At 58.1% G+C, this 136,555-nt stretch overlaps 5 protein-coding genes and 1 long non-coding RNA gene across 6 annotated transcripts; 5 read left to right on the forward strand and 1 right to left on the reverse strand.

Annotated features, from left to right (window-relative positions):
• Window positions 1-993: 993 nt before the first annotated feature.
• CPSF1 (cleavage and polyadenylation specific factor 1) lies at window positions 994-65,789 on the forward strand (the record flags this gene model as incomplete). Its single annotated transcript, XM_066570116.1, has 36 exons — window positions 994-1,021; window positions 6,088-6,221; window positions 12,337-12,417; window positions 15,673-15,824; window positions 16,527-16,673; window positions 18,591-18,730; window positions 21,774-21,884; window positions 22,390-22,483; window positions 23,119-23,206; window positions 23,366-23,491; window positions 24,048-24,099; window positions 25,170-25,264; window positions 25,992-26,066; window positions 28,201-28,281; window positions 31,927-32,016; window positions 33,149-33,268; window positions 34,400-34,541; window positions 35,589-35,767; window positions 37,025-37,155; window positions 38,174-38,345; window positions 41,209-41,406; window positions 42,698-42,787; window positions 44,740-44,913; window positions 46,646-46,798; window positions 47,954-48,070; window positions 49,889-49,979; window positions 50,489-50,573; window positions 52,304-52,445; window positions 54,473-54,625; window positions 55,834-56,010; window positions 58,439-58,505; window positions 60,217-60,264; window positions 60,599-60,754; window positions 62,639-62,768; window positions 63,560-63,698; window positions 64,640-65,789. Coding segments are annotated over 36 exons (4,206 nt in total), but the record flags the coding sequence as incomplete, so codon positions are not given.
• A 797-nt stretch (window positions 65,790-66,586) lies between these two features.
• On the reverse strand, window positions 66,587-89,305 carry ADCK5 (aarF domain containing kinase 5). The gene is made up of 12 exons (XM_066570122.1): window positions 89,233-89,305; window positions 87,123-87,323; window positions 85,260-85,400; window positions 84,772-84,885; window positions 83,178-83,309; window positions 81,652-81,735; window positions 79,503-79,584; window positions 77,585-77,663; window positions 76,387-76,478; window positions 73,369-73,687; window positions 71,173-71,274; window positions 66,587-70,310 (listed from the first exon to the last, which is right to left on the reverse strand). Exons 2-12 carry the CDS (start codon window positions 87,297-87,299, stop codon window positions 70,205-70,207), a joined length of 1,428 nt encoding a protein of 475 aa, XP_066426219.1. The 5' UTR covers window positions 87,300-87,323; window positions 89,233-89,305; the 3' UTR covers window positions 66,587-70,204.
• Window positions 82,672-83,309, forward strand: LOC136569769 (uncharacterized). Its single transcript, XR_010785457.1, has 4 exons — window positions 82,672-82,733; window positions 82,770-82,864; window positions 82,948-83,117; window positions 83,168-83,309. It is a non-coding gene; the product is annotated as an uncharacterized lncRNA (long non-coding RNA).
• A 5,646-nt stretch (window positions 89,306-94,951) lies between the features above and the next one.
• Window positions 94,952-111,028, forward strand: FBXL6 (F-box and leucine rich repeat protein 6). The gene is made up of 11 exons (XM_066570117.1): window positions 94,952-95,030; window positions 96,351-96,550; window positions 97,382-97,554; window positions 99,817-99,880; window positions 100,961-101,014; window positions 101,841-101,942; window positions 103,992-104,105; window positions 105,993-106,254; window positions 107,591-107,822; window positions 109,430-110,208; window positions 110,994-111,028. The coding sequence occupies exons 1-11, from the start codon at window positions 95,018-95,020 to the stop codon at window positions 111,026-111,028; spliced, it is 2,028 nt and encodes a 675-aa protein (XP_066426214.1). The 5' UTR covers window positions 94,952-95,017.
• Window positions 111,029-117,937: 6,909 nt separating this feature from the next.
• Window positions 117,938-126,781, forward strand: SCRT1 (scratch family transcriptional repressor 1). Its single transcript, XM_066570121.1, has 4 exons — window positions 117,938-118,065; window positions 122,557-125,152; window positions 125,239-126,062; window positions 126,190-126,781. The coding sequence occupies exons 1-2, from the start codon at window positions 117,954-117,956 to the stop codon at window positions 123,285-123,287; spliced, it is 843 nt and encodes a 280-aa protein (XP_066426218.1). The 5' UTR covers window positions 117,938-117,953; the 3' UTR covers window positions 123,288-125,152; window positions 125,239-126,062; window positions 126,190-126,781.
• A 495-nt stretch (window positions 126,782-127,276) lies between these two features.
• Window positions 127,277-134,147, forward strand: LOC136569763 (basic salivary proline-rich protein 1-like). Its single transcript, XM_066570118.1, has 2 exons — window positions 127,277-127,301; window positions 132,298-134,147. Exons 1-2 carry the CDS (start codon window positions 127,277-127,279, stop codon window positions 134,145-134,147), a joined length of 1,875 nt encoding a protein of 624 aa, XP_066426215.1.
• The last annotated feature ends 2,408 nt before the right edge of the window (window positions 134,148-136,555 follow it).

The following is a 136,555-nucleotide window of genomic DNA, read 5'->3' on the forward strand; positions in this document are numbered from 1 at the left end:
ACCAACCCAAAAAACCCAAAACCCCAAAACCAACCCACAACCAAACTAAACCCCAAACAACCCAAACCAAAAACAACCCCAAAAACCAAACAAAACCAACCCCAAAACCAAAACCCAACCCCCCAACAACCATTCCCCATTATTCCCCATATTCCCCATTATTCCCCATTCCCCCCATTATTCCCAAGTTCCCCTTTTTCCCCCATTATTCCCCATTATTCCCAGCCACTTGCCATTATTCCCATTATTCCCCATTATTCCCCATTTCCCCTGGATTCCCCATTTTTTTTCCCCCATTATTCCCCATTTTTCCCCAATTTTCCCCCATTTTTCCCCCATTTTCCCCCATTATTCCCCATTTTCCCCATTTTTCCCATTTTCCCCATTATTCCCCATTATTCCCATTATTCCCCATTATTCCCCATTATTCCCCATTATTCCCCATTATTCCCCATTATTCCCCCATTATTCCCCATTATTCCCATTATTCCCATTATTCCCCATTATTCCCCATTATTCCCCATTATTCCCCATTATTCCCATTATTCCCCATTATTCCCCATTATTCCCCATTATTCCCCATTTTTCCCCCATTATTTCCCATTATTCCCCATTATTCCCCATTATTCCCCATTTTTCCCCCAGTATTTCCCATTTTCCCATTTTCCCCATTATTCCCCATTATTCCCCCATTTTTCCCCCATTATTCCCCATTATTCCCATTTTTCCCCCAGTATTCCCCATTTTTCCCCATTATTCCCCATTATTCCCCCATTATTCCCCATTATTCCCCATTTTTCCCCATTATTCCCCATTATTCCCCATTATTTCCCATTATTCCCCTTATTCCCCATTATTCCCCATTTTTCCCCCATTTTTCCCCCATTTCCCCCATTTTCCCCCATTTTTTCCCCATTATTCCCCATTTTTCCCCATTATTTCCCATTATTCCCATTTTTCTCTCACTGTTTCCGTTTCATTTTTCCCTCACAGGCCGCAGGAAAAAGCGACAGAAATGGGGGTGAGAGCCCTCAGCGGGGGATTTGGGGACTTGGGGGATTTGGGGGGATTTTGGGGATTTTGGGGATTTTGGGGATTTTGGGGATTTTGGGGGGATTTGGGGATTTTGGGGGAATTTTGGGGATTTTGGGATTTGGGGATTTTGGGGATTTTGGGGAATTTGGGGGAATAGGGGATTTTGGGATTTGGGGAGGATTTGGGAATTTGGGGGATTTGGGAGGATTTGGGAATTTTGGGGAGGGTTTGAGGATTTTGGGGAGGATTTGGGGATTTTGGAGGATTTGAGGATTTGGGGGGGATTTGGGAATTTTGGGGATTTGGGGAATTTGGGGGGACTTGGGGATTTGGGGGGATTTGGGGATTTTTGGGGGGATTTGGGAATTTTGGGGGGATTTGGGGGATTTTGGGGGATTCGGGGATTTGGGAGATTTCCTTATTTTTGGTTGATTTTCCCCATTTTTATTGGGATTTCTCCCCTTTTTGGGATCATTTCCCCTTTTTGGGATAATTTCTCCCCTTTTTGGGATCATTTCTCCCCTTTTTGGGTTCATTTCCCCATTTTTGGGTTCATTTCCCCATTTTTGGGTTCATTTCCCCATTTTTGGGATCATTTCCCCGTTTTGGGTTCATTTCCCCCTTTTTGGGTTCATTTCCCCATTTTTGGGTTCATTTCCCCATTTTTGGGTCGATTTTCCCCGTTTTTGGGTTCATTTCCCCATTTTTGGGATCATTTCCCCATTTTTGGGTCCATTTCCCCATTTTTGGGTTCATTTCCCCATTTTTGGGTTCATTTCCCCATTTTTGGGTTCATTTCCCCATTTTTGGGTTCATTTCCCCATTTTTGGGTTCATTTTCCCCATTTTTGGGTTCATTTTCCCCATTTTTGGGTCCATTTCCCCATTTTTGGGTTGATTTTCCCCCGTTTTTGGGTTGATTTTCCCCGTTTTTTGGGTTCATTTCCCCATTTTTGGGTTGATTTTCCCCATTTTTGGGTCCATTTCCCCGTTTTTGGGTTCATTTCCCCATTTTTGGGTTCATTTCCCCGTTTTTGGGTTCATTTCCCCATTTTTGGGATAATTTCTCCCATTTTTGGGTTGATTTTCCCCATTTTTGGGTTGATTTTCCCCATTTTTGGGTTCATTTCCCCGTTTTTGGGTTGATTTTCCCCATTTTTGGGTTGATTTTCCCCCATTTTTGGGTTGATTTTCCCCGTTTTTGGGTTGATTTTCCTGTTTTTGGGTTCATTTCCCCATTTTTGGGTTGATTTTCCCCGTTTTTGGGTCCATTTCCCCATTTTTGGGTTCATTTCCCCATTTTTGGGTTCATTTCCCCATTTTTGGGTTCATTTCCCCATTTTTGGGTTGATTTTCCCCCATTTTTGGGTTCATTTCTCCCATTTTTGGGTTCATTTTCCCCATTTTTGGGTTGATTTTCCTGTTTTTGGGTTCATTTCCCCATTTTTGGGTCCATTTCCCCAGCCCCCCCTGACCCCTGGCCTTTCCCCCCATCAGTTCTGACCCCCCAATTCCCGACTCCCAACTCTGACCGAGCACAAACCCCACACAAACCCCGGCAACCAAAAACCCCAAAACTGCCCCGGTGTGGAAATTCTCTATTTGGGGGGCGGGGGGCAGAATTTTGAGGAAACCCCCAAAAAAACCCCGAAAAAAACCCAAAAAACCCTGAAAAAACCACGAAAAAAACCCCAAAAAAGCCCGAAAAAAAACCCCGAAAAAACCCCGAAAAAAGCCCCAAAAAAACCCCAAAAAAAGCCCGAAAAAACCCCGAAAAAAGCCCCCGAAAAAACCCCCGAAAAAAACCCCAAAAAAGCCCGAAAAAAACCCCGAAAAAACCCCAAAAAACCCTAAAAAAACCTGAAAAAAACCCAAAAAAAGCCCAAAAAAAGCCTGAAAAAACCCCAAAAAAACCCAAAAAACCCCAAAAAAAGCCTGAAAAAAACCCCAAAAAACCTGAAAAAAAACCCAAAAAAACCCCGAAAAAAACCCTGAAAAAAGCCCCAAAAAAACCCGAAAAACCCCCGAAAAAACCCCGAAAAAAACCTGAAAAAAACCCCGAAAAAACCCCGAAAAAACCCTGAAAAAAACCCAAAAAAACCCCAAAAAAACCCGAAAAAACCCCGAAAAAAAACCCCGAAAAAACCCCCGAAAAAACCCCTGAAAAAACCCCAAAAAAGCCCGAAAAAAACCCCGAAAAAAACCCAAAAAACCGCAAAAAAACCCCAAAAAACCCCAAAAAAACCTGAAAAAACCCAAAAAACCCTGAAAAAAACCCCGAAAAAAAAACCAAAAAACCCCAAAAAAAGCCTAAAAAAACCCCAAAAAAGCCCCAATAAAAGCCCAAAAAAACCAAAAAAACCCCCGAAAAAAGCCCAAAAAAAACCCGAAAAAACCCCAAAAAAAACCCCCAAAAAGCCCGAAAAACCCCAAAAAACCCCGAAAAACCCCCAAAAAAACCCCAAAAAAACCCGAAAAAAAGCCCGAAAAAAACCCCCCAAAAAACCCCGATAAAACCCCGAAAAAAACGCCAAAAAAGCCCGAAAAAAAACCCCAAAAACCCCCCAAAAAACCCCGAAAAAAACCCCAAAAAAAGCCCGAAAAAAAACCCAAAAACCCCAAGAAATCCAGAAAAAAGCCGAAAAAACCCCCAAAAAACCCCCGAAGAAAACCCCAAAAACCCCGAAAAAAGCCCCAAAAAAAGCCCCAAAAAAGCCCAAAAAAACCCCAAAAAAAGCCTGAAAAAACCCCAAAAAAACCTGAAAAAAACCCCAAAAAAACCCAAAAAACCCCGAAAAAAACCCAAAAAAACTCCCAAAAAAACCCCAAAAAACCCCCAAAAAACCCCAAAAAGAAACCCAAAAAAACCCCAAAAAAACCTGAAAAAAACTAAAAAAACCCTGAAAAAAAACCCAAAAAAAACCCAAAAAAACCCCCAAAAAACCACAAAAAAACCCCAAAAAAAGCCCGAAAAAAACCCCCAAAAAAATCCCGAAAAAACCCCGAAAAAAGCCCCAAAAAAACCCCAAAAAAAGCCCGAAAAAACCCTGAAAAAAACCCAAAAAACCCCGAAAAAAACCAAAAAAAAAACCCCGAAAAAACCAAAAAAAAACCCCCCAAAAAAACCCCAAAAAACCCCAAAAAAACCCGAAAAAACCCCGAAAAAAGCCCGAAAAAACCCCAAAAGAACCTGAAAAAAACCCAAAAAAACCTGAAAAAAGCCCAAAAAACCCCAAAAAAAGCCCGAAAAAAGCCCAAAAAAGCCCGAAAAAACCCCGAAAAAAACCCGAAAAAACCCGAAAAAAGCCCCCAAAAAAGCCCCGAAAAAACCCCGAAAAAAGCCCCAAAAAACCCCAAAAAACCCCAAAAAAAAACCCCGAAAAAAACCCCCAAGAAATCCAGAAAAAACCCCCAAAAAACCCCGAAAAAAGCCCAAAAAAACCCCAAAAAAACCCTGATAAAACCCCAAAAAAAGCCCAAAAAAGCCCGAAAAACCCTCAAAAAAACCCTCAAAAAAAAGACCGAAAAAAACCCCCAAAAAAGCCCGAAAAAAACCCCCAAAAAAAAGACCGAAAAAAACCCCCAAAAAAGCCCGAAAAAAAACCCAAAAACCCCAAAAAAACCCCAAAAAACCACGAAAAAACCCTGAAAAAAACCCCGAAAAAACCCCCAAAAAAATCCCGAAAAAACCCTGAAAAAAACCCCGAAAAAACCCCAAAAAAAACCCAAAAAAAACCCAAAAAACCCCGAAAAAAGCCCAAAAAACCCGAAAAAAAACCCCAAAAAACCCCGAAAAAAACCCCGAAAAAACCCAAAAAACCCCAAAAAACCCCGAAAAAAAGCCCCGAAAAAACCCCCAAAAAAACCTGAAAAAAACCCAAAAAAACCCGAAAAAAAAACCTGAAAAAAGCCCCAAAAAAACCCCGAAAAAAACCCCGAAAAAAGCCCCAAAAAACCCGAAAAACCCCCGAAAAAACCCCGAAAAAAACCTGAAAAAAACCCCGAAAAAACCCTGAAAAAAGCCCCGAAAAAACCCCGAAAAAAACCTGGAAAAACCCAAAAAAACCCCGAAAAAACCCCAAAAAACCACGAAAAAAACCCTGAAAAAAGCCCCGAAAAAACCCTGAAAAAACCCCAAAAAAACCCCAAAAAAACCCGAAAAAACCCCAAAAAACCCCAAAAAAACCCCCAAAAAAGCCTGAAAACCCCAAAAACCCCAAAAACCCCAAAAAAAGCCCGAAAAAACCCAAAAAACCCCCAAAAAACCCCCAAAAAAGCCTGAAAAAACCCCCAAAAAAGCCCGAAAAAACCCCAAAAAACCCCGAAAAAACCCCCGAAAAAAACCCAAAAAAACCCCAAAAAAACCCCCAAAAAAGCCTGAAAAAACCCTGAAAAAAACCCAAAAAAAACCAAAAAAAACCCCAAAAAAAGCCCGAAAAAACCCCGAAAAAAACCCCAAAAAACCCCGAAAAAAACCACAAAAAAAAAACCCCGATAAAAGCCCAAAAAAACCCCAAAAAACCCCCGAAAAAAACCCAAAAAAACCCCAAAAAAACCCCCAAAAAAGCCTGAAAAAACCCCCAAAAAAGCCCAAAAAACCCCGAAAAAAAACCCCAAAAAAGACCGAAAAAAAAACCCCAAAAAAACCCCCGAAAAAAACCCCAAAAAACCCCAAAAAAAACCCCCCAAAAACCTGAAAAACCCTGAAAAAAACCCAAAAAACCCAAAAAAACCCCAAAAAAAGCCCGAAAAAACCCCGAAAAAAACCCCAAAAATCCCGAAAAAAACCCCAAAAAACCCCGAAAAAACCCCCCGATAAAAGCCCGAAAAAAGCCCAAAAAAACCCCAAAAAACCCCGAGAAAAACCCCGAAAAAACCCAAAAAATACCCAAAAAAGCCCCGATAAAAGCCCAAAAAAACCCTGAAAAAACCCCCGAAAAAACCCCAAAAAACCCCGAGAAAAACCCGAAAAAGCCCCAAAAAAACCCCGAAAAAGCCCCAAAAAACCCCCAAAAAACCCCCAAAAATCCCGCAACGTTGGTTTTGGTTGCAGAGGGCAAAGCGCAGCGGGAGAGGCTGGAGCTGGCGGCCTCGTTCTCCTTCTTCGGCAACGTGATGTCCATGGCCAGCGTGCGGCTGGCGGGGGCCAAGAGGGACGCGCTGCTGCTCAGCTTCAAGGATGCCAAGGTAGGGGGGAATGGGAGAGATCCGCCAGGAATCCTACAGAAATCCTACAATTGTCCCGATGGGAAATGCTGGAAAAATCCTACAGAAACCCTACAAATGTCCCGTTGGAAATGCTGGAAAAACCCTACAGAAACCCTACAAATGTCCCGATGGGAAATGCTGGAAAAATCCTACAGAAACCCTACAAATGTCCCGATGGGAAATGCTGGAAAAATCCTACAGAAACCCTACAAATGTCCCGTCGGGAAATGCTGGAAAAATCCTACAGAAATCCTACAGAAACCCTACAAATGTCCCGTCGGGAAATGCTGGAAAAATCCTACAGAAATCATACAATTGTCCCGATGGGAAATGCTGGAAAAATCCTACAGAAATCCTACAGAAACCCTACAAATGTCCCGATGGGAAATCCTGGAAAAATCCTACAGAAATCATACAATTGTCCCGTCGGGAAATGCTGGAAAAATCCCATAAAAAATCCTACAAAAATCCCATAAAAAATCCTCCAGGAAATCCTACAGAAACCCTACAAATGTCCCGTCGGGAAATGCTGGAAAAGTCCTACAAAAAATCCTACAAAAATCCCATAAAAAATCCTAAAAATGTCCCGTCAGGAAATGCTGGAAAAGTCCTACAAAAATCCTACAGAAACCCTACAAATGTCCCGTCGGGAAATGCTGGAAAAATCCTACAAAAATCCTACAAAAATCCCATAAAAAATCCTAAAAATGTCCCGTCAGGAAATCCTGGAAAAGTCCTACAAAAATCCCATAAAAATGCTAAAAAAATCCTACAAAAATCCCATAAAAAATCCTCCAGGAAATCCTACAGAAACCCTACAAATGTCCCATCGGGAAATGCTGGAAAAGTCCTACAAAAATCCCACAAAAATCCTACAGAAATCATACAATTGTCCCATCAGAAAATCCTGGAAAAATCCTACAAAAATCCTACAGAAACCCTACAAATGTCCCGTCGGGAAATGCTGGAAAAATCCCATAAAAAATCCTACAAAAATCCCATAAAAAATCCTCCAGGAAATCCTACAGAAACCCTACAAATGTCCCGTCGGGAAATGCTGGAAAAGTCCTACAAAAATCCCATAAAAAATCCTACAAATGTCCCGTCAGGAAATCCTGGAAAAGTCCTACAAAAAATCCTACAAAAATCCCATAAAAAATGCTAAAAAAATCCTAAAAAATCCCATAAAAATCCTACAAAAATCCTAAAAATGTCCCATCGGGAAATCCTGGAAAAATCCTACAAAAATCCCATAAAAATGCTAAAAAAATCCTACAGAAATCCTACAATTGTCCCGTCAGAAAATCCTGGAAAAGTCCTACAAAAAAATCCTACAAAAATCCCATAAAAAATCCTAAAAATGTCCCGTCAGGAAATCCTGGAAAAGTCCTAAAAAAATCCCATAAAAAATCCTACAAAAATCCCATAAAAATGCTAAAAAAATCCTAAAAAAATCCCATAAAATCCTAAAAAAATCCTACAAAAATCCCATAAAAAATCCTAAAAATGTCCCATCAGGAAATCCTGGAAAAATCCTACAAAAAAATCCTACAAAAATCCCATAAAAAATCCTACAGAAAATCCTACAGAAACCCTAAAAATGTCCCGTCAGAAAATCCTGGAAAAGTCCTACAAAAATCCCATAAAAAATGCTAAAAAAATCCTACAGAAATCCTACAATTGTCCCATCAGGAAATCCTGGAAAAATCCTACAAAAAATCCCATAAAAATCCTAAAAAAATCCAAAAAAATCCTAAAAAAATCCCATTAAAAATCCCATAAAAAATCCCATAAAAAACCCTAAAAATGTCCCGTCAGAAAATCCTGGAAAAATCCTACAAAAATCCCATAAAAATCCTAAAAAAATCCCATAAAAAATCCTAAAAAAATCCTACAAAAATCATAAAAATGTCCCATCAGAAAAATCCTGAAAAAATCCTACAAAAATCCCATAAAAATCCTAAAAAAATCCTACAAAAATGCTAAAAAACATCCCACTGAAAATCCTACAAAAAATCCGAAAAAAATCCCATAAAAATACTAAATAAATCCCACAAAAACCCTACAAAAATCATAAAATTATCCTAAAAAAATCCTACAAAAAACCAAAAAAAAATCCTACCAAAAAATCCTAAAAAAATCCCACAAAAAATCCCACAAAAAATCCCACAAAAAAATCCGAAAAAAATCCCATAAAAATACTAAATAAATCCCACAAAAAAAAAGCTAAAAAAATCCTAAAAAGTCTTTAAAAAATCCCACAAAAAAATCCTAAAAATAGCCTAAAAAATCCTAAAAAAAGTCCTACAAAAATCCTAAAAATATCCCATCAAAAAATCCCATAAAAATCCTAAAAAAATCCTATAAAAAAATCCTACAAAAATCATAAAAATATGCCACCAAAAAATCCTAAAAAAATCCCCAAAAAAATCCCCAAAAAAAAACAACCTCAACCCCCCCCAGAAAACTGCCAGAAAAACCCCAAAATCCAAAAAAAACCTCAAAAAAAACCCCAAAAAATGGAAAACTCCCCAAAAACCCCAAATCCCCAGAAAAAGCCCCAAAAAATCCCAAAATGACCAAAAAACCCAGAAAAAAAATCCCCAAAAATCTCAAAAAAATCCCAAAAATAAAAAAAAATCCCCCAAAAAACCCAAAAAATCCCCCCCAAAACCCAAAAATTCCCCAAAAAACCCCAAAGATCCCCCCAAAAAAACCTCGAAACCCCCAGGAAAAAACCCCAAAAAATCCCTCAGAAAATCCCAAGAAATCCCAAAAAAGCCCCAGAAAAACCCAAAAAATCCCCAAGAACCCAAACCTCCCCCAAATGCCCCAAAACCCTCAAAAAAATCCACAAAAATCCCAAAAAACCCCAAAAATCAGCAAAAAAACCCCAAAAATCCTAAAAAAAACCCCAAAAAATCCCCCCCAAAAACCCAAAAAAGCCCCAAAAAAGCCCCAAAAATCCCAAAAAAGCCCCAAAACCTCAAAAGCCCCGAACCAACCCCCAAACCCATCCAAACCCCAAAGCCCCACCCCAAAAACTCAACCCCAGAACCCCCAGGAAAAAACCCCAAAACCTCAAAAAAATCCCCAAAATCCCCGAAAATGGCAGAAAAAACCCAAAAGCCCCAGAAACTGCCCCAAAAATCAACCCCAGAAAGCAAAACAAACAGAAAATCCCAAAAAACCCAGAAAAAACCCAAAAAAAACCCCCAAAAAACCCAAAAATCCCCCAAAATACCCAAAAATATCCCCCCAAAAATCCCCCAAAAACCCCAAAAGTTCCCCCAAAAATCCCAAAAAAACCCCAAAATCTCCCAAAAAAACCCCAAAAATCCCCCAAAAACCCAAAAAATCCCCCAAAATCCCCCAAAAACCCCTAAAAATCTCCCAAATAACCCCCCCAAAAAACCCAAAAATCCTCCCAAAAACCCAAAGATATCCCCCCAAAAATCCCCCCATAAAACCCCAAAAATGCCCCAAACCCCCAAAAAATCCCCCAAAAATCCCCAAAAAAACCCCAAAATCTCCCAAAACACCCCAAAAATCCCCCAAAAACCCAAAAAATCCCCAAAAATCCCCCAAAAAACCCTAAAAATCTCCCAAATAACCCCCCCAAAAAATCCCCCAAAAAACCCAAAAATATCCCCCCAAAAATCCCCCAAAAATCCCCCCATAAAACCCCAAAAATGCCCCAAAGCCCCAAAAAATCCCGCAAAACGCCCCAAAAATCCCCAAAAAACCCCAAAAGTTCCCCCCCAAAACCCCAAAAATCCCAAAAAAACCCCAAAATCTCCCAAAACACCCCAAAAATCCCCCCAAAAACCCAAAAAATCCCCCAAAATCCCCCCAAAAAACCCTAAAAATCTCCCAAATAACCCCCCCAAAAAACCCAAAGATATCCCCCCAAAAAAACCCAAAAATCCCCCAAAAAACCAAAAAATCCCCCAAAAATCCCCAAAAAATCACCCAAAAAACCCCAAACATCCCCCCAAACCCCAAAAAACCCCCCAGAAAACCCCCCAAAATCCCCCAAAAAACCCCCAAATCTGCCTAAAAACCTCAAAATCCCCCCAAATCCCCTAAAAAATCCCCAAAAAACCCCAAAACCCCCAGAGAAAAACCCAAAAATCCCCAAAAACCCCAAAAATCCCAACAAAAACCCCAAAAAATCCCAAACATATCCCCCCAAAAAACCCCCAAAAGTCCCCCAAAGAACCCCCCAAAAATCCCCAAAAAAATCACCCAAAAACCCCCAAAAATTCCCCCAAATAACCCCCCCAAAAAACCCAAAGATATCCCCCCAAAAAACCCCAAAAATTCCCAAAAAATCACCCAAAAAACCCCCCAAAAACCCCCAAAAATCCCCCAAAAAACCCCCAAATCTGCCTAAAAACCTCAAAATCCCCCCAAATCCCCTAAAAAATCCCCAAAAACCCCAAAAATCCCACAAAAACCCCAAAACCCCAGAGAAAACCCCAAAAATCCCAACAAAAACCCCCCAAAAACCCCAAACCCCCCCAAAAACCCCAAAACCCCCAGAGAAAAACCCCAAAAACCCAAAAACCCCAAAAATCCAAACAAAAACCCCAAAAATTCCCGAAACCCCAAACCCCCCCAAAACCCCCAACCCCCCCAGCTTTGGGGTGCCCTCTCTCAGTTTGGGGTTCCAGAGCTCAGCTTTGGGGTGCCCTAAGAGGTTTTTGGGGTGCCATTGATAACTTTGGGGTGCCGGGGATGGTTTTGGGGTGCCCTTGGTAACTTTGGGGTGCCCTTGGTAACTTTGGGGTGCCCTGGATGGTTTTGGGGTGCTGTTGGTGACTTTGGGGTGCCAGGGATGGTTTTGGGGTGCCCTTGGTAACTTTGGGGTGCTGGGGATGGTTTTGGGGTGCCCTAAGTGGTTTTTGGGGTGCTGTTGGTGATTTTGGGGTGCCAGGGATGGTTTTGGGGTGCTGGGGATAACTTTGGGGTGCCCTGGATGGTTTTGGGGTGCCATGGATGGTTTTGGGGTGCCCTAAGTGGTTTTTGGGGTGCCATTGGTAACTTTGGGGTGCTGTTGGTGATTTTGGGGTGCTGTTGGTGACTTTGGGGTGCCCTGGATGGTTTTGGGGTGCCATGGATGGTTTTGGGGTGCCCTTGGTGACTTTGGGGTGCCCTGGATGGTTTTGGGGTGCCATGGATGGTTTTGGGGTGCCCTAAGTGGTTTTTGGGGTGCCATTGGTAACTTTGGGGTGCTGTTGGTGACTTTGGGGTGCCCTGGATGGTTTTGGGGTGCCATGGATGGTTTTGGGGTGCCCTTGGTAACTTTGGGGTGCCAGGGATGGTTTTGGGGTGCCAGGGATGGTTTTGGGGTGCCCTTGGTAACTTTGGGGTGCCAGGGATGGTTTTGGGGTGCCCTGGATGACTTTGGGGTGCTGTTGGTACTTCTGGGGTGCTGGGGATAATTTTGGGGTGCTGGAGATGATTTTTTTGGGTGGCATTGATGATTTTGGGGTGCCCTTGGTAACTTTAGGGGGCCCTAAGAGGTTTTTGGGGTGCCATGGATGATTTTGGGGTGCTGTTCCCTCAGCTCTCAGTGGTGGAGCACGACCCCATTTTAGGGTGCTGTAACTCATTTTTGGGGTGCCCTCACTCAATTTTAGGGTGTCCTTGCTGATTTTGGGGTGCTGCATCTCATTTTCGGGGTGCTGTGGATGTTTTTGGGGTGCTGTATCTCATTTTGGGGTGCCGTATCTCATCTCGGGGTGCCATGGATGTTTTTGGGGTGCCATGGCTGTTTTTGGGGTGCCCTCACTCGTTTTCGGGGTGCCCTTGGCAGCTGTCCGTGGTGGAGTACGACCCCATTTTGGGGTGCTGTATCTGGTTTTGGGGTGCCATGGCTGTTTTTGGGGTGCCATGGATGTTTTCGGGGTGCTGTATCTGGTTTTGGGGTGCCATGGCTGTTTTTGGGGTGCCCTTGGCAGCTGTCCGTGGTGGAGTACGACCCCATTTTGGGGTGCTGTATCTGGTTTTGGGGTGCCATGGATGTTTTTGGGGTGCCATGGCTGTTTTTGGGGTGCCCTCACTCGTTTTTGGGGTGCTGTTCCCTCAGCTGTCCGTGGTGGAGTACGACCCCGGCACCCACGACCTCAAGACTCTGTCCCTGCACTACTTCGAGGAGCCGGAGCTCAGGGTGAGCCCGAACCCCAAACAAACACCCCAAATTCACCCCAAAACCCCCAAATTCACCCCAAAAACCCCAAATTCACCCCAAAAACGGATTGGGGATCCCCTAAATCCCAGGGTTATCCCAGAACCCCAAAATCCCCTAATTCACCCCAAAAACGGATCGGGGGATCCCCTAAAGCCCAGGGTTATCCCAGAACCCCAAACCCCCACAATTCACCCCAAACCCCACAATTCACCCCAAAACCCCACAATTCACCCCAAAACCCCCACAATTCACCCCAAAAATGGATTGGGGGTTCCCTCAGATCCCGGGGTTATCCCAGAACCCCAAATCCCTGAATTTCACCCCAAAATCCCTGAATTTTCCCCCAAAATGGATTTTGGGCTTCCTCAAATCCCAGGGTGACCCCAAACACCCCAAATCCCTGAATTTTCCCCCAAATGGATTTTGGGGTTCCCTCAGGTCCCAGGGTTATCCCAGAACCCCAAAATCCCGGAATTTCCCCCCAAATGGATTTTGGGGTTCTCTCAGATCCCGGGGTTATCCCACAACCCCAAAATCCCGGAATTTCCCCCCAGAATGGATTTTGGGGTTCCCAAATCCCCTTTTGCGTTCCTAAATCCCCTTTTGTGTTCCCAAATCCCCTTTTGTGTTCCTAAATCCCCTTTCCCAGGACGGCTTCGTTCAGAACGTGCACACAGAGCTCTGGGGTGCATTTTGGGGTTCCTAAATCCCCATTTACGTTCCTAAACCCCTGTTTCCAGGACGGCTTTGTTCAGAACGTGCACACTGGGTTATGGGATGGATTTTGGGGTTCCTAAACCCCCATTTGAGGTTCCTAAACCCCCATTTACGTTCCTAAACCCCATTATCCCCAGGACGGCTTCGTTCAGAACGTGCACACTGGGTTATGGGATGGATTCTGGGGTTCCTAAACCCCATTTGATGTTCCTAAACCCCCATTTGATGTTCCTAAACCCCATTATCCCCAGGACGGCTTCGTTCAGAACGTGCACACCAGGTTATGGGGTGCATTTTGGGGTTCCCAAACCCCCATTTGAGGTTCCTAAACCCCCTTATCTCCAGGATGGCTTCGTTCAGAACGTGCACACCGAGCTCTGGGATGGATTTTGGGGTTCCTAAATCCCCATTTACGTTCCTAACCCCCTGTTTCCCCAGGACGGCTTCGTGCAGAACGTGCACACTGGGTTATGGGATGGATTTTGGGGTTCCCCAATCCCTTTTGTGTTCCTAAATCCCCTTTTGTGTTCCCAAATCCCCTTTTGTGTTCCTAAATCCCCTTTCCCAGGACGGCTTCGTTCAGAACGTGCACACAGAGCTCTGGGGTGCATTTTGGGGTTCCTAAATCCCCTTTTGTGTTCCTAAACCCCATTATCCCCAGGACGGCTTCGTTCAGAACGTGCACACCGGGTTATGGGGTGGATTTTAGGGTTCCTAAATCCCCATTTACGTTCCTAACCCCCTGTTTTCCAGGACGACTTCGTTCAGAACGTGCACACCGGGTTATGGGATGGATTTTGGGGTTCCCAATCCCCCATTTGAGGTTCCCAAACCCCATTTGATGTTCCTAAACCCCATTTATCCCCAGGACGGCTTTGTTCAGAACGTGCACACCGGGTTATGGGGTGGATTTTGGGGTTCCTAAACCCCCATTTGGGGTTCCTAACCCCCCTGTTTTCCCCAGGACGGCTTCGTTCAGAACGTGCACACCGGGTTATGGGGTGCATTTTGGTGTTCCCAAACCCCCATTTGATGTTCCTAAACCCCATTTGATGTTCCTAAACCCCATTTGATGTTCCCAAACCCCATTTGATGTTCCTAAACCCCATTTATCCCCAGGACGGCTTCGTTCAGAACATGCACACTGGGTTATGGGATGGATTCTGGGGTTCCTAAACCCCCTTTTACGTTCCTAACCCCCCTGTTTTCCCAGGACGGCTTCGTTCAGAACGTGCACACTGGGTTATGGGATGGATTCTGGGGTTCCTAAACCCCATTTGATGTTCCTAAACCCCCATTTGATGTTCCTAAACCCCATTATCCCCAGGACGGCTTCGTTCAGAACGTGCACACTGGGTTATGGGATGGATTCTGGGGTTCCTAAACCCCATTTGATGTTCCTAAACCCCCATTTGATGTTCCTAAACCCCATTATCCCCAGGACGGCTTCGTTCAGAACGTGCACACCAGGTTATGGGGTGCATTTTGGGGTTCCCAAACCCCCATTTGAGGTTCCTAAACCCCCTTATCTCCAGGATGGCTTCGTTCAGAACGTGCACACCGAGCTCTGGGATGGATTTTGGGGTTCCTAAATCCCCATTTACGTTCCTAACCCCCTGTTTCCCCAGGACGGCTTCGTGCAGAACGTGCACACTGGGTTATGGGATGGATTTTGGGGTTCCCCAATCCCTTTTGTGTTCCTAAATCCCCTTTTGTGTTCCCAAATCCCCTTTTGTGTTCCTAAATCCCCTTTCCCAGGACGGCTTCGTTCAGAACGTGCACACAGAGCTCTGGGGTGCATTTTGGGGTTCCTAAATCCCCTTTTGTGTTCCTAAACCCCATTATCCCCAGGACGGCTTCGTTCAGAACGTGCACACCGGGTTATGGGGTGGATTTTAGGGTTCCTAAATCCCCATTTACGTTCCTAACCCCCTGTTTTCCAGGACGACTTCGTTCAGAACGTGCACACCGGGTTATGGGATGGATTTTGGGGTTCCCAATCCCCCATTTGAGGTTCCCAAACCCCATTTGATGTTCCTAAACCCCATTTATCCCCAGGACGGCTTTGTTCAGAACGTGCACACCGGGTTATGGGGTGGATTTTGGGGTTCCTAAACCCCCATTTGGGGTTCCTAACCCCCCTGTTTTCCCCAGGACGGCTTCGTTCAGAACGTGCACACCGGGTTATGGGGTGCATTTTGGTGTTCCCAAACCCCCATTTGATGTTCCTAAACCCCATTTGATGTTCCTAAACCCCATTTGATGTTCCCAAACCCCATTTGATGTTCCTAAACCCCATTTATCCCCAGGACGGCTTCGTTCAGAACATGCACACTGGGTTATGGGATGGATTCTGGGGTTCCTAAACCCCCTTTTACGTTCCTAACCCCCCTGTTTTCCCAGGACGGCTTCGTTCAGAACGTGCACACTGGGTTATGGGATGGATTCTGGGGTTCCTAAACCCCATTTGATGTTCCTAAACCCCCATTTGATGTTCCTAAACCCCATTATCCCCAGGACGGCTTCGTTCAGAACGTGCACACGCCGCGGGTGCGCGTGGACCCCGACGGCCGCTGTGCGGTGATGCTGATCTACGGCACGCGCCTGGTGGTGCTGCCCTTCCGCCGCGACTCGCTGGCCGACGAGCACGAGGGGCTGGTGGGAGAGGGGTGAGGGACCCCAGAGACCCCCGGGGGGGACCCCGAAACCGGGGAGTGACCCATGGACCCCCAGAGACCCCCGGGGGGGGACCCCGAAACCGGGGAGTGACCCATGGACCCCCCAAAACCCGGGCAGTGCCCCATGGACCCCCCAAATCCACCCCAGACCCGGGCAGTGCCCCATGGACCCCCAGAGACCCCCGGGGGGACCCCGAAACCGGGGAGTGACCCATGGACCCCCCAAATCCACCCCAAACCCAGGCAGTGCCCCCTGAGCCCCCCGGGACACCCCAAAACCGGGCAGCGCCCCCTGAACCCCCCAAATCCACCCCAAACCCAGGCAGTGCCCCCTGAGACCCCCTGAACCCCCCAAACCCGGGCAGCCCTCCTGAATCCCCCAGATCCCCCAAAACCCGGGCAGCCCCCCATGAACCCCCTCAAATCCCCCCCCAGAGCACCCCAAAACCCGGGGAGCCCCCCCAGAGACCCCCGGGGCACCCCAAAACCCGGGCAGTGCCCCCTGAACCCCCCAAATCCCCCCCCAAAACCCGGCAGCCCCCCCTGACACCCCCTCAAATCCCTCCCCAGAGCACCCCAAAACCCGGGCAGCCCCCCTGACCCCCCCCAGGGCCCCCCAAAACCCGGCAGCCCCCCTGACCCCCCCCAGGGCCCCCCAAAACCCGGCAGCCCCCCTGACCGCCCCCTCCGCAGGCAGAAGTCGAGTTTCCTGCCCAGCTACATCATCGACGTGCGGGAGCTGGACGAGAAACTGCTCAACATCATCGACATGCAGTTCCTGCATGGCTACTATGAGCCCACCCTGCTCATCCTCTTCGAGCCCAACCAGACCTGGCCCGGGTCAGTCTGGGGGTTCCAGGGGGATTTGGGGGGCTTCAGGGAGTTTTGGGGCAGTTTTGGGGGGATTTTGGAGGGATTTGGGGTGGTTTGGGGGGATTTCAGGGGGTCCCAGCCCATGCAGTTCCTGCATGGCTGCTCTGAGCCCACCCTGCTCATCCTCTTTGAGCCCAACCAGACCCGGCCCGGGTCAGTCTGGGGGATTTTGGGGGATTTTGGGGGGATTTTGGGGGGGTTTGGGGCGGTTTGGAGGGAATTTGAGGCAGTTTAGGGGGGGTTTGTGGGGGTTTTAGAGTTTCAGGGGTTCCCAGCCCATGCAGTTCCTGCATGGCTGCTCTGAGCCCACCCTGCTCATCCTCTTTGAGCCCAACCAGACCTGGCCCGGGTCAGTTGGGGGTCCCACGGGGATTTTGGGGGGATTTTGGGGGGGTTTGGAGAGAATTTCAGCCCGTTTGGAGGGAATTTGAGGCAGTTTTGGGGCAGTTCTGGAGCTTTTGGGTTTCCCAGCCCATGCAGTTCCTGCAGGGTTACTGTGAGCCCACCCTGCTGATCCTATTGGAGCCCAACCAGACCTGGCCCGGGTCAGTTGGGGCATTTTGGGGGGTTTCAGGGGGTTTTGGGGTGATTTTGGGGGGATTTGGGGTGGTTTGGAGGGAATTTGAGGGATTTTGGGGGGATTTCAGGAGGTTTCAGGGGGTCCCAGCCCATGCAGTTCCTGCAGGGCTGCTCTGAGCCCACCCTGCTCATCCTCTTCGAGCCCAACCAGACCCGGCCCGGGTCAGTCTGGGGGTCCCACGGGGATTTTGGGGGGTTTGGGGCAGGTTTCAGGGGTTTGGGGCAGTTTTGGCGCTGTCTCAGGTGTTTTGGGGCTGTCTCAGGTGTTTTGATGGTGTCTCAGGTGTTTTGGTGTGTTCCAGGGGTGTTTTGGGGCTGTCTCAGGTGGTTTTGGGGCTGTTTCAGGTGTTTTGGGGCTGTTTCAGGTGTTTTGGGGCTGTCTCAGGGGTGTTTGGGGCTGTCTCAGGTGTTTTGAGGCTGTTTCAGGTGGTTTTGGGGCTGTCTCAGGTGTTTTGGGGCTGTCTCAGGTGGTTTTGGGGCTGTCTCAGGTGTTCTGAGGGTGTCTCAGGTGTTTTTGGGGCTGTCTCAGGTGTTTTGGGACGGTTTCAGGTGGTTTTGGGGCTGTCTCAGGTGTTTTGGGGCTGTTTCAGGTGGTTTTGGGGCTGTCTCAGGTGTTTTGAGGGTGTTTCAGGTGTTTTGGGGCTGTCTCAGGTGTTTTGGGGCTGTTTCAGGTGGTTTTGGGGCTGTTCCAGGTGTTTTGAGGGTGTTTCAGGGTGTTTTTGGGGCTGTCTCAGGTGTTTTGGGGCTGTCTCAGGTGGTTTTGGGGCTGTCTCAGGGGTGTTTGGGGGTTCCCAGCCCCATCAGTTCCCCATGGATCCCCCCAGTCCCCCCCTCTGACCCCAACTCGAGCTGCTCTGGGGCACTTTTGGGGCACTTTGGGGCACTTTGGGGGATTTTGAGGTTCAGGGGAGTTTTGGGGTCCCAGTGGGCTCTGGAAGGTCCCAGTGCAGGGGACAGTGCCTAGTTTGGGGTGACAGCGGCACTGGGGACACAGGGACAGTGCCCAGTTTGGGGTGACAGAGCTGAGGGGTCACAGAGGTCACCCCTGGTGACATCGGGGTGTCCCCAAGGGGTGACAGGGGTCAGGCTGTCACTCAGGGGGACATTGGGGTGTCCCCACAGGAGGGTGGCAGTGCCACAGGGCACGGGTGGGGTCAGGCTGTGTTTGTCACCCACAGGAGGGTGGCAGGGCGGCAGGACACTGTGACCCCCAGGTGACACACAGGTGACAGAGGTGTCCCCACAGGAGGGTGGCAGTGCGGCAGGACACTGTGACCCCCAGGTGACCCCCAGGTGTCCCCACAGGAGGGTGGCAGTGCGGCAGGACACGTGCAGCATCGTGGCCATCTCGCTGAACATCCTGCAGCGCGTGCACCCCGTGATCTGGTCCCTGAGCTCGCTGCCCTTCGACTGCACCCAGGCACTGCCTGTGCCCAAACCCATCGGTCAGTGACAGTGACACAGGGACACAGTGACACGGTGACACAGTGACACAGTGACACAGTGACACAGGGACAGTGACAGTGACAGTGACAGTGACACAGTGACAGTGACACAGGGACACAGTGACAGGGACAGTGACACAGTGACACAGTGACACAGTGACACAGTGACAGTGACACAGGGACAGTGACAGTGACAGTGACACAGTGACAGTGACACAGGGACACAGTGACACGGTGACACAGTGACACAGTGACACAGTGACAGTGACAGTGACACAGTGACACAGTGACACAGTGACAGTGACACAGGGACACAGTGACACAGTGACACAGTGACAGTGACACAGGGACACAGTGACAGTGACAGTGACACAGACACAGTGACAGGGACACAGTGACACAGTGACACAGTGACAGTGATCTGGTCTCTGAGCTCGCTGCCCTTCGACTGCACCCAGGCACTGCCTGTGCCCAAACCCATCGGTCAGTGACACAGGGACAGTGACAGTGACAGTGACACAGTGACACAGTGACAGTGACAGTGACACAGTGACAGTGACAGTGACACAGTGACACAGTGACAGTGACACAGTGACACAGGGACAGTGACAGGGACACAGTGACAGTGACACAGGGACAGTGACACAGGGACACAGTGACAGTGACACAGTGACACAGTGACAGTGACACAGGGACACAGGGACACAGTGACACAGGGACACAGTGACACAGTGACAGTGACAGTGACACAGTGACACAGTGACAGTGACAGTGACACAGGGACAGTGACAGTGACACAGTGACACAGGGACAGTGACACAGGGACACAGTGACAGTGACACAGTGACAGTGACACAGGGACAGTGACACAGGGACACAGTGACAGTGACACAGGGACACAGTGACACAGTGACAGTGACAGTGACACAGGGACACAGGGACACAGTGACACAGGGACACAGTGACAGTGACACAGGGACACAGGGACAGTGACACAGTGACACAGGGACAGTGACAGTGACACAGGGACAGTGACACAGTGACACAGTGACACAGTGGCACAGTGACACAGTGACAGTGACACAGGGACAGTGACACAGTGACAGTGACAGTGACAGTGACACAGTGACACAGGGACAGTGACAGTGACAGTGACAGTGACACAGGGACACAGGGACACAGTGACACAGGGACACAGTGACAGTGACACAGGGACACAGTGACAGTGACACAGGGACACAGGGACAGTGACACAGTGACACAGGGACAGTGACAGTGACACAGGGACAGTGACACAGTGACACAGTGACACAGTGGCACAGTGACACAGTGACAGTGACACAGGGACAGTGACACAGTGACAGTGACAGTGACAGTGACACAGTGACACAGGGACAGTGACAGTGACAGTGACAGTGACACAGGGACACAGGGACACTGTGACACAGTGACACAGTGACAGGGACAGTGACACAGTGACACAGTGACACAGTGACACAGTGACAGTGACACAGTGACAGTGACAGTGACACAGTGACACAGTGACACTGTCCCTGTCCCCAATGTCCCAGGCAGTGTGGTGATGGTGACAATGGCACTGATACTGTCCCCAATGTCCCCATGTCACAGGTGCTGTGGTGTCACTGACAATGTCCCCATTGTCCCCAGGGGCTGCCGTAGTGATGGTGACAATGACAATGACACTGTCCCCAATGTTCCAGGGGGTGTGGTGACACTGACACTGTCCCCATGTCCCAGGGGTGACAATGACAATGACACTGTCCCCATGTCCCAGGGGTGACAATGACAATGACAATGACATTGTCCCCGTGTCCCAGGGGGTGTTGTGACAATGACAATGACACTGTCCCCATGCCCCTGTGTCGCAGTGGGTGTTGTGACAATGACACTGACAATGACACTGTCCCTAATGTCCCCATGTCCCCGTGTCACAGTGGGTGTTGTGACAATGACACTGACACTGTCCCCATGTCCCCGTGTCCCAGGCTGACAATGACACTGCCCCCATGTCCCAGGGGTGACAATGACAATGACATTGTCCCCGTGTCCCAGGGGGTGTTGTGACAATGACAATGACACTGTCCCCATGTCCCTGTGTCGCAGTGGGTGTTGTGACAATGACAATGACAATGACACTGTTCCTAATGTCCCCATGTCCCCATGTCACAGTGGGTGTTGTGACAATGACACTGACACTGTCCCCATGTCCCAGGGGTGACAATGACACTGACACTGTCCCCATGTCCCCGTGTCGCAGGGGGTGTGGTGTCAATGACACTGTCCCCGTGTCCCCGTGTCCCCGTGTCCCTGTGTCCCAGGGGCTGTGGTGACAATGACAATGACAGTGACACTGTCCCCGTGTCCCCGTGTTGCAGGGGTTGTTGTGACAATGACAATGACACTGACACTGTCCCCATGTCCCCGTGTCCCTGTGTCGCAGGGTCTGTGGTGACAATGACAGTGACACTGTCCCCATGTCCCCGTGTCCCCGTGTCACAGGGGGTGTGGTGACAATGACAATGACACTGTCCCCGTGTCCCCATGTCCCCGTGTCGCAGGGGCTGTGGTGACAATGACACTGTCCCCGTGTCCCCGTGTCACAGGGGGTGTGGTGACAATGACAATGACACTGTCCCCGTGTCCCCGTGTCCCCGTGTCGCAGGGGCTGTGGTGACAATGACACTGTCCCCGTGTCCCCGTGTCCCCGTGTCGCAGGGGGTGTTGTGACAGTGACACTGTCCCCATGTCCCCGTGTCCCCGTGTCCCCGTGTCGCAGGGGCTGTGGTGACAATGACACTGTCCCCGTGTCCCCGTGTCCCCGTGTCACAGGGGGTGTGGTGACAATGACAATGACACTGTCCCCATGTCCCCATGTCCCCGTGTCCCCGTGTCACAGGGGGTGTGGTGACACTGACACTGTCCCCATGTCCCCGTGTCCCCGTGTCACAGGGGGTGTGGTGACAATGACAATGACAATGACACTGTCCCCATGTCCCCGTGTCCCCGTGTCCCCGTGTCACAGGGGGTGTGGTGATCTTCGCTGTGAACTCTCTGCTGTACCTGAACCAGAGCGTGCCCCCGTACGGGGTGGCCCTGAACAGCCTCACCTGCGGCACCACCGTGTTCCCGCTCCGTGAGTGACACATCTGTCACTGTCCCTGTCCCCTGTCACTGTCCCCTGTCACTGTCCCCATCCCTCTCCCTTGTCACTGTCTCTGTCCCATCCCTGTCCCTCTCCCCGTCACTGTCCCTGTCCCATTCCTGGTGTCACCATCCCCTCTGTCCTTGTCCCCATCCCTGTCCCATCCCTGTCACTGTCCCCATCCCTGTCCCCCTGTCCCCATCCCTATCCTGTCCCTGTTGCTGTCCCCACCCCAGCTGTGACTGTCCCTGTCCCCTGTCCCTGTCCCCATCCCTGTCCCCACCTGTGACTGTTCTCATCCATGTCCCCATCCCCACTGTCCCCATCCCCACTGTCCCTGTCCCTGTCCATGTCCTGTCCCCATCCCCACTGTCCCTGTCCCCGTCCCATTCGTGTCCCCATCCCCACTGTCCCCGTCCCTGTCCCGTTGCTGTCCCCATCCCCACTGTCCCCGTCCCTGTCCCTGTCCCATTGCTGTCCCCGTCGCTGTCCCCAGGGATCCAGGAGGGCGTGAGGATGACTCTGGACTGTGCCCAGGCCACCTTCATCTCCTATGACAAGATGGTCATCTCGCTCAAGGGGGGGGAGATGTGAGTCTGGGGGTGTCCCCAAGGGTTTGGGGTGTCCCCTGTCCCCCCTGAAGTGCCACCCCCTGTCCCAGCCGTGTCCTGGCACTGCTCGGGGACAGGATGAGCTCTGTCCCCTCCTTCCTGGGACAAGAGTGGGGGGGTGCCTGGGGGTCTTGGGTTTTCTGGGGGTGTCCCCAAGGACTCAGGGGTGTCCCCAAGGGTTTGGGATGTCCCCTGAGCTGTCCCTTCACTGTCCCAGCCCCGTGCTGACGCTGATAATGGACGGGATGCGCTCTGTCCCTGGGACAAGAGTGGGGGTCCCTGTGTTTCTGGGGTGACTTTTGGGGGTCTCCAGGGATTTTGGAGGGTCCTGGGGGTGTCCCCAAGGGTTTGGGGGTGTCCCCAAGGTGGGTTTGTCACCCCCTGAGCTGTCCCTCTGCTGTCCCAGCTATGTGCTGACGCTGATCACGGACGGGATGCGCTCTGTGCTGTGGGACAGTGAGGGGTCCCTGATTTTAATGGGGGTGTCCCCAAGGGTTTGGGGGTGTCCCCCGGGGTTTGGGGGTGTCCCCAAGGGTTTGGGGGTGTCCCCAAGGGTTTTGGGGTGTCCCCAAGGTGGGTTTGTCACCCCCTGAGCTGTCCCTCTGCTGTCCCAGCTATGTGCTGACGCTGATCACGGACGGGATGCGCTCCGTGCGCTCCTTCCACTTCGACAAAGCGGCCGCCTCCGTCCTCACCACCTGTGTAAGCACCTGGGCACACCTGGGCACACCTGGGCACACCTGGGGACACCTGGGGACACCTGGGACACCTGGGCACACCTGGGGACACCTGGGACACCTGGGCACACCTGGGCACACCTGGGCACACCTGGGGACGCTCAGGTGACGCCTGTGTCCCCAGATGGTCCCTCTGGAGCCGGGTTATCTCTTCCTGGGGTCCCGTCTGGGGAATTCCCTCCTGCTCAGGTACACGGAGAAGCTGCAGGAGCCCCCGGCCGGGGCGGGCAAGGAGGGGCCTGACAGGCAGGTGAGAGCCCAAAAAGCACCTGGGCACCCCAAAAACCACCTGGGCACCCCAAAAACCACCTGGGAATCCCAAAAACCACCTGGAGATACCCAAAAACCACCTGGGGATCCCCAAAATCCTCCCCAAGGAACCCAAACCCTCCCCAAGATCCCAAATCCCCATCCCAGAGCCAGGGGGGCAAGGAGGGGCCTGACAGACAGGTGAGAGCCCAAAAAGCACCTGGGCACCCCAAAAACAACCTGGGGACCCCAAAAACCACCTGGGGACCCCAAAAATCACCTGGGCACCCCAAGTCACCCCTGGGGACCCCAAAAATTACCCGGGAATCCCAAAAATCACCTGGGAATCCCAAAATTGACATGGGCACCCCAAGTCACCCCTGGGGACCCCAAAAATCACTTGGGGGAATCCAAAATGTCCCTTGGGGACCCAAAATTTCATGTGGGGACCCCAACATCCACCTGGAGATACCCAAAAATCACCTGGGCACCCCAAAACTGAGCTGGGGATCCCCAAAATCCACGAGGGGACCCCACCCCTGTCCCTGTCCCCCCAGGAGGAGCCCCCAGTGAAGAAGAAACGCTCGGAGCCATCGGGGCCGTGGGCAGGTGGGGACACCTGGGGACACCTGGGGACACCTGGGGACACCTGGGGGGACAGTGGGGACACCTGGGGACACCTGGGGACACCTGGGGGGACAGTGGGGACAATCTGGGACACCTGGGGGACACCTGGGGGGACACCTGGGGGGACAGTGGGGACAATCTGGGACACCTGGGGGACACCTGGGGGGACAGTGGGGACAATCTGGGACACCTGGGGGACACCTGGGGGGACAGTGGGGACAATCTGGGACACCTGGGGACACCTGGGGGGACACCTGGGGGGACAGTGGGGACAATCTGGGGACAGCTGGGGGGCACTGGGGAGACTTGAGGACAGTGGGGACACCTGGGGACACCTGAGGACACTTTGAGGATACTGGAGACACTGGGGGACACCTGGGGACACCTGGGGGACTCCTGGGGGACTCCTGGGGGGACAGTGGGGACAGCTGGGGACCCACCTGGGGGGCACTGGGGACACCTGGGGACACCTGAGGACACTTTGAGGATACTGGGGACACCTGGGGGACACCTGGGGGATACCTGGGGGACACTGGGGACCCGTAGAGACACTGGGGGGTGACACGGGGTGACAGGGAGGTGACAGTGGGTGACACAGCCATGTCCCTGTCCCAGGGGGGTGACACAGGTGTGTCCCTGTCCTAGGGGGCTGGCAGTGGGTGACACAGGTGTCACACAGGTGTCACACAGGTGTCACACAGGTGTGTCCCTGTCCTAGGGGGCTGGCAGTGGGTGACACAGGTGACACAGGTGTCACACAGGTGTCACACAGGTGTGTCCCTGTCCCAGGGGGGGTCACACAGGTGTCACACAGGTGTCACACAGGTGTGTCCCTGTTGCAGTGGGTCACACAGGTGTCACACAGGTGTCACACAGGTGTCACACAGGTGTCACACAGGTGTGTCCCTGTCGCAGTGGGTGACACAGGTGTCACACAGGTGTCACACAGGTGTGTCCCTGTCCCAGGGGGGGTCACACAGGTGTCACACAGGTGTCCCACAGGTGTCACACAGGTGTCACACAGGTGTCACACAGGTGTGTCCCTGTCGCAGGGGGGAAGCCGCAGGCTCAGGACGAGGTGGACGAGATCGAGGTGTACGGCAGCGAGGCGGCCTCGGGGACACAGCTGGCCACCTACTCCTTCGAGGTACTGTCACTGTCACCTGTGTGTCACCTGTGTGTCACCTGTCTGTCACCTCCCTGTCACCTCCCTGTCACACACAGCTGGCCACCTACTCCTTCGAGGTACTGTCATTGTCACCTGTGTGTCACCTGTGTCACATCCCTGTCACCTGTCTGTCACCTCCTTGCTCTCTGTGTCACCTCCCTGTCACCCCAACCTGGCCACCTACTCCTTCAAGGTACCGTCATTGTCACCTGTGTGTCACCTGTGTCACATCCCTGTCACCTGTGTCACCTGTCTGTCACCTCTCTGTCACCCCAACTTGGCCACCTGCCCCTTCGAGGTACTGTCATTGTCACCTGTCTGTCACCTCCCTGTGACCCCCAGCTGGCCACCTGCTCCTTTGAGGTATTGTCATTGTCACCTGTCACCTCTCTGTCACCTGTCTGTCACCTGTCTCTGACCCTCAGCTGGCCACCTACTCCTTTGAGGCATTGTCACCTGTCACCTGTGTCACCTGTCTGTCACCTCCCTGTCACCCCAACTTGGCCACCTGCCCCTTCACGGTACTGTCATTGTCACCTCCCTGTCACCTTCCTCTCACCTCTCTGTCACCTGTGTGTCACCCGTCACCTGTGTCACCTGTGTGTCACCTCCCTGTGACCCCCACCTGGCCACCTTCAAGGTGCTTTCTCGTGGGTGTCACCTGCCCGTCATCTCTGTCACCCCCGTGTCCCTGTCCCCGCGCCAGGTGTGTGACAGCATCCTCAACATCGGGCCCTGCGCCAACGCCGCCATGGGCGAGCCGGCCTTCCTGTCCGAGGAGGTGAGGGGCCCAAAAATACCCCAAAATACCCCAAAAATACCCCAAAATACCCCAAAAATACCCCAAAACCCACCCCAAACCCCGCCTTCCTGTCCGAGGAGGTGAGGGACCCAAAAATACCCCAAAATACCCCAAAAATACCCCAAAATGTACCCCAAAACGTACCCCAAAACCCAGCCCAAACCCCGCCTTCCTGTCCGAGGAGGTGAGGGACCCAAAAATACCCCAAAATACACCAAAACCCACCCCAAAAATACCCCAAAATACCCCAAAAATACCCCAAAACCCACCCCAAACCCGGCCTTCCTGTCCGAGGAGGTGAGGGACCCAAAAATACCCCAAAATACCCCAAAACCCACCCCAAACCCCGCCTGCCTGTCCGAGGAGGTGAGGGACCCAAAAATACCCCAAAATACCCCAAAATACCCCAAAACCCACCCCAAACCTCGCCTTCCTGTCCGAGGAGGTGAGGGACCCAAAAATACCCCAAAATACCCCAAAATGTACCCCAAAACCCACCCCAAACCCCGCCTTCCTGTCTGAGGAGGTGAGGGACCCAAAAATACCCCAAAATACCCCAAAATGTACCCCAAAACCCACCCCAAACCCCACCTGCCTGTCCGAGGAGGTGAGGGACCCAAAAATACCCCAAAATACCCCAAAAATACCCCAAAAATACCCCAAAATCCACCCCAAGACCCACCCCAAACCCCGCCTTCCTGTCCGAGGAGGTGAGGGACCCAAAAATACCCCAAAAATACCCCAAAATGTACCCCAAAAATACCCCAAAATACCCCAAAAATACCCCAAAACCCACCCCAAACCCGGCCTTCCTGTCCGAGGAGGTGAGGGGGGAAAAACCCAAAAATGTACCCCAAAAATACCCCAAAATGTACCCCAAAATGTACCCCCCAAATACCCCAAAATGTACCCCAAAACCCACCCCAAACCCGGCCTTCCTGTCCGAGGAGGTGAGGGGGGGAAAACCCCCAAAATGTACTCCAAAAATACCCCAAAATGTACCCCAAAAATACCCCAAAATCCACCCCAAAACCCACCCCAAACCAGCCTTCCTGTTCGAGGAGGTGAGAGACCCAAAATGTACCCCAAAAATACCCCAAAATGTACCCTAAAAACCCCCAAATCCACCCCAAAACCCACCCCTAACCCAGCCTTCCTGTCCGAGGAGGTGAGGGGCCCAAAAACCACCCCAAAAATACCCCAAAAACCCCAAAACCCACCCCAAAACCAACCCTAAAATTCAACCTAAACCCGGCCTCCCTGTCCGAGGAGGTGAGGGGGGAAAAACCCCAAAATCCACCCTAAAATGTACCCCAAAAATCCCAAAATACCCCAAAATGTACCCCCAAAACCCATCCCAAACCTGGCATTCCTGTCCAAGGAGGTGAGGGGGGAAAAACCCCAAAATGTACCCCAAAAACCCCAAAATGTACCCCCAAAACCCACCCCAAACCTGGCCTTCCTGTCTGAGGAGGTGAGGGACCAAAAACCCTATAATTTACCCTAAAATGTACCCCAAAAACCCCAAAATCCACCCCAAAACCCACCCCAAGCCCGGCCTTCCTTTCTGAGGAGGTGAGAGACCAAAAAACCACCCCAAAATGTACCCCAAAAACTCCAAAACCCACCCCAAACCCAGCCATCCTGTCCTAGGAGGTGAGGGACCCAAAAACTCCAAAAAATACCCCAAAAACCCCCAAATGAACCCTAAAATCAATCCCCACCTGGCCTTCTGTCCAAGCAGGCGAGGGGGGAAAAAATCCTAAAATGGACCCCAAAATGTGCCCCAAAAATACCCCAAAATGTACCCAAAACCCAGCCCAACTGAGGGACCCAAAAACCCCCAAATCCACCCCAAAATGTACCCCAGAAACCCCAAAATGTGCCCCAAAAATACCCCAGAATGTACCCCAGAACCCAGCCCAACTGAGGGACCCAAATCCACCCCAAAATGTACCCCAGAAACCCCAAAATGCACCCCAAAAATACCCCAAAATGTACCCCAAAACCCAGCCCCACTGAGGGACCCAAAAACCCCAAAATGTACCCCAAAAATAGCCCAAAATCCACCCCAAAACCGACCCCAAACCTGACCCCGCTGTTTTCTCTGCAGTTCCAGAACAGCCCCGAGCCCGACCTGGAGATCGTCCTGTGCTCGGGGTACGGCAAGAACGGGGCCCTGACCGTGCTGCAGGTACCCCAAAACCCCAAAAACCACCCCAAAACCAGCCCAAAACCACCCCAAAACCAGCCCTGAACCCCAAACCCTGCCTGGGGTATGGCAAGAACAGGGCCCTGACCGTGCTGCAGGTACCCCAAAACCCCAAAAACCACCCCAAAAACCACCCCAAAACCAGCCCTGAACCCCAAACCCTGCCTGTGCTCGGGGTACGGCAAGAACGGGGCCCTGACCGTGCTGCAGGTACCCCAAAACCCCAAAAACCACCCCAAAAACCACCCCAAAAACCAGCCCTGAACCCCAAACCCTGCCTGTGCTCGGGGTACGGCAAGAACGGGGCCCTGACCGTGCTGCAGGTACCCAAAAACCCCAAAAACCACCCCAAAACCAGCCCAAAAACCACCCCAAAACCAGCCCTGAACCCCAAAAACCACCCCAAAAACCACCCCAAAACCAGCCCTGAACCCCAAAAACCAGCCCAAAACCAGCCCTGAACCCCAAACCCTGCCTGTGCTCGGGGTACGGCAAGAACGGGGCCCTGACCGTGCTGCAGGTACCCCAAAACCCCAAAAACCACCCCAAAACCAGCCCAAAAACCAGCCCAAAACCAGCCCTGAACCCCAAAAACCACCCCAAAAACCACCCCAAAACCAGCCCTGAACCCCAAAAACCAGCCCAAAACCAGCCCTGAACCCCAAACCCTGCCTGTGCTCGGGGTACGGCAAGAACGGGGCCCTGACCGTGCTGCAGGTACCCAAAAACCCCAAAAACCACCCCAAAAACCACCCCAAAACCAGCCCTGGGACCCCAAAAAACCCAAACACACCCCAAAAACCCCAAACACACCCCAGAAATGACCCTGGGATCCCCAAATCCCCAAACACATCCCAAAATCAGCCCTGAACCCCAAAACCATCCCTTAGACGCCAACCCCCCTACAAACCCCCCTGAACCTCAAAACCCCAAATCCCCCCCGAAACCCCAAAACCCCAAATCCACCCTGATCCCCAAATCTCCCTGAGCCCCGAAAACCCCAAAACCCCAAATCCACCCTGAACCCCAAAATCTCCCTGAGCCCCAAAAACCCCAAAACCCCAAATCCCCCCTGAACCCCACAAACCCCAAACCCTGAACCCCCCCAAACCTCCCCTAAACCCCCAAATCCCCCTTGACTCCAAACCCCCCCTGAACCCCAAAACCCGAAACCCACCCCAAAAAGCTCAGATCCCAAAAACTCCAAAACCCCAGAACCACCCTGAACCCCAAATCCCGCCAAACCCTAAAAACCCCAAATCCCCCCTCAATCCTTCAAAACCCCAAATCCCCCCTGAACCCCAAAATCCACAAAACCTCAAACCCCAAATCCTGCCCTGAACCCCAAAACCCCAAATCCCCCCTGAACCCCAAAATCCACAAAACCTCAAACCCCAAATCCTGCCCTGAACCCCAAAACCCCAAATGCCCCCTGGCCTCCAAACCCCCCCCGAAACCCCAAAACCATCTGAACCCCACAAACCTCCCACGGACCCCAAATCCCACAAACCCCAAATCCCCTCAGAACCCCCCAAAACCCCAAATCCCCCCCTGAACCTCAAAAACCCTAAAACGCCCTGAACCCCAAAACCCCAAACCCCACAAACCCTCCCTGAACCCCAAACCCCCCCAAATCTTCCCTGAACCCAAAATCCACCCTGAACCCCAAAAACGCCAAATTCCCCCTGAACCCCACAAATCCCCCCTGAACCCCAAAAACCCCAAATCCCCCCTGAACCCCACAAGTCCCCCCTGAACCCCAAAAACCCCAAATCCCCCCTGAACCCCACAAATCCCCCCTGAACCCCAGAAACCCCAAATCCCCCCTGAACCCCACAAATCCCCCCTGAACCCCAAAAACCCCAAATCCCCCCTGAACCCCAGAAGTCCCCCCTGAACCCCAAAAACCCCAAATCCCCCCTGAACCCCACAAGTCCCCCCTGAACCCCAGAAACCCCAAATCCCCCCTGAACCCCACAAATCCCCCCTGAACCCCAAAAACGCCAAATCCCCCCTGAACCCCACAAATCCCCCCGCACCCCTGAGTGCCCCCGTGGGAGGTTCCCGAGGGCCGATCCCGGTGCCAGAGCAGGGCTGGGGTGAACCAGGGTGACCCCAAAGGTTGGGGAGCGCCTGTACCCCCCCAGGGACACCCCAAAAACCCTAAAAACTGCCTGTACCCCCCAAAAACCCCCAAATCCCACCTGTACCCCCCAGGGACACCCCAAAAACCCCAAATCCCACCTGTACCCCCCCAGGGACACCCCAAAAACCCCCAAAACCTTCCTGTACCCCCAGGGACACCCCAAAACCCCCAAATCCCACCTGTACCCCCCAAAAACCCCCAAATCCCACCTGTACCCCCCAGGGACACCCCAAAACCCCAAAACCTGCCTGTACCCCCAGGGACACCCCAAAAACCCTAAAAACTGCCTGTACCCCCCCCAGGGACACCCCAAAAACCCCAAATCCCACCTGTACCCCCCCAAAATCCCACCTGTACCCCCCCAGGGACACCCCAAAAACCCTAAAAACTGCCTGTAGCCCCCAGGGACACCCCAAAAACCCCAAAACTGCCTGTATCCCCCAAAAACCCCCAAATCCCACCTGTACCCCCCCAGGGACACCCCAAAACCCCAAAACCTGCCTGTACCCCCACAGGGACACCCCAAAAACCCCAAATCCCACCTGTACCCCCAGGGACACCCCAAAATCCATGGGGTACATCCCATAAAGATGGCACTGGAACTGTCCCCTGATGGCTTTCCCTGTCCCCTGTCCCTGTTCCTGGGACCACTGTCCTGTCCCCTCACCTCTGTCCCTGTCCTTGTCCCCATCCCCGTCCCCTGTCCCACTGTCCCCATCCCTGTCCCCTGTCCCCGGATCTCTGTCTCTGTCCCCATCCCTGCCTCTGTCCCCTGTCCCTCCTGTCCCTGTCCCTGTCCCCCTGTCCCTGTCCCCTGACCGTTGTCCCCCTGTCCCTGTGTCCCCTGTCCCTGTCTCCTGACTGCTGTTCCTGTCCCCATCCCCTGTGACATCCCTGTCCCCCTGTGACAGCTGTCCCCATCCCTGTCCCCATCCCTGTCCTTGTCCCCCTGTGATGGGTGTCCCCATTGCTGTCCCTGTCCCCAGTCCTGTCCCCTGTCCCTGTCCCCATCCCTGTCCCCCTGTGACAGGTGTCCCCATCGCTGTCCCTGTCCCCATCCCCATCCCTGTCCCCGTCCCCATCGCTGTCCCCTGTGGCGGGTGTCCCCATCCCTGTCCCCATCCCTGTCCCCATCGCTGTCCCCATCCCTGTCCCCTGTCCCTGTCCCCATCGCTGTCCCCTGTGGCAGGTGTCCCCATGGCTGTCCCCATCCCTGTCCCTGTCCCCTGTCCCCTGTCCCTGTCCCCTGTGACAGGTGTCCCTGTCCCTGTCCCCGTCCCTGTCCCCATCCCTGTCCCCATGGCTGTCCCCATCCCTGTCCCTGTCCCCTGTCCCCTGTCCCCTGTGGCGGGTGTCCCCATGGCTGTCCCCATTGCTGTCCCCTGTGACAGGTGTCCCCATGGCTGTCCCCTGTCCCTGTCCCCTGTCCCCTGTCCCCTGTGGCGAGTGTCCCCATGGCTGTCCCCTGTTGGTGTCCCCAGCGCAGCATCCGGCCGCAGGTTGTCACCACCTTTGAGCTGCCCGGCTGTTACGACATGTGGACGGTCACCGCGCCCCCGCCCCGGGAACAGGTGAGTCCCCGTGGCACCTGTGTCACCCCCTGTGTCACCCCCTGTGTCACCCCCTGTGTCACCCCCTGTGTCACCACGCCCCCGCCCCGCGAACAGGTGAGTCCCCGTGGCACCTGTGGCACCTGTGTCACCCCCCTGTGTCCCTGTGTCACCCCCCCTGTGTCCCTGTGTCACCTGGGTCACTGCGCCCCCGCCCCGGGAACAGGTGAGTCCCCGTGGCACCTGTGGCACCTGTGGCACCCCCCTGTGTCCCTGTGTCACCCCCTGTGTCACCTGGGTCACTGTGCCCCCGCCCCGGGAACGGGTGAGTCCCTGTGTCCCCTGTGTCACCCCCTGTGTCACTGCACCCCTGCCCTGGGAACAGGTGAGTCCCCGTGGCACCTGTGTCACCTGTGTCACCCCCTGTGTCCCTGTGTCACCCCCCCTGTGTCACCTGGGTCACTGCGCCCCCGCCCCAGGAACAGGTGAGTCCCCGTGGCACCTGTGGCACCCCCTGTGTCACTCCCTGTGTCCCTGTGTCACCCCCTGTGTCACCCCCTGTGTCACCCCCTGTGTCACCGCGCCCCCGCCCCGGGAACAGGTGAGTCCCTGTGGCACCTGTGTCACCCCCCCCTGTGTCACTGCACCCCTGCCCTGGGAACAGGTGAGTCCCTGTGGCACCTGTGTCACCCCCCTGTGTCCCTGTGTCACCCCCTGTGTCACCCTCCCTGTGTCACCTGTGTCACAACCATGTCACCCCCTGTGTCCCCTGTGTCCCTGTGTCACTATCCCTGTGTCCCCGTGTCACCCCGTGTCATCTGTGTCCCTGTGTCACCCCCCCGTGTCACTGTGTCCCCATCCATGTCCCTGTGTCCCCTCTTGCCCTCATGTCCCCTATCCCCCATCCCCATGTCCCCGTCCCCTCATGTCCCTGTGTCTGTGTCCCAATGTCCTTCCATGTCCCTGTGTCCATCCCCATGTCCCCTTGTCCCTCCATGTCCTCTGTGTCCCCTCATCCCATGTCCATGTCCCCCTGTCCCTTCATGTCCCCGTGTCCCTCCGTGTCCTCTGTGTCCCCATGTCCCTGTCCCTCCATGTCCTCTGTGTCCCCCTGTCCCCCCATTCCTGTGTCCCCATGTCCCTGTCCCCACAGCCCGAGGTGGCCCCGGGGACCAGCGCGGAGCCCGAGGCGGCCACGGCGGCTCCGGAAACTTCTGAGGAGGACGGGGAACGTCACGGGTTCCTGATCCTGAGCCGCGAGGACTCCACCATGGTGAGGGGACATTGGGGACACTGGGGACATCATGGGGACACCATGGGGACATCATGGGGACATCATGGGGACATTGGGGTTCCTGATCCTGAGCCACGAGGACTCCACCATGGTGAGGGACATTGACTGGGGACATCATGGGGACATCATGGGGACACCATGGGGACATCATGGGGACACCATGGGGACATTGGGGTTCCTGATCCTGAGCCGCCAGGACTCCACCATGGTGAGGGGACATTGGGGACATCATGGGGACATTGGGGACACTGGGGACGCTGGGGTTCCTGATCCTGAGCCGCCAGGACTCCACCATGGTGAGGGGACATTGGGGACATCATGGGGACATCATGGGGACATCATGGGGACATTGGGGTTCCTCATCCTGAGCCGCGAGGACTCCACCATGGTGAGGGACACTGGGGACACCATGGGGACACCATGGGGACATTGGGGTTCCTGATCCTGAGCCGCGAGGACTCCACCATGGTGAGGGGACATTGACTGCGGACATCATGGGGACATCGCAGGGACATGGGGACACTGACACTCCTTGCTGTCACCTGGTGTCTCCATGTCCCAGTGGGGACAGCACCCATGTCCTGGGGGCCCTGTCCTGATGTCCCCTGATGTCCCCAGTATCCCCAAGGACATGACCTGCATTTGGAACTCACCTGGGGGCTGGCCCGGCCCGGTGTCCCCTCATTGTCCCCATGTCCCTCCTTGGGGACAGCGCCCATGTTCTGGGAGCTCCATGTACGCCATGTCCCCAGTGTCCCCTGACGTCCCCAACATCCCTGATGTCCCCAGTGTCCCCAAGGGACAATGGCCTGGATTTGGGCTCACCTGCGGCCGGCCCTGCCCAGTGTCCCCGTGTCCATCCTTGGGGACAGCGCCCATGTTCTGGTGGCTCTGTGGGTGCCATGTCCCCAGTGTCCCCAATGTCCCCAGTGTCCCCAGTGTCCCCAAGGGACAATGACCTGGATTTGGGCGCACCTGGGCGCTGGCCTTCCCTGGTGTCCCCTCAGTGTCCCCGTGTCCGTCCTTGGGGACAGTGCCCGTGTTCTGGTGGCTCTGTGGGTGCCCTGCTCCCATGTTCCCTGGTGTCCCCAATGTCCCCGATGTCCCCAGATCCTGCAGACGGGCCAGGAGATCCTGGAGCTGGACACGAGCGGCTTCGCCACGCAGGGCCCGACCGTGTTCGCTGGGAACCTGGGCCAGGGCCAGTTCATCGTGCAGGTGTCACCGCTGGGGCTGCGGCTGCTGCAGGGCGGTGAGTGAGGGACACACCTGGGACACACCTGGGACACACCTGGGGACACACCTGGGGACACACCTGGGACACACCTGGGACACACCTGGGGACAGGGCCAGTTCATCGTGCAGGTGTCACCGCTGGGGCTGCGGCTGCTGCAGGGCGGTGAGTGAGGGACACACCTGGGACACACCTGGGGACACCTGGGGACACACCTGGGGACAGGGACACACCTGGGGACACACCTGGGACGCACCTGGGACACACCTGGGGATAGGGACACACCTGGGACACACCTGGGGACACCTGGGGACACACCTGGGGACAGGGACACACCTGGGGACACACCTGGGGACACACCTGGGGACAGGGACACACCTGGGGATAGGGACACACCTGGGACACACCTGGGCCAGGGCCAGTTCATCGTGCAGGTGTCACCGCTGGGGCTGCGGCTGCTGCAGGGCGGTGAGTGAGGGACACACCTGGGACACACCTGGGGACACACCTGGGGACACACCTGGGACAGGGACACACCTGGGGACACACCTGGGGACAGGGACACACCTGGGGACACACCTGGGGCACACCTGGGGACAGGGACACACCTGGGGACACACCTGGGGACAGGGACACACCTGGGACAGGGACACACCTGGGGCACACCTGGGGGCACACCTGGGACAGGGACACACCTGGGGACAGGGACACACCTGGGACACACCTGGGCCACCCCTGGGCTGACATGGAGGGGTCCCAGAGGCTCAGTTGTGTGCCCGGGTGTGACATCAAGGGGGTGGCACATGAGGAGGTGACACCGGGGGGTGGCACCAGGGTGACACCACTGGGTCATTCTTGGGGGTGCAGTGACAGTGAGGTGACATTGGCAGGTGACACAGGGGGTGTGACAATGATGTGACAATGTGACAATGATGTGACACTGCTGTGACACTGCTGTCCCCTCACAGTGACCCAGCTGCACTTTGTCCCCATGGATCTGGGGTGACACAGGGGTGTGACATTGCTGTGACAATGTGACACTGTGCCACTGCTGTCCCCTCACAGTGACCCAGCTGCACTTTGTCCCCGTGGACCTGGGCTCCCCCATCGTTCACTGCGCCGTGGCCGATCCCTTTGGGGTCCTGCTCAGCGCCGACGGCCACCTGGCCACCTTCACCCTCAAGGGGGACACCTACGGCGGCCGCGCCCCGCGCCTGGCCCTGCTGCGGCCACCCGTGTCACACGTGAGTGTCACCAATGTCCCCAGTGTCCCCAACCCTGCCTGGCCCTGCTGCGGCCACCCGTGTCACACGTGAGTGTCACCAATGTCCCCAGTGTCCCCAACCCTGCCTGGCCCTGCTGCGGCCACCCGTGTCACACGTGAGTGTCACCAATGTCCCCAGTGTCCCCAACCCTGCCTGGCCCTGCTGCGGCCACCCGTGTCACACGTGAGTGCCACTGTGTCCCCAACCCTGCCTGGCCCTGCTGCGGCCACCCGTGTCACACGTGAGTGTCACCAATGTCCCCAGTGTCCCCAACCCCTCCTAACCCTGCCTGGCCCTGCTGCGGCCGCCCGTGTCACACGTGAGTGTCACCAATGTCCCCAGTGTCCCCAACCCTGCCTGGCCCTGCTGCGGCCGCCCGTGTCACACGTGAGTGTCACCAATGTCCCCAACCCTGCCTGGCCCTGCTGCGGCCACCTGTGTCACACGTGAGTGTCACCAATGTCCCCCGTGATGTCCCCACTGTCCCCATGGCAGCCCTGGTGGGTGACAGCGCTGTGCCTGTACCAGGACCTTTCCAGAACATCCCCACTGTCCCCAGTGATGTCCCCATTGTCCCCATTGTCCCCATTGTCCCCAATGATGTCCCCCATGTCCCCGCAGCCGTCCCGGGTGACCGCTCTGTGCCTGTACCGGGACCTTTCCAGAATGTCCCCAATGATGTCCCCAATGTCCCCCCTGTCCCTTCAGCCGTCCCGGGTCACCGCACTGTGCCTGTACTGGGACCTTTCCTGAATGTCCCCAATGTCCCCAATGATGTCCCCAGTGATGTCCCCAATGATGTCCCCATTGTCCCCAATGATGTCCCCCCTGTCCCTGCAGCCGTCCCGGGTCACCGCACTGTGCCTGTACTGGGACCTTTCCTGAATGTCCCCAATGTCCCCAATGATGTCCCCAGTGATGTCCCCAATGATGTCCCCATTGTCCCCAATGATGTCCCCAATGTCCCCCCTGTCCCCGCAGCCGTCCCGGGTCACCGCGCTGTGCCTGTACCGGGACCTTTCCCAAATGTCCCCAATGTCCCCAATGATGTCCCCAATGTCCCCAATGATGTCCCCATTGTCCCCAATGATGTCCCCAATGATGTCCCCCATGTCCCCGCAGCCATCCCGGGTGACCGCTCTGTGCCTGTACCGGGACCTTTCCAGAATGTCCCCAATGATGTCCCCAGTGATGTCCCCAATAACGTCCCCAATGATGTCCCCAATGTCCCTGCAGCCGTCCCGGGTGACCGCGCTGTGCCTGTACCGGGACCTTTCCGGAATGTTCACCACCGAGAGCCGCGCCCCCCGCGAGGAGCCCCCGCCCCGCCCCCACGCCGAGGCCGAGACCCTCATCCAGGACCTCAGGTGGGTCACACGGGCCACAGGTGTGTCCCCAGGTGTCCCCAAGGTGTCCCCAGGTGTGTCCCCAAGCTCGAGGTGTTTCTGCTTGTGTATCCCAGGTGTCCCCAGGTGTCCCCAAGGTGTCCCCAGGTGTGTCCCCAAGCTCGAGGTGTTTCTGCTTGTGTATCCCAGGTGTCCCCAGGTGTCCCCAAGGTGTCCCCAGGTGTGTCCCCAAGCTCGAGGTGTTTCTGCTTGTGTATCCAGGATGTTCCCAGGTGTATCCCAGGTGTCCCCAAGGTGTCCCCAGGTGTTCCCAGTTGTCTGCAGGGTTGTTCTCAGGTGTCCCAAGGTGTCCCCAAGGTGTCCCCAGGAATATTCTCAGGTGTCCCCACAGGTGTCCCCATATGTCTCCAATCTCCAGGTGTTCCTGCTGGGGTGTCCCCAGGTGTCCCCAATCTCTAGGTGTTCCCAGTTGTCTGCAGGGATGTTCCCAGGTGTCCCCAGGTGTCCCCACTCTCCAGGTGTTCCTGCTTGTGTGTCCAGGGATGTTCTCAAGTGGATCCAGCTGTCCCCAGGTGTGCCCAGGTGTCCTCAATTGTGCCCAGGTGTCCCCAGGTGTATCCACAGGTGTTCCCAGTTGTGTATCCAGGGATGTTCTCAGGTGTCCCCAGGTGTATCCCAGGTGTCTCAGGTGTCCCCAGGTGTATCCCAGGTGTCCCCAGGTGTATCTCAGGTGTCCCCAGGTGTCCCCAGGTGTATCCCAGGTGTCCCCTCTCCCGCAGTGGCTCCGTTGACGATGAGGAGGAGATGCTCTATGGGGACTGGGGGTATCTCAGGTGTATCCAGGTGTATCCCAGGTGTATCCCAGGTGTCCCCAGGTGTCCCCAGGTGTATCCCAGGTGTCCCCAGGTGTATCTCAGGTGTATCCCAGGTGTATCCCAGGTGTCCCCAGGTGTATCCCAGGTGTATCCCAGGTGTATCCCAGGTGTCTCAGGTGTCCCCAGGTGTCCCCAGGTGTATCTCAGGTGTATCCCTCCCGCAGTGGCTCCGTTGACGATGAGGAGGAGATGCTCTATGGGGACTCGGGGGGCTCGGGCCGTTCCCCGCCCCGGGAGGAGCCGCGGAGGGCGGGGCCCCCCGAGAGAGACCCCGCCCCCCTGAGCCCTGACCCCTCCCACTGGTGCGTGCTGGCCCGGGAGAACGGCAACATGGAGGTACTGGGGATACTGGGAATGGGGACTGGGAGCACTGGGGATACTGGGAATGGGGACTGGGAGGGACTGGGGGCACTGGGAATGGGGACTGGGGATACTGGGGACACTGGGAATGGGGACTGGGAGCACTGGGAATGGGGACTGGGAGCACTGGGGATACTGGGAATGGGGACTGGGGATACTGGGAATGGGGACTGGGAGCACTGGGGATACTGGGAATGGGGACTGGGAGCACTGGGGATACTGGGAATGGGGACTGGGGATACTGGGAACGGGGACTGGGAGGGACTGTGGATACTGGGAATGGGGACTGGGCATACTGGGAATGGGGACTGGGGATACTGGGAATGGCACTGGGAGGGACTGGGGATACTGGGAATGGGGACTGGGAGCACTGGGGACACTGGGAATGGGGACTGGGAGCACTGGGGATACTGGGAATGGGTACTGGGAGGTACTGGGGACACTGGGAATGGGGACTGGGAGGGACTGGGGATACTGGGAATGGCACTGGGAGCACTGGGAACACTGGGAGGGACTGGGGATACTGGGAATGGCACTGGGAGCACTGGGAATGGCACTGGGAGGGACTGGGAGCACTGGGGATACTGGGAATGGCACTGGGAGGGACTGGGAGCACTGGGAATGGCACTGGGAGGGACTGGGGATGTTTTCTGTCTGGAATTCCCATTGTTTTCCTGTCACAATTCCCATTTCCCCACCAGGATTCCCATTTGTTTTCCCCCCATAATCCCAATTTTCCCCCCAGAATTCCCACTGTTTTCCCTCTGGAATTCCCGTTGTTTTCCCCCCATAATCCAAATTTCCCCTCTGGAATCCCCATTGTTTCCCCCCTGCCATTCCCATTCTTTTCCCTTCCCAATTCCCATTTCCCCTCCTGAACTCCTCTTGTTCCCCCCTCCCAATAATCCCAATTTTCCCACCGGAATTTCCATTTTCCACCAGAATTCCCATTGTTCCTCCCCCCTCCCGAGTCCCATTGCTTTCCCTCTGTAATTTTTCATTTCCCTCTGCAGTTCCCGTTGTTCTCCCACCACAATTCCCACGTTCCAGGTGCTGTTTTCCAGCTGAAATTCCCGTTATTTTCCTGTTCGAATTCCCATTGTCTCCCACCAGAATTCCCATTCTTTTCCTGTTCGAATTCCCATTGCTTTCCCCCTGTAATTTTTATTTTCCCACCAGAATTTCTGTGGTTTTTCCCCCATCACTCCCGTTGTTTTCCCATCACAATTCCCATTTTTTCCCCCCATAATTCCCGTTTTTCCCTCCCATAATTCCCATTTTTCCCCCATAATTCCCATTTTTTCCCCATAATTCCCATTTTTCCCCCATAATTCCCATTTTTTCCCCCATAATTCCCATTTTTCCCCCATAATTCCCATTTTTTCCCCATAATTCCCATTTTTTCCCCCATAATTCCCATTTTTCCCCCATAATTCCCATTTTTTCCCCCATAATTCCCATTTTTCCCCAATAATTCCCATTATTTCCCTTTTTTTTTTCTCATTTTTTCCCATTTCCCCTCAGCTCTCCCAGGTTCCCAAGCATCACCTGCTGTTCCTGGTGAAGAACTTCCCCTTGTTTTCCTCCATAATCCTCATTTTCCCTCCCATAATTCCCAGTTTAACCCCATAATTCCCAAAATTCCCGTTTTTCTCCCATTATCCCATTCCTGCCCAGATTTTCCAGGTCCCTGAGTGGTGCCTGCTGCTCCTGGTGAAGAATTTCCCATTGTTTTCCTCCATAATCCCCATTTTCCCCCATAATCCCCATTTTTCACCCCAAAATTCCCGTTTTTCTCCCATTTTCCCCATTTCTGCCCAGGTTTTCCAGGTCCCCGAGTGGCGCCTGCTGTTCCCGGTGAAGAATTTCCCATTGTTTTCCTGTCATTTTCCCCCCATAATCCCCATTTTTAACCCCATAATTCCCATTTTTAACCCCAAAATTCCCAATTTTCCCGTTTCTGCCCAGATTTTCCAGGTCCCCGAGTGGCGCCTGCTGCTCCTGGTGCAGAACTTCCCATTGTTTCCCTGTCACAATTCCTGTCATTTTGACCCCATAATCCCCATTTTAACCCCATAATTCCCATTTTTAACCCCAGAATTCCCATTTTTAACCCCAGAATTCCCGTTTTTCTCCCATTTCTCCCGTTCCTGCCCAGATTTACCAGGTCCCCGAGTGGTTCCTGGTGAAGAACTTCCCATTGTTTTCCTCCATAATCCCCATTTTCCCCCCATAATTCCCATTTTTAACCCCATAATTCCCAAAATTCCAATTTTTTTTCCCATTTTTCCCCATTTCTGCCCAGATTTTCCAGGTCCCCGAGCATCACCTGCTGCTCCTGGTGAAGAATTTCCCATTGCTTTCCCTCCACAATCCCCATTGAAATTCCCATTTTAACCCCAGAATTCCCATTTCCCCTCCCATAATTCCCATTTTTAACCCCAGAATTCCCAAAATTCCCGTTTTTCTCCCATTATCCCCTTCCTGCCCAGATTTTCCAGGTCCCCGAGTGGTGCCTGCTGCTCCTGGTGAAGAATTTCCCATTGTTTTCCTGTCATTTTCCCCCCATAATCCCCATTTTTAACCCCATAATTCCCATTTTTAACCCCAAAATTCCCAATTTTCCTGTTCCTGCCCAGATTTTCCAGGTCCCCGAGTGGCGCCTGGTGTTCCTGGTGAAGAATTTCCCATTGTTTGCCTGTCACAATTCCTGTCATTTTGACCCCATAATCCCCATTTTAACCCCATAATTCCCATTTTCCCCCTCATAATCCCCATTTTTAACCCCATAATCCCCATTTTTAACCCCAAAATTCCCATTTTTCCCGTTCCTGCCCAGATTTACCAGGTCCCCGAGTGGCGCCTGGTGTTCCTGGTGAAGAATTTCCCCGTGGGCCAGCGCGTCCTGGTGGATTCGTCCTTCGGGCAGCCCCCGGCCGAGCCCCGCAAGGACGAGAGGGGCGAGAGGGAACTGCCCCACGTCAGGGAGCTGCTGCTGGTGGGGCTGGGCCACGCCCAGAGCCGCCCCTTCCTGCTGGTACCGCAAACTGGGAGCACTGGGAGTGATGGGAATGGCACTGGGATGGGCACTGGGATGGGCACTGGGATGGGCACTGGGAGCACTGGGATGGGCACTGGGATGGGCACTGGGAGCACTGGGATGGGCACTGGGATGGGCACTGGGAACTGCCCCACGTCAGGGAGCTGCTGCTGGTGGGGCTGGGCCGCGCCCAGAGCCGCCCCTTCCTGCTGGTACCGCAAACTGGGGATACTGGGAGCACTGGGAGCACTGGGAATGGCACTGGGAACACTGGGAGTGATGGGAATGGCACTGGGATGGGCACTGGGAGTGATGGGAATGGCACTGGGATGGGCACTGGGATGGGCACTGGGAGCACTGGGAGCACTGGGATGGGCACTGGGAACTGCCCCACGTCAGGGAGCTGCTGCTGGTGGGGCTGGGCCGCGCCCAGAGCCGCCCCTTCCTGCTGGTACCGCAAACTGGGGATACTGGGAGCACTGGGATGGGCACTGGGAACACTGGGAGTGATGGGAATGGCACTGGGAACACTGGGATGGGCACTGGGATGGGCACTGGGAGTGATGGGATGGGCACTGGGATGGGCACTGGGAGCACTGGGAATGGCACTGGGAGTGATGGGATGGGCACTGGGATGGGCACTGGGTGGATTTTTGGGGTGATTTTGGGGTTCCCAGGTGGATTTTGGGGTTCTGGGATGGATTTTGGGGGGTTTGAGATGGATTTTTGGGGTTCCCTCACCATTTTGGGGGTTCTGGGGTGGATTTTTGGGGTCCCAGGTGGATTTTTGGGATTCTGGGATGGATTTTTGAGGTTCTGGGGTGGATTTAGGGATCCCTTGGATGGATTTTTGGGGTGCCCTGACCGTTTTTGGGGTTCCAGGTGCACATGGAGCAGGAGCTGCTCCTGTACGAGGGGTTTGGGGTTCTGGGATGGATTTTTGGGGTTCTGGAATGGATTTTGGGGTTTCCAGGTGTATTTTTGGGGTTCTGGGATGGATTTTTGGGGTTCTGGAATGGATTTTGGGGTTTCCAGGTGTATTTTTGGGCTTCTGGGGTGGATTTAGGGATCCCTTGGATGGATTTTTGGGGTGCCCTGACCGTTTTTGGGCTGCAGGTGCACGTGGAGCAGGAGCTGCTCCTGTACGAGGGGTTTGGGGTTCTGGGATGGATTTTGGGGTTTCCAGGTGCATTTTGGGGGTTCTGGGGTGGATTTTTGGGGTTCCCAGGTGTATTTTTGGGGTCCCAGGTGTGTTTTTGGGGTGCCCTGACCGTTTTTGGGGTTCCAGGTGCACGTGGAGCAGGAGCTGCTCCTGTACGAGGCCTTTGCCCACGACTCCCAGCTGGGCCAGAGCAACCTCAAGGTTCGGTTCCGCAAGGTGAGAGCGGATTTGGGACAATTTGGGGGGATTTGGGGGGATTTGGGACAATTTGGGGCCTCTGGGGGGATTTAGGGGGCTCTGGGGGGATTTAGGGGGGATTTAGGGGGGCTCTGGGGGGATTTTGGGGGGATTTTGGGTCTCTGGGGGGATTTTGGGGGGATTTAGGGGCTCTGGGGGGAAATTTGGGGGGATTTGGGAAGGATTTGGGGGGGAATTTTTGGGGGGGATTTTGGGAGGATTTGGGGGGCGCTGGGGGAATTTGGGGAGGATTTTTTGGGGGGCTCCAGAGGCATTTGAGGGGATTTTTTTGGGGGGCATTTCTGGAGGATTTTTTTGGGGGGGATTTTGGGGGCCTCCAGGGGCATTTGAGGGAATTCAGGGAGGATTTGGGGGGAATTTGGGGGCTCCAGGGGGATTTGGGGAGGATTTTTTGGGGGGATTTGAGGCGGATTTTGGGGTGCTCCAGGGCGATTTGGGGAGGATTTTTTGAGGGAATTTGGGGAAGATTTTAGAGGGATTTAGGGAGGATTTTTTGGGTGGGATCCGAGGGGATTTGAGGAGGATTTTTGGGAGGATTTGGGGGGAATTTGGGGAAGACTTTGGAGGGATTTGAGGAGGATTTTTGGGGTGCTCCAGGGGGATTTGGAGAGGATTTGGGGTGAATTTGGGGAAGACGTTGGAGGGATTTAGGGAGGATTTTGTGGGGGACTCTGAGGGGATTTGAGGAGGATTTTTGGGGGGATTTGAGGAGGATTTGGGGTGAATTTGGGGAAGATTTTGGTGGGATTTGAGGAGGATTTTTGGGGGGCTCCAGGGGGAATTTGGGGAGGATCATCTAGGGAGGATTTTTTGGGTGGGAATTTGGAGAGGATTTTGGAGGGATTTAGGGAGGATTTTTTGAGTGGGATTTGAGGAGGATTTTTTGGGGGGCTCTGAGGGGATTTGAGGAGGATTTTTTGGGGGGCTCCAGGGTGATTTGAAGAGGATTTTTGAGGGAATTTGGGGAAGATTTTGGAGGGATTTAGGGAGGATTTTTGGGGTGGGATCCGAGGGGATTTGAGGAGGATTTTTGGGGGGCTCCAGGGGGAATTTGGGGAGGATCATCTAGGGAGGATTTTTTGGGTGGGAATTTGGGGAGGATTTTGGGGTGCTCCAGGGCGATTTGGAGAGGATTTTGGAGGGATTTAGGGAGGATTTTTTGGGGGACTCTGAGGGGATTTGAGGAGGATTTGGGGGGAATTTGGGGAAGATTTTGGAGGGATTTGAGGAGGATTTTTTTGGGGGGCTCTGAGAGGATATGAGGAGGATTTTTTGGGGTGCTCCAGGGTGATTTGGAGAGGATTTTTGAGGGAATTTGGGGAAGCCTTTGGAGGGATTTAGGGAGGATTTTTTGGGTGGGATCCGAGGGGATTTGAGGAGGATTTTTGGGAGGATTTGAGGAGGATTTGGGGTGAATTTGGGGAAGATTTTGGAGGGATTTAGGGAGGATTTTTTGGGGGACTCTGAGGGGATTTGAGGAGGATTTTTGGGGGGATTTGAGGAGGATTTGGGGTGAATTTGGGGAAGATTTTGGAGGGATTTAGGGAGGATTTTTTGAGGGGCTCTGAGAGGATATGAGGAGGATTTTTTGGGGTGCTCCAGGAGGAATTTGGGGAGGATCATCTAGGGAGCATTTTTTGGGTGGGAATTTGGAGAGGATTTTGGAGGGATTTAGGGAGGATTTTTTGAGTGGGATTTGAGGAGGATTTTTTGGGGGGCTTCAGGGCGATTTGAAGAGGATTTTTGAGGGAATTTGGGGAAGATTTTAGAGGGATTTAGGGAGGATTTTTGGGGTGCTCCACGGCGGAATTTGGTGACGATTTTTGAGGGGGTCTGGGCAGGGCTTTGGTGCATCCTCAGGGGCATTTTTGGGGTTCCCACCCCCCAGTTCCCCCGGTTTGTGCCCCCAGGTGCCCCACGGGATCAATTTCCGGGAGAAGAAGCCGAAGCCGTCGCGGAAGAAGCCGGAGGGGCCGGGGGCGGCTCCCGGGGGGGCTCCGGGCGGGACCCCCGAGGAACCGGGGGGGCCCCGGGGCCGCGTGGCGCGGTTCAGGCCCTTCCAGGACATCTACGGCTACTCGGGGGTGAGGCACCCCGAAAACGGCATGGGGGGCACCCCAAAACACACCTGGGACCCCAAAACCTGCCAGGGACCCCAAAACACACCTGGGACCCCAAAACCTGCCAGGGACCCCAAAACACACCTGGGACCCCAAAACCTGCCAGGGACCCCAAAACCCGCTTGGGACCCCAAAACCTGCCAGGGACCCCAAAACACACCTGGGACCCCAAAACCTGCCAGGGACCCCAAAACCTGCCAGGGACCCCAAAACCCGCCTGGGACCCCAAACCTGCCCCTTCCAGGACATCTACGGCTACTCGGGGGTGAGGCACCCCGAAAACCGCATGGGGGGCACCCCAAAACACACCTGGGACCCCAAAACCTGCCAGGGACCCCAAAACCCGCCAGGGACCCCAAAACACACCAGGGACCCCAAAACACACCAGGGACCCCAAAGCTCACCAGGGACCCCAAAACCTGCCAGGGACCCCAAAACCCATCAGGGATCCCAAAACCTGCCAGGGACCCCAAAACCCGCTTGGGACCCCAAATCCACCCCTTCCAGGACATCTACGGCTACTCGGGGGTGAGGCACCCCGAAAACGGCATGGGGGCACCCCAAAACACACCTGGGACCCCAAAACACACCAGGGACCCCAAAACCCGCCAGGGACCCCAAAACACACCAGGGACCCCAAAACTCACCAGGGACCCCAAAACCTGCCAGGGACCCCAAAACCCGCCTGGGACCCCAAAACCTGCCCCTTCCAGGACATCTACGGCTACTCGGGGGTGAGGCACCCCGAAAACGGCATGGGGGGCACCCCAAAACACACCTGGGACCCCAAAACCTGCCAGGGACCCCAAAACCCGCCAGGGACCCCAAAACACACCAGGGACCCCAAAACCTGCCAGGGACCCCAAAACACACCAGGGACCCCACAACCTGCCAGGGACCCCAAAACCCGCCTGGGACCCCAAACCTGCCCCTTCCAGGACATCTACGGCTACTCGGGGGTGAGGCACCCCGAAAATGGGATGGGGGACACCCCAAAACACACCAGGGACCCCAAAACCTGCCAGGGACCCCAAAACTCACCAGGGACCCCAAAACCTGCCAGGGACCCCAAAACTCACCAGGGACCCCAAAACCTGCCAGGGACCCCAAAACACACCTGGGACCCCAAAACACACCTGGGACCCCAAAACCTGCCAGGGACCCCAAAACCCGCCTGGGACCCCAAATCCACCCCTTCCAGGACATCTACGGCTACTCGGGGGTGAGGCACCCCGAAAACGGCATGGGGAGCACCCCAAAACCTGCCAGGGACCCCAAATCTACCAAGGACCCTGAATCTGGGGAATGGGACCCCAAAGTCCATCAGAGACCCCAAAACCCACCAGGGACCCCAAATGTGGGGCCTGGGACCCCAAAACCTGCCAGGGACCCCAGATCCATGGAGTGAGACCCCAAATCCGTGGTGTAGGATCCAAAACCCAGCAGGGGCCCCAGATCTGGGGAGTGGGACCCCAAACCTGTCCCAAGTGTCCCTCCCCCGTCCCTCACCTGTCCCTCACCTGCCCAGGTGTTCATCTGCGGCCCCTCCCTGCACTGGGTGCTGCTGACGGGCTCTGGGTGCCCATTCCCGGGGGTCCCTGTCCCCATTCCCAGCTGTCCCCAGGTGTCCCCAGGTGTCCCTCACCTGTCCCCAGGTGTCCCTCCCCTGTCCCTCACCTGTCCCTCACCTGCCCAGGTGTTCATCTGCGGCCCCTCCCCGCACTGGGTGCTGCTGACGGGCCGGGGCGCTCTGCGCCTGCACCCCATGGGCATCGACGGCCCCGTGGAATCCTTCGCACCTTTCCACAACGTCAACTGCCCCAAGGGCTTCCTGTACTTCAACCGCCAGGTGGGCACAGCTGGGGCACACCTGGGCACAGCTGGGTACAGCTGGGGGCACCTGAGGGCACCTGGGATACAGCTGGGAGCACCTGGGATACACCTGGGATACACCTGGGCACACCTGGGATACAGCTGGGATACAGCTGGGGGCACCTGAGGGCACCTGGGATACAGCTGGGGGCACCTGGGATACACCTGGGCACAGCTGGGCACACACCTGGGATACACCTGGGATACACCTGGGATACACCTGGGATACACCTGGGCACACCTAGAGGGGCACCAGAACTGCCCCAAGGGCTTCCTGTACTTCAACCGCCAGGTGGGCACAGCTGGGGCACACCTGGGCACAGCTGGGTACAGCTGGGATACACCTGGGCACAGCTGGGTACAGCTGGGATACACCTGGGCACAGCTGGGTACAGCTGGGGGCACCTGAGGGCACCTGGGATACACCTGGGATACACCTGGGATACACCTGGGATACACCTGGGCACACCTAGGGGGGCACCAGGACTGCCCCAAGGGCTTCCTGTACTTCAACCGCCAGGTGGGGCACCTGGGCACAGCTGGGCACACCCCTGGGATACACCTGGGCACACACCTGGGTATGACTGGGCACACCTGGGCACAGCTGGGCGCACAGCTGGGCACATACATGGGATACACCTGGGCACTCACCTGGGTACTGCTGGGCACAAACCTGGGCACAGCTGGGCACAGCTGAGGGCACCTGGGGGAACCTGGGATACACCTGGGCACACACCTGGGCACAGCTGGGCACACCTGGGCACTCACCTGGGGAGATCTGGACAGAGCCCTGAGCCATTTTGGGGTCACTTTGGGATCTTTTGGGGTGTTTTAGGCTGAGTTAAGGATCAGAGGATTTGGGGGGTGCCAGATCCATTTTTGGGGGGATTTTGGGTTAATTTTGGGGTAATTTGGGGATATTTTGGGGTGAAGGTGAGCTGAGGATCAGTGTGCTGATCACTCTGGGATATTTTGGTTTATTTTGGGTTAATTTTGGGGTGTTTCAGGGTGAGCTGAGGATCAGCGTCCTCCCTGCGTACCTGTCCTGTGCCACACCTGAGCCCTTTTGGGGTCACTCTGGGATATTTTGGGTTAATTTCAGGGTGATTTTGGTTAATTTTGGGTGTTTCAGGGTGAGCTGAGGATCAGCGTCCTCCCTGCGTACCTGTCCTACGACGCTCCCTGGCCCGTGCGGAAGATCCCCCTGCGCTGCACCGCGCACTACGTGGCCTACCACGTGGAGTCCAAGGTGGGCACACCTGGGCACACCTGGGCACACCTGGGCACACCTGGGCATGGTCAGGACACACCTGGGCACACCTGGGCACACCCAGAGCACACCTGGGCACGGTCAGGACACACCTGGGAACAGCCAGAGCACACCTGGGCACACCTGGGCATGGTCAGGACACACCTGGGCACAGCCAGAGCACACCTGGGCACACCTGGGCATGGTCAGGACACACCTGGGCACACCTGGGTACACCCAGAGCACACCTGGGCACACCTGGGCACAGCCACAATACAGCTGGGCACACCTGGGCACACCCAGAACACACCTGGGCACAGCCAGAGCACACCTGGGCACACCTGGGCATGGTCAGGACACACCTGGGCACACCTGGGCACACCCAGAACACACCTGGGCACACCTGGGCATGGTCAGGACACACCTGGGCACAGCCAGGGCACACCAGGGCACACCTGGGCACACCCAGAACACACCTGGGCACAGCCAGAGCACACCTGAACAGCACCAGGACACAACTGGCCACAGTCAGAACACACCTGGGCACATCCTGGGCACACCTGGACATACACACAATACACCTGGGCACACCCATAACGCACCTGGGGATACCCAGAACACACCTGGGCACAGGAAGGACACACCTGGGTGCACCTGGGCATGCCCAGAACACACCTGGGCACAACTGGGCACACCCAGAACACACCTGGGCACACCCAGAACACACCTGGGCACACCTGGGCACACCCAGAGCACACCTGGGCACACCTGGGCATGGTCAGGACACACCTGGGCACACCTGGGCACACCCAGAACACACCTGGGCACAGCCACAACACATCTGGGCACACATGGGTAATGGTCAGGGCACACCTGGGACACAGCCAGGCACACCCACAACACACCTGGGCACAACTGGGCACACCCAGAACACACCTGGGCACAACTGGGCATGCCCAGATCACACCCGGGCATACCCACAATACACCTGGGCACACCTGGGCATGGTCAAGACACACCTGGGCACAGCCAGATCACACCTGGGCATACCCACAATACACCTGGGCACACCTGGGCACACCCACAGCACACCTGGGCATACCTGGGCATGGTCAGGACACACCTGGGCACAGCTGGGACACGTCCCTGAGGATTTTGGGGTATCCTGGGGAGGGTCCCAGGAGACTTTGGGGTGCCCAGGAGCATCCTGGGAGATTTTGGGGGGTCCTGAGGGGGTCCCAGGTGATGTTGGGGGGTCCCAGGGGGATCTCAAGGGATTTTGGGCGTGCCCAGGGGGGTCCCGGGGGATTTTGGGGTGTCCGGGGGGGGTCTCAGAGGATTTTGGGGGTCTCAGTGGATTTTGGGGTGTCCTGGGAGGGTCTCAGCAGTGCCCCTCCCCCCCCAGCTGTACACAGGGGATTTTTGGGGATTCTGGGGGGGTCCTTGGGGTGCTGGGGGGTCCTGGGGAGCTGTGGGGAGCATTGGAGGGTCGTGGGGGGGTCCCAGGGGGATTTTGGGGGGTCCCAGGGGGGTCTCAGCGCTGCCCCTCCCCCCCAGGTGTACACAGGGGATTCTGGGGGGCCCTGGGGGGTCCCAGGGGCTGTTTGGGGTCCCAGGGGCTGTTTGGGGGGCCCTGGGGGGGTCCCAGGGGCTGTTTGGGGGTCCCGGGGGATTTTGGGGGGCCCTGGGGGGGTCCCAGGGGCTGTTTGGGGTCCCAGGGGATTTTGGGGGGCCCTGGGGGGGTCCCAGGGGCTGTTTGGGGGTCCCGGGGGATTTTGGGGTGCCCCGGGGGGGTCTCAGCGCTGCCCCCCCCCCCAGGTGTACGCGGTGGCCACCAGCTCCCCCCACCCCTGCACACGGATCCCGCGCATGACGGGCGAGGAGAAGGAGTTCGAGAGCATCGAGAGAGGTGGGGGCACCTGCGGGCACCTGCGGGCACCTGGGATGCACCTGGGATACACCTGCGGGCACCTGGGATACACCTGGGGGCACCTGCGGGCACCTGGGATAGACCTGGGATAGACCTGGGATAGACCTGGGGGCACCTGGGCACACCTGGGATAGACCTGGGATACACCTGCGGGCACCTGGGATACACCTGGGGGGCATCTGGGGGCACCTGGGATACACCTGGGGGCACCTGCGGGCACCTGGGATAGACCTGGGATACACCTGGGGGCACCTGGGGGCACCTGGGATAGACCTGGGGGCACGTCCCCAGTGTCCCAATCCCAATGTCCCCAATGTCTCCCCAGTGTCCCCATCCCAGTGTCGCCATCCCAGTGTCCCCAATGTCCCCAGTGTCCCCATCCCCAGTGTCCCCATGTCCCCGCTGTCCCCAATGTCCCCAATGTCCCCCCAGTGTCCCCGCTGTCCCCGCTGTCCCCCCTGACCCGCTGTCCCCGTCGGTGTCCCCAGACGAGCGCTACGTCCCCCCCCAGCAGGAGGCCTTCAGCATCCAGCTCATCTCACCTGTCAGCTGGGAGGCCATCCCCAACACCAGGTGAGACCCCCAAAAAACACCCTGGGAACCCCAAAACAACACCCTGGGAACCCCAAAAATCCCAAACCGCAACACTGACCCCATCCCCAACACCAGGTGGGAACCCCCAAAACAAACACCCTGGGAACCCCAAAACCCAAACCCCACAATGACCCCATCCCCAACACCAGGTGGGACCCCAAAATCTCATCGGGAACCCCCAAAATCCCAAACCCCTGCAGTGACCCCATCCCCAACACCAGGTGGGACCCCAAAATCCCATTGGGAGCCCCAAAATGTCCTGGGAACCCCCAAAATCCCAAACCCCACAATGACCCCATCCCCAGCACCAGGTGGGACCCCAAAAAAACACCCTGGGAACCCCAAAATCCCATGGGGAACCCCCAAAATCGCAAACCCCCGCAGTGATCCCATCCCTAACACCAGGTGGGACCCCAAAACATCCTGGGAACCCCAAAATCCCATCGGGAACCCCAAAATCCCAAACCCCCGCAGTGACCCCATCCCCAACACCAGGTGGGACCCCAAAATCTCCTAAATACCCCTGGGAACCCCAAAATGTCCCTGTGAAACCCAAAGATTCCATTGGGAACTCCAAAATGTCCCCGGGAACCCCGAGGTACCCCAAAAATTCCGTCAGGAACCCCCCAAAAATTCCGTCAGGAACCCCCCAAAATCCCAAACCCCAGGGGTGAACACTGAAGCCCCAGGTCAGCTGGGAGCCCATATCCAACACCAGATGGGACCCCAAAATTCCCCTCAGGGACCCCAAAAATCCCCTCAGGAACCCCAGGAACCCCACTGGGAACTCCGGAAATCCCATCGGGAACCCCAAAAATCCCAGGAACCCCCAAATCCCAGCCCCACCTGAGCTCACCTGTGCCCACCTGTGCCCCAGGATGGCCCTGGAGGTGTCAGAGCCCATCAGAGCCTGTGTGGGGTTTGTGTCCTTGGGGCACCACCTGAGCCCACCTGGGGTGCCCCCGACCCCACCTCAGCCACACCTGGGGTGCCCCTGAGCCCACCTGTGCCCACCTGAGCCACACCTGAGCCCACCTGGGGTGCCCCTGAGCCCACCTGAGCCCACCTGAGCCACACCTGAGCCCACCTGGGGTGCCCCTGAGCCCACCTGTGCCCACCTGGGGTGCCCCTGAGCCCACCTGAGCCCACCTGGGGTGCCCCTGAGCCCACCTGTGCCCACCTGAGCCACACCTGGGGTGCCCCTGACCCCACATGAGCCCACCTGAGCCACACCTGGGGTGCCCCTGAGCCCACCTGTGCCCACCTGGTCTCACCTGTGCAGGATCGCCCTGGATAGGCTGGCACATGTCACCTGCATGGGGTGACCTGAGACACCTGGGGCAACACTGGAGAACCCTGGGGTGCCCTCTGACCCCACCCTGACCCCACCCTGACCCCACCCTGACCTCACCTGTGCCCACCTGGTCCCACCTGTGCAGGATCTCCCTGGTGGAGCAGGCACACGTCACCTGCATGATGCGATGTGTCCCTGGGGCATCACCTGAGCCACACCTGGGGTGCCCTCTGACCACACCCTGACCACTACCTGTGCCCACCTGGTGTCACCTGTGCAGGATCTCCCTGGTGGAGCGGGCACACGTCACCTGGGGCATCACCTGAGCCACACCTGGGGTGCCACCTGAGACATCTTGGGTGCCCCTGACCCCACCCTGACCCCCACCTGTCCCCACCTGGCGTCCCCTGTGCAGGATCGCACTGGAGGAGTGGGAGCACGTCACCTGCATGAAGACGGTGTCGCTGCGCTCCGAGGAGACGGTGTCGGGCCTCAAGGGCTACGTGGCCGTGGGCACCTGCCTGATGCAGGGCGAGGAGGTCACCTGCCGGGGCAGGGTACGTACCTGGGCACACCTGGGCACACCTGAGGGACAGCTTGATACACCTGGGCACACCTGGGGGCACACCTGGGTATACCTAGGGGACAGCTGGATACACCTGGGCACACCTGGGGGCACACCTGGGCACACCTGGGGGCACACCTGCCTGATGCAGGGCGAGGAGGTCACCTGCCGGGGCCGGGTGCGTACCTGGGCACACCTGGGCATACCTGGGTACACCTGAGGGACAGCTTGATACACCTGGGCACACCTGGGGGCACACCTGGGTATACCTAGGGGACAGCTGGATACACCTGGGCACACCTGGGGGCACACCTGGGCACACCTGGGGGCACACCTGCCTGATGCAGGGCGAGGAGGTCACCTGCCGGGGCCGGGTACATACCTGGGCACACCTGGGCACACCTGGGGTCACACCTGCCTGATGCAGGGCGAGGAGGTCACCTGCCGGGGCCGGGTACGTACCTGGGCACACCTGGGGTCACACATGGATACACCTGGGCACACATGGATACACCTCAGGGACAGCTGGGCACACCTGGGAGCACACCTGGGTACGCCTGGGTACACCTGAGAGACAGCTGGATACACCTGGGCACACCTGGGGTCACACCTGGGCACACCTGGGTACACCTGGGGGCACACCTGGGGGCACACCTGCCTGCTGCAGGGCGAGGAGGTCACCTGCAGGGGCAGAGTACGTACCTGGGCACACCTGGGCATACCTGGGTACACCTGAGGGACAGCTTGATACACCTGGGCACACCTGGGGGCACACCTGGGTATACCTAGGGGACAGCTGGATACACCTGGGCACACCTGGGCACACCTGGGGGCACACCTGCCTGCTGCAGGGTGAGGAGGTCACCTGCCAGGGCAGGGTACATACCTGGGGGAACTTGGGGACAGCTGAGGGCACCTGGGCCCACCTGGGGAATGTTCTGAAAACCCTGGGGACACCTTGGGGACACCTGTGTGGCTCTGAAGGTTTCTGGGGGAACACCTGGAGAGTTCCAGGACACACCTGGGGCTGTCCCAGGACTCACCTGCTCCCTCTGCCTCACCTGGTCTGGGTCTCACCTGGGCTCTCCAGGACACACCTGGTCCATGTCTCACCTGTCCATGTCTCACCTGTCCATGTGTCACCTGGTCTGTCCATGTCCCACCTGGGCTCTCCAGGACACACCTGGCCCATGTCTCACCTGTCTGTGTCTCACCTGTCTGTGTCTCACCTGGCCCATGTCTCACCTGTCCGTGTCTCACCTGTCTCAGATCCTGATTCTGGGTGTGATCGAGGTGGTGCTGGGGGGTTCCTCTCCATGTCTCACCTGTCCATGCCTCACCTGCTCTGTCCATGTCTCACCTGTCTCACCTGTCCATATCTCACCTGTCTCACCTGTCAGATCCTGATCCTGGATGTCATTGAGGTGGTACCAGGGATACCTGGTGTGCCCATGTCTCACCTGTCTCACCTGTCTCACCTGTCAGATCCTGATCCTGGATGTCATTGAGGTGGTACCAGGGATACCTGGTGTGCCCATGTCTCACCTGTCTCACCTGTCTCACCTGTCCATGTCTCACCTGTCTCACCTGTGTCAGATCCTGATCCTGAATGTCACTGAGGTGGTACCAGGGGTACCTGGTGTGCCCATGTCTCACCTGTCCATGTCTCAGCTGTCTCACCTGTCTCAGATCCTGATCCTGGATGTTATTGAGGTGGTGATGAGGTGTCCATGTCTCACCTGTCCTTGTCTCAGCTGTCTCACCTGTCTCAGATCCTGATCCTGGATGTTATTGAGGTGGTGATGAGGTGTCCATGTCTCACCTGTCCTTGTCTCACCTGTCTCACCTGTCAGATCCTGATCCTGGACGTCATTGAGGTGGTGATGAGGTGTCTCTGTCTCACCTGTCTCACCTGTCCGTGTCTCACCTGTGTCAGATCCTGATCCTGGACGTCATTGAGGTGGTGATGAGGTGTCCTTGTCTCACCTGTCTCACCTGTCCGTGTCTCACCTGTGTCAGATCCTGATCCTGGACGTCATTGAGGTGGTGCCGGAGCCGGGGCAGCCGCTGACCAAGAACAAGTTCAAGGTGCTCTACGAGAAGGAGCAGAAGGGACCCGTGACCGCCCTGTGCCACTGCCACGGCTACCTGGTGTCTGCCATCGGGCAAAAGGTACCCCGGGCACACCTGGGCACACCTGGGGATACCCACAGACACACCTGGGCACACACCTGATCACACCCATGACCGCCCTGTGCCACTGCCACGGCTACCTGGTGTCTGCTATCGGGCAAAAGGTACCCCGGGCACACCTGGGCACACACCTGGGCACACCTGGGCACACCTGGGCACACACCTGTGCCACTGCCATGGCTACCTGGTGTCTGCCATCGGGCAAAAGGTACCCCTGGCACACCTGGGCACACACCTGGGCACACGTGGGCACACACCTGTGCCACTGCCACGGCTACCTGGTGTCTGCCATCGGGCAAAAGGTACCCTGGGCACACCTGGGGATATCCACAGACACATCTGGGTACACACCTGTGCCACTGTCGCGGCTACCTGGTGTCTGCCATCGGCCAGAAGGTACCCCTGGCACACCTGGGCATATCCACAGACACATCTGGCACAGCTGGGCACACACCTGGCACATCCACAGACACACCTGGGTACAGGTGGGTACACACCTGGGGATATCCACATACACACCTGGCACACCTGGGCACACCTGGGGGACACCTGTGGTGACCTGGGGGTGTCCCTGTGTCCCCTCAGATCTTCCTGAGGAGCCTGAGGGACAATGAGATCATGGTGGTGGCCACTCAGTGCTGGCTTGGTTCAGATTGGTTCCTGAGGTGCCACCACAAGGTCAAGGAGCTCCATGGTGACCTGGGGGTGTCCCTGTGTCCCCTCAGATCTTCCTGAGGAGCCTGAGGGACAATGGGCTCACCTTGGTGGCCACTCAACATCAGTTGGGTTTTGGCCAATGACCTGAGGGGCCACCAGGGAGGTGTCAGAGGCCACCATGGGTTGAGGACCTCCATGGGGACCTTGAGGTGTCCCCTCAGATCTTCCTGAGGAGACTGAGTGACAATGGGCTCACCTTGGTGGCCACTCAATGTTGGGTTTAGATTGGTGACCTGAGGGGCCACCAAGGAGGTGTCAGAGGCCACCACAAGGTCAAGGAGCTCCATGGTGACCTTGCGGTGTCCCCTGTGTCCCCTCAGATCTTCCTGAGGAGCCTCAAGGACAATGGGCTGACCTTGGTGGCCACTCAGTGCTGGCTTGGTTCAGATTGGTTCCTGAGGTGCCACCACAAGGTCAAGGAGCTCCATGGTGACCTGGGGGTGTCCCCTGTGTCCCCTGTGTCCCCTCAGATCTTCCTGTGGAGCCTCAAGGACAACGAGCTGACGGGCATGGCGTTCATCGACACGCAGCTCTACATCCACCAGATGATCAGCGTCAAGAGCTTCATCCTGGCCGCCGACCTCATGAAGAGCATCTCGCTGCTGCGCTACCAGGAGGAGAGCAAGACCCTGTCCCTCGTCAGCCGGGTCAGGAACCGGGACAGCAAACACACCTGGGGACAGCAAACACAAAATGGGGACAGCAAAGACACCTGGGGACAGCAAACACAAAATGGGGACACCAAACACACCTGGGGACACCAAACACAAAATGGGGACAGCAAACACACCTGGGGACAGCAAACACACCTGGGGACACCAAACACAAAATGGGGACCGCAAACACAAAATGGGGACCCCAAACACACCTGGGGACAGCAAACACAAAATGGGGACCCCAAACACACCTGGGGACTGCAAACACAAAACGGGGACAGCAAACACAAAACGGGGACACCAAACACACCTGGGGACAGCAAACACACCTGGGGACAGCAAACACAAAATGGGGGCAGCAAACACAAAATGGGGACCCCAAACACACCTGGGGACAGCAAACACACCTGGGGACCCCAAACACAAAATGGGGACCCCAAACACACCTGGGGACAGCAAACACAAAATGGGGGCAGCAAACACACCTGGGGACAGCAAACACACCTGGGGACACCAAACACAAAATGGGGACAGCAAACACAAAATGGGGGCAGCAAACACAAAATGGGGACACCAAACACAAAATGGGGACACCAAAGACACCTGGGGACAGCAAACACAAAATGGGGACACCAAACACACCTGGGGACAGCAAACACACCTGGGGACACCAAACACAAAATGGGGACAGCAAAGACACCTGGGGACAGCAAACACAAAATGGGGACAGCAAACACAAAATGGGGACCCCAAACACACCTGGGGACAGCAAACACACCTGGGGACAGCAAACACAAAATGGGGACAGCAAACACACCTGGGGACAGCAAACACAAAATGGGGGCAGCAAACACAAAATGGGGACAGCAAACACACCTGGGGACAGCAAACACAAAATGGGGACAGCAAACACACCTGGGGACACCAAAGACACCTGGGGACAGCAAACACACCTGGGGACACCAAACACAAAATGGGGACACCAAAGACACCTGGGGACAGCAAACACACCTGGGGACACCAAACACAAAATGGGGACAGCAAACACACCTGGGGACAGCAAAAACAAAATGGGGACAGCAAACACAAAATGGGGACCCCAAACACACCTGGGGACAGCAAACACACCTGGGCACAGCAAACACAAAATGGGGACAGCAAACACAAAATGGGGGCACTAAACCTGTCATGGGGACAGCAAACACACCTGGGGACAGCAAACACAAAATGGGGACAGCAAACACAAAATGGGGACAGCAAACACACCTGGGGACACCAAAGACACCTGGGGACAGCAAACACACCTGGGGACAGCAAACACAAAATGGGGACACCAAAGACACCTGGGGACAGCAAACACAAAATGGGGACAGCAAACACACCTGGGGACACCAAACACACCTGGGGACACCAAAGACACCTGGGGACAGCAAACACAAAATGGGGGCAGCAAACACAAAATGGGGGCATCAAACACACCTGGGGACACCAAACACAAAATGGGGACAGCAAACACACCTGGGGACAGCAAACACACCTGGGGACAGCAAACACAAAATGGGGACAGCAAAGACACCTGGGAGTCACCAAACACACCAAGGGGTCACCAAACCCACCCTGGGCCATCAGAACCACCATGGGGTCACCACACCTGCCATGGGGTCACCAAACCCACACCTCGAGGACACCAAACTTCCGTGGGGTCACCAAACACGCCTCAAGGACACCAAACCTGTCATGGGGACACCAAACCCACCTTGGGGTCACCAAACACAAAATGGGGACACCAAACCCACCAAGGGGACACCAAACCCACCTTGGGGGAACCCAACACACCTTGGGGACACCAAACACAAAATGGGGACACCAAACCCACCTTGGGCCATCAGAACCACCATGGCGTCACCACACCTGCCATGGGGTCACCAACCCCCATGGGGCCACCCGGAGAACTCCCGGGGGCCACCTGAGGGTCTTGGGGGCCTTGGGTGACACCTGATGGCTCTGGGGGCACCTGAAGTTCCTGGGAGACACCTGAGGGTGCTGTGGGACATTTCTGGGGGACACTTAAGGGTCTCACGGGACACCTGAGGGTCGTGAGGGACATCCAAGGGTTGGGGTCCTTGGGGACACCTGGAGGTCCTTGGGGACAGTGCTGAGGGACACCTGAGGGACACCTGGGAGTTTGTGTGACACCTGGGAATCCCTGGGGCCACCTGAGGGGTTTAGGTGACACCTGAAGGTCCTGGGGAACACCTGAGGGACACCTGGGGCTCTTGTAGAGCCTCTCGGAAGTGTCCAGGGCAGCCCAAGGCTCTGGAGGACACTCGGGGGTCACCTGGGGGGTCTCAGGGGGTGCCCAGGTGCCGCCCCCGGGACGGTGACGGTGACGGTGGCGGTGACGGGGGTGTCCCCGCAGGACGCCAAGCCGCTGGAGGTCTACAGCGTGGACTTCATGGTGGACGGCACGCAGCTGGGATTCCTGGGTACGGCGCGGGCCGGGGTGGGCCGGGTGAGGCCTGGCTGGGGGCTGGCTTGGGTTTGGATGGATGTGGTTGGGTTTGGGTGGGTTTGGATGGATGTGGTTGGGTTTGGGTGGGTTTGGATGGATGTGGTTGGGTTTGGGTGGGTTTGGTTGGGTTTGGATGGATGTGGTTGGGTTTGGTTGGGTTTGGTTGGGTTTGGTTGGGTTTGGGTGGAGGTTGGGTTGGGTTTGGGTGGGTTTGGTTGGATGTGGTTGGGTTTGGGTGGGTTTGGTTGACCATAGTTGGGTTTGGGTGGGTTTGGGTGGATGTGGTTGGGTTTGGTTGGGTTTGGTTGGGTTTGGATGGATGTGGTTGGGTTTGGGTGGGTTTGGTTGGGTTTGGATGGATGTGGTTGGGTTTGGGTGGGTTTGGTTGGGTTTGGATGGATGTGGTTGGGTTTGGGTAGAGTTTGGGTTGGGTTTGGTTGACCATAGTTGGGTTTGGTGGGGTTGGGTTGAGTTTGGTTGGGTTTGGTTGAGTTTAGTTGGGTTTGGTTGGGTTTGGGTTGAGTTTGGGATGGGTTTGGGTTGGGTTTGGTGGGGTTTGGTTGAGTTTAGTTGGTTTTGGGTTTGGTGTGGTGGGGTTTAGTTAAGTTTGGGTTGGGTTTGGGTTGGGTTTGCATGGGTTTGGGTTGGGTTTAGTTGAGTTTGGTTTTGGGTTTGGTTGAGTTTAGTTGGTTTTGGGTTGAGTTTGGTGGGGTTTGGTTAAGTTTGGGTTGAGTTTGAGTTGGGTTTAGTTGAGGTTGGGTTGGGTTGGATTTGGTGGGGTTTGGGAGGGGCTGGTTGAGTTTGGTTTGGGTTGAGTTTGGTTTGGGTTTAATTTATTACGGTTTGGTTGGGTTTCGTTGAGTGTGGGTTGGGTCGGGTTGAGTTTGGGTTTGGTGGGGTTTGGTTGAGTTCAGTTGGGTTTGGTTTGGTTTGGGTGAGTTTTGGGTTGAGTTCAGTTGGGTTTGGGTTTGGTTTCATTGAATTCAGTTGGGTTTGGATGGGTTTGGTTGGGCTTGGGTTGGGTTTGGTTGAGTTATGGGAGGGGTTGGTCGGCCTTGGGTTGAGGGGTTTGGGTGGGTTTGGTTGAGGTATGGGTAGGTTTGGTTGAGTTTAGTTTGGTTTGGATTAGATTTAGTTGGGGTTGGGTTGGGTTTGGATGGGTTTGTCTTGGTCTGGTTGAGTTTGGGTTGAATTCAGTTCAGTTTGGTTGAGTTGGGTTTGGGTGGGTTTGGTTGAATTTGGGTTGGGTTGGGTTTGGTTGGCCATAGTTGGGTTCAGTTGAGTTTGAGTTGAGTTTGGTTGGGTTTGGGTTGAGTTCAAATGAGCTTGGGTTGGGGTTTGGTTGGGTTTGGTTGAATTTGGGTTGGGTTGGGTTTGGTTGGCCATAGTTGGGTTCAGTTGAGTTTGGATGGGTTTGGGTTGAGTTTGGGTGGGTTTGGTTGAATTTGGGTTGGGTTTGGGTTTGGGTTGGCCATAGTTGGGTTCAGTTGAGTTTGGTTGGGTTTGGTTGAATTTGGGTTGAGTTCAGTTGAGCTTGGGTTGGGTTTGGGTTGAGTCCAGTTGGGTGAATCTGAGTCAATGCAGGTAAATTTTAATGCATCTGAGAAAATTTTGGTCAAATTTGGGAAAATTTTGGTCAAACTTGGGTAAATTCAGGCTGACTTTACCCAACCCAACCTCCACAGTGTCGGACCGCGACCGGAACCTGCTGGTGTACATGTACCTGCCTGAAGGTGAGCGGGGCGGGGCCGGGCGAGCCCAGGCGAGCCCAGGTGAGCCCAGGTGAGCCCGGGTGAGCCCAGGTAAGCCCGGGTGAGCCTAGGTAAGCCCGGGTGAGCCTGGGTTAGCCCGGGTGAGCCCAGGTGAGCCCGGGTGAGCCCAGGCGAGCACAGGTAAGCCCGGGTGAGCCCGGGTGAGCTCGGGTGAGCCCAGGTGAGCCTAGGTAAGCCCAGGTGAGCCTGGGTTAGCCCAGGTGAGCCCAGGTGAGCTCGGGTGAGCCTGGGTTAGCCCAGGTGAGCCCGGGTGAGCCCAGGTGAGCCCAGGTGAGCCCCGTGTGTGTCCCCCCAGCCAAGGAGTCCTTCGGGGGGCTGCGGCTGCTGCGCCGCGCCGACTTCCACGTGGGGGCGCACGTCAACACCTTCTGGCGCACGCCGTGCCGCGGGCACGCCGAGGGACCCAACCGGCGCAGCAGCACCTGGGAGAACAAGCACATCACCTGGTTCGGTAGGGACACACCTGGGGACACACCTGGGGACACCTGGGAGAACAAACACAGCACCTGGTTCGGTAGGGACACACCTGGGGACACACCTGGGAGAACAAGCACAGCACCTGGTTCGGTAGGGACACGCCTGGGGACACACCTGGGAGAACAAACACAGCACCTGGTTCGGTAGGGACACACCTGGGGACACCTGGGACACACCTGGGGTGGGGACACAGCTGGGAGAACAAACATATCACCTGGTTGGGTGAGCACACACCTGGGGACACACCCGGAGATGGGTGGGGACACACCTGGGGACAGGTGGGGATGGGTGGGACAGCTGGGATACGGCTGGGACACACCTGGGGACACCTGGGGATGGATGGGGACACACCTGGGAGAACAAGTACAGCACCTGGGGACAAACCTGGGAGGGGGACACACCTGGAGACACACCTGGGGACACACCTGGCATGGGGACACACCTGGGATGGGGACACACCTGGAGACACACCTGGGGATACACCTGGGATGGGGACACACCTGGGGATACACCTGGCATGGGGACACACCTGGGGACACACCTGGGATGGGGACACACCTGGGGATACACCTGGGGACACACCTGGCATGGGGACACACCTGGGGACACACCTGGGATGGGGACACACCTGGGGATACACCTGGCATGGGGACACACCTGGAGACACACCTGGGGACACACCTGGGATGGGGACACACCTGGAGACACACCTGGGGATACACCTGGGATGGGGACACACCTGGAGACACACCTGGGGATACACCTGGGATGGGGACACACCTGGAGACACACCTGGGAGGGGGACACACCTGGGGACACACCTGGGGACACACCTGGAGATACACCTGGCATGGGGACACACCTGGGGACACACCTGGGGACACCTGGGGACACACCTGGCATGGGGCCAGCCCTGGGCTTTGGGGTGCAGGATCAGGTGCGGCCCTGGCTGCGGGGCTTTGGGGCATTTGGGATTTGCTGCACCTGGGATTGGGGCTGGGCTTTGGGGCTTTGGGGTTTTGGGGTTTTGGGGTTTGGTGTTTCTGGGATGGAGGTGCCAGGATTTGGGTTTTCTGAAATTTGGGGTGGAATTCACGGTTTTGGGATGGGGGTGGGATTTGGGGTGGGATTTGGGGTGGGACTGGGGGTTTTGGGCTCGGGCTGGGATTTGGGGTTTTGGTGTTTGGGGTTTTGGGATTGGGGTAGGATTTGGGGTGGGATTGGGGGTTTTGACATTTGGGGTTTTGGGGTTTGGGGTTTGGGGTCGGGGTGGGATTTGGGGTTTTGATGTTTGGGTTTTGGGATTTGGGGTGGGATTTGGGGTTTGGGGTTGGGGTTTTGGGTTGGGGTTTTGGGATCAGGGTGGTGTTTGGGTTTTGGGGTGGGATTTGGGGTTTTGGTGTTTGGTGTTTGGGGTCGGGGTGGGATTTGGGGTTTTGGTGTTTGGGGTTTGGGATTTGAGGTGGGATTTGGGGTTTTGGGTTGGGGTTTTGGGATCAGGGTGGGGTTTGGGGTTTTGGGGTGGGGTTTGGGGTTTTGGTGTTTGGGGTTTGGGATTTGGGGTTTGGGGTTGGGGTTTTGGGATCAGGGTGGGGTTTGGGGTTTTGGGGTGGGATTTGGGGTTTTGGTGTTTGGGGTTTGGGATTTGGTGTTTGGGGTTGGGGTGGGATTTGGGGTTTGGTGTTTGGGATCAGGGGTGGGGTTTGGGGTTTTGGTGTTTGGGGTTTTGGGGTGGGGTTTGGGGTTTGGTGTTTGGGGTTTGGGATTTGGGGTTTTGGGTTGGGGTTTGGGATCAGGGTGGGGTTTGGGGTTTTGGTGTTTGGGGTTTTTGGCTGCCCTGACGTGCCCGTCCCCGCAGCGACGCTGGACGGGGGCCTGGGGCTGCTGCTGCCCATGCAGGAGAAAACCTACAGGAGATTGCTGATGCTGCAGAACGCGCTGAGCTCCGCCCTGCCGCACCTGGCCGGCCTCAACCCCCGGGCCTTCAGGTAAACCACACCTGGGCACAGCTGGGCACAGCTGGGAATATCCACAGACACACCTGGGCACAGCTGGGGAACACCTGGGCACACCTGGGTACAGCTGGGCACAGCTGGGTACAGCTGGGATACACCTGGGACACACCTGGGGCACAGCTGGGAAACACCTGGGCACACCTGGGGAACATCTGGGACACACCTGGGCACACCTGGGCACACCTGGGGCACACCTGGGATACACCTGGACACACCTGGGACACACCTGGGCACACCTGGGACACACCTGGGACACACCTGGGCACACCTGGGCACACCTGAGCTCTGCCCTGCCCCACCTGGCCGGCCGCAACCCCTGGGCATTCAGGTGGGCACCCACTGTGCCCCTGTCCCTCTCCTGCTGCACCTGTCCCACCTGTCCCATTGTCCCATCTCACACCTGTCCCACCTGTCTGCCCTCACCTTCTCGTCCCTGTCCCATCTCACACCTGTCCTCCCGTCCCTCACCTGTCCCAGCCGTGTCCCACTCTTGTCCCTCACCTCTCCCACACCTGTCCCATCTCACACCTGTCCCCATGTCCCTCACCTGTCCCCATGTCCCTCACCTGTCCCCATGTCCCTCACCTGTCCGTCTGTCTCACCCATCCCACCTGTGCCATCTCACACCTCTCCCCCACCTCACCTGTCCCTCACCTGTGTCCCACCTGTCCCTCCCCTGTCCCTCACCTGTGTCCCCCCTGTCCCTCACCTGTCCCTCCCCTGTCCCTCCCCTGTCCCTCACCTGTCCCCACCTGTCGGGCCAGGCTGCTGCAGTCGGAGCGGCGGCTGCTGCAGAACGCGGTGAGGAACGTGCTGGACGGGGAGCTGCTGGGCAGGTACCTGTACCTGAGCGCCATGGAGAGGGCGGAGCTGGCCAAGAAAATCGGCACCACACCTGAGATCGTGAGTGGGACACACCTGGGCACGGGGGGACACACCTGGGCATGAGGGGACACACCTGGGCATGGGGGGGACACACCTGGGCACGGGGGGACACACCTGGGCACGGGGGGACACACCTGGGCATGGGGGGGGCACACCTGAGATCGTGAGTGGGACACACCTGGGCACGGGGGGACACACCTGAGATTGTGAGTGGGACACACCTGGGCACGGGGGGACACACCTGAGATCGTGAGTGGGACACACCTGGGCACGGGGGGACACACCTGGGCATGGGGGGGGCACACCTGGGCACGGGGGGACACACCTGAGATCGTGAGTGGGACACACCTGGGCACGGGGGGACACCTGAGGGACAGGACAGGTGAGGGACAGGTGTGGGGTGGGACAGGTGAGGTTGAACAGGTGAGATTGGACAGGTGAGGTTGGACCAGGTGAGTTTGGGGTGAATTTTGGAACAGGTGAGGTTGGACAGGTGAGGTTCAGGTGAATTTTGGGACCGGTGAATTTTGGGACAGGTGAGTTTTTGGTGCATTTTGGGACAGGTGAGGTTCAGGTGAGGTTCAGGTGAGGTTCAGGTGCGTTTTGGGACAGGTGAGGTTGCCCAGGTGAGTTTTTGGTGAATTTTGAGACAGGTGAGGTTGCCCAGGTGAGGTTGCCCAGGTGAGGTTCAGGTGCATTTTGGGACAGGTGAATTTTGGGGCAGGTGAGGTTGTCCAGGTGAGGTTGGACAGGTTCATTTTGGGACAGGTGAATTTTGCCCAGGTGAGTTTGAGGTGAATTTTGGAACAGGTGAGGTTGTCCAGGTGAGGTTCAGGTGAATTTTTGGTGCATTTTGGGGCAGGTGAGGTTCAGGTGAGGTTCAGGTGCATTTTGGGGCAGGTGAATTTTGGGTGAATTTTGCCCAGGTGAGCCCCTGACCTCTCTCCCCTCCCCCACAGATCCTGGACGACCTCCTGGAGATCGACCGAGTCACCGCCCACTTCTGAGGGACCCAAAATACCCCAAAATCACCCCAAAATCACCCAAAATACCCCAAAATACCCCCAAAATCACCCCAAAATACCCAAAAATCACCCCAAAATACCCCCAAAATACCCCAAAATACCCCCAAAATCACCCCAAAATACCCAAAAATCACCCCAAAATACCCCCAAAATACCCCAAAATACCCCAAAATCACCCAAAAATCACCCAAAATACCCCCCGAAAATCCCCTCCCCCCCCCGAAAAACAAAAATCCCAAAATTTCCCTCAAAAAGTTCCTAAAACCCCCAAAAAAATCCCCAAAAAAAATCACCCAAAAATTTTTTTACAAAACCCCTCAAAATTTCCCCCAAATCCCCAAATTTTGCTACAAATCCCCAAGGAAAAAAAACCAAAAAAACCAAAAATTTCTAAAAATAAAAAAAAACCTCCCAAAATTTTTTTTAAATTCCCCAAAATCCCCCCCAAAAAATCCCCAAAATATCCCCTAAAAACCTCCCAATTTCCCCAAATTTTGCTACAAATCCCCAAGAAAAATAAAATAAAAATCCAAAAAAATCCCCAAAAAGGAAAAAAATTTCTCCCTAAAAATCCCCCACAGAAATCCCCCCAAAATCCCCCAAAATTTTTTTTTAAAAATCCCAAAAATTGCCCCCAAAAATTCCCCAAAAGAAAAAAAAACCCCAAAAACTCCCTAAAATACCCGAAAATTATTACAAAAAAAAAAAACCAAAAAATTTTTATAAAACCTTCCAAAATTTCCTAAAAAAAATTCCCCAAAATCCCCAAATTTTGCTACAAATCCCCAAGGAAAAAAAATCCCCAAAAATTTCCAATAATTTAAAAAAAAAACCTCCCAAATTTTTTTTTAAATTCCCCAAAATCCCCCCCAAAAAATCCCCAAAATATCCCCTAAAAACCCCCCAAAATCCCCAAATTTTGCTACAAATCCCCCCAAAAATTCCCAAAAAAATCCCCAAAAAACCCCAAATTTCACCACCAATCCCAAAAAAGGTCCTCAAAAAATCCCCAAAATTCCCCAAAATCCCCAAAAAATCCCAAACCTGCCCAAAATCCCCTTTTGTAATAAAACACAATTTTCCACTCTGGTTTTGAGATTTATTGGGGGAAATTGGGGGGGGGGGTTGAGGTAATTTTGGGGGGTTTGGGGTAATTTTGGGGCTTTTGGGGTTCACAGTGCCTTGGGGTTGTTCACAGTGAATTTTTGGGGAGGGGGTTTTGGGATTTTTGGTATTTTTGGGGGATTTTGGGGAGATTTTTTGGGGTTTTTTTCAGGTATTTTTGGGGCTGTTTTTCTCTTTTCCGGCTGCTTTTTTGGGGTATTTTTCCTTTTTTTTGGGGGTATTTTTCCTTTTTTTGGGGTATTTTTCCTTTTTTTTGGGGTATTTTTCCTTTTTTGGGGTGTATTTTTCCTTTTTTTGGGGTATTTTTCCTTTTTTTGGGGGTATTTTTCCTTTTTTTGGGGGGTATTTTTCCTTTTTTGGGTATTTTTCCTTTTTTTGGGGTATTTTTCCTTTTTTTTGGGGTATTTTTCCTTTTTTGGGCTGTTTTTCCTTTTTTGGGCTGTTTTTCACCCAATTTTGGGAGGTTTTTTTGTTTATTTTCGTGGGGGTTTTGGGTGTTTTGTGATTTTCTGGTTTTCAGGTGTTTTCAGGGGGGTTCAGATGGTTTTTTTCTGGGTTTTTGGGCTGAATTTCGGCTCTTTTGGGGTATTTGGGGTAATTTTGGGTATTTCCAATAATTCTGGAAACAATTTTGGCTGTTTCCGGCTGGGTTTTGGGTTTTTCAGGTATTTTCAGGTGTTTTTTCTGTTTCTGGCTGGTTTGGGGACATTTTTTTGCTCTTTTGGGTTTTTCCAGCTCTTTTCAGATCTTTTCCAGTTTTGTTTTTTTTTTTTTTTTTTTTTTGTGGTTTTCAGATTATTTTTCTGCTTTTTTGGCTGAATTTTGGTTCTTTTTTGGGTATTTTGGCTCTTTCTGGCTGTTTTTCAGGTATTTTCAGGTGGTTTTTACTGTTTCTGGCCGATTTTTGGGTGCTTTTCTGCTGGTTTGGGTGTTTCCAGCTGGTTTTAGGCCATTTTTACCTTTTCCAGCTGAATTTTGGGGCATTTTTGGCTGTTTCTTGCCCTTTCCCAGGTATTCCCAGGTGCTTTTGGGGAATTCTCAGATGATTTTCCCGGTGTTTTTCCAGCTGAATTTTGGGGTTTTTGAGGTATTTTTGGGAGTTTCCGGCCGTTTTTGCCGTTTTTCAGGTATTTCGGGTGTTTTTACCGTTTCTGGCTGATTTAGGGGGGATTTTTTCCCGTTTTGGGCATTTCCAGCTGTTTTCAGGCGGTTTCTGGGCGTCTCCGGCTGCTTTTTGGGGCATTTCGGGTGTTTCCAGCTCATTCTGGGCCATTTTCAGGCGTTCCTGGCCACGGTTTTGGGTGGTTTCCGCTGGGTTTTGGTGTTTCCGGTTGGTTTTCAGGTGTTCTCAATTCTTTCCAGACGATTTTGGGCTATTTTGGGGTGTTTCAGCTGATTTTTGGGGTATTTTGGGGTGTTTCAGCTGATTTTTGGGGTATTTTCGGGTATTTTGAGGTGTTTCAGCTGATTTTTGGGCTATTTTGGGGTGTTTCAGCTGATTTTTAGGGTATTTTCGGGTGTTTCAGCTGATTTTTGGGGTATTTTCGGGTATTTTGGGGTGTTTCAGCTGATTTTTGGGGTATTTTCGGGTGTTTCAGCTGATTTTTGGGCTATTTTGGGGTGTTTCAGCTGATTTTTAGGGTATTTTCGGGTGTTTCAGCTGATTTTTGGGGTATTTTCGGGTATTTTGGGGGGTTTCAGCTGATTTTTGGAGTATTTTGGGGTGTTTCAGCTGATTTTTAGGGTATTTTCGGGTGTTTCAGCTGATTTTTGGGGTATTTTCGGGTATTTTGGGGTGTTTCAGCTGATTTTTGGGGCTATTTTGGGGTGTTTCAGCTGATTTTTAGGGTATTTTCGGGTGTTTCAGCTGATTTTTGGGGTATTTTCGGGTATTTTGGGGTGTTTCAGCTGATTTTTGGGGCTATTTTGGGGTGTTTCCAACCAGTTTTGGGAGATTTTTGGGGTGTCTCCGGTTGTTTTTTCAGGTGTTCCCAGCTGATTTTTGGGGTATTTGAGTTGTTCCCATCCCATTTTTAGGACATTTTCAGCATTCCCAGCCCGTTTTTGGGGTATTTCAGCCGTTCCCAGCCCGTTTTTGGGGTATTTTCGGTGCTTTTGGGTGTTTCTGGTTGTTTTCCAGATGTTCCCAGGTGTTTCCAGCCAATCTTGGGGTCTTTTGGGCATTCCCAGCCGGTTTTTGGGGTATTTTGGGGTCGTTTCGAGTGTTTCCTGTGGTTTTTCACACATTCTCAGCATTCCCAGCCCATTTTTGGGGTGTTTTCAGGTGTTCCCAGCCGATTTTTGGGCTATTTTGGGGCATTTCCAGCCGATTTTGGGTTATTTTTGATGTTCTCCGCTGGTTTTCGGGGCATTCTGGCCGTTCCCAGCTGATTTTGGGCTATTTCAGCTCTTTCTGGTTCTTTTTCGGATGCTCTCAGGTGTTCCCAGCCGACTTTTGGGTATTTTTGGGTGTTTCCCAGCCGGGTTTTGGGATATTTTGGGTGATTCCAGCCAATTTTGTGGGATTTTGGTTGTTCCCATCCAATTTTCGTGGCACTTTTCGCTTTTTCCAGCCAGGTTTTGGGGCATTTTCGGGCGTTTCCAACCCAGCCTTTGGGATTTTCAGCATTCCCAGCCCATTTTGGGGATATTTTCCGCATTTCCATCCCATTTTTGTGGTGGTTTTTCGTTGTTTTGGGTCTCTTTGTTTTTCAGCTTTTCTCAGGCGTTCCCACCCAATTTTTGGGGCATTTTCAGCATTCCCAGACCATTTTTGGGATACCTTCAGGTGTTCCCAGCCAATTTTGTAATATTTCTGAATATTCCCAGCCCATTTTTGGGACATTTTCAGCATTCCTGGCCTGTTTTGTAGACGTTTCCATCCAATTTTTGGGGCATTTTCAGCACTCCCAGGTGGTTTTGGGGGGTGTTTCAGGTGTTCCCAGCCCATTTTTTGGGTATTTTGGCTGTTCCAATCCAATTTTTGGGGTATTTTCAGCATTCCCAGACCATTTTTGGTGTTCCCAGTCGGTTTTTCTGGTATTTTGGGGGATTTTTTTGATGCTTTTGGGTTTTTCTGGTTGTTTTTCAGATATTCTCAGGTGTTCCCAGCCCATTTTTGGGGTATTTTCAGCATTCCCAGCCGATTTTGGGGTATTCCAATCCAAGTTCTGGGATATTTTCAGGTGTTCCCATCCTATTTTTTGGGGCATTCCCATTCAGCATTCCCAGCCGTTTTTGGACTATTTTCACCATTCCCAGCCATTTTTTGGGGGTATTTTTAGCATTCCAAGCCGTTTTTGGGGGGTATTTTCAGCATTCCCGGGCTGTTTCTGGGGTATTTCAGCCGTTTTTGGGGTATTTCCAGCTGGTTTTGGGGGTATTTTCAGCATTCCCGGGCTGTTTTGGGGGTGTTTCAACCGTTTTTGGGGTATTTCAGCATTCCTGGGCTGTTTCTGGGGTTATTTCAGCCGTTTTTTGGGTTATTTCAGCCGTTTTTGGGCTGTTTCCAGCCATTTTTAGAGTATTTCAGCATTCCCGGGCTGTTTCTGGGGTATTTCAGCCGTTTTTTGGGTTATTTCAGGCGTTTTTGGGGTATTTTCAGCATTCCCGGGCTGGTTTTGGGGTGTTTCAGCCGTTTTTGGGGTATTTCAGCATTCCCGGGCTGTTTCTGGGGTTGTTTCAGCCATTTTTGGGGTATTTCAGCCGTTTTTGGGGTATTTTCAGCATTCCCGGGCTGTTTCTGGGGTATTTCAGCCGTTTTCGGGGTATTTTCAGCATTCCCGGGCTGTTTTGGGTTATTTCAGCCGTTTTCGGGGTATTTTCAGCATTCCCGGGCTGTTTCTGGGGTATTTCAGCCGTTTTTGGGGTATTTCAGCATTCCCGGGCTGTTTCTGGGTTATTTCAGCCGTTTTTGGGGTATTTTCGGCATTCCCGGGTTGTTTCTGGGGTATTTCAGCCGTTTTTTGGGTTATTTCAGGCGTTTTTGGGGTATTTTCAGCATTCCCGGGCTGGTTTCGGGGTGTTTCAGCCGTTTTTGGGGTATTTCAGCATTCCCGGGCTGTTTCTGGGGTATTTCAGGCGTTTTTGGGCTATTTTCAGCATTCCCGGGCTGGTTTTGGGTGTTTCAGCCGTTTTTGGGGTATTTTCAGCATTCCCGGGCTGTTTCTGGGGTATTTCAGGCGTTTTTGGGCTATTTTCAGCATTCCCGGGCTGGTTTTGGGTGTTTCAGCCGTTTTCGGGGTATTTTCAGCATTCCCGGGCTGTTTCTGGGTTATTTCAGCCGTTTTTGGGTTATTTCAGCCGTTTTTTGGGTTATTTCAGCCGTTTTCGGGGTGTTTCAGCCGTTTCCGGGCTGTGTTTGTGGCGCCCCCGTCAGGCTCGGAGCAGGTGCTGCAGGTGCTCCCCCAGCGGCAGCGCCCCCCAGCGGCTCAGCAGCCGCAGCGCAGCCGCCGCCACCCGGAACCGGAGCCACTCCAGCCTGGGGGAGGGGACGGGGGGGTCACCGGGGGGTCACCGGGACCTGGGGGGGGGCACAGGGACCTGAGGGGGTCACACACACCTGGGGGGGGTCACAGACACCTGGGGGGGGGTCACACACACCTGGGGGGGGTCACAGACACCTGGGGGGGGGTCACACACACCTGGGGGGGTCACAGGGACCTGGAGGGGTCACAGACACCTGGGGGGGGTCACACACACCTGGGGGGGGTCACACACACCTGGGAGGGGTCACAGGGACCTGGGGGGGGTCACAGGGACCTGGAGGGGTCACAGACACCTGGGGGGGGTCACAGACACCTGGGGGGGACAGCTGAGGTCACCTGGGGGAGTCACCTGGGGGGGGTCACACACACCTGGGGAGGGGACAGGTGAGGTCACCTGAGGGGGTCACCCGGACCTGGGGGGACAGGTGGGGTCACAAGGGATGGGAGTCACACTCACACCTGGGGGGGTCACACACACCTGGGGAGGGGACAGCTGAGGTCACCTGGGGGTCACACACACCCCCCCCACACCTGAGCCCCTCCCCCACCCCTGAGTTCCCCCACACACCTGAGCCCCTCCCCCACATGAGAACCCCCCCCCCCCGAGCCCCCTTATCTGAGCCCCTCCCCCACACCTGAGCCCCTCCCTCCCCCTTACCCGAGCCCCTCCCCCTCCCACTTAAGCCCCTCCCCCACACCTGAGCCCCTCCCCCTCACCTGAGCCCCTCCCCCCTCACCTCATCCCTCCCAAACACACCTGAGCCCCCCTTACCTGAACCCCTCCCCCTCCCACTTAAGCCCCTCCCACCTCAGCCCCTCCCCCCGTGCCCCTCCCCCCGTGCCCCTCCCCCTCACCTGAGCGCCAGCTCGAACCTGAGCCTCTCCCAGCCCAGGTGCAGCCGCTGCCGCAGGGACCCCCCGGGACCCCCCCGGAGGCGGCTCCAGCTGCGAACGGCGCTGGGGGAGGGGCAAAGGGGTCACCTGGGGACACCTGAGTGACCCCAACACCCCCCAGAGCTCACCTGGGCACACCTGAGTGACCCCTGACAGCACCCAGGGCTCACCTGGGGACACCTGAGTGACCCCAACACCCCCCAATGGGAACCTGAGTGACCCCAACACCCCCCAGAGCTCACCTGGGGACACCTGAGTGACCCCTGACAGCACCCAGGGCTCACCTGGGGACACCTGAGTGACCCCAACACCCCCAATGGGAACCTGGGGACACCTGGGTGACCCCAACACCCCCCAATGGGAACCTGGGGACACCTGGGTGACCCCCGACACCACCCAGGGCTCACCTGAGTGACCCCAACACCTCCCAGAGGTCACCTGAGCACACCTGGGCACACCTGTCACACACATACACAGACACAGACACACCTGGGCACACCTGGGCACATCTGGGCACACCTGGGACACACATACACACACACAGACACACCTGGGCACACCTGTCACCCACATTTACACACACAGACTCACAGACACACCTGGGCACACCTGGGCACACCTGTGCACACCTGTCACACACATTCACACAAAGACACACCTGGGCTCACCTGTCACACACATACACAGACACACCTGGGCTCACCTGGGCACACCTGTCACACACACACACAGACACACCTGTGCACACCTGTCACACACACACAGACACACCTGGGCACACCTGTCACACACATTTACACACACAGACACACCTGGGCTCACCTGTGCACACCTGTCACACACACACAGACACACCTGGGCACACCTGTCACACACATTTACACACACAGACACACCTGGGCTCACCTGTGCACACCTGTCACACACACACAGACACACCTGGGCACACCTGTCACACACATTTACACACACAGACACACCTGGGCTCACCTGTGCACACCTGTCACACACACACAGACACACCTGGGCACACCTGTCACCCACATTCACACACACAGACACACCAGTGCACACCTGTGCACACCTGTCACACACAGACACACCTGTGCACACCTGTCACACACACACAGACACACCTGTGCACACCTGTCACCCACATTCACACACACAGACACACCTGGGCACACCTGTGCACACCTGTCACACACACACAGACACACCTGTGCACACCTGTCACACACATTTACACACACAGACACACCTGGGCACACCTGTCACACACACACACCTGTGCACACCTGTCACCCACATTCACACACAGACACACCTGTGCACACCTGAGCACACCTGTCACCCACACACAGACACACCTGTGCACACCTGTCACACACATTTACACACACAGACACACCTGTGCACACCTGTCACACACAGACACACCTGTGCACACCTGTCACACACATTTACACACACAGACTCACAGACACACCTGGGCTCACCTGTGCACACCTGTCACCCACATTCACACACAGACACACCTGAGCACACCTGTCACACACATTTACACACAGACACACCTGTGTACACCTGTGCACACCTGTCACCCACATTTACACACACAGACACACCTGGGCACACCTGTCACACACATTCACACACACAGACACACCTGGACACACCTGGGCACACCTGTGCACACCTGTCACCCACATTTACACACACAGACACACCTGTGCACACCTGTCACACACAGACACACCTGTGCACACCTGTCACCCACATTCACACACACAGACACACCAGTGCACACCTGTCACCCACATTTACACACACAGACACACCTGTGCACACGTGTGCACACCTGTCACACACATTCACACACACAGACACACCAGTGCACACCTGTCACACACATTCACACACACACACAGACACACCAGTGCACACCTGTCACACACATTCATACACACAGACACACCTGGGCACACCTGTGCACACCTGTCACACACATTCACACACACAGACACACCTGGACACACCTGGGCACACCTGTGCACACCTGTCACACACATTCACACACACACACAGACACACCTGTGCACACCTGTCCCCCACACTCCCACAGCCCCCCCCGTGTCGCTCCGGGCGCTGTCTCACCTGCGGGCCATGATGCCGTACCTGTCCGCAGGTGCGCCCAGCGCGCCGTGCACGCTGCGGACGGTGTTGATGTTGCGGAACACGAGCAGCATGGGGCGGGGCAGCGCGCGCAGCACCTGCACCATGTGCGGGAAGCGCCGCGCCGCCATGCTCTGCATGTAGCCCCGCTCCTCGGCGCTCAGGTGCCCCTCGGGCGCGCCCCGCAGCGCCGGCGGCGCCTCCAGGTGCGGCCCCGCCAGGTGAGAGCCGGGCGGGCCCAGCAGGCGCGAGCGGCGGCTCAGGGGGCGCTGCAGCAGCATCTCCGAGAAGAGCAGGTAGTCTGGGGGCGCAGGTGAGCGCAGGTGAGCTCCAGAGCCCCTGCTGAGCCCCAGGTGTACCCAGGTGACCTCCAGATGTTCACAGGTAACCCCCAGGTAACCCCAGGTAACCCCAGGTGTCCCCCAGCTGTGCCCAGGTAACCCCAGGTGTCCCCCAGGTAACCCCAGCTGTGCCCAGGTAACCCCAGGTGTCCCCCAGCTGTGCCCAGGTAACCCCCAGGTGTCCCCCAGGTAACCCCAGCTGTGCCCAGGTAACCCCCAGGTGTCCCCCAGCTGTGCCCAGGTAACCCCCAGGTAACCCCCAGGTAACCCCAGCTGTGCCCAGGTAACCCCAGGTGATCCCCAGGTAACCCCAACTGTGCCCAGGTAACCCCCAGGTAACCCCAGGTAACCCCCAGGTGTCCCCCAGGTAACCCCAGGTGTCCCCCAGCTGTGCCCAGGTAACTCCCAGGTAACCCCAGGTGTCCCCCAGCTGTGCCCAGGTAACCCCCAGGTGATCCTCAGGTGATCCCAGATAAGCTCAGGTGCCCCCCAGGTAATGCCAAGTGTGCCCAGGTACCTCCAGGTGAAGCCCAGGTATCCCCAGGTGCCCTCAGGTGTCCCCCAGGTGATCCTCAGGTGATCCCACGTGACCCCAGATACCCCCAGGTAACCCTCAGGTGCCCCCACGGTGTTCCCCAGGTAACTCCAGGAACCTCCCAGGTAACCCCAGGTGTCCCCCAGGTGTGCCCCAGGTACCCCCAGGTAACTCCAGGTGCCCCCCAGGTAGCCCCAAGGTGCCCCCCAGGTGTCCCCAGGTGTCCCCAGGTAACCCAAGGTGCCCCCCAGGTGTCCCCAGGTGTCCCCAGGTAACCCCAGGTGTCCCCAGGTAACTCCAGGTGTCCCCCAGGTGTCCCCCAGGTAACTCCAGGTGCCCCCAGGTAACCCCAGGTAACCCCAGGTGTCCCCCAGGTGTCCCCCAGGTAACCCCAGGTGTGCCCAGGTGCCCCCAGGTAACCCCAGGTAACCCCAGGTGTCCCCCAGGTAACCCCAGGTAACTCCAGGTGCCCCCAGGTGTGCCCAGGTGCCCCCAGGTAACCCCAGGTAACCCCAGGTATCCCCCAGGTAACCCCAGGTAACCCCAGGTGTCCCCCAGGTGTCCCCAGGTAACGCCCCACATTTTGGGGTCCCCTCCCCCCATTTTTATAGGTCCCCCCCCTCCATTTTTGGGATTATTTTGGGATTATTTAGGGCCCTTTTTTGGGGTCCCTCACGGATATTTTGGGGTCCCCACACCCAATTTTTTGGGTGATTTTGGGGTCCCATTTTGGGGTCTCATTTTTGGAGTCCCTCAGGGTTATTTTGGGGTCATTTCGGGGGTTTTGGGGTCCATTTTTGGGGTAATTTTGGGGTCCAACACGCCCCATTTTTTGTGGGTTATTTTGGGGTCCCTCAGGGATATTTTGGGGTTATTTTGGGGTTATTTAGGCTCCATTTTTGGGGTTATTTAGGGTCCATTTTGGGGGATATTTTTGGGGTTATTTGGGGTCCATTTTTGGGGTTATTTGGGGTTATTTAGGGTCCATTTTTGGGGTTATTTTGGGGTTATTTAGGGTCCATTTTTGGGGTTATTTTGGGGCTATTTTGGGTCCATTTCTGGAGTTATTTTGGGGTTATTTTGGGTCCATTTTTGGGGTTATTTTGGGGTTATTTAGGGTCCATTTTTGGGGTTATTTTGGGGTTATTTAGGATCCATTTTTGGGGTTATTTAGGGTCCATTTTGGGGATATTTTTGGGGTTATTTGGGGTCCATTTTTGGGGTTATTTTGGGGCTATTTTGGGTCCATTTTTGGGGTTATTTTGGGGTTACTTAGGATCCATTTTTGGGGTTATTTTGGGGTTATTTAGGGTCCATTTTTGGGGTTATTTCTGGGTTTGTTTGGAGTTATTTCGGGTCCATTCTTGGGGTTATTTTTGGGTTTCTTTGGGGTCATTTCGGGTCCATTTTTGGGGTTATTTCGGGGTCCCCCGTACCCTGCACCCCGAGCTCCTGGGCCCGGTCCCTCAGGGGTATTTTGGGGATATTTTGGGGTTATTTTGGGGATACTTTGGGGATACTTTGGGGATACTTTGGGGATATTTTGGGGATACTTTGGGGATACTTTGGGGATATTTTGGGGATATTTGGGCTCCGTTTTTGGGGTGTCTCCGTACCCTGCACCCCGAGCTCCTGGGCCCGGTCCCTCAGGGATATTTTGGGGATATTTTGGGGATATTTTGGGGTCAGTTTTTGGGGATATTTTGGGGTCAGTTTTTGGGGATATTTTGGGGATATTTTGGGGATACTTTGGGGATATTTTGGGTCAGTTTTTTCGGGTGTCTCCGTACCCTGCACCCCGAGCTCCTGGGCCCGGTCCCTCAGGGATATTTTGGGGATATTTTGGGGATATTTTGGGGATATTTTGGGGTCAGTTTTTGGGGATATTTTGGGGATACTTTGGGGATACTTTGGGGATATTTTGGCTCCGTTTTTGGGGTGTCTCCGTACCCTGCACCCCGAGCTCCTGGGCCCGGTCCCTCAGGGATATTTTGGGGATATTTTGGGGATATTTTGGGGTCAGTTTTTGGGGATATTTTGGGGTCAGTTTTTGGGGATATTTTGGGGATATTTTGGGGGATACTTTGGGGATATTTTGGGTCAGTTTTTGGGGTGTCTCCGTACCCTGCACCCCGAGCTCCTGGGCCCGGTCCCTCATGCCCTCGTGGTCCCGCACCACGATCGCTCTCCAGAGCCCGCACAGCGACACCCGGTCCCTGCGGGGGGGGGGGGACGACACAGGAGATTTTGGGGTCCCTCGGGGGTTTTGGGGACCCCCACCCCAAATTTGGGTTCCCCCCAGATTTGGGGACCCTCCAGATTCGGGGTTTTCCTCCCTGGCTTTGGATTTGTGCCCCCCATCAAATTTTGGGATTTCCCCCTTTATTTTGGGGTCCCCCCGCAGGGGTTTTGGGGACCCCCCCCCTGCATTTGGGGACTCCCCGAAATTTGGGGTTCTCCTCACTGATTTTGGGGTTTCCTCTCTGACTTTGGGGTTTTCCCCCAAATTTGGGATTTCCCCCTTTAATTTAGGGAGCCCCCAGAGGTTTTGGGGACCCCCTGGATTTGGGGATTTCCTCCCTGGATTTGGGGATTTCCCCCCAATTTTGGGATTCCCCCCTTTATTTTGGGGACCCCACCGAGGTTTTGGGGATCCCCCCAAATTTGGAGACCCCCACCCTAAGCTGGGGACCCCTTTGAATATGGGGACCCCTGGATTTGGGATTTTCCTTCCAGCTTTGGGGTTTCTCCCCAATTTTGGGATTTCCCCCTTCATTTTGGGGACCCCAGTTTTGGGAATTCCCCCCCTTTTCTGGGCTCTCCCCGGTTTTTTTTGGGGTCCCCCCTGGTAATTTTGGGTTTTCCCAGAAATTCTGGGGCTCCCCCAAAGACTTTTGGGGTCCCCCTGGAAATTTTGGGGTTCCCTCCCAGTTTCGGGGTTCCCCAGGGGATTTGGGATTTCCCCCCAATTTTGGGGTTCCCAGGTAGTTCTGGGGTCCCCCCGCTGGTTTTGGCCTCCCCCTGAAATTTCGGGGTTCCCCCACTTTGAGGATTTCCCCCCATTTTTTGGGCCGATTTTGGGCTCTCCCCCGGGTTTTTTGTGCCCCCCCCATTTTTGGGGTGCTCAGTTCAGTTTTGGGGTCCCCCTGGGCAGTTTTAGGGTCCCCCCCCCAATTTTTGGGGTCCCCCGCTCATTTTGGGCCCATTTTTGTGGGGTTTTTGTGCCCCCCCCTCCCTTCCCGGGTCAGTTTTTTGCCCCCCCCCCCATTTTTGGGGTGCCCTCGGTGTTTCGGGGTGCCCGGGGTCAGTTTTGGGGTCCCACCTCTCGCTCAGGGTCTCGTAGAGGCCGTGGTCCAGCAGCACCAGCTGTGCCCGCCCGTCGGGGCCGCGCCGCACCAGGACTGGGGGGATGTGGGGGGACCCCGGGTTTGGGGACCCCCGCCCCATTTAGGGACCCCCCCCGGATTTGGGGGGAGCCCCCTCCTCTCTAATTCTGGGGTCCCTCCGTTTTTGGGGTCCCCACTATTTTAGAGACCCCTCCTCATTTCGCAGGGCCATCCCCATCCCCTCATTTCGGGGTCCCCCCAAATTTTTAGATTTCCCAATCCCCGGCTTTGGGTTTCCCTCCCAATTTTGGGCCCCCAATTTCGAGGTTCCCCCCCCTAATTTTGGGGTCCCCCTCCAAATTTTGGGGTCCCACCCCAATTTTGAGACCCCCCCCCCGAAAATTCGGGGTTTTCCCTCCAATTTGAGGATTTCCACCCCCACTTTTGGGGTTCCCCCTTCAATTTTGGGCTCCCCCCTAATTTTGGGGTCCCTCTCTAAGTTTTGGGGTCCCCCCCCCGTTTTGGGATTTCTCCCCTCGCTTTTGGGGTCCCCCCCCCAAATTTTGGGGTCCGCCACCCAATTTTGGGACCCCCCCCCAATTTTAGGGTCCCCTCTTAATTTCGGGGTCCCCCCCAAATGTTGGGGTCCCTTTAGTTTGGGGATTTCCCCCCTTGGTTTTTGGGTCTCCCCCCCGAATTTTGGGATCCCCCCCGTTTTGGGATTTCCTCCCTCACTTTTGGGGGTCCCGCCCCTTCCTAATTATGGGGTCCCCCCTCATTCTGGAGTCCCCCAATTTTGGGGTGCCCCCCATTTTTGCGACTTCTCCCCCTTATTTTCAGATCCCCCCAAATTTGGGGATTTCCCCCCCTCGCTTTTGGGATCCCCCGCCCATTTTGGGGTCCCAATTTTGGGATCCCCTCTAATTTTAGGGTCCCCCCCTAATTTTGGGGTCCGAATTTTAGGATCCCCCCTAAATTTTGAGGTCCACCCTCCCAATTTTGTGGCCCCAGTTTTGGGGTCCCCATTTTAGGGTCCCCCTGCAAATTTTGGGGTCCCATTCCAAATTTTAGGGCCTCAATTTTGGGGTCCCCCTCCCAATTTTGGGGTCCAAATTTTAGGGTCCCCCCGCAAATTTTGGGGTCCCCCTCCCGGTTTTTGGGGTTCCCGATTTTGGCGTTCCACATTTTGGGGTCCCCCCTGGTTTTGGGGTTCCCGATTTTGGGGTCCCCCCGGTTTTTGGGGTCCCAATTTTGGGGTCCCCCCCGGTTTTAGGGTTCCCGATTTTGGGGTCCTCTCGGTTTTTGGGCTTCCCAATTTTGGGGTCCCCCCCGGTTTTAGGGTTCCCGATTTTGGGGTTCCCCCGATTTTGGGGTTCCCAATTTTGGGGTCCCCCCGGTTTTGGGGTTCCCAGTTTTGGGACTCCTCCTGGTTTTGGGGTTCCCCCTGGTTTCGGGGTCCCCCTGGGTTTTGGGGTCCCCGGTTTTGGGGTTCCCAGTTTTAGGGTTCCCCCCGGGTTTTGGGGTTCCCCCTGGGTTTTGGGGTCCCCCCCGGGGTTTTGGGGTCCCCCCTGGGTTTTGGGGTTCCCGATTTTGGGGTCCCCCCGGTTTTGGGGTCCCCCCTGGGTTTTGGGGTTCCCGGGTTTTGGGGTTCCCCCCTGGGTTTTAGGTCCCCCCTGGGTTTTGGGGTTCCCGGTTTTGGGGTCCCCCCGGTTTTTGGGGTACCCCCCGGGTTTTGGGGTTCCCCCCTGGGTTTTAGGTCCCCCCGGTTTTTGGGGTCCCCCCCGGGCTTTGGGGTCCCCCCCGGTTTTTGGGGTTCCCCCGGTTTTGGGGTCCCCCCCGGGTTTTGGGGTCCCCCCGGTTTTTGGGGTACCCCCCTGGTTTTGGGGTTCCCCCCGGGTTTTGGGGTTCCCGTACCGTTGCCCGGGTGCGGATCCGCGTGGATGAAGCCGGTGTAGAAAATCTGCTCGGCAAAAACCTGGATCAGCTTCTCTGCGGTCTGGGGGGGATTTAGGGGATTTAGGAACCCCAAAAATTGACAAAAGTGGCCCCAAAAATCCCCTGGGTCAGCTTCTCTGCGGTCTGGGGGGATTTGGGGAATTTAGAAACCCCAAAAACCCCAAAAATCCTCCCAAAAACCCCCTGGATCAGCTTCTCTGCAGTCTGGGGGGGAAATTAGGGGATTTAGGAACCCCAAAAAACCCGAAAATCCTCTGGGACCCCCCCCAGACACTCCCAAATCCGCCCCAGGATCCCCAAAGTGAGATCAAGGACCCCGAGCTCCTAAATCCCCTTGGTCATTGTTTGTCCCCAAGGCGGGGGGGGATAGGGACACCCGGGATCCCCCAAATCCCCTGGGACCCCCCCCCAAATTAGGGGATTTAGGAACCCCCAAGAACCCCAAAAACCACCCCAAAAATCCCCTGGATCAAACCCTGGGACCTCCCCAAATGTCCCCAGGCACCCCCAGATGCCCCCTCTGGGTGTCCCTAAATCCCCTCGGCCCCGGGTTGGTCACTGGCGTCTCTCAGTCCCAGCCCCGTGGCTCGGATGCCCTGGGAACCCCTGGGGACACCCCAAATCCCCCTCTGGGCGTCCCTAAATCCCCTCAGCCCCCCCTGGGGACACCCCCAAATCCCTTGGGATGTTCCCCAATCCCCTGGGACGTTCCCCAATCCCCCGGGTTTGTCACTGACGTCTCTCAGCCCCAGCCCCATGGCTCAGGTGTCCCTGGGTGTCCCCAAATCCCCCCGGGTGTTCCCCAATCCCCTGGGACGTTCCCCAATCCCCTCGGCCCCAGGTTTGTCACTGACGTCTCTCAGCCCCAGCCCCATGGCGCGGATGCCCTGGGTGTCCCCAATCCCCCCGGATGTTCCCCAAACCCCCCCGGATGTCCCCAAACCCCCTGGGATGTTCCCCAATCCCCTGGGACGTTCCCCAGTCCCCCGGGTTGGTCACTGACGTCTCTGAGGCCCAGCCCCATGGCTCAGGTGTCCCTGGGATGTTCCCCAATCCCCCCGGATGTTCCCCAATCCCCTGGGACGTTCCCCAATCCCCCGGGTTTGTCACTGACGTCTCTCAGCCCCAGCCCCATGGCTCAGGTGTCCCTGGGTGTCCCCAGTCCCCCCGGATGTTCCCCAATCCCCTGGGACGTTCCCCAATCCCCTCGGCCCCAGGTTTGTCACTGACGTCTCTCAGCCCCAGCCCCATGGCGCGGATGCCCTGGGTGTCCCCAATCCCCCCGGATGTTCCCCAAACCCCCCCGGATGTCCCCAAACCCCCTGGGATGTTCCCCAATCCCCTGGGACGTTCCCCAGTCCCCCGGGTTGGTCACTGACGTCTCTGAGGCCCAGCCCCATGGCTCAGGTGTCCCTGGGATGTTCCCCAATCCCCCCGGATGTTCCCCAATCCCCTGGGACGTTCCCCAATCCCCCGGGTTTGTCACTGACGTCTCTCAGCCCCAGCCCCATGGCTCAGGTGTCCCTGGGTGTCCCCAGTCCCCCCGGATGTTCCCCAATCCCCTGGGACGTTCCCCAATCCCCTCGGCCCCAGGTTTGTCACTGACGTCTCTCAGGCCCAGCCCCATGGTGCAGATGCCCTCGGTGTCCCCAATCCCCCCTCGGTGTCCCCAATCCCCCCTCGGTGTCCCCAAACCCCCCCGGATGTCCCCAAACCCCCTGGGATGTTCCCCAATCCCCTGGGACGTTCCCCAATCCCCTGGGACGTTCCCCAGTCCCCCGGGTTGGTCACTGACGTCTCTCAGCCCCAGCCCCATGGCTCAGGTGTCCCTGGGTGTCCCCAAATCCCCCTGGGATGTTCCCCAATCCCTTGGGATGTTCCCCAATCCCTTGGGACATTCCCCAGTCCCCCGGGTTGGTCACGGACGTCTCTCAGGCCCAGCCCCATGGTGCAGATGCCCTCGGTGTCCCCAATCCCCCCTCGGTGTCCCCAAACCCCCCCGGATGTCCCCAACCCCCTGGGATGTTCCCCTGGGATGTTCCCCAATCCCCTGGGACGTTCCCCAATCCCCTGGGACGTTCCCCAGTCCCCCGGGTTGGTCACGGACGTCTCTCAGGCCCAGCCCCATGGCGCGGATGCCGTCGATGTTGGTGATCTTGCAGCCCTCGCAGAAATCGGCCGTGAGAACGCGCTGGGGACAGACGGACAGACGGGATAGATGGACAGACGGACAGGGGACACAATGGGGACAGACAGAGGGACAGACAGGGGACGGACAGACAGGGGACACAATGGGGACAGACATGGGGACAGAGAGACAGGGGACGGACGGATGGGGGACAGACAGAGGGACAGGGGACAGACAGGGGACACACGGGGGACAGGGGGGACAGGGATGGGGACAGGGATAGGGACAGTGGGGACAGACAGGGGACAATGGGGACAACGGGGACAGGGAGGGGACAATGGGGACAATGGGGACAACGGGGACAGGGAGGGGACAATGGGGACAATGGGGACAGTGGGGACAGCGACAGGGGACAGGGATGTCACAGGGGACGGGGAATAGGGACAAGGATGGGGACAGTGGGGACAATGGGGACACACAGGGGACAGGGGGGACAGGGATGGGACAGGGATGGGGACAGGGGTGGGGACACGGAGGGGACAGTGGGGACAGTGGGGGCAGGGAGGGGACAATGGGGACACCAGAGCAGGCACACGAGGGCACGGAGGGGGGAGGGGACAGGTGACACAGGTGCCATTCCAGGTGACCCCAGCCCAGCCCTGGCCCCCTCCCGCTGCCACCGCCCGCTCCTCCTGTCCCCAGCGCTGCCACCGGCCTGCAGTGTCCCCAGGTATGTCCCCAGGTGTGTCCCCAGGTGTATCCCAAGTGTGCCCCAGGTGTGTCCCCAGGTGTGTCCCCAGGTGTGCCCAGGTGTGCCCAGGTGTGTCCCCAGGTGTGTCCCAAGTGTGCCCAGCTGTCCCTAGGTGTGCCCAGCTGTGTCTGTGGCTATCCCCAGGTGTATCCCAGGTGTGTGCCCAGGTGTGTCTGTGGGTATCCCCAGGTGTGTGCCCAGGTGTGTGCCCAGGTGTGTGCCCAGGTGTGTTCCCAGCTGTGCCCAGCTGTGCCCAGGTGTGTGCCGACCTTGCTGCAGTGTCCCCAGGTGTATCCCAGGTGTATCCCAGGTGTATCCCAGGTGTGTCCCCAGGTGTGTCCCCCAGGTGTGTGCCCACCTTGCTGCAGTGTCCCCAGGTGTCCCCAGGTGTATCCCAGGTGTATCCCCAGGTGTGTGCCCACCTTGCTGCAGTGTCCCCAGGTGTCCCCAGGTGTATCCCAGGTGTGCCCACCTTGCTGCAGTGTCCCCAGGTGTATCCCAGGTGTCCCCAGGTGTGTCCCCAGGTGTATCCCAGGTGTCCCCAGGTGTATCCCAGGTGTGTGCCCACCTTGCTGCAGTGTCCCCAGGTGTCCCCAGGTGTATCCCAGGTGTCCCCAGGTGTATCCCAGGTGTGTGCCCACCTTGCTGCAGTGTCCCCAGGTGTATCCCAGGTGTCCCCAGGTGTATCCCAGGTGTGTGCCCACCTTGCTGCAGTGTCCCCAGGTGTATCCCAGGTGTCCCCAGGTGTGCCCACCTTGCTGCAGTGTCCCCAGTGCACCCGTGGCACCGTCACCCCCCGCAGGTGCCCCAGGTCTCTCCCGCAGCGCTCGGAGTTCCGCGCCTCGTTCTCGAAATCCAGCTCCAGCGCCAGCGTGCCCTTCAGCTCCTGCAGGTGTGACACAGGTGACAGGTGAGACAGGTGTGACACAGGTGTGACAGTGACAGCTCCAGCGCCAGCGTGCCCTTCAGCTCCTGCAGGTAAGGGACAGGTGTGACACAGGTGTGACAGTGACAGCTCCAGCGCCAGCGTGCCCTTCAGCTCCTGCAGGTGTGACACAGGTGAGGGACAGGTGTGACACAGGTGTGACAGTGACAGCTCCAGCGCCAGCGTGCCCTTCAGCTCCTGCAGGTGTGACACAGGTGAGGGACAGGTGTGACACAGGTGTGACAATGACAGCTCCAGCGCCAGCGTGCCCTTCAGCTCCTGCAGGTGTGACACAGGTGAGGGACAGGTGTGACACAGGTGTGACAGTGACAGCTCCAGCGCCAGCGTGCCCTTCAGCTCCTGCAGGTGTGACACAGGTGAGGGACAGGTGAGGGACACAGGTGAGGGACAGGTGAGGGACAGGTGAGTGACACAGGTGAGTGACACTGGTGACAGCTCCAGCGCCAGCGTGCCCTTCAGCTCATGTGCAGGTAAGGGACAGGTGTGACACAGGTGTGACAGGTGTGACAGGTGTGACAGTGACAGCTCCAGCGCCAGCATGCCCTTCAGCTCCTGGGGACAGGTAACACAGGTGTGACAGGTGTGACACAGGTGTGACACAGATGTGACACAGGTGTGACACAGGTGTGACAGGTGTGGCACAGGTGTGACAGTGACAGCTCCAGCGCCAGCGTGCCCTTCAGCTCCTGCAGGTGAGGGACAGGTGAGGGACAGAGGCAGTGTGCCCTTCAGCTCCTGGGGACAGGTGAGACAGGTGAGTGACACAGGTGTGACAGGTGTGACAACTCCAGAGCCACTGTGCCCTTCAGCTCCTGTGCAGGTAACACAGGTGAGTGACAAGTGTGACAGGTGTGACAGGTGAGTGACACAGGTGTGTGACGGTGACAGCGTGCCCTTCAGCTCCTACAGGTGAGACAGGTGTGACAGAGAGACAGCTCCAGGGCCAGGGTGGCCTTCAGCTCCTGCGCAGGTGTGGGACAGGTGTGACACATGTGAGTGGGACAGGTGAGTGACACAGGTGTGACACAGGTGTGTGACAGTGACAGCGTCCTAGCACAAAGTCAGGGTGCATGAACTGCATGGAGCAGTGGGACAGGGCAGTGCCCAGGTGTGCCCAGGTGTGCCCAGGTGTATCTCAGGTGTATCCCAGCTGTCCCCAGGTGTATCCCAGCTGTCCCCAGGTGTGCCCAGGTGTATCTCAGGTGTATCCCAGCTGTCCCCAGGTGTCCCCAGGTGTATCCCAGCTGTCCCCAGGTGTCCCCAGGTGTGTCCCAGGTGTCCCCAGCTGTCCCCAGCTGTGCCCAGGTGTGTCCCAGCTGTCCCCAGGTGTATCCCAGCTGTCCCCAGGTGTGTCCCAGGTGTATCCCAGGTGTCCCCAGCTGTCCCCAGGTGTGCCCCTCACCTGCAGCACCCAGCCCAGGGCGAAGTCGGGGTGCATGAACTCCACCAGGCGCAGCAGCAGCTCCAGGGTCCTCATGTCGCCCTCGAAGCGATCGCGCAGGTCCAGGTACTGCACCTGGGCAGGGGGCGGGGTCACCTGGGCGGGGCCACACACTGACCCCGCCCATCACCCAAGTGTGCCCCAGGTGTGTCCCAGGTGTGTCCCCAGGTGTGTCCCAGGTGTGTCCCAGCTGTCCCCAGGTGTGTCCCCAGGTGTCCCCAGGTGTGTCCCAGGTGTGTCCCAGCTGTCCCCAAGTGTGTCCCAGGTGTGTCCCCAGGTGTGTCCCAAGTGTTCCCAGGTGTCCCCAGGTGTGTTCCAGGTGTATCCCAGGTGTGTCCCAGCTGTGTCCCAGGTGTGTCCCAGGTGTCCCCAGGTGTGTCCCCAGGTGTCCCCAGGTGTGTTCCAGGTGTATCCCAAGTGTCCCCAGGTGTGTCCCAGGTGTGTCCCACCTTGACGGCCACCGGGGTCCCGTCGGGCAGGGTCGCCCGGTGCACCTGGGCCAGGCTGGCGGCCGCCACGGGCTCGTAGTCGAAGTCACGGAACATTCCGGAAGGCGTGGTCTGGAAATCCTCCAGGAACAGCTCGTCCACCTGGCACAGGTGAGGGACAGGTGAGGGACAGGTGAGGGGACGAGTGAGAGGACGAGTGAGAGGACATTGGGGACACATCAGGGACAGGTGAGACAGGTGAGGGAACAACGGGGACAGGTGTGAGATATTTGGGACACAGGTGAGGGGCAGGTGAAGGGACATTGGGGACAGGTGAGAGGGAACAGGTGAGGGACAGGTGAGGGACACTGGGGACAGGTGAGGGGACACCGGGGACAGGTGAGGGACAGGTGAGGGACACTGGGGACAGGTGAGGGGACACCTGGCACAGGTGAGGGACAGGTGAGGGACAGGTGAGGGGACGAGTGAGAGGACATTGGGGACACATCAGGGACAGGTGAGACAGGTGAGGGAACAACGGGGACAGGTGTGAGATATTTGGGACACAGGTGAGGGGCAGGTGAAGGGACATTGGGGACAGGTGAGAGGGGACAGGTGAGGGACAGGTGAGGGACACTGGGGACAGGTGAGGGGACACCGGGGACAGGTGAGGGATAGGTGAGGGACAGGTGAGGGGCACTGGGGACATTGGGGACAGGTGATGGACAGGTGAGGGGCACAGGGGACAGGTGAGGGGCACTGGGGACATTGGGGACAGGTGAGGGACAGGTGAGGGACACCAGGGACAGGTGAGGGGCACTGGGGACATTGGGGACAGGTGAGGGACAGGTGAGAGACACCGGGGACAGGTGAGGGGCACTGGGGACATTGGGGACAGGTGAGGGACAGGTGAGGGGCACTGGGGACATTGGGGACAGGTGATGGACAGGTGAGGGGCACCGGGGACAGGTGAGGGACACTGGGTACAGGTGAGGGACAGGTGAGGGACAGGTGAGGGACAGGTGAGGGGCACTGGGGACCCTCTCCCCCTGTTGTGTCCTCCCCAAGCCCAAGGTCCCGCATTGTCCCCGCGCCACCGCCCCGCCTGTCCCTGTGTGTTCCCAATGTCCCCTCGGTCACCAAATGCCACCAAATGCCACCAAATGTCCCCCACGGTGTCCCCAGTGCCCCCCAATGTCCCAAATACCCCCAAGTGTCCCCAATGTCCTCGATCCCCGCAATGTCCCCGATGTCCCCAATGTCCCCCCAGTGTCCCCCCAGTGTCCCCCCAGTGTCCCCAATCCCCAATGTCTCCAATTCCCCCAAATGTCCCCCCAATCCCCCCATGTCCCCACTGTCCCCACTGTCCCCCCAGTGTCCCCCAATTCTCCCCAATGTCCCTGATGTCCCCATTGTCCCCCCGATGTCCCCATTGTCCCCATTGTCCCCAATGTCCCCAATTCCCCCCAGTGTCCCCAATGTCCCCCTGTCCCCTCAGTGTCCCTGATGTCCCCAATGTCCCCAATCCCCGCAATCCCCCCCTGTGTCCCCAATATCCCCACTGTCCCCAATGCCTCAAATCCCCCGATGTCCCCCCAATGTCCCCATGTCCCCACTGTCCCCAATCCCCCCAATGTCCCCATGTCCCCAGTGTCCCCAGTCGCCGCAATCCCCCCGATGTCCCTGATGTCCCCAATGTCCCCATGTCCCCACTGTCCCCAATCCCCGCAATCCCCCCCTGTGTCCCCGATGTCCCCGATGTCCCCGATGTCCCCATGTCCCCATGTCCCCAATGTCCCCAATCCCCGCAATCCCCCCGATGTCCCCGCAATCCCCCCGATGTCCCCGATGTCCCCGATGTCCCCGATGCCGTGTCCCCGTCACCTCGCGGTGCCCGCGGGGGCTGGCGCTGTCCTCCAGGGGCCGCAGGGTCATTGTCACCTCGGGGGGCAGCAGGTGGTCGAAGGCGCAGAGCCCCTGGCCCAGCTTCACGTAGAGGCCCCCGTTGGAGAGCGCCCCCTGCAGGAGGCGCTGCCCCGCGCGGCGGTGGCACAGCGACATGGCCGACAGGTACGCGGGGCTGGCCTAGGACAGGTGTGTGACAGGTGTGTGACAGGTGTGTGACACACAGAGCGACATGGCCGACAGGTACGCGGGGCTGGCCTAGGTGTGACAGGCAGGTGTGACAGGTGTGACACACAGAGCGACATGGCCGACAGGTACGCGGGGCTGGCCTAGGACAGGTGTGTGACAGGTGTGTGACAGGTGTGTGACACACACAGCGACATGGCCGACAGGTACGCGGGGCTGGCCTGGGGGGACAGACAGGTGTGACAGGTGTGACAGGTGTGTGACAGGTGTGTGACACACACAGCGACATGGCCGACAGGTACGCGGGGCTGGCCTAGGACAGGTGTGACAGACAGGTGTGACAGGTGTGTGACAGGTGTGACACACACAGCGACATGGCCGACAGGTACGCGGGGCTGGCCTGGGACAGGGGACACAGGTGTGTGACAGGTGTGTGACAGGTGTGACACACACAGCGACACGGCCGACAGGTACGCGGGGCTGGCCTAGGTGTGACAGACAGGTGTGACAGGTGTGTGACACACAGAGCGACATGGCCGACAGGTACGCGGGGCTGGCCTGGGGAGACAGACAGGTGTGTGACAGGTGTGTGACAGGTGTGTGACACACACAGCGACATGGCCGACAGGTACGCGGGGCTGGCCTAGGACAGGTGTGACAGGTGTGACAGGTGTGTGACACACAGAGCGACATGGCCGACAGGTACGCGGGGCTGGCCTGGGACAGGGGACAGGGGACAGGTGTGTGACAGGTGTGACACACACAGTGACATGGCCAACAGGTATGCGGGGCTGGCCTAGGTGTGACAGACAGGTGTGACAGGTGTGTGACAGGTGTGTGACACACACAGTGACATGGCTGACAGGTACGCGGGGCTGGCCTAGGTGTGACAGACAGGTGTGACAGGTGTGACAGGTGTGACAGGTGGGACAGGTGTGACAGGTGTGACAGGTGTGACAGGTGTGACAGGTGTGTGACAGGTGTGACACACACAGCGACATGGCCGACAGGTACGCGGGGCTGGCCTGGGGGGACAGACAGGTGTGACAGGTGTGACAGGTGTGTGACACACACAGCAACACGGCCGACAGGTACGCGGGGCTGGCCTGGGACAGGGGACAGGTGTGACAGGTGTGTGACACAGGTGTGACATAGGTGTGCGACAGGTGTGTGACAGGTGGGACAGGTGTGACAGGTGCGTGACACACACAGGTGTGACAAAGGTGTGTGACAGGTGTGACAGGTGTGTGACAGGCGTGACACACACAGGGACATGGCCGACAGGTACGCGGGGCTGTCCTAGGGGTGACATAGGTGTGCGACAGGTGTGTGACACCTGTGTGACAGTGTGTGACAGGTGTGACAGTGGTGACAGGTGTGTGACACACTCAGGTGTGACAGGTGTGTGACACAGGTGTGACAGTGGTGACAGGTGTGTGACACAGGTGTGACATCCCCAACAAGTGTCCCCAACTTCTCGGACACCCCCAACCCCCCCAAACCCCCAAATCCCCCCCAAATTCCCCCCAAATCCCCCCAAATCCCCCCCAATCCCCCCGGACTCCCCAATTTCCCCCAAATCCCCCCCAAATCTCCTCCAAATTCCCTCAAACGTCCCCAGAATCCACCCAGGACCCCCCAAATCCCCAAAATCCCCTCAGAAGCCCCCTGGGACCCCCCAGTTCCCCCCAAATTCTCGAAATCCCTTCCAATCCCCCCCCCCCCAAATCCCCCTGGGACCACCCCAAAATCCCCCCCAGAACCCCCCAAATTCCCCCCAAATCCCCCCCAATCCCCCCAATCTCCCCTCAATCCCTCCCAAATCTTTCCTGGGACCCCCCAGATTCCCCCCAAATCCCCCCAGGACCCCCCAAATCCCCCCAGGACCCCCCAATTTCCCCACCTGGTCGAGCCCCCTCAGCTCCACCTTCGTGGTCCACCAATAATCGAGGGAGATGTGGAGCCCCACCGAGAGGGACCTGGGGGGAAACGGGGGTCAGGGGGACCCCAAAAGGGACCCCAGACCCACCGGGGACCCCCCTGAACCCCCTGAGCCCCAAAAACCCCCTGGGACCCCCCCAAAAACCCCAAAATTTCCCGGAACCCCCCCAGAGACACCCCCCAGACCCCCCCAGTTCTGGGCACCAGGGGGACCCCAAAAGGGACCCCAGACCCACCTGGGACCCCCTAAAATCCCCCAAAAGCCCCTGGGACCCCAAAAACCCCCGAAATTCCCTCAAATCTATTCTGAGCCCCCCCCCCCCCAAATTCCCTCAAATTCCCCCCCCACACCCCAAATCCCCCCCAAATCCCCCCCAAGCCCCCCCTAAATCCACTCTGAGCCCCCCCCAGAACCCCCCCAAACCCCCAGGACCCCCCCAAACCCCCTCTGGACCCCCCTAAACCCCCTCAGGACCCCCCCATATTCCCCCAAATCCCCCCTGGACCCCCCCAACCCCCTCCAGAGCCCCCCAAATCCCCCCAGGTCCCCCCCAGATCTACTCTGAGACCCCCAAATCCCCCCCAGGACACCCCAAACCCCCCCCGGATCCCCCCCAAATTCCCTCTGGACCCCCCCCCCCCCAAACCCCTCCAAATTCTTTCAACCCCCCCTAAAATGCCCCCAAATTCCCCTTGGACCACCCCAACCCCCCCCCCAAGACCCCCCAAACTTCCCCAGGACCCCTCCCAAAGCCCCTCAGGGCCCCCCAAACCCCCCAAATCCCCCCCCCCCAAACCTACTCTGAGCACCCCCAGATCCTCTCTGGATTCCCCTCCCCAAATCCCCCCCCCCCAAACCCCTCTGGGCCCCCCAAAGTTTCCCCAGGACCCCCCAGATTCCCCCCTGGACCACCCCAGGGCCCCCCCCAAACCCCGCGAGGACCCGCCCCAAAGCCCCCCCAAAATTCCCCCCAAACCCCCCCCAAGGCCACCTCCAAATCCCCCCAGGACCCCTCAGGGCCCCCCCAAACCCACTCTGGGCACCCCCAAACCCCCCAGCCCCCCCAAATTTACTCTGAGCCCCCCCAAAACCCCCCTCAGGATGCCCCAAACCCCCCCAAACCTCCCCATTTGTCCCCGTTATTGCCCCCATTGTTGCCCCCATTATTGCCCCATTATTGCCCCCGTTGTTGTTGCCCCATTTGCCACCATTATTGCCCCACTATTGCCCCATTATTGCTCCGTTATTGCCCCACTATTGCCCCCGCTATTGCCCCACTATTGCCCCCGTTATTGCCCCCGTTATTCCCCCCAGTATTGCCCCATTTGCCCCCACTATTGTCCCCATTATTGCCCCGTTATTCCCCCTGTTATTGCCCCATTATTGCCCCTGTTCTTGCCCCCGTTGTTGTTGCCCCATTTGCCACCATTATTGCCCCACTATTGCTCCGTTATTGCCCCTGTTATTGCCCCACTATTGCCCCCATTATTCCCCCCAGTATTGCCCCATTTGCCCCCACTATTGTCCCCGTTATTGCCCCGTTATTCCCCCCGTTATTGCCCCATTTGCTCCTGTTCTTGCCCCCATTATTGCCCCATTGCTGCCACCATTTCCCCACATTTGCCCCATTATTGCCCCCGTTGTTGTTGTTGCCCCCGTTCTTGCCCCATTTGCCCCATTATTGCCCCCGTTGTTGTTGTTGTTGTTGTTCTTGCCCCATTATTCCCCCAACTTGCCCCATTTCCCCCGTTATTGCCCCCGTCGTTATTGCCCCATTGCTGCCACCATTTCCCCATTATTGCCCCATTATTGCCCCCGTTGTTGTTGTTGCCCCGTTCTTGCCCCATTATTGCCCCCGTTGTTGTTGTTGTTGTTGCCCCCGTTCTTGCCCCCATTGTTGCCCCGTTCTTGCCCCATTTGCCCCATTATTGGCCCCGTTGTTGTGGTTGTTGTTGCCCCCGTTCTTGCCCCATTTGCCCCATTTATCCCCACATTTGCCCCATTATTGCCCCCGTTCTTGCCCCCATTATTGCCCCATTTGCCCCATTATTGCCCCCGTTCTTACCCCCATTGTTGCCCCGTTCTTGCCCCCATTGTTGCCCCGTTCTTGCCCCCATTGTTGCCCCATTCCTGCCCCCATTGTTGCCCCATTTGCCCCATTATTGCCCCCGTTCTTGCCCCCATTGTTGCCCCGTTGTTGCCCCATTTGCCCCATTATTGCCCCCATTATTGCCCCCGTTCTTGCCCCCATTGTTGCCCCGTTCTTGCCCCATTTGCCCCATTTATCCCCACATTTGCCCCATTATTGCCCCCGTTCTTGCCCCCATTATTGCCCCATTTGCCCCATTATTGCCCCCGTTCTTGCCCCCATTATTGCCCCATTTGCCCCATTATTGCCCCCGTTCTTGCCCCCATTATTGCCCCCGTTGTTGCCCCCGTTGTTGCCCCCGTTCTCGCCCCCATTGTTGCCCCATTTGCCCCATTATTGCCCCCGTTCTCGCCCCCATTGTTGCCCCGATTATTGCCCCGTTGTTGCCCCATTTATCCCCACATTTGCCCCATTATTGCCCCCGTTCTTGCCCCCATTATTGCCCCCGTTCTTGCCCCCATTGTTGCCCCCGTTCTTGCCCCGTTCTTGCCCCATTTGCCCCATTATTGCCCCTGTTCTTGCCCCCGTTGTTGTTGTTGTTGTTGCCCCCGTTCTTGCCCCATTTGCCCCATTTATCCCCACATTTGCCCCATTATTGCCCCCGTTCTTGCCCCCATTATTGCCCCGGTTCTTGCCCCCATTATTGCCCCCGTTCTCGCCCCCGTTCTTGCCCCCATTGTTGCCCCGTTGTCGTTCTTGCCCCGCCCCCGGGGTACCTGCAGAACCTGGCCACGCCCTCGAGCAGGAGCCGCGCCCGGCGCCTCTGGGGGGGCTCGGCCAGGGCCAGGGACACCCCCAGGGACCCCCCCAGGGACACCCCCAGCGCCAGCAGGGCCACGCGGGGGGACAGCGAGCGCCACCGAGGGGACCTGGGGGCACAGGTCAAAGGTCAGGGGGCAGGGACGGGTCAAAGGTCAGGGGTCACTGAGACCCTCAGGGACACTCCCAGGGTCACTCTGGGCGTCACCGGGGTCCTGGGGGGGGGACAGGGATGGGGACAGGTCAAAGGTCAAAGGTCACTGAGACCCCCAGGGCCACCAAGGGCCACCAAGGGGACCTGAGGGGACAGGTCAAAGGTCAGGGGTCAGTGATGCCCTTGGGGACATCAGGACAAGGACAGGACAAAGGTCAAAGGTCAGGGGTCAGGGGTCAGGGACAGCCCCAGGGACACCAAGGGGACACCGGGGACCTGGGGGGACAGGGATGGGACAGGTCAAAGGTCAGGGGTCACTGAGACCCCCAGGGTCACCAACACCCCAGGGCCACCAAGGGCCATCAAGCGGACCTGAGGGGACAGGTCAAAGGTTGGGGTCAGGGACAGGTCAAAGGTCAGGGGTCAGGGGTCAGTGACGCCCCTGGGAACATCGGGACAAGGACGGGGATCCGTAGGAAAGGGGACAGGGAAAGGGCAAAGGTCAGGGGTCAGGGGTCAGGGGTCAATGCCAGCCCCAGGGCCACCAAGGCCACCACAGGACCAGTGGGGGACAGGTCAAAGGTCAAAGGTCAGGGGTCACCGAGGCCACCAGGACAAGGACAGGGCCGGGTGGAGGACAGGTCAAAGGTCAAAGGTCAGGGGTCACTGACAGCCCCCAGGCCACCATGAGACCAATGGGGACCTGCAGGAATAGGGATGGGTCAAAGGTCAGAGGTCAGGGGTCAGTGCCACCCACGGGACCAATGGGGACAAAGGTCAAAGGTCAGGGGTCAGGGGTCAAGGGCAGGGTCAGGGGTTGGGATCAGGAGTTGAAGTCGGGGTTGCGCTCAAGGGTTGGGGTCAAGGGTCAAAGGTCAAAGGGCCTCAATGGGTCAAGGGTCAGGGGTCAGAGGTCAAGGGGTCAGAGGTCAAGGACTGGGGTCACAAACCTCAAGGGGCTCCTGCCCCCCCCTGCCCAAATTTGGGTCTGGGGGTCCCAAACCCCCCCAGGACCCCCCCCAATTTGGGTCTGGGGTCCTGAACCCCCCTAGAACCCCCCCATTTTGGTTGGGGGGTCCCAAACCTCCCCAAAGCCCCCCGGGACCCCCAAATTTGGGTCTGGGACCCCCCAGGGATGCCCCAAATTTGGGTCTGGGGGTCCCAAACCCCCCCAAAGCCCCCCAGGACCCCCCCAGTTTGGGTCTGGGGTCCCAAACCTCCCCAGGACCCCCAAATTTGGGTGGGGGGGGGGTCCCAAATCCCCCCTAGGAAGCCCCAATTTGGGTGGGGGTCTCTGTGTGCCCCTCCCCCCCAATTTGTGTCGGGGGTCCCAAAGCCCCCCAGGACCCCCCGCGGACCCCCCCAATTTGGGTCGGGGGGCTCAAATCCCCCACCAAGCCCCCCCAGTTTGGGTGGGGGTCCCTCCCTGCCCCTCCCCCCCTATTTTGGGTGGGGGTCCCTCCCTGCCCCTCCCCCCCTATTTTGGGTGGGGGTCCCTCCCTGCCCCTCCCCCCTCACCTCGGGGCCGCTCCGGGGCCGCTCCGGGGCCGTTGGGGGGGGAGGGGCAGCAGCCGCACCTGGGGGGGGGGAGGGGAGGGGCGGGGTCAGGGGGGGACCCCAAAAACACCTGGGGGGGGGGAGGGGAGGGGCTGGGGGGACCCAGGTGACATTGGGGGGACATGGGGGGGGTTCAGGTGACATTGGGGGGTCCCAGGTGACATTGGGGGGGGTCCCAGGGGACATTGGGGGGACATGGGGGGGGTTCAGGTGACATTGGGGGGGTCCCAGGTGACACTGGAGGGTCCCCGGGGTGACAAGGTGACATTGGGGGGTCCCAAAGGGGGGGGACAGGTGACATTTAGGGGTGTCAGGTGACATTGGGGGGGTCCCAGGGAGGACAGGTGACATTGCAGGAGGGGACAGGTGACATTGGGGGGGACATTGGGGGAGTTCAGGTGACACCGGGAGGGCTCTGGGGGGGGCACAGGTGACACTGGGGGGGGGCGAATTGGGGGGGGTGACAATGGGGGGGTCCCGGGGGGGTCCTATGGGGGGGGGTCCCATGGAGGGGCGACAATGGGGGGGGTCCCGGGGGGTTCAGATGACAATGGGGGGGTCCCGGATGAGGGGGGGTGTCCCATGGGGGGGGTGGGGGTCCGGTGACACCGGGGGGGTCCCGTTGCTCCGTGAGGGGGAGGGGCCCGTGAGGGGCTCCCTCACGGGGGGGTCCCGGCGGAAGTTCCGGGAAGTTCCGGGGGGGTTTCCCAGAGTGGGGGAGGGGTGACCCCGGGCCGGGGGTGACCCCGGGGTGGGGGAGGGGTCGGTCCCAAGGTGGGGGGGGTCCCGGTGCCGCCCCCCTCCCCCCCCCTCACCGCCCTCCGCAGCCCCATCGCCGCCGCCGCCGCCGCCGCCGCGCGCCCGGCCCCGCCCCCCGCGCCTCCCCATTGGCCCAGCCCGCGCCCGGCCCCGCCCGCCCCGCGCCGCCTCGCGCGCTGATTGGCTGGAACCGAAGGCGAGCGGGAATGGGCAGAGGGGGCGCGGCCGAGGGGCGGATAAGGCGGGGCTTAGAGGAGGGGGCGTGGTCTCTGTTTAGAGGAGGGGGAGGGGCTCACGGAGGGGTGGAGGGGAGCTGGGGACAGCCCGGGACGGCCCCGCCCCCTCGATAACCGCGCCCCCTTTCCAAGATGGCGGCGGTCGGTGAGAACCGGACGGGGGTCCCGGGACGCTGCCCCTCCCCCACCCCTCCCTTTAGCGAGGCCACGCCCCCGGAAGTGCGGGGGGAGGGGATGGGGAGGGGCGGGGCGGGGGGAGGGGCGGGGTTCCCCTCCCCCACCCTCGGGGTCAACCCAGGCCCCGCCCCCAGCGCGGCCGGACGGGGAGGGGGAGGGGCAGAAAGGGGGAGGGGCAAAGGAGGGGGAGGGACCCCCAAATTCTGCCCCGCCCCCACCCCTCACCTGTGACCCCCCCAAAAAACGCCCCGAGCCCGCCCCTGCCCCGCCCCCACCCCCCAAAATAGCCCCGCCCCCAGCTGTGACCCCTCCCCTCACCTGCCCCGCCCCCACCCCAAAACCGACCCCACACCTGCCTCAGCCAGAGCCCAAAACAGCCCCACCCCCACAACTCACCTGCCCCTCACCTGCCCCCAATGTCCCTCACCTGTCCCAATGTCCCTCACCTGTCCCTCACCTGTCCCTCACCTGTCCCAATGTCCACACCTGTCCCAATGTCCCTCACCTGTCCCTCAGCTGCCCCTCACCTGTCCCAATGTCCCTCACCTGTCCCCAATGCCCCACACCTGTCCCTCACCTGTCCCAATGTCCACACCTGTCCCAATGTCCCTCACCTGTCCCTCAGCTGCCCCTCACCTGTCCCAATGTCCCTCACCTGTCCCCAATGCCCCATACCTGTCCCTCACCTGCCCCAATGTCCCTCACCTGTCCCCAATGCCCCACACCTGTCCCTCACCTGCCCCTCACCTGCCCCAATGTCCCTCACCTGTCCCCAATGCCCCACACCTGTCCCTCACCTGTCCCTCACCTGTCCCCAATGCCCCACACCTGTCCCTCACCTGTCCCTCACCTGTCCCCAATGCCCCACACCTGTCCCTCACCTGCCCCTCACCTGTCCCTAATGTCCCCATACCGGTCTCTTACCTGTCCCCAATGTCCCTCACCTGTCCCCAGTGTCCCTCACCTGTCCTGTCCCTCACCTGTCCCCAATGTCCCTCACCTGTCCCTCACCTGTCCCTCACCTGTCCCCAATGTCCCTCACCTGTCCCCAGTGTCCCATACCGGTCTCTCACCTGTCCCAATATCCTTCACTTCTCTGCCCTGTCCCTCACCTGTCCCAATGTCCCTCACCTGTCCCCAATGTCTGTCCCCTGCCCTTCACCTGTTCCTTACCCGTCCCCTCACCTGTCTCACAGGTCCCCCCCTCACCTGTCCCTCACCTGTCCCTCACCTGTCCCAATGTCCCTCACCTGTCCTGTCCCTCACCTGTCCCCGCCCTCCCCCCCAGCTCATCCTCGGGGTGCCCCCACCCCCCTCCGCCGGGCTCGGCCCCGGGCCCAGGTGAGGCCGCAGGTGAGGGGGAGGATGAAGGTGAAGATGAAGGCTCAGGTGCGCAGGGGGGCGGGGCCTCACCTGCCCGCGCTGCCCCCCGAGATCGTCCTGAGGATCCTGCAGGCGGCCGTGGAGGGGGAGGGGGCGGTGCCCTTCCTGTGCAGGTGAGGGCACACCTGGGGACACCTGGGGACAGCTGGGGACACACCTGGAATACACCTGGGACACACCTGGGGACAGCTGGGGATACCTGGGGACAGCTAGGGACACCTGGGATACACCTGGGGACACACCTGGGACACACCTGGGACACACCTGGGGACACACCTGGGGACAGCTGGGGACACACCTGGGACACACCTGGGGACAACTCAGATACTCCTGGGAACACCTGAGCACACCTGGGACACACCTGGGGGGTACCTGGGCACATCTGGGGGCATCTGGGGTTACCTGGGCACACCTGGGGGCATCTGGGCACACCTGGGTCAGACCTGGACACGCCTGGGGGGTACCTGGGGGCATCTAGGGGGCAGCTGGGGGCACCTGGGCACACCTGGGACACACCTGGGAGGTGGAACTGGCACACCTGGAGACACCTGGGGGGTACCTGGGGACCCTTGGAGGGTACTTGGGGGCATCTGGGCACACCTGGGGGGGGTAAAAACACACCTGGGGGCACCTGGGCACACCTGAGATATACCTGGGCTACACCTGGGCAAACCTGAGGACATCTGGGGGCACCTGGGCACCCCTGGGAGGTGGAACTGGCACACCTGAAGACACCTGGGGGGTACCTGGGGACCCTTGGGGGGTACCTGGGCACACCTGGTGGGCACCTGGGGGCACCTGGGCACACCTGGGATACACCTGGGGGGGGTAAAAACACACCTGGGGGCACCTGGGATACACCTGGGATACACCTGGGGGGTACCTGGACACACCTGGGCACACCCATGGTGTCCATGGTCCCCCCCTGTCCCTCACCTGTGCAGGGTTTCCCGCGTTTGCCGCCTCTGGCGTGACCTGGCCGCCGACCCCCGGCTGTGGCTGCGGGTGCACCTGGGGGGGCACCTGGGGGGGCCTCACCTGCCCGGCCCCGCCCGGCGCCACCCCCCCGAGCAGGTGCTGAGGCCTCTGCTGCGATTGGCCGAGAGCAGGTGAGGGCTGGCCCCGCCCACCCGGGGGTCAGCGACCACCAGGGGTCACCTGTGTCACCTGTGTGTGTCACCTGTGTCACCTGTGTGTCACCTGTGTCACCTGTGTGTGTGTGTCACCTGTGTGTGTGTCACCTGTGTGTGTCACCTCTGTGTGTGTCACCTGTGTCACCTGTGTGTGTGTCACCTGTGTGTGTGTCACCTGTGTGTGTCACCTCTGTGTGTGTCACCTGTGTGTCACCTGTGTGTGTGTCACCTGTGTCACCTGTGTGTGTGTCACCTGTGTGTCACCTGTGTGTGTGTCACCTGTGTCACCTGTGTGTGTGGGTCACCTGTGTGTCAGTGTCACCTCTGTGTGTGTCACCTGTGGGTCACCTGTATCACCTGTGTGTGTGTCACCTGTGTGTGTGTCACCTGTGTGTGTCACCTGTGTGTGTGTCACCTCTGTGTGTGTCACCTGTGTGTGTCACCTCTGTGTGTGTCACCTGTGTGTCACCTGTGTGTGTGTCACCTGTGTCACCTGTGTGTGTGTCACCTGTGTGTCACCTGTGTGTGTGTCACCTGTGTCACCTGTGTGTGTGTCACTGTGTGTGTGTCACCTGTGTCACCTGTGTGTGTGTCACCTGTGTGTCACCTGTGTGTGTGTCACCTGTGTCACCTGTGTGTGTGGGTCACCTGTGTGTCAGTGTCACCTCTGTGTGTGTCACCTGTGGGTCACCTGTATCACCTGTGTGTGTGTCACCTGTGTGTGTCACCTGTGTCACCTGTGTGTGTCACATGTGCTCACCTGTGTCACCTGTGTGTGTGTGTCACCTGTGTCACCTGTGTGTGTCACCTGTGTGTCACCTGTGTGTCACCTGTGTGTGTGTCACCTGTGTGGGTCACCTGGGTCACCTGTGTGTGTCACCTGTGTGTGGGTCACCTGTGTGTGGGTCACCTGTGTGTGTCACCTGTGTCACCTGTGCGTGTCACCTGTGTGTGTCACCTGTGTGTGTCACCTGTGTGGGTCACCTGTGTGTGTTACCTGTGTGCCACCTGTGTGGGTCACCTGTGTCACCTGTGTGTGTCACCTCTGTGTGTCACCTGTGTGTGTGTCACCTGTGTGTGTCACCTATGTGGGTCACCTGTGTCACCTCTGTGTGTCACCTGTGTGTGTGTCACCTGTGTGTGTCACCTGTGTGTGTCACCTGTGTGTGTGTCACCTGTGTCACCTGTGTGTGTGTCACCTGTGGGTCACCTGTGTGTCACCTGTATCACCTGTGTGTGTGTCACCTGTGTGTGTCACCTGTGTCACCTGGGTCACCTGTGTGGGTCACCTGTGTGTCACCTGTGTGTGGGTCACCTGTGTGTGGGTCACCTGTGTCACCTCTGTGTGTCACCTGTGTGTTTCACCTGTGTGTGTCACCTGTGTCACCTGGGTCACCTGTGTGGGTCACCTGTGTCACCTGGGTCACCTGTGTGTGTCACATGTGCTCACCTGTGTTCACCTGTGTGTGTCAGTGTCACCTGTGTGTGTGTCATCTATGTCACCTGTGTGTGTCACCTGTGTCACCTGTGTCACCTGTGTCACCTGTGTCACCTGTGTGTGTCACCTGTGCTCACCTGTGTGTCAGCTGTGTGTGTGTCACCTGTGTGTGTGTCACCTGTGTCACCTGTGTGTGTCACATGTGCTCACCTGTGTGTGTCACCTGTGTCACCTGTGCATGTCACCTGGGTCACCTGTGTGTGTGTCACCTGTGTTCACCTGTGTGTGTCACCTCTGTGTGTGTCACCTGTGTGTGTGTCACATGTGCTCACCTGTGTTCACCTGTGCGTGTCACCTGTGTCACCTGTGTGTGTCACCTGTGCGTGTCACCTGTGTCACCTGTGTGTGTCACCTCTGTTATCTGTGTCACCTGTGTCACCCATGCTCACTTGTGCTCACCTGTGTCACCTGTGTGCGTGTCACCTGTGTCACCTGTGTGTGTCACCTCTGTTATCTGTGTCACCTGTGTCACCCATGCTCACTTGTGCTCACCTGTGTCACCTGTGTGCGTGTCACCTGTGTGTCACCTGTGTCACCTGTGTGTGTCACCTGTGTCACCTGTGTGTCACCTCTGTGTGTCACCTCTGTGTGTCACCTGTGTCACCCATGCTCACTTGTGCTCACCTGTGTCACCTGCTCTCTGTGTGTCACCTGTGTGTGTCACGTGTGTTATCTGTGCTCACCTGGGTCACCTGTGTCACCTGTGCTCACCTGTCCCCAATGTCCCTCCCCCGTCCCAGGTTCTCGCTCCTGCAGGAGTTTGTGCTCAGTGATTGGAGCAACCACGTGGGAGCCGTGCTGCAGGTGGGGACACCTGGGGACACCTGGGACACACCTGGGACACCTGGGGGAGAAACACCTGGGACACCTGGGGACACCCAGAGCACACCTGGGACACCTGGGGACACCTGGGGACACCTGGGGACACCTGGGGGAGAAACACCTGGGACACCTGGGGACACCTGGGACACCTGGGGACACCCAGAGCACACCTGGGACACCTGGGGACACCTGGGACACCTGGGGACACCCAGAGCACACCTGGGACACCTGGGGACACCTGGGACACCTGGGGACACCCAGAGCACACCTGGGACACCTGGGGACACCTGGGACACCTGGGGACACCCAGAGCACACCTGGGACACCTGGGGACACCTGGGACACCTGGGGACACCCAGAGCACACCTGGGACACCTGGGGACACCTGGGGGAGAAACACCTGGGACACCTGGGGACACCTGGGGGAGAAACACAGCTGGGGACACCTGGGACACACCTGGGACAGCTGGGACACCTGGGGGGGTCACACACCTGGAGTAGGTGACACACCTGGGGAATGGGGACGCACACACCTGGAGGAGGTGACACCTGGGGACACCTGGGCACAGCTGGGCACAGCTGGGACATGGGACGTACCTGGAGATGGGGTCACACCTGGTGTCACACGTGGGGTCACACCTGAGGTCACACCTGAGGTCACCCCTGGGGTCACCCCTGGGGTCACCCCTGGGGTCACACCTGGGGTCACCCCTGGGGTCACACCTGGGGGTCACACCTGAGGTCACACCTGGGGTCACACCTGAGGTCACCCCTGGGGTCACCCCTGGGGTCACACCTGGCTCTGGGGTCACACCTGGGGTCACACCTGGGGGTCACACCTGGTGTCACACCTGAGGTCACACCTGGCTCTGGGGTCACACCTGAGGTCACACCTGGGCTCACACCTGGGGTCACCCCTGGGGTCACCCCTGGCTCTGGGGTCACACCTGGGGTCACACCTGGCTCTGGGGTCACACCTGGGGTCACACCTGGGGTCACCCCTGGCTCTGGGGTCACCCCTGGCTCTGGGCTCACCCCTGGACCCTCCCCTCTCCCCCCCAGGCCCTGAGCAAGTTCTGCCCCCACCTGCGACACCTGGAGCTGCGGCGCTGCCAGGTGGGGACACCTGGGGACACCTGAGGGGATTTGGGGACACCTGAGGGACACCTGGGTGGTCCCAGTGATACCTGGGGAGGTTCTGGGGACACCTGGGAGGGATCTGGGGACACCTGAGGGATTTTGGGGGACACCTGAGGGGATTCGGGGACACCTGGGGACACCTGGGGGGCATCTGGGTGGAGGTTTGGGGACACCTGTGAGGTTTTGGGGACATTTGGGGGGATCCAGGTGACACCTGGGTGGAGGTTTGGGGACACCTGAGGGACACCTGGGTGACCCCAGTGATACCTGAAGATGTTTGGGGACACCTGGGACATTTAAGGGACACCTGAGGAGGGGGTCCTGGTGACACCTGTGGGGTGTTGGGGACACCTGTCAGGTTTTGGTGACACCTGTTGGGGATTTGGTGACACCTGGGGGGGTTCTGGTGACACCTGGGGGGTTTTTGGGGTCCCCGGTGACACCTGTGGGGTGTTGGTGACACCTGGGTGGGTTTTGGTGACACCTGTTGGGTTTTGGGGTCCCCAATAACATCTGTCAGGTTTTGGTGACACCTGGGGGGGTTTGGGTGACACCTGTGGGGGTGTTGGTGACACCTGGGGGGTTTTGGTGACACCTGGGTGGGTTTGGTGACACCTGGGTGGGTTTGGGTGACACCTGTGGGGGTGTTGGTGACACCTGGGTGGGTTTGGTGACACCTGGCTGGGTTTTGGTGACACCTGGGTGGGTTTGGTGACACCTGGGGGGGTTTGGGTGACACCTGGGGGGTGTTGGTGACACCTGGGGGGTTTTGGTGACACCTGGGGGGTTTTGGGGTCCCCAGGTGGAGCCGTCGGCGCTCGGGGGGTTCCTGGCTGCCCCTCCCCCCCTGCAGCACCTGCACCTCACCTGTCCCCGCCTGCGGCCGGTGCTGCCCGCCCTGGCTGTGAGTGCGACGGGGCCCAGAAATCGCCCAAAATCACCCAAAATCACCCAAAATCAGAGCCCAAAATGAGCCCAAAAAACCACCCCAAAATGAGCCCAAAAAACCCTAAAATAAATGACCCAAAATCAGCCAAAATGAGCCCAAAAAAAACCACCCCAAAAATACCCAAAATAAATGACCCAAAATGACCCCCAAAAATCACCCCAAAAATACCTAAAATAAATGACCCAAAATGACCCAAAATGACCCCCAAAAATCACCCCAAAAATACCTAAAATAAATAACCCGAAATAACCCCAAATAACTCAAAATGACCCCAAAAAATCACCCCACAAATACCTAAAATAAATAAACCAAAATAACCCAAAATAACCCAAAATCCCCCAAAATGACCCCAAAATGAGCCCAAAAAAACCAGCCCAAAAATACCCAAAACAAATAACCCAAAATGAGACCAAAATAACCAAAAATGACCCCCAAAAATACCCAAAATAAATAACCCAAAATAACCCAAAATCCCCCCAAAAATCCCCAAAATTCGCCTAAAATCACACTAAAATCCCTTAAAATCCCCTTAAATCCTGCGATAAAAACCAAATCCCCCAAAATCCTCCAAACCCCACCCAAATCCCCCCAAAATCCAAAAAAATTTTAAAAAACCAAAAAAAAATCCCCATAAAAGACAAAAAATCCCCCAAAATCCCCAAGAAATCCTCAAAAAATTAAAAAAAAATCCCAAAAATCCCAAAAATATCCCAAAAAAATCCCCCAAAAATCCCCCAAAATCTCAAAGAATAAAAATAATCCCAAAAATCCCCCCAAAATCCCCAAAAATCCCCCAAAAATCAAAAAAATAAAAAAAAGTAAATCCCCCAATAACTCCAAATAAAAAATCCCAAAAAAGTCCCCAAAAAAATCCCCAAAAAGAAAAAAATCCCCAAAAAATCCCCCCCCAAAAAAACTCAAAAAATATAAAAAAAACCAGAAAATCCCCAGAAATAAAAAAATCCCCAAAAAATAAAATAAAAAAAAAATCCTAAAAATCCCCCAAAAATCCCCAAAAAAGTAAAAAAAATCCTAAAAATCCCCCCAAAATCCCCCAAAATTCCCCCAAAAATAAAAAAAACCTCCAAAAAATCCCCAAAAAATCCTCAAAAAATGAAAATAATCCCCCAAAAATCCCCCAAAAATTCCCCCAAAAATCCCAAAAAAATCCAGAAAAAGTCCCCAAAAATCGCCAAAAAATCCCCCAGAAATAAAAAAAAAATCCCCCAAAAATCCCAGAAAAATCCCCAAAAATAAAAAAAAAATTCCCCAAAAATCCCAAAAAAATCCCCAAAAAAATTCCCCCCAAAAAAACCAAAAATCCCCCAAAAATCCTCCAAATAAATCCCCAAAAAATAAAAAAAATCCCAAAAAAGAAAAAAATACCAAAAAAATCCCAAAAAACCCCCAAAAATCCCCAAAAATTAAAAAAACAACCCCCTAAAAAATAAAAAAAATTCCCAAAAAATCCAAAAAAATCCCCAAAAATCTCCCCAAAATCCCCCAAAAAATCCCCAAAAATAAAAAAAAATCCCCAAAAAATAAAAAAAAAATCCCCAAAAATAAAAAAATCCCCAAAAAATCCCAAAAAAACAAAAAAAAACCCCAAAAAATCCCCAAAAATTTAAAAAAAAACCCTAAAAAATAAAAAAATCCCAAAAAATCTCCAAAAATCTCCCCAAAATCCCCCAAAAAATCCCCAAAAAATCCCCAAAAATAAAAAAAAAATCCCCGAAAAATAAAAAAAAAATCCCCCAAAAATCCCCAAAAATTCCCCCAAAAATCCCCAAAAATCCCCCAAAGAGTTCCAAAAACATCCCCCCAAAAAACACCCAAAAATCAAAAATAACCCACAAAAAATTCCCAAAAAATCCCAAAAAAATCCCCCAAAATCCCCAAAAACCTATAAAATAATCCAAAAAAATGCCCCAAAAATCCCCAACCCCCCCAATCCCCCCGTTCCCCCCAGTTCCCCCCTGACCCCCCAATTTCCCCATTCCCCAGGCCGGGCTCTGTCCCCGCCTCCGGGTGCTGGAGCTGGATCAGAGCCCGGGGGGGCCGGGACCGGCCCTGCCCCTGCCCCTGGAGCGGCTGCAGGCGGCGCTGCCCCTGCTCGAGGTACCCAAAAACACCCCAAAAACACCCCAAAAATACCCCAAAACCACCCAAAAACACCCAAAAATACCCCAAAATCACCCCAAAATCACCCCAAAAACACCCCAAAACACCCCAAAATCACCTGGGAACCCCAAAATCCCCCCTGCCCCTGCCCCTGCCCCTGGAGCGGCTGCAGGCGGCGCTGCCCCTGCTCGAGGTACCGAAACACCCCAAAAACACCCCAAAAACACCCAAAAACACCCAAAAACACCCCAAAAATACTCCAAAAACACCACAAAAACACCCCAAAATCACCCCTCCCGCTGCCCCTCCTCGAGGTACCCAAAATACCCCAAAATACCCCAAAAATACCCCAAAATTACACCCGGGAACCCCAAAATCACTTGGGAACCCCCAAATCCCCCCTCCCACTGCCTCTTCTTGAGGTACCCAAAATACCCCCAAAACAGCCCAAAAACACCCCAAAAATACATCCGGGGACCCCAAAATCCCCCCTCCCGCTGCCCCTGCTCGAGGTACCTAAAATACCCCAAAATCACCCCAAAATCACCCCAAAAACACCCCAAAAACACCCCAAAAACACCTGGGAACCCCAAATCCCCCCTCCCGCTGCCCCTGCTCGAGGTACCTAAAATCACCCAAAAACACCCCAAAATTACACCCGGGAACCCCGAAATCACCTGGAAACCCCAAAAACCCCATAGAAATCCCCAAAAACTCACCTGGGAACCCCAAAAAACCCCAAAAATGCGCCTGGGAACCCCGAAATCCCCCATAGAAATCCCCCAAAGAAATCCCAAAAAAACCCCCCAAAATACGCCCAGGAACCCCAAAATCACCTGGGAACCCAAAAAAACCCCAAAGAAACCCCAAAACACCCCAAAAATTCACCTCAAGGGAACCCCAGAAAACCCCTAAGCTCACACCTGGGCACCCCAAAATCACCCCAAAGGAAGCCCCAAAATCAACCTGGACAGGCAAAAGAGACCCCAAAACTACACCTGGGCACCCCAAAACCACACCTGGGCACCCCAAACACCCCAAACCACACCTGAGAACCCCAGAATTACACCTGGGAACCCCAAATATCCCAAACCACACCTGGGAACCCCAAACACCCCAAAATTACACCTCGGAACCCCAAAACCACACCTGGGCACCCCAAATACCCCAAACCACACCTGGGAACCCCAAAATTACACCTGGGAACCCCAAATATCCCAAACCACACCTGGGAACCCCAAACACCCCAAAATTACACCTGGGAACCCCAAAACTACACCTGGGCACCCCAAATACCCCAAACCACACCTGGGAACCCCAAAATTACACCTGGGAACCCCAAATATCTCAAACCACACCTGGGAACCCCAAACACCCCAAAATTACACCTGGGAACCCCAAAACTACACCTGGGAACCCCAAAACCACACCTGGGCACCCCAAACACCCCAAACCACACCTGGGCACCCCAAAACCACACCTGGGCACCCCAAACACCCCAAACCACACCTGGGCACCCCAAAACCACACCTGGGAACCCCAAATTTCACCTGAGAGGCCCCAGAAATCGCACCTGGACCCCCCCCCCCAAATCCAACTGTGCCCCTCCCCCATCTCTGGGTGCCCCTCCCGCCATCTCCTGTGCCCCTCCCCCCTCTCTGGGTGCCCCTCCCCCCCAGGTGCCCCTCCCCCTTCTCTCACCTGTGCCCCTCCCCCCACCCTCACCTGTGCCCCTCCCCCCTCTCTGGGTGCCCCTCCCCCCCTCACAGGTGCCCCTCCCCCCCCACCTGTGCCCCTTCCCCCCCCACCTGTGCCCCTCCCCCTTTCACCCGTGCCCCTCCCCCCTCCTGTGCCCCTCCCCCTCACCCGTGCCCCTCCCCCCAGGTTCTCCGCTTGGGCGGGGCCCTGTGGGAGCCCCAGCGCTGCCCCTCCCCCTCTGTCACGGGTGCCCCTCCCCCCTCGTTCCCCCGGCTCCGCCATTTGGGGCTGGGGGAGGGGCTGGGGGAGGGGCCGGGGGAGGGGCCCGGGCAGGTGGGGGAGGGGCTCCTGCGGCGCCTCCTGCGCGGGACCCCCGGGCTGAGGGAGCTGCAGGTGAGGGGGGGGCACCAGGTGAGCCCCAGGGCGCTGCTGGAGCTGCCGTGCACAGGTGAGGGGCAGGGGACACCTGGGGACACCTGGGGACACCTGGGGGGACACCTGGGGACACACCTGGGGATATGGAGACAGCTGGGGACACAGCTGGGGACAGCTGGGACACGCCTGGGGACACACCTGGGGACACACCTGGGGACACCTGGGGGGACACCTGGGGATATGGAGACAGCTGGGGACACAGCTGGGGACACCTGGGACACACCTGGGGACATGGGGACAGCTGGGGACACCTGGAGATACACCTGGGGACACCTGGGGGGACACCTGGGGGGACACCTGGGGATATGGAGATGACTGGGGACACAGCTGGGACACACCTGGGGATATGGGGACAGCTGGGGACACAGCTGGGACACACCTGGGATATGGGGACACACCTGGGACAGGGACACACCTGGGGACATGGGGACAGCTGGGGACACACCTAGGGACACCTGGGACACACCTGGGGACATGGGGACAGCTGGGGACAGCTGGGACACACCTGGGGACACACCTGGGACACACCTGAGACTGGGACACACCCAGGGATACACCTGGCACACACCTGGGGACACACCTGGGGACACATCTGGGGACACCTGGGACACACCTGGGGACATGGGGACAGCTGGGACACACCTGGGACACACCTGGGACACACCCGGGACACAGCTGGGGACATGGGGACACACCTGGGGACATGGGCACACACCTGGGGACACCTGGGGGGACAGGGGTGGGTCATGGGGGTGGGGGGGACTGTCGTGAGCTGTCGTGACGCGTCCCCTGTGCTGCCGTCACTCCGTGTCACCTGTCCATTGTCACCCTGTGTCACCTGTCCATTGTCACCCTGTGTCCCCTGTCCCCTGTGCTGCTGTCACTCCGTGTCACCTGTCCATTGTCACCCTGTGTCACCTGTCCATTGTCACCCTGTGTCCCCTGTCCCCTGTGCTGTCCCCTCCAGCCCTGTGTCCCCGTTGTCACTCCGTGTCCCCTCTGATGTCCCCTGTCCCTGCCCATGTCCTCTGTCCTGTGTCTCACGGTCACACCGTGTCCCCATTGTCACCCTCTGTCCCTGTCGCTGTCCCCAGGGCTGGAGCTGCTGTCGCTGCCCGTGTCCCCGGGCTGTCCCCATTGTCACCCTGTGTCCCCATGGTCACTCTGTGTCACTCTGTGTCCCCAGGGCTGGAGCTGCTGTCGCTGCCCGTGTCCCCGGGCTGTCCCTGTCCCCATTGTCACACCCTGTCCCTCTCTCTGTCCCCAGGGCTGGAGCTGCTGTCGCTGCCCGTGTCCCCGGGCTGTCCCCATTGTCACCCTGTGTCCCCATGGTCACTCTGTGTCCCCAGGGCTGGAGCTGCTGTCGCTGCCCGTGTCCCCGGGCTGTCGCTCGGTGTCGCCGCGCTCGGGGGGCGTGGCCTGGGCGGAGGTCACGCGCCGGTGGCACCGGACGCTGCTGGAGCTGGACCTGAGCGGGCGCCGCGACCCCGACCTGGGGGCGGCCCTGGCGCAGTTCGGGCCCCGCGACCCCCTCAGGGTGCTCAGGCTGGCGGGGACAGCGGTGACAGCGCGGGAGCTCAGGTGGGACACGGGGACACTGGGGACAGTGGGGACACTGGGGGGACACTGGGGACACTGGGGACAGTGGGGACATGGGACTGGGGACACTGGGGGGACATTGGGGGGATTGTGGGGATGGGGGTTTGGGGACCCCCATGACAGCTCGGGAGCTCAGGTGGGACACTGGGGACATTGGGGACACTGGGGGGACATTTGGGGGGACATTGGGACCCTCTGAGGGTGCTCCGGCTGCCAGGGACAGCGGTGACAGCGCGGGAGCTCAGGTGGGACACGGGGACAGTGGGGACACTGAGGGGGACATTTGGGGGGACATTGGGACCCTCTGAGGGTGCTCAGGCTGGCGGGGACAGCGGTGACAGCGCGGGAGCTCAGGTGGGACACGGGGACAGTGGGGACACTGAGGGGGACATTGGAGACATTGGGGATGGAAGGGACTTGGGGACATTGGCGACCCCTGTGACCCCCGGGAGCTCAGGTGGGACATTGGAGACACTGGGGACACTGGGGGGACATTGGGGGGACATGGGGACATTGGGGACATTTGGATGGCCTGAGGCTGGTGGGGACAGTGGTGACAGCCGGTGACCTCAGATGGGACATTGGGGGCATTGGGAACACTGGGGGGACATTGGGGACATTGAGGGGTCTCTCTGGGGGTCAGGGGACATTTGGGGACCCTCACCCTCGCTGTCCCCACATTCCTGGGCATGACAGGGGACATTTGGGGGACCCTCGGGGGTGGGGATCAGGGGACACTGGGGGGTCACTCTGGGGGTCAGGGAACACTGGGGACATTGGGGGGACATTGGGGGGATTGTGGACATTGGGGGATTGGGGACATTGGGGACATTGTGGGGGTCACTGTGGGGGTCACTGTGGGGCTCAGGGGACATTGGGGGCATTGGGGGCATTGTTGGGCTCGCTCTGGGGGTTGCTCTGGGGGGATTGGGGACATTGGGGGGGTCACTCTGGGGGTCACTCGGGGGGTCAGGGAACACTGGGGACATTGGGGGACATTGGGGGGATTGTGGACATTGGGGGATTGGGGACATTGAGGACATTGTGGGGGTCACTGTGGGGGTCACTGTGGGGCTCAGGGGACATTGGGGGCATTGTTGGGCTCGCTCTGGGGGTTGCTCTGGGGGGATTGGGGACATTGGGGACATTGGGGGGGGTCACTCTGGGGGTCACTCTGGGGGTCAGGGGACACTGGGGACATTGGGGGGACATTGGGGGGACGTTGGGGACATTGTGGGGCTCACGCTGGGGGTCACTCTGGTTATGAGGGGACACTGGGGACATTGGGGGCTTGCTCTGGGGGTCGCTCTCAGGCTCAGGGGACACTGGGGGCACTGGGGACATTGGGGACATCGGAGACATTGTGGGGCTCACTCTGGGGCTCAGGGGACACTGGGAGGGGCTCAGCTGTCACTCAGGTGTCGCTCAGGTGTCGCTCAGGTGTCCCCGTGGCGCTGTCCCCAGGCGGCTGTCGCGCTGTCCCCAGCTGTGCCCACATTCCTGGGGGTGACAGGGGACACTGGGGGGTCACTCTGGCGCTCAGGTGTCGCTCAGGTGTCGCTCAGGTGTCCCCGTGGCGCTGTCCCCAGGCCGCTGTCGCGCTGTCCCCAGCTGTCGCTGCTGGACGTGTCCTCGTGTCGCCGCCTGCCCCGCGGCACCAAGCGCCCGCACCGGGGCCGGGGGGCGGTGCTGGGGCTGCTCCGGGCGCTGCCGGGGGGCGACGGCACCGCGGGGACACCCCCGGAGGAGGGGACACCCCCCGAGCTGGGGACACCCCCCGATGGGACACCCCCGGACCACGGGACACCCCCCAATGGGACACCCCCGGAGGAGGGGACACCCCCCGAGCTGGGGACACCCCCGGAGGAGGGGACACCCCCCAATGGGACACCCCCGGAGGAGGGGACACCCCCCGATGGGACACCCCCAAATCAGGGAACACCCCCGGAGCTGGGGACACCCCCCAGTGTGACACCCCCCGAGCTGGGGACACCCCCGAAGGAGGGGACACCCCCCGATGTGACAGCCCCGGACCAGGGGACACCTCCGGAGCTGGGGACACCCCCGGATGAGGGGACACCCCCCGATGTGACACCCCTGGAGCTGGGGACACCCCCCAAGGAAGGGACACCCCCCAAGGAGGGGACACCCCTCAGTGTGACACCCCCCGATGGGACACCCCCGGAGCTGGGGACACCCCCCAGTGTGACACCCCCGGAGCTGGGGACACCCCCCGATGTGACACCCCCCGATGGGACACCCCCGGATGAGGGGACAGCCCCCAAAGTGACACCCTCGGAGCTGGGGACACCCCCGGAGCTGGGGACAACCCCGAAGGAGGGGACACCCCCGGATGTGACAGCCCCGGGTGAGGGGACACCGCCCAAAGTGACACCCCCGGAGCTGGGGACACCCCCAAATCAGGGACCTCCCCCCAAAGTGACGCCCCCAAATCAGGGAACACCCCCGGATGAGGGGACACCCCCGGAGCTGGGGACACCCCCCAATGGGACACCCCCAAATCAGGGGACTCCCCCCAAGGTGACACCCCCGGATGAGGTGACACCCCCCAATGGGACACCCCCAAATCAGGGGACTCCCCCCAAGGTGACACCCCCGGAGCTGGGGACACCCCCCGATGGGACACCCCCAAATCAGGGGACTCCCCCCAGGGTGAGACCCTCCAAGGTGACGCCCCCCGGTCACGGGACCCCCCAAAAGAGGAAACCCCGCCACGAGGAGACCCCGCCCACAAAGAGGAGACGCCCCCTCAATTCTAAGACCCCCCCAAATTCCGAGACCCCCCCTCCAATCTGAGACCCCCCCCATTTCTGAGACCCCGCCCCCAATTCTGAGCCCCCCTCCAAGTATGACAGACCCCCCAAATTCTGAGACCCCCCCAAATCTGACACCCCCAAATCTGAGACCCCGCCCAATTCTAAACCCCCCCCAAATTTGAGGACCCTCCCAATTCTCAGCCCCCCCAAATCTGTGAACCCCAAATCTGAGCCCCTCCACAATTCTGAGACCCCCCCAAACTGGAGACCCCGCCCCAATTCTGAGACCCCGCCCCAATTCTGACCCCCCCCAAACCAAGACCCCGCCCCCTCAAAACTCCCCCTCCCCAATGACGCCCCCCCCTCCCCCATCCAGGACCCTCCCCCAACCCTGGACCCCCCAAAAGTTGAGTGACCCCCCCAGATCCCCTCCCCCCCTTTTTATAGCCCCTCCCCTTTTTTATAGCCCCTCCCCCTTTTTAATAGCCCCTCCCTCTTTTTATAGCCCCTCCCCCTTTTTATAGCCCCTCCCCCATTTATAGCCCCTCCCCCAATTTTTGTAAAAAAAAAAAAAACAATTTTTGTAACCCCCCCCAATTTTTGGGGTCCCCCATCCTCAAATAAAGGAACTCTGCCCCTCCCCCACCCCCCAAAATCTGGAAATCGGCCGGGGGGGGGAGGGGAGGGGTCGGAGGGGGAGGGGCTCTGAGGGGGGGAGGGGCTCTGAGGGGGGGAGGGGCTCTGAGCTCACCTGGGCACGCTCAGAGCTCACCTGGGCAAGGTCAGAGCTCACCTGGGCACGCTCAGAGCTCACCTGGGCACCCTCAGAGCTCACCTGGGCACACTCAGAGCTCACCTGGGCAAGGTCAGAGCTCACCTGGGCACCCTCAGGGCTCACCTGGGCACACTCAGAGCTCACCTGGGCACGCTCAGAGCTCACCTGGGCACCCTCAGAGCTCACCTGGGCACGCTCAGAGCTCACCTGGGCACGCTCAGAGCTCACCTGGGCAATGCCAGACCTCACCTGGGCACCCTCAGAGCTCACCTGGGCACCCTCAGGGCTCACCTGGGCACGCTCAGAGCTCACCTGGGCACGCTCAGAGCTCACCTGGGCACCCTCAGGGCTCACCTGGCCCACATCTGCGTTACTTGGGCAACCTTAGAACCCCCTGGGCAACCTCGGAACCTGCCTGGGCAACGCCACCTGGGCAGCCTCGGAACCACCTGGGCAACCGCGGAACGCACCTGGGCAACCTCAACATCCACCTGGGCCAGCCTCAGAACCACCTGGGCACCCTCAGAGCTCACCTGGGCAATGTTGGCCACCAATGGGCACCTGCAGCTCCCACCTGGGCAACCTCAGCGCCACCTGGGCAACCTGAGGATCTACCTGGGCTGCCTCAGGTCCCACCTGGGCAACCTCCGGACCAACCTGGGCGACATCAACTTGCACCTGGACGACCCCAGCAGCCACCTGGGCGAGATCAGGGCCCACCTGGACAACCTGGGCGCCCTTCTGGGCACCCTGAGCGCCCACCTGGACAACATGAGCACCCTGCTGGACCACCTGAGCGCCCACCTGGGCACCCTGGGCGCCCACCTGGGCAGCATCAGAGCCGGCATGGGCGATGGCAGCGCGGCCTGGGCGAGCTCGGTGGCACCTGGGCAAGGGCAGCGCCCACCTGGGCAACCTCAAAATGCACCTGGGCAAGGGCAGCGCCCACCTGGGCAACCTCAAAATGCACCTGGACAACCTCAGAGCCCACCTGGGCAACCTGAGAGCCCACCTGAGCAAGCTCAGCGCCCACCTGGGCAACCTCAAAATGCACCTGGGCAACCTCAAAATGCACCTGAGCAACCTCAGAACCCACCTGGGCAACCTCAAAATGCACCTGGGCAACCTCAGAGCCCACCTGGACAAGGGCAGCGCCCACCTGGGCAACCTCAAAATGCACCTGGGCAACCTCAAACTGCACCTGGACAACCTCAAAATGCACCTGAGCAACCTCAGAACCCACCTGGGCAACCTCAGAACCCACCTGGGCAACCTCAAAATGCACCTGGGCAACCTCAGAGCCCACCTGGACAAGGGCAGCGCCCACCTGGGCAACCTCAAAATGCACCTGGGCAACCTCAAACTGCACCTGGACAACCTCAAAATGCACCTGAGCAACCTCAGAACCCACCTGGGCAACCTCAGAACCCACCTGGGCAACCTCAAAATGCACCTGGGCAACCTCAGAGCCCACCTGGACAAGGGCAGCGCCCACCTGGGCAACCTCAAACTGCACCTGGACAACCTCAAAATGCACCTGAGCAACCTCAGAACCCACCTGGGCAACCTCAGAACCCACCTGGACAACCCCAGCGCCCACCTGGGCAACCTCAAACTGCACCTGGACAACCTGAGAGCCCACCTGGGCAAGGGCAGCGCCCACCTGGGCAACCTCAGAACCCACCTGGGCATCCTCAGCGCGCACCTGGACAACCTGAGCACCCCGAGGAAGCTCAGCACCCACCTGGGCAACCTCAGCACCCACCTGGGCAACCTCAAAATGCACCTGGGCAAGCCCAGCGCGCACCTGGGCAAGCAGCGCCCCCTGGTGGCCCAGCGGGGCCCGGCAGCTCCTCCGCCACCGCCGAACCGTTTAATTAAATGCTAATGACGTGGCAGTTCGATGGTAATGAGATGTTAATGAGATGCAAATGAGCTTCCCTGAATGCCCGCAGCCTGTCGGGGTGGGGGAAGGGAGGGGAGCCCATCCCCCGCCTCACAATTCCTGGGATTTTACCGCCCCCCCCCCCAGAAAATTTGGGATTTTGGGCTCCCAAAATTCTGGGATTTTCCCGGATTTCCCCTAAAAAGAATTGGGATTTTTCTGCTTCCCAGAATTCCCGGATTTTTCTGGATTTCCTAAAAAAAAAAAAAATAAATAAATAAAATTGGGATTTTGGGCTCCTCAAATTCCTGGATTTTCCCTCCAAAAATTTGGGGTTTTGGGCTCCCAGAAAACTGGGATTTTTCGAGATTTCCCCCCAAAAATTTGGGATTTTGGGCTCCTGAAATTCTGAGATTTTTTTGTGATTTCCCCTAAAAACTTTGGGATTTTCTGGGGGTTTTGAGCTTCCCAAAATTCCGGGATTCCCCTGGATCCCAGTGCTCCCCAATGTCCCCATGACCCCAAATTTTGGGATTCTCCCGGAAGTCTTTTTGTCCCCAACCCCCAAAATTTTGGGTTTTCCTGAACTCCAGCGTTCCCCATTCCCATTTTTCCCATTTTCTCATTTCCTATTTCCCCCATTCCCATTTTTCCCATTGCCATTATTCCATTATTCCCATTATTCCCAATTTCCCCATTTTCCCATTCCTATTTTTTCCTTTTTCCCATTTTTTTCTTTTTTCCATTTCCCCCATTTTTCCCATTATTCCCATTTATCCCATTTCCCCCATTTTTCCCATTATTCCCATTTATCCCATTTTCCCCCATTCCCAATCCCACTCCCATATATCCCATTCCCATTTATCACATTCCCATTTCCCCCATTTTCCCATTATTCACATTTTTTCCATTTTCCCCATCCCCATTTTCCCATTATTCTCATCATTCCCATTCTCATTTTTCCCTTTTATCCCATTTCTCCCCATTGCCATTTTCCCATTTTCCCCATTCTCATTATTCCCATTCTCCCCATTATTCTCATTATTCCCATTTTTCCCATTCTCTCCATTCCCATTTATCCCATTTCCCTATTCCCAATTTTCCCATTTCCCCACTATTCCCATTTCTCCCAATCCCATTCTCCTTTTTCCATTCCCATTATTCCATTATTCCCATCCCCATTTTTCCCATTTTCTCATTATTCCCCCTTTTCCCATTTTCCCCATTTCCAATCCCATTTTCCCATTTTCCCCACTTTCCCCATTATTCCCATTTCCCCCATTTTCCTAATTATTCCCACTATTCCCATTTTCTCATTTCCCCCATTCCCATTTTCCCCTTTTTATCCCAAAATCCATCTCTCTCCCAGCTCCCACATTCCCCATTTCCCCCAAAATTCAGTTTTGGGATTCTCCCAGCTCCCAGATTTCCCCAATTCCCCCAAAATTCCGCTTTGGGATTCTCGCAGTTCCTAAATCTCCTCATTCCCCGCCCCGGCCTCTCCCAATTTCAGCCGGCGCTCGCTCCTCCCGCAGTTCCGGGATTCTCCCTGGTCCCAAATCCCCAAATCCCCCAAATCCGCCAGAATTCTGGGATTCTTCGGGCTCCTAAATCTCCCCAAATCCTCCCAGAATTCCGGGATTCTCCTAAAGCTCCCAAATCCCCCAAATTCCCAAAATTCCGGGAGTCTCCTGGGTCCTAAAGCTCCCGAATGCCCCAAATTCCCCACAATTCTGGGATTCTCCCGGCTCCTGAAGCTCCCAATTCCCTCCAAATCCCCAAATTCTCCAGGCTCCCATCTCTCCCAATTCCCCCCAAAAATTCCGGGATTCCCCTGGGTCCTAAAGCTCCCAATTCCCTCCTAAATTCCGGGATTCTCCGAGCTCCTAAAGCTCCTCCTTTCCCCAAAAATCCCGGGATTCCCCCGGGTCCTAAAGTTTCCAATTCCTCCCCAAATCTCCCAAATTTAGGGATTCTCCGAGCTCCAATCCCTCCCCAGTTCCCCCGCAAATCCCGGGATTCTCCCGGCTCCTAAAGCTCCCAATTCCCCCCCAAATCCCGGGATTCTCTCGGCTCCTAAAGCTCCCAAATCCCCCCCAAATTCCGGGATTCTCCGAGCCCAAATCTCTCCCCAAATCCCGGGATTCTCCCGGCTCCATTCCCCCCCCCCCCCCAAATCCCGGGATTCTCCCGGCTCCTAAAGCTCCCAATTCCCCCCAAATCCCGGGATTCTCCGAGTTCCAATCCCTCCCCAGTTCTCTCCAAATCCCGGGATTCTCCTGGCTCCTAAAGCTCCCAAATTCCGGGATTCTGCCGGGTCCTAAAGCTCCCAATTCCCCCCAAATCCCGGGATTCTCCGAGTTCCAATCCCTTCCCATTCCCCCGCAAATCTCGGGATTCTCCCGGGTCCTAAAACTCCCAAATCCCGGGATTCTGCTGGGTCCTAAAGCTCCCCAGTTTCCCCCCCAAATTCCGGGATTGTCTCGGCTCCTAAAGCTCCCCAAATCCCCCCAAAATTCCAGGCTTCTCCCTGGTCCTAGAGCTCCCAATCCCCCCCAAATTCCGGGATCTTCCCGGCTCAAATCGCACCCCAAATCCCGGGATTCTCCCGGCTCCATTTCCCCCCGAATTCCGGGATTCTCCCGGGTCCTAAAGCTCCCAAATTCCGGGATTCTGCTGGGTTTTAAAGCTCCCAATCCCCCCCACATTCTGGGATTCTCCCGGCTCCAATCTCTCCCCGAATCCCGGGATTCTCCCGGGTCCTGTCACTCCCCATTCCCCCCCAAATTCCGGGATTCTCCCGGGCCCTACCGCTGCCGAATCCCGGGATTCTCCCGGGTCCTATTGCTTCCCAAATTTAGGGATTCTCCGAGCTCCAATCCCTCCCCAGTTCCCCCGCAAATTCCGGGATCTTCCCGGCTCCAATCGCTCCCCAAATCCCGGGATTCTCCCATCTCCCACCGCTCACCGAATCCCGAGATTCTCCCGGGCCCTACCGCTCCCAATTCCCCCTCAAATCCCGGGATTCTCCGAGCTCCAATCCCTTCCCATTCCCCCGCAAATCTCGGGATTCTCCCGGGTCCTAAAGCTCCCAATCCCCCCCCCCCCCCCCCCATTGCGGGATTCTCCCTGCTCCAATCGCTCCCAAATTCCGGGATTCTCCCGGGTCCTATCGCTCCCCAAATCCCGGGATTCTGTGAGCTCCAATCCCTGCCCAATTCCCCTCAAAATCTCGGGATTCTCCCGGGCCCTACCGCTGCCGAATCCCGGGACTCTCTCGGCTCCAATCGCTCCCGAATCCCGGGATTCTCCCGGGCTCTACCGCTCCTGAATCCCGGGATTGTCCCGGCTCCATTTCACCCCGAATCCCGGGATTCTCCCGGCTCCATTTCCCCCCGAATCCCGGGATTCTCCCGGCTCCATTTCACCCCGAATCCCGGGATTCTCCCGGCTCCAATCGCTCCCGAATCCCGGGATTCTCCCGGGCCCTACCGCTCCTGAATCCCGGGATTCTCCCGGGCCCTACCGCTCCTGAATCCCGGGATTCTCCCGGCTCCATTTCACCCCGAATCCTGGGATTCTCCCGGCTCCAATCGCTCCTGAATCCCGGGATTCTCCCGGGCCCTACCGCTCCCGAATCCCGGGATTCTCCCGGCTCCATTTCACCCCGAATCCCGGGATTCTCCCGGCTCCATTTCCCCCCGAATCTCGGGATTCTCCCGGCTCCAATCGCTCCCGAATCCTGGGATTCTCCCGTCTCCAATCGCTCCCGAATCCCGGATTCTCCCGGCTCCATTTCACCCCGAATCTCGGGATTCTCCCGGCTCCAATCGCTCCCGAATCCCGGGATTCTCCCGTCTCCAATCGCTCCCGAATCCCGGGATTCTCCCGGCTCCAATCCCTCCCGAATCCCGGGATTCTCCCGGCTCCATTTCACCCCGAATCCCGGGATTCTCCCGGGCCCTACCGCTCCCGAATCCCGGGATTCTCCGGGTCCTACCGCCCTCCCTCCCTCCCCATCCCCTCCCCCTCCCCCCGGTGGGCGGGGGTCTCCGTTCCCCCTCCCCCTCCCCGCCCCGGGGGCGTTCCCCTCCCGCCCCCTCCCCCCCCCGCCGTTCCCCGCGGCCGCCGCGCCCCCCCCGCGCCCCCCCGGCCCCGTTATAAGCGCGGGGCCGGTGCTGAGCGCTCCTCACACGCTCCGGGCCCCGCGCCCCCATCCCGCAGCCCCCCCATCCATCCATCCCCCCTTCCCTTCCCTTCCCTTCCCGCCGCCGCCGCCGCCGCCGCCGCTGTCCGCGGTGCTGAACGGGCGCTGCCCGCCGTGCTGACCCGGTCGCCGCCGCCGCCGCCGCACCGGGACCCCCGCGCCGGGAGCGCTCCCGGAAGGGTTCGGCCGCCCCCCCGCGCCGGTGCCGACCCCGCCGGTCCATGCCCGATCGCGGGGGGGGTCCGGGAGCCGCCGGGCGCGGCCTCACCGACACCGACACGGCGGCGGCAGCGGCGGCGGCGGCGGCGGCGGCGGCGGCTGCGGGCGGCCCCGGCCCGGAGCTGGGCGGCCGCGCCCGCCGCACAAAGCAGCCGTAGCTCGGTTCAGCACCCCCCGCCCGTCCCCCCCCTCCGCCGCCCGGGGGGGGCCCTTTGTGGCGGCGGGGCCGGGCCCGGTCCCCGGTGGAACCATGCCCAGGTCGTTCCTGGTGAAGAAGGTGAAGCTCGATGACTTCCCCGCCGGCCTCGACGCCCCGTACGGCCGCGCCCGGGCGGATTTCGGCTCCCGCTTGCACGAGAAGGGTAAATACCGAGAAATACCGAGAAATACCGAGAAATACCGAGAAATACCGAGAAATACCCAGAAATACCGAGAAATACCGAGAAATAGCGAGCGCCGGGCCCCGCTAGCCCCGCTCCCCTCTCCCCGTCCCCCGGCCGGGAACCGCCGCATTCCGCCGCGCTGCCGCCGCCGCCGCCGCCGCCGCCGGGCACGGGGGGACCGGGCCGGAACAACCGGGGCGGAACCGGGGCAGAACCGGAGCGCAGAGCGGGCGGCCGGTCCCGGGCGCTGCCGCTGCCGCTGCCCTTTGTCTGCCGGAGCCAAGTTCAAGGGCAGCGGCGGCGGCGGCGCCGTTGTCGCCGTTGTCGCCGTTGTCCCCGTCCTGCTGCCGGCGGCCTTTGTGCGGAGCGCGGCCCCGGCCGGGCCCGGTGCGGCGGCGGCGGCGGCTGCGGCTGCGGCGCGTTGCGTAACCGGGACCGGCGGAACCGCCGCAGCCGCCGCCGCACCGGGCCCGGCCCGGCCCCGCCGTGACCTTGAGCGGGACCGGGGCAGCGGCGGCGGCGGCGGCGGGCGGGGAATGCGGGAATGCGGGAGCGGGGATGGCGGCGGGGCCGGGAATGCGGGAACGGAGCGGGACAGAGGCCACAAGGGAGGGAAGGGACAGCGGCGACAGGGGAAGGGACAGCGGGGACAGGGGAAGGGACAGCGGGGACAAGGGAAGGGACAGCGGGGACAAGGGAAGCAATACCGGGATGCGGGAGGCAGGGACCGGGGATGCCGGAACGGACGGGGACAGTGACAAGGGAAGGGACAGAGGGATGAGGGCAGAGATGGGGACAGTGACAAGGGAAGGGACACCGCGGTGAGGGCAGCGATGGGGACAGGGGAGGCTGGCGCAGGGACAGGGACAGCGACAAGGGAAGGGACAGAGGGAAGGGACAGCGGGAAGGGACAGAGGGAAGGGACAGCGGGAAGGGACAGCGGGAAGGGACAGAGGGAAGGGACAGAGGGAAGGGACAGAGGGAAGGGACAGCGACAAGGGAAGGGACAGCGGGAAGGGACAGCCGGGTGACGGCAGCGATTCGGGGATGGAGGAAGGAGGGACGGGGACAGGGGACACGGACTGCGGGGACAGGGGTGAGGGACAAGGACAACGGGAAGAAGAGATGCGGGGGACCGAGGGCAGGGATGGGGACGGGGACAGGGAGAGGGACGGGGACAGGGACAGGGAGCAGAGCAGATGCGGGCAGCGATGGGGACAGGGACGGGGACATTGGCCGGGACTGCGGGGACAGGGACTGCGGAGACGGGGACAGAGGAGAGGGCAGGAGGATGCGTGCAGGGACAGGGACAGGGACAGGGACAGGGACAGGGACAGGGACAGGGACAGGAGCCAATGGTGGGGATGGGGACAGGGGACAGGGATGGGGACAGGGATGGGGACAGTGTCAGAAGCCAACGGCAGCGACAATGACAGGGACACATGGCCAGGGATGGGGACAGGGGGCTGCGGGAAGGGACAGGGGCGGGAACAGGGGACAGGGCACAGGGACAGGGACAGGGGACAAGGGACAGGGACATGGGGGTTAAGGGCAGGGATGGGGTCAGGGGACAGGGACAGGGGACAGAGATGCGGGCAGTGATGGGGACAGGGGACAGGGACAGAGCCTGGGGTCGGGACTGCGGGGACAGGGACAGCGTCGGGAGCAGGGGACAGGGACAGGAGCCAACGGCAGCGACAATGACAGGGACACATGGCCAGGGATGGGGACAGGGGGCTGCGGGAAGGGACAGGGACAGGGACAGGGGCAGGAACAGGGGACAGGAACTGGGGACAGGGACGGGGACATGGGAAAGGACAGGGGACAGGGACAGGGTTGGGGACAGGGGACAGGGACAGGGACAAGGGGTTAAGGGCAGGGACAGGGGACAGAGGACGGGGACAAGGAGCTGCAGGCGGGAAAAGGGGCGGGACAGGATCGGGGCAGGGCCAGAGGCTGCGGGAATGGACAGGGATGGGGACAGGGGACAGGGAGAGGGGACAGGGACAGGGGACAGGGGACAGGGGACAGGGACAGGGATGTGGACAGGGATGGGGACAGGGATGGGGACAGGGGACAGGGGACAGGGAGAGGGGACAGGGACAGGGCTGGGGACAGGGGACAGGGACGGGGGACAGGGACAGGGGACAGGGAGAGGGGACAGGGAGAGGGGACAGGGACAGGGCTGGGGACAGGGTTGGGGACAGGGGACAGGGATGGAGAAGGGGACACGGACGGGGACAAGGGACAAGGGACAAGGGCAGGAGTTGAGTCGGGCACAGTCTGGCAGGGGGACGGGCCGGGGGATGGGAAGGGGGACAGACAGGGAGACAGACAGGGGGACAGACAGGGGGACAGTGTGACAGAGAAGGGGACAGACAGGGGGACAGGCAAGGGATGGACAGAGGGTCGAGAAGGAGGAGACGGGGGACAAAAGAGGGACAGGTAGGGGGCAGAGGGGTGACAGACAGGAGGACAGACAGGGGGACAGGTAGGGGGCAGAGGAGTGACAGACAGGAGGACAGACAGGGGGACAGGTAGGGGCAGAGAGGTGACAGCCAGGGGGACACAGGAGGGACAAAGAGGGGGACACAGAGGGGGACACAGGAGGGACAAATAGGGGGACACAGAGGGGGACACAGAAGGGACACAGGGACACACACGGGACAGACAGGGGGACACAGAAGGGACAAACACTGGCCAGGTAGGGGGACACAGAGGGACACAGGAGGGACACACACGGGACACACAGTGGGGGACACAGGGGGACACACACAGGACAACCAGGGGACACGCAGCGACACACGGGACAACCAGGGGGACACAGAAGGGACACACAGGGCGACACACACGGGACAGGCAGGGACGTGCAGGGACACACACGGGACACACAGGGGGACACAGGAGGGACACACATGGGACACACAGGGGGACACAGGAGGGACATATGGGACAGGCAGGGACAACCAGGGAGACACAGGGGGACACACACGGGACAGGCAGGGACATGCAGGGACACACAGGAGGGACACACAGGAGGGACACAGGAGGGACACACACAGGACACAGGAGGGACATATGGGACAGGCAGGGACAACCAGGGAGACACAGGAGGGACACACACGGGACAGGCAGGGACGTGCAGGGACACACACGGGACACACAGGGGGACACAGGAGGGACACACATGGGACAGGCAGGGACATGCAGGGACACACAGGAGGGACACAAAAGGGACACACAGGAGGGCACATAGGGGGACACACATGGGACAGGCAGGGACAGACAGGGGGACACAGAAGGACACAAAAGGGACACACAGGAGGGCACATAGGGGGACACACAGCAACATACAGGACACACAGGGAGACACACGGGGACACACAGGACACAAAGGGGGACACTGGAGGGACGCACAGGGGGACACTGGAGGGACACACGGGACATACAAAGGGACACAGGAGGGACACACATGGGACAACTTGGGGGACACACAGGGGGACACAGGAGGGACAAACATGGGACAGGCAGGAGGACCCAGGAGGGACACACACGAGACAACCAGGGGGACACCAGAGGGACACAGAAGGGACACAGAGGGGGACACAGGATGGGGGACACAGGAGGGGCACGCATGGGCACACAGAAGGGACACACAGGGGACACAGAGGGGGACACACAGGGGACAACCAGGGGGACACAGGGGGACACATAAGGGACAGCCAGGGGGACACAGGAGGGACAGACACAGGATACACAGAGGGACATGCAGTGACACACATGGGACACACAGGGGGACACAGGAGGGGGGACACAGGTGACACACGGGGGGCACAATCAAGGGGACACGCAGGGCCACAGAGGACATACAGGGGGACACAGAAGGGGCAATCAGGGGGACACAGAGGGGGGACACACAGGACAGCTGGAGGGACACAGGAGGGACAGACAGGGGGACACAGAAGGGACACAGAAGGGGGACACAAGAGGGACACAGAGGGGACACACAGGGGGACACCGGAGGGAGACTCACAGGACACACAGAGGGACACAGAAGCCACACACAGGACAAGGACGGGGACACGCAGCGCCACCATCACCTCCTCCCTCTGCCCGCCACCGCCCCGTGCGTGTGTCCCCACCCTGAGCCCCCCGACCGCTGTCCCCATCCCCGAGCCCCCCTGACCACTGTCCCCGCTCTGTCCCTGTCCCCGAGCCCCCCTGACTGCTGTCCCCCCCTCTGTCCCCATCCCCGAGCCCCCCTGACCGCTGTCCCCGCTCTGTCCCCTGTCCCCGAGCCCCCCTGATCGTTGTCCCTGTCCCCGAGCCCCCCTGACCGCTGTCCCCGCTCTGTCCCCTGTCCCCGAGCCCCCCTGATCGTTGTCCCTGTCCCCGAGCCCCCCTGACCGCTATCTCCTCGCTGTCCCCATCCTCTGAGCCCCCCTGACCGCTGTCCCCGGCTGTCCCCAGGGTACATCAGCGACTACATGGCACCCTCGGCCTTCGAGGGGGACCCCGAGGCGGCTCTCAAGGTCCCGTCCCCGGACTCGCTGTACCCGGGAGGCCGCGGCGACTTCGGCGGGGGCGACTCGGAGCCCCCCGACAGCCCCCACTCGGGCATGGCCGGCGGTTACATCAACGGCGACGCGGCCGTGAGCGAGGGCTACGCCGTGGACGCCTTCTTCATCACGGACGGCCGCTCCCGGCGCAAGGTGAGCGGCGGAGCCGCGGCGCGGAACCTGCCCCGCCACACGTGCGGCGAGTGCGGCAAGAGCTACGCCACCTCCTCCAACCTGAGCCGCCACAAGCAGACCCACCGCAGCCTGGACAGCAAGATGGCCAAGAAATGCCCCACCTGCGGCAAGGTGTACGTCTCCATGCCGGCCATGGCCATGCACCTGCTGACCCACGACCTGAAGCACAAGTGCCAGGTGTGCGGCAAAGCGTTCAGCCGGCCCTGGCTGCTGCAGGGCCACATGCGCTCGCACACCGGGGAGAAGCCGTTCGGCTGCGCCCACTGCGGCAAAGCCTTCGCCGACCGCTCCAACCTGCGCGCCCACATGCAGACCCACTCGGCCTTCAAGCACTTCAAGTGCAAGCGCTGCAGCAAAACCTTCGCCCTCAAATCCTATCTCAACAAGCACTACGAGTCCGCCTGCTTCAAGGGAGCCGCGGCGCCCCTCAGCCCCCTGCACCCCTGAGGGGCTCGGGTGGGCTCCGCCAGCGCCTCCCCAGCCCGGCAGAGCCGCCTCGTTCCCCTCCCGAGGCTCCTCCGCACGAAATTCGCCCCTCCGGGATCCAGAGGGAGGGAGAGGTCACCGCCCCCCGCCCCCGGTTCAGCCCCGGTTCAGCCCCTCCGAGCGCGGCCCCCGAGGGTCGGTGCTGCGGCCGGCAGGATTCGCCCTTCAGGATTCGCCCTTCGAAATTCACCTGTCGGGATTCACCTCTCAAACTTCACCCTTCAGAATTCACCTGTCGGGATTCACCTCTCAAAAATCCACCTTTCAAATTTCACCTGTCAGGATTCGCCCTTCAGGATTCACCTCTCGAATTTCACCTGTCGGGATCCACCTCTCAAATTTCACCCTTCAGAATTCACCTGTCGGGATTCGCCCTTCAGGATTCACCCTTCCGATTTCTCCTGTAGGGATTCACCCTTCAAATTTCACCTGTCAGGATTCGCCCTTCAGAATTCACCTGTCAGGATTCACCTCTCAAATTTCACCTGTCAGGATTCACCTCTCAAATTTCACCCTTCAGAGTTCACCTGTCAGGACTCGCCCTTCAAAATTCACCTGTCGGGATTCACCTCTCAAAAATCCACCTTTCAAATTTCACCTGTCAGGATTCACCTCTCAAAATTCACCTGTCAGGATTCGCCCTTCAGGATTCACCTGTCAGGATTCACCTCTCAAATTTCACCCTTCAAAATTCACCTCTCCAAAATCCACCTTTCAAATCTCACCTGTCAGGATTCGTCCTTCAGGACTCACCCTTCAGGATTCGCCCTTCAAATTTCACCTGTCGGGATTCACCTTTCAAAATTCACCCTTCAGGATTGGCCCTTCAAATTTCGCCTGTCGGGATCCGCCCTTCAGGACTCACCTTTCAAAATTCACGTCTCAAAGTTCACCTGTCGGGATTCACCTTTGAAATTTCGCCTGTCGGGATTCGCCCTTCAGGATTCACCTCTCAAAAATCCACTTTTCAAAATTCACCCTTCAGAATCCGCCTTTCAAAATTCACCTTTCAAAATTTCACCCCTCAAATTTCACCCGTCGGGACGGAGCCTTCAGGATTGACCCTTCAGAATTCATCCTTGGAATTTGATCCGTCGGGACGGAGCCTTCAGGATTGACCCTTCAAAATTCACCTGTCAGGATTGACCCTTCAAATTTCACCTCGTCGGGATTCACCCTTCAAAACTCATCTCTCAAAATTCACCTTTCAAAATTTCACCCCTCAAATTTGACCCGTCGGGACGGAGCCTTCAGGATTCACTCTTCAAAATTCACCTTTCAAAATTCACCTGTCGGGATTCACCTCTCAAAATTCACCTTTCAAAATTCACCTTTCAAATTTCACCCGTCGGGATGGAGCCTTCAGGATTCACTCTTCAAAATTCACCTTTCAAAATTCACCTGTCGGGATTCACCTCTCAAAATTCACCTTTCAAAATTCACCTTTCAAATTTCACCCGTCGGGATGGAGCCTTCAGGATTGACCCTTCAAAATTCACCTTTCAAAATCCACCTTTCAAAATCCACCTTTCAAAACTCACCCTTCGAATTCCGCCTGCCAAGATTGACCCGTCGGGATTCGCCCTTCGAAATTCGCCCTTCCAAGTTCAGCCCTGGAAATTTCACCCCAAAAATTCCGGCCACGAAATTCAGCCCCACATAATTCGCCTTTAAAAGTCGAGCGCCCCAAAATTTGAGCCCCAAAATTCAGCCAAAAATTTCACCCCGCAAAATTCGCCCTTCAAAATCGAGCCCCCAAAAGTTCAGCCCTCAAAATTCAGCCTAAAAAAAATTCACCCTTCAGAGTTGGGTCCCCCAAAATTCAGGCTCCAAAATTCACCCTTCAGAGTTGGGTCCCCCAAAATTCAGGCTCCAAAATTCACCCTTCAGAGTTGGGTCCCCCAAAATTCAGCCCCAAAATTCACCCTTCAAAGTTGGGCTCCGAAATTTGAGCCCCAAAATTCAGGCCCAGGATTCAACCCCAAAATTCACCCCACAAAATTCACCTTTCGAAGTTGAGCCCCCAAAGTTCAGCCCTAAGGATTCACCCCAAAAATTCCGGCCCTACGAAATTCGCCCCACAAAATTCGCCCTTCAAAGTTGGGCCCCCCAAAATTCATCCCCCAAAATTCAGGCTCCAAAATTCACCCTTCAGAGTTGAACCCCCCAAATTTGAGCCCCGAAATTCAACCCCAAAATTCAGCCCCAAAATTCAGCCCACAAAATTCACCCTTCAGAGTTGAACCCCCCAAATTTGAGCCCCGAAATTCAGCCCACAAAATTCAGCCCCAAAATTCACCCTTCAAATCTGGGCCCCCCAAAATTCGCCCTTCAAAGTTGGGCCCCCCAAAATTCATCCCCAAAAATTCAGGCTCCAAAATTCACCCTTCAGAGTTGAACCCCCCAAATTTGAGCCCCGAAATTCAACCCCAAAATTCAGCCCCACAAAATTCACCCTTCAAAGTTGGCCCCCCCAAAATTCAGCCCCAAAATTCACCCTTCAAATTTGGGACCCCCAAAAAGTTCAGCCCCAAAAATTCAGGCTCCAAAATTCACCCTCTAGAGTTGAGCTCCCCAAATCTGAGCCCCGAAATTCAACCCCAAAATTCAGCCCACAAAATTCACCCTTCAAAGTTGGCCCCCCCAAAATTCAGCCCCAAAAACTCAGGCTCCAAAATTCAACCCCAAAATTCGCCCTTCAAAGTTGTGCCCCAAAAGTTCAGCCCCAAAATTCAGGCTCCAAAATTCACCCTTCAAAGTTGGGCTCCGAAATTTGAGCCCCCAAATTCAGTCCCAAAATTCAACCCCAAAAAATTCACCCTTCAAATCTGGGCCCCCCCAAAATTTGAGCCCCAAAATTCAGGCTCCAAAATTCACCCTCCAGATTTGAGTCCCCTAAATTTGAGCCCCCAAAGTTCAGCCCCAAAATTCAACCCCAAAATTCAGCCCCAAAAAATTCACCCTTCAGATCTGGGCCCCCCAAAATTCAGCCCCAAAAACTCAGGCTCCAAAATTCAGCCCCAAAATTCACCCCACAAAATTCGCCCTACGAAGTTGAACATCCAAAATTCAGCCCCAAAATTCGACCCCAAAATTCACATTTCGATGTTCAGCCCCCCCCCAAAAAAACCCCAAACCCCCAAAATTGACCCCCCAAAATCCAACCCCCCCCCAAAAAAAAATCCGGTACTCAAATCCATCACCCCAAAATTCGCCATCAAAATTCATCACCCCCCAAAATTCATCACACCCCAAATTCATCGCCCCCAAAAATTCATCACCCCCAAAAATCCATCACCCCAAAAATCCATCACCCCAAAAATTCATCACCCCCAAAATCCATCACCCCAAAAAATGCGACCCCCCCAAATTCCCCTCTGGGATCCCCCAAATTCACTTGCATGACCCCCCCACCCCCATTTCCCACTCGCGCCCCCCCCCGCTGCCTTGAAGGGGGGTCCAGGGCACCCCAAAATTGGGGGGACCCCCCCCATTCTTGCAGGGATGTCCCCCCCCACCCCCCAAAATCGGGGTCACCCCCGCTCTTCCAGGGGCGCCGCGCCCCCCCAAAAAGGGGCGCACCCCAAAATTGGGGTGACCCCCCCCCCCCCGTGCCCCCCCTTTTTTGCATGGGTGCCTCAGCCTTGTGCCATAGCCCAGCCCCCCCCCGCATGTGGGGGAGCCCCCCAAAATCGGGGGACCCCCCCCCCCCCCCAAAATCTGCATGGACCCCCCCGGTCCTGCTGGGGGGAGCACCCCCAAAATCGGGGGAACCCCCTCCCCCCCCCACCCCGAAATTTGCATGGGCGCCCCCCCAGCCCTGGGGTCCCCCCTGCCCAAAATGGGGGTGCGCCCCCCCCTCCCCCCCCACGCCATTCAGGGGCCCCTCCCGCCCCCCCCCCGGGGCACCCCAAAATCGGGGTGTCCCCCCTCCCCTCCCCCCCCTTTGCATGGGTACCCCGTACCCCGAATCAGGTGAGACCCCCCCCACCCCCACCCCCAAACCCCCCCCAGACCCCAATTTTGGGGTTCCCCCCCCTCCCCCCACGCTGCATGGGTGCCCCTCCCCCCCGCCCACGGGCACCCCCTCCCCAAAATCGGGGTCCCCCCCCCTCCCCCCAAACTCCATGCATGGGTGCCCCCCCCGCCCCCCCCGTGCCGTACCCCAAAACAGGGAGCGCCCCCCCCACAATTTCGGGGTGCCCCTCCCCCCGCAATAAGCCCCTCCCCCCCCTCGCACGGCACAGCTCATGGGGGGACCCCAAAATCCGCCCCTCCCCCCGTCCCCTCCCCCAATGGGGACCCCCCTGCATGGCCCCGCCCCTCCCCCCCCAATAATTTCAGGGTACCCCCCCCTCCCCCCTCCCCCATCCCCCAGGGACACCCAAATTTGGGGCGTTCCCCTCCCCCCCCCATCCGTGCATGGCCCCGCCCCCACCCGCCCTGGGTACCCCAATAATTTCAGGGGACCCCCCCCTCCCCTCCCCTCCCCCCATTTCCGGGTGCCCCTCCCCCACAATAATTTCAGGGTACCCCTCCCCCCCCCAATCCCGGGGGTGTTTTTGGGGTGGGGGGGGAGGGGGAGGGGGGGAACCCCCAAATTCCCCCCCCCCCCCCACGAGGGGCTGCCCCCCCCCCTCCCCCCATTTTTGGGGGCGCCCTTGCCGAGAGCACAAACCCCTCCCCCCTCCCCGAACTAAGCCCCGCCCCCTCCCCAAATTTAACCCCTCCCCTCCCCCCCCCGGGATTTCTCGCCCCTCCCCCCTCCCCCCTCCCCCCCCCCGCGATGCCAAAGCCTGAAGGGAGGGGGGGGAGGGGAGGGGGGAAAAGGCCCCTCCCACCCCCCTCCCCCCCCCGCCGCCCCTCCCCCCTCCGGGGGGGGTCTCTGCATGCAAGCCCCGCCCCCCCGCCCCTCCCCCACCCCCCTTATCTCCATCTATGCCAATTTTTGATGCTTTTTTGGAAGTTTTCTTTTTTCGGGATTTTTTTTCCTGTTTTTTTTTTTTTTTGGGTGTTTATTTCTGAATCTTTTTTGGTTTTTGCGTTGCCAAACTGTAGAAACGCGGGCGCCGCCCGCTCTAGAGCAATAATTACTGACCGTTAATGAATTACCGTTAATTAATTACCGACCGCATGGGCTCGAGCAATCAGGGACCCCCGAGCCAGCCCCTTAGAGCGACCGAAATCAGGGATGACGTCAGAGTAGCGCTAGGAAACCCCGCCCCCCGCACCTGCCCCGCCCCCCCGCACCTGCCGGGCTCGGACACGCCCAGGACACGCCCAGGACACGCCCAGGACACGCTGCCCCCAACTGGGCACGCCCAGGAGACGCCCCCCGGGAAATAGCCACGCCCAGGACACGCCCAGGACACCTGGACACGCCCAGGACACGCCCAGGACACGCCCAGGACACGCCCAGGACACGCCCCCCAAAATGGGCACGCCCAGGAGACGCCCCCCGGGAAATAGCCACGCCCAGGACACGCCCAGGACACCTGGACACGCCCAGGACACGCCCAGAATGCACCCAGGATGTGCCCAGGACACGCCCAGGACACCTGGGCACGCCCGGGACACACCCAGGACGTACCCAGGACACGCCCACGGACACCTGGACACGCCCAGGACACGCCCATGGACACCTGGACACCCCCATGGACACCTGGACACACCCAGGACACGCCCATGGACACCTGGACACGCCCAGGACACGCCCAGGACACCTGGACACCCCCATGGACACCTGGACACACCCAGGACACGCCCAGGACACGCCCATGGACACCTGAACACGCCCACAGAGACCTGGACACACCCAGGACACACCCAGGACACGCCCTGGACACCTGGACACGCTCACGGACACCTGGACACGCCCAGGACACGCCCAGGACACGCCCATGGACATGGGGGTGGGGAGGGGCAGGCATGGGGAGGGGGCGTGGGGGATAGGAGAGGTGGGGGTGGGTACCTGTGAGCACCTGTGAGCACCTGGACACACCTGAACACACCCAGACACACCTGGACACACCTGGACACACCTGTGTGCACCTGGACACACCTGCACACACCCAGACACACCTGGACACACCTGGACACATCTACATACACATCTGTACACACCTGCGCACACCTGTGTGCATCTGTGACACCTGCACACACAGGTACACTGCTGCACAAACATTGACACACCTGTGCACACCTGCACACACTTATACATACATGTACACACCTGCACACACCTGCTCACACAGGTACGCTGCTGCACAGGCATTCACACACCTGTGCACACCTGTGCACGTCCATACCTACATACACACACCTGCACACGCCCATACACCGCTGTGCACCTGCGTGTACCCGTGCACACCTGTACACACTTACACGTACCTGTACACACCTGCACGCCCCTGTGCACACCTGTACAGACAAACACACGGCTGCACAGTCATTGACACACCTGCACACACCTGTACACACCTGCACACACAGGTACAGAGCTGCACAGACATTGACACACCTGCGCACACCTGCACACAAAGGTACAGAGCTGCACAGGCATTGACACACCTGCACACACCTGTATACACACAGGAACACACAGGTACAGAGCTGCACAGACATTGACACACCTGTACACACCTGCACACACCTGCACACACAGGTACAGAGCTGCACAGACATTGACACACCTGTACACACCTGCACACACCTGCACACACAGGTACAGAGCTGCACAGACATTGACACACCTGTACACACCTGTATACACCTGCACACACAGGTACAGAGCTGCACAGACATTGACACACCTGTACACACCTGCACACACCTGCACACACAGGTACAGAGCTGCACAGGCATTGACACACCTGCACACACCTGCACACACCTGCACACACAGGTACACAGCTGCACAGGCATTGACACACCTGCACACACCTGTACACACCTGCACACACAGGTACACAGCTGCACAGGCATTTACACACCTGCACACACCTGCACTACCTTGCACACACCTGCACGCCCTTGTGCGCCCCTGTGTGTACCTGTGTGCACCCATGCTTACCTGAACTCACCTGCACACACCTGTACAAACAGGCACACACAGGGACAGGTACACGCCACACACACACCTGAACATGCCACGAGCACGCCATGAACGTCACACTCTGTGCACACCTGAACACACCTGAGCACACCTGCACACAGCACGTACTGCAAGCTCAGCTCACCTGCACACACCTGCACACACCTGCACACACCTGCACACACCTGCACACACCTGAGCACACCTGAGCACACTATGAACACACCTGTACACACCTGGACTTGCTGCACACACCTGTACACAGCACATACTGTAAGCTCAGCTCACCTGCACACACCTGAGCACACCTGCGCACACCTGAGCACACCTGCACGCACCTGCATGCACCTGTACACACCTGCACACACCTGCGCACACCTGAGCACACCTGAGCACACCTGCACAAACCTGCACGCACCTGTATGCACCTGAACACACCTGTACACACCTGCACATGCTATGAGCACACCTGTATACACCTGCGCACACCTGCACACACCTGAGCACACCTGCACACACCTGCACACACGTGCACACACCTGCACATACCTGCTCACTTCTGCACACCCCTGTACACACCTGTACACACCTGAGCACACCTGCACACGCCGTGGGTGCTGTGTGCTCACCTGTGACACACCTGCACACCCACACCTGTACTCAGGTGTGCCCCACGCCCGCCCCGCCCTGCCTGCAGCACGGGGACGCCTGTGCAGTGCACACCTGTGCATTGACACGCGTTACACCTGTACTGCACACACCTGACACACCTGCACACACCTGTACTGCACACACCTGTACTGCACACCTGCACACACCTGCACACACCTGACACACCTGCACACACCTGTACTGCACACCTGCACACACCTGCACTGTACACCTGCACACACCTGACACACCTGCACACACCTGTACTGCACACACCTGTACTGCACACCTGCACACACCTGCACACACCTGACACACCTGCACACACCTGTACTGCACACCTGCACACACCTGCACTGTACACCTGCACACACCTGACACACCTGCACACATCTGTACTGCACACCTGCACACACCTGCACACACCTGACACACCTGCACACACCTGTACTGCACACACCTGCACACACCTGCACACACCTGACACACCTGCACACACCTGTACTGCACACACCTGCACACACCTGCACACACCTGACACACCTGCACACACCTGTACTGCACACCTGCACACACCTGCACTGCACACCTGACACACCTGCACACACCTGAGCACACCTGCACTCACCTGACACACCTGCACACACCTGACGCGTGCTCAGCCCAGTGTCCCTGCAGGTGCCACAGGTGTCACAGGTACCTGACACACCTGGGCACACCTGTACACATCTGACAGACACACCTGCACACCCCTCACACACCTGTGCACACCTGACACACCCGAGACACACCTGAGACACACCTGAGACACACCTGAGACACACCTGACTTAAACCTGACACACCTGGGGACACCTGAGACACCTGAGACACACCTGAACACACACACACACACCTGAGACACACCTGACTCAAACCTGACACACCTGAGACACACCTGGACACACCTGACACACCTGTACACCCCTGTAAACACCTGCACACACCTGCACACGCCTGTACAGACCTGCACACCCCTCACACACCTGTGCACACCTGCACACACCTGCTCAGGTGCATCCCCACAGGTACCCCAGGTCCCACCCCCCTCAGCCCACCCAGGTGTCTCCAGGTGTGTCCCCAGGTGTGTCCCCATCCCAGGTGTGTCCCCAGGTGTGCCCAGGTGTGTCCCCATCCCAGGTGTGTCCCCCCCTCACCTGGGCCGGAGTGGGCCCCTCCCCCAATTCAGGTACTGCAGGTCTGGGAGCTCCGCCCCCTTCTGTGCTCGTGGGCGGGGACTCACCTGGGCCAGGCCCCGCCCCCTGGGGGGACACACCTGGGCAAGCCCCGCCCCCTGGGACTCACCTGGGCCAGGCCCCGCCCCCCGGGACTCACCTGGGCCAGGCCCCGCCCCCTGGGACACACCTGGGTCAAGCCACGCCCACCTGGGCAAGCCCCGCCCCCGGGGGGACACACCTGGGCCAGGCCCCGCCCCCCTGGGATGCACCTGGCCAGGCCACGCCCACTTGGGGGCTCACCTGGGCCAAGCCACGCCCCCCTGGGACTCACCTGGGCCCGGCCCCGCCCCCCGGGGATTTTGGGGGCAATCCGAGGGATTTCAGGACAAGCACAAGCGGCCCCCGCGGCCCCCCCGGCCCCGCGGCCAATAAAGGGACGAACCCGCCCCCGGCTCCGCCTCCGCTCCGCCCCCGGGGCCCCCCCGGGAACCCCCCGGGACCCCAACACGGGACCCCCACGGGAACCCCCCCGGGACCCCCCCCGGGACCACCCCGGGACCACCCCGGGACCCCAAACCGGGACCCCAACACGGGACCCCCACGGGAACCCCCCCGGGACCCCCCCCGGGACCACCCCGGGACCACCCCGGGACCCCAAACCGGGACCCCAACACGGGACCCCCACGGGAACCCCCCCGGGACCCCCCCCGGGACCACCCCGGGACCACCCCGGGACCCCAAACCGGGACCCCAACACGGGAACCCCCCCGGGACCCCCACGGGAACCCCTCGGGACCACCCCGGGACCACCCCGGGACCCCAACACGGGACCCCCACGGGAACCCCACGGGAACCCCCCGGGACCACCCCGGGACCCCAAACCGGGACCCCCACGGGAACCCCCCGGGACCCCAACACGGGACCCCCACGGGAACCCCCCCGGGACCCCCACGGGAACCCCCCGGGCCCACCCCCGGGACCACCCCGGCTCCGCCTCCGCTCCGCCCCCCCGGGACCCCCACATGGGACCCCAAACCGGGACCCCCACCCGCGGGATCACCGGGACCCCCCTGGTACCACCCCGCGACCCCAACCCGGGTCCACCGGGACCCCCACATGGGACCCCAAACCGGGACCCCAAACCGGGACCCCCACGGGAACCCCTCGGGACCACCGGGAATCCACCCCGGGACCCCAACACGGGACCCCCACGGGAACCCCCCGGGACCCCAAACCGGGACCACCGGGACCCTCACGGGACCCCAACGGGACCGCCCCCCCCACCGGGACCAGTGGGACCACCCCCCCCCCACGGGACCACCGGGAGCCCCCCCGGGACCCCCACATGGGACCCCAAACCGGGACCCCAAACCAGGACCCCCACCCGCGGGATCACCGGGACCCCCCCGCGACCACCGAGGTCCCCCCGGGATCACTGGGACCCCCCCGGGACCCCCCCACGGGACCATCCCAGGGACCACTGGGACCCCCCCGGGGCACCCCCGGGACACCCCCGGAACCACCGGGACCCCTTGGGGACCACCGGGAATCCCCCCAGGGACCACCCCCAGGGACCCCCCTGGGAACACCGGGACTGGCCCGGGACCACCCACGGGACCCCCGGGACACCCCCGGGACCCCTGAACGGCGGATCCCCCAAACCCGGGACCCCCGGGACCCCCGAACCGAGACATCCCCGGGACCCCCACCCGGTGGACCCCAAAGTGCAGGACCCCCAAACGGGCGAGATCCCCCGACCCACGGGACCCCCAAACCTGAGAGATCCCCAGGGTCCCCCCCCCGGCGGACCCCAAATCGCGGGACCCCCAACCCATGGACGCCCCCTCCCCTCCCCCCGTGAGACCCTTGAGCCGCGGGACCCCCGGGGTCCCCTCGCTCCCAGCCCTCCCCCGTCCCATGGGGCTCCCCCGGGATCTCCCTCCGGTACCCGGTGTCCCCCCGGTGTCCCCCCGGTGTCCCCCCCCACCATGTCCCCTCCCGTGTCCCCCCCTCGCCTCCCGGTGTCCCCCCGCGTTGTCCCCTTGGTGTCCCCCCATGGCCCACCCTTGTCCCCCCTTTGTCCTCCGCCGTGTCCCCCCAGTGTCCCCTCCCCGGTGTCCCCCCGGTGTCCCCTCGATGTCCCCCCGCCATGTCCCCCCTGTCCCCCCGGTGTCCCCCCCTCCGTGTTTCCTTCCCCGGTGTCCCCCCCGTGTCCTACCCGTCCCCTCGCTGTCCCCCGGTGTCCCCTCCCAGTGTCCTCCTCCCCGGTGTACCCCCTGTGTCCCCCCGGTTTCCCCCCCGGTGTCCCCCCATGTCCCCTCCCGTGTCCCTCGGGTGTCTCCCCGGTGTCTCCCCCGTTGTTCCCCCCCCCCCGGTGTCCCCACCGTGTCCCCCCCCCCGTGTTTTCCCAGCTCCATGTCCCCTCCCCTGTCCCGGTGTCCCCCCCCAGTATCCGGTGTCCCCCCGGTGTCCCCTCTGTGTCCCCCCGGTTTCCCTCCCAGCTGTCCCCGCCATGTCCCCCCCCGGCCTCCCGGTGTCCCCTCCATGTCCCCCTGTCCCCGCAGTGTCCCCCCCTCCGTGTCTCCCCTCCCCGCTGTCCCTTCCCGTGTTTGCCCCCCAGTGTCCTATGTCCCCCCCCCCGTGTCCTATGTCCCCTCCCGTGTCCCCCCCGTGTCCCCGGTATCACCTCCATTGTCCTCCCCCGGTGTCCCCTCCCGTGTCCCCCCCGTTCCCCCCTGTGTCTCGCTCCCCGGTGTCCCCCCCATGTCGTCGTCCCCCCCCCCCCGGTGTCCCCTCCTGTGTCCCCCCCGTGTTTCCACCCCCGGTGTCCCCCCCCTGTGCCCCCCCCCATTTTCGTCCCTCCCCCATGTCCCCCCCCGGTGTCCCCGCCCCCCCCGGTGTCCCCGCCCCCCCCGTCCCCCTCTCCAGGGCCGCCCCCCCCCCAGCAGCGCCGGGCCCTGACCCCGCTGCCCCCCCCGGGCTATTTTTAGCTCCGGCGTCAGCACCGGGCGCGGGAGGGGGGGGGGGCCCACACCGACCCCCAAAACCGGGAGACGACTGGACCCCAAAACCGGAGACCCCCCCAAACCGGGGAACCGACCCCCAAAACCGGGGGGATCGACCACGAAAAGGGGGCGGGGAGCCCGACCTCAAAACCGGGGGGATCGATCCCAAAAACCGAGGGGCGCGACCCCCAAAATCGGGGAACCGACCCCCAAAACTGCCCAACACAGACCCCCAAAACCGGGGGGATCCCGACCCCCAAAACAGAGGGGACCCCGATCCCCAAAACCGGGGAACCGACCCTCAAAACAAAGGGGACCCCGACCCTCAAAACCGGGGGCGCGAGCCCCAAAACCGAGAGGACCCCGACCCCCAAAACCGGGGGGACCGACCCTCAGAAACCGGGGGCACGACCCCCAAAACCAGGGGGGACCGACCCCAAAAAACCGGAGGCTCGACCCCCAAAACCGCCTCACACCGACCCCCAAAACCGGGGCGGCCGAACCCCAAAACCGGGGGATTCGACCCCAAAACCGGGGGCCGGCCCCCCAAAACCGGGGGGCCTCGGAGCCCTCCCCAGCCCCCATTTTGGGGGTGCCCCACAGCTCGGGGGCTCCCCCCAGACCCCTCCCCACCCCCATCCCCCTCCCCCCCTTCTGGCCCCTCCCCCCGCGCCTGGGCGGCCTTGGCCGGGCCCCATAAAAGGGGCGGGGGTCCCGCAGCGATGAGGGGGGGCGGCACCGATAGAAGGGGGGGCAGTTTGGGGGTCCCACAGCCATAAAAGGGGGGGGCGGTTTGGGGGTCCGGGCAGTTTGGGGGTCCCGCAGCGATAAAAGGGGGGCAGTTTGGGGGTCCCGCAGCGATAAAGGGGGAGCAGTTTGGGGGTCCGGGCAGTTTGGGGGTCCCGGAGCGATAAAAGGGGGGGGCGGTTTGGGGATCCCGGCAGTTTGGGGGTCCCGGAGAGATAAAAGGGGGGGGCGGTTTGGGGGTCCCGGTAGCTTGGGGGTCCCGCAGCGATAAAAGGGGGGCAGTTTGGGGGTCCCGCAGCGATAAAGGGGGAGCAGTTTGGGGGTCCGGGCAGTTTGGGGGTCCCGGAGCGATAAAAGGGGGGGCGGTTTGGGGGTCCCGGAGCGATAAAAGGGGAGCAGTTTGGGGGTCCGGGCAGTTTGGGGGTCCCACAGGGATAAAGGGGAGCAGTTTGGGGGTCCCGCAGCGATAAAGGGGGAGCAGTTTGGGGGTCCGGGCAGTTTGGGGGTCCTGGAGCGA

Source organism: Molothrus aeneus, unplaced genomic scaffold (assembly GCF_037042795.1).
Source record: "Molothrus aeneus isolate 106 unplaced genomic scaffold, BPBGC_Maene_1.0 scaffold_208, whole genome shotgun sequence".
Taxonomy (NCBI): domain Eukaryota; kingdom Metazoa; phylum Chordata; class Aves; order Passeriformes; family Icteridae; genus Molothrus; species Molothrus aeneus.

Bases quoted from the DNA above. Each gene is read 5' to 3' on its own strand.
- FBXL6 (XM_066570117.1), top strand. The intron at 107,823-109,429 runs GTGGGACACGGG...CGCTGTCCCCAG, and splicing joins GTGACAGCGCGGGAGCTCAG to GCCGCTGTCGCGCTGTCCCC. The intron at 110,209-110,993 runs GTGAGGGGACAC...TCCCCCATCCAG, and splicing joins CCCGGATGTGACAGCCCCGG to GACCCTCCCCCAACCCTGGA.
- ADCK5 (XM_066570122.1), bottom strand. From the start codon at position 87,299: ATGTCGCTGTGCCACCGCCGCGCGGGGCAGCGCCTCCTGCAGGGGGCG. The intron at 79,585-81,651 runs GTCCGTGACCAA...AATCCCCCCCAG, and splicing joins TGGGGCTGGGCCTGAGAGAC to ACCGCAGAGAAGCTGATCCA. The intron at 73,688-76,386 runs GTACGGAGACAC...CTGCGCCCCCAG, and splicing joins CCAGGAGCTCGGGGTGCAGG to ACTACCTGCTCTTCTCGGAG.
- LOC136569763 (XM_066570118.1), top strand. From the start codon at position 127,277: ATGGGTACCCCGTACCCCGAATCAG. The intron at 127,302-132,297 runs GTGAGACCCCCC...CCCCCAATTCAG, and splicing joins TACCCCGTACCCCGAATCAG to GTACTGCAGGTCTGGGAGCT.
- SCRT1 (XM_066570121.1), top strand. From the start codon at position 117,954: ATGCCCAGGTCGTTCCTGGTGAAGAAGGTGAAGCTCGATGACTTCCCC. The intron at 118,066-122,556 runs GTAAATACCGAG...GGCTGTCCCCAG, and splicing joins CTCCCGCTTGCACGAGAAGG to GGTACATCAGCGACTACATG.